Here is a 138,512-nt window from a genome sequence, read left to right as displayed (position 1 = left end):
TAAAGAGAGTTATGAAAGAGTAAAGTGCTTTTCTGGCCAAGCATGGGAAGCAGAGTTTTTGAAGGTCGCCGATTATAAGATATCATCGAGTTCGGCGGTTGAATCTACTGATGAACCTTAGGTGGTATTTGTAAAAGCTGATGATACGAGCATCGGCTGAATTTTAGTATAGCCGACATAACAACTGTCGCCTTTAGAACAAAAAATGTAAAGGAAAGCCAGTGATATTGTGATAACATTAGCTGTGGATGACCGATATAATATTGTATCGACCTTAGGGAATAAAATTCAAAAGAAAATGATGTATTGGGCAAATGCAGGAATTGTAAATTAAATGTCGTTTACAATACATCAGATTGAAGTTTTTCCACCACGACAAGAATGAGTGACGGTTCATAAGGGCCCTAGGACATTCTGAATTACAGAGATCACACGCAGACGAATGTCATCGGCCTTCTGGATCTCCTGGATGTCAGCCTCAGCAGAACTTGGTATTGCTTTGATGCTCTTGTGAAGCTGATAGGTTTGGCGGGCTTGTTCTTGTTTCTCTACCTCGAGTTGCTGAAGAACCGTTAGAAGTTGGGATAGTCTGTTGTCCACATCGGCAATTTCTTGGTTCACATGTTCCAATTCCTCGAGGAGATGATCCCATTTGACTTCTAGGTCTCTCTTGGATTGTTGCATGGCTACCTTGGACTGGGTCAGAGAAATAATTTTCCCTCGGGTTGCATCTACGAGACTCTTCAGATCATCTCTTTATTTGATCATTTGCTCCTGGTGAAGCCGATCAGAGAGACGCTTTTAGGCTTTGAGTACTGAAATCTGATGACTCTCAATATAGGCAGCAGGGTGCAGGGCCTCCTCAAGGGATTCCAAAAGAATACCCTTCAGAGATCTCAGGATAGTACGAATCGGCTCAGCATCTTGAACTAGTTGGCCAATATCTTGATTCAACAACTGTAGAACTTCCTGGAGTTTGGCCTTAGTTTCTTCAAATAGTGGTGCCGATTCTGCTGATGATGTCACTTCATCTTCTGCACCACTAGTTCCAAGTTGAAAAGAAAATAGACTGTTATCTGGACTGTCCTGTGCCTAGCCAAAGAGGGAGAGGTGGTAATTAGATGATTTCTTTTCTGAATTTCTGAAAATGATGAAATGTCTTACTTGAATTCGAGGAACTTCATCGGTGATCGGTGCAGAGGAAGATGCAAGTAGCAGTGCTGAAGCACCAGAGTCAGGAACGATTGATGACTCTTGCACAAAGTTTGGTGCTTGCTGAATAAAGGGATCGATGTCAGGTGCAGTTTTTAGTTAGAAAAAGAAAGATAATCGTGTTACCTGGACCGGTGAAGTAGTTGTTCTGGCCCTCTTGGAAGGAAGATGCTGAATCTGATATGATAATGCAGATATCAAATGATTGTCAGGAAATTATGAATAAATAAGAAGAGTACCAGGACAATTGGAGATATTTGGGAGGCAATCTCCAAGTTGTTATCCTCATCGGTATCTTCGGCAGCTATGCCTGCACGTGTGAAATAATAAGGTCAGTAGGGAATGTGTTACAATCAGTAGAGTAAAATTATTTATTACCTTCTGAACGAGGAGGAGTAGCATCTGCCAGAACATCGGCATTTGGTGCCGATGCAATGGTTAGAGTTCGACTGAAGGAGCCTGGAGTCTTCTGAATTGTTTTCTTGGTGCTGGTTACCCTTCGCTTCTTGCCAGCAGCCACATCAGCAAGGGTTGGCGCATTGTAGCCGATAAGAGGATAGTCAGTTGGTGGAGCATATCTAATCGGCTGTCTGCTTCTACTGACTGTTGGGGGTGGAGTGCCATCAGCCTGATAAGAAGATTTGTCAGAATACAGAAAGACAGTGTAATATGAGAATGCAACAAGAGGAATTTTTTCTGTGTTTACCTCATCGTCAACACCTTGGTAGTTTTCATCCAAGGCAATGCAGTAGACCTTCAGTGATCCGCAGAAGAGGTGATCTTGCCATTCTGACCACCATTGTGTAAAAGGGATGGTGGTAAGAGGTGCTACTTGCCAATCGGCTAGCTGTGTTATATCGACGACAGGCTCCAGATTCTTCAGCCGATTGTATGTGAGAGCAGTGCCGATTGGGTTTCTCGCCTATACCTTATCGGCAAAATAGAAGAGAGGCGGTACTTGGATGAATCCCAGTTGCCTGGCTACAACTGATGGGTAACAAAACTCATAACCAATTGCGCTCTTGCCAGAGGTGAAGTTAGCAGGCAGAATTCTTGGAGATATGGCCTCTCTCATGATATTTGTGGCTTCTTCATCGTTTTTCCAAGAATCAAGGTTGAACTTGAAAGGACTTTCATAGTCTCTGTTGTCATTGCGATATGCAAACCAGATGGTAGAGTCTTTGGTGAAACCATTGTAGAAGCATTTGAAAAAATCGGTTTTGCCAAAGACATTGGAGTCATTGGCAATCATGATAGCTGCTTCGCCGAAAGAGGTGCAACAGCGAGTAATTGGGTCTTCCTCTTCATCAAATTCTTCAGATGGGAAGGATAGTTCTGACAACCTAATGCCCATGGTCTTGTGCATATACATATTCAGCCATAATTGGATGAACCACCTGGGACCACCTAGATTGGAGATCGGCTGATCGGCCCTTAATTTGGCCGATACCTGATGGAGGAGGTGGTAGACTAATCCTAGAAGATGCTTGCCAAGGGGTACTGGGTTTCCACTGGCCAGAGTTTCGGCCATCTTCAGAGTATTGTTGGTTGGGCCTACTGTTTTGCCACAGAAGATGAATTTCTCCAACCACATATTGAGGAAAGCAGTAGGCTCCCTAACTGACACCAAGCCGGTTTTCGTATTCTCATAGACATATCTGCTCCAGCCACCGATAGCTCTAGTTTTTATCTTGAAAGAAGCTGGATCTAGAAAATTAAAAGCTCTATCGGAGGTAGTGATGTTCAGACCTGTCAACATCATAACATCTAGTAGAGTGGGGGTCATTGGACCATGACCAAACAGAAAAGCGTTTATAGCATCAGACCAAAAGAAGAAAACCGATATGAGCATCGGCTCATTCTTGACCATTTCAGACAGGGATAAATTAAGGCATTGGCTGATATCATATTGTTCCCAGGTGGCTCGGTGACTTCTTGCTACTCTACGAAACCAATTTCTCCACCGGGGTAACGTTTGACCAAGATCTGAAGGCAAGGGACCAATCAGATGTCATGTTTGAAGCTTTCAGCGGAATTCTACCGGTTTCTAGATTGATTATATCAGTTGGATCTGGGTTCCCCATGGGACCTAGGCAAACCATGCTAGGTTGTTCGGACAAAGGGATGAAAATCGAACTCCTAAGAGCCTAGGGAATGATAGCAGAAGAAGGGAAAATCAAGAACAGCCATAGGTCGCAGATCAAAATAGCGACGCAGAGGAATAGAGAAGTTGTGATACCTGGGGGATCTCGGAGATGGAAGCCATTTGCAGACCTTGGGAAGAGCCTTGGGTGTTTAGGGGAGATCTGCCGGAGTTCGCAGATGGTGGCGCAGATGAGTTCTTCAGTGGAGGAGGAAATGGCCAGAGTGTGAGAGGTTGCAAAAGGTACCCTGATGTATTTATAAAGTGACCCTACCTCAAGAGTCGGAATACTGAATTGATAGAAGCAACGGCATGAAGCGCTTTGAAGGCAACCGCTTGGAGGGAATAATTGTAATTGGGAAATAATTTCGGAGCAAAAAGATATTTTACTCCGAAACTGGGGGGCATGTGTTGACACCGTTTTTCGGCACGTGTCAAAGGATCGGTAGAAGAAAGGAATACATGTTGGAATAACGATGGTGCATGGAAGGTAAAGATCGGGTACAGTTTAGTACCGATCAGGCGTCTCAGTGTTTTCTGGGCAAATTTTGATACGGGACAGCCTCGGATTGGAATGCGGTATTTTCTATTTATTAGAATAAGTTTCTTTAGATAGAATCAATATTTTACCGTAATCGGCTAGGGCTGTGTTAGCGTGGGGGTATAAATATGAACCCCCGGCCATTGTAACAGATTGATACACATCCAACAAACAAAACTTTACTCTACTTGCAATTTACTTTCTCGTCGGCGGCTTCGCCATTTTTTTCTGCGAGTTCTTTCAAGCTGATCAAGGACGTCTCACATTCGAGCGATTTGGTTTGCTGGTAAGTTTTCGTTTACCGAGTAAATCTGAGCTTTAGCTTCCGGGCGTATCGCTGTCGCTTCTTTCAGATCTATTCAAAATTTATCGAATTTATCTAAGCTTTGATCTCGGGCGCATTACTGTTTTCTCGTTTAGATTAATTCACCAATTACCCGGCTTAGTGATCTGTTTAATTAGCTGTAAGCTCCCTGTTTATCAAGATAAACCTTGTAAAGCCGATTAGATTAAATCATAAGCTTAGCTTTGTCTAGATCCATACATTCGTGGGTTTGTACACTGTTACCTGGCACGCGTCGGCTTTTAGATCTAGCCGTCTGGTTGCTCATCGGCATCGGCAGCTCATTGCCGATCTGTAGTAGATCGCTTTTATTACACGCTTACTCTACACAGTCTTTTGTTGCCTTCTGTATCGGCAGAGACTTGCCGATACCCCACGTAAGAGTGATTCGGAAATCCAGCCGATACACTCTTGAATTTGACGGTTTATTGTTTCCTTGTCAATTTACAGGTCAAATTGACTGGCACGCTTGGTCTGCATTCTGAGGCTTGGCGAACGGTACCCTCATATTCCAGTGTGTTGATTTTGCGTCAACATGCGGTTTATAACACTGGCCGAATCTCAAAATGGGGGTTACAAGTAATCCCTGCTAGCGGTAATACACCGTCAGCGTCCAGTGCGCTGTGGTGCGTGTTATGTGCATTTGGGAGTTACTGTGCCATTTGTGCTCGCCATTACGGGAATTGCTAATTTGAGATGAGTAGAAATATTAAGCTAACCTAATTGGAGATTTTCTATGAGACCATAATCAGCTATGCTCTTTCAATAATTTGGGGATACACATCACAAATAATCGGAATAGATAACTAGCAAATTATATAAATTATTAAATGCATGCATGTCTGGTAACCCAACAGCTCATATGCGTGCTTACTCCTGCAGAGAGTAATTAGCTTGTCCAAAATACTTATGCATTCATTGTATGTACTTTTTGTAGATAGTGAGCCTCATTAGTCCTTCATGACTAAAACTAAATCATTTTCGTAACTCAATATATACATGGGTCTCAAAGTATCAACAAGCCGCACAGGAGAGAGACAGCACTTGCATGCATGTGCCGGACCGTCCATGCATGCATGGATCTTTGTAGGAGCACATCCTCGTTAATCACATTCATATGTCCCACTAAAAAAACTTCAAGAGTGTAGTTCAATTAGGCTACAGGCTTTTGAAATTGGAACCTACCAAGCAGAGCGTAGGGCTCTAAGGAAAAGCTGAAAAAGCAGATGGTATTAGGTCGACCACGACTGTGTTGGCGTATTCAAAATTTCCGCTTCCTTCGGTGTTTCTCTCCTCGCCACGGTAGGGCGCGAGCGCAGGCCACCACGTGTGGGGTGCACATTGGCCCACATGGCCGATCCGTGCAGGGGAAGCTTCTCCTTTAAATGCCTCCCCGGCCGCACTACTAGAAAACCCCCTTTAGGTATGTTTTTGTTTGTAACGCCACTTAAAAACGTTTCTATACTGGATTGTACATATGCAAATTGATATGGTTTTTGAAACGCTGCAACATAAGATGATATTTATTACACTTTCAATGTCGCAATGTATGTAAAGATGTTTTTTTGACACACTTTGAAAATCATCTCAATTTAACACGGAATTACACACGCTTTTAATCGTTGCTATCATCTAGATATATTGTAAAGTGCAACAAGTAATTGTCTATATGGGCCTAAAGACACTTCTTGACATGATACTTAAAATGTATCAAATTGATACATTGATAGACATGCTTTCAACCGTGTGTAGATGGTACACACGATTTTAAGCATATCAAAAAACATTTCATAGGTCTGTAAATATGCTATTTGGGGTGATACAAAAGATATTGTATATTACACACAATTGAAATTACTTGATTAGTGTAGTGGTTTGGGTGTTTGGCTTGGAAGCAAGGCGTCACTAGTTCGATTCCCAGCCCCAACTATTTATTTTTACATTCTATTTGATTTTTTTTTCTTCTTGCTAGCCTTCTACATGATTGTGTCTGCATTTCTTAACATATAGTAAAGTGTTACTATACTGTGTAACAACACCAATAGACACGATTTACATGTCTCTATTGAAATGAATCATTTTGTGTACACATGCATCTAGCATGTCTATGAAATGTCTTTCCTTACATTGACACGCTTAACGAATTCATCTCTACAAAGCCTAACATGGTGCATACGAAGACGCTTCTAACATGCTTTATGAAAGCATGCCTACATGGCTATAGATACAAAATAAAGCATGTCTAACTCTAAATATAGCGTAGCTATAGGGGGTATTCTAGTAGTGCCGACTTCCATAACCATTGCGTAACCAGCTTCCAAGGCTCCCTCCTCCTCTTTCCCCGGTTGCCAGCAACGCCAAGCAAGCCACCGACCAGCAGCATTGCCGATGGCGGACCAGAACCTCAACGGGCCGCCGCCATGGACCTGCTCCTTCGCCAGCGCGACGATGACGACATCTGGGAGCACCCCGCGGCGATCTGGAAGGCCATCGGCATCTGGGCGAGAGGTGGCGTTCGCTACGTTCTCCTATGCCACGTATTCCGCCTCGCCCTCCACGCGGACGGCTGGTTCCCCGGCGTGGCCGCCGCCGACCTTAAGCACCATTGCAAGACGATGCATTGGGCGGTGGAGGTGCAGCAGACACCACATCGTCGTCGGCCTCCAACTCCCGTGAGTTCTCCTCCCCGTCCCTATAGTTCGTCTCTACTTGTTGTTCATGAATTGATGTTGCTTGTCTGCTGGAACCCGGCCTGAACATGAACTACTGTTCCAGATTCGGGTTCCCGTGATGCCACGACACGGTGCTGTTGGGCCGATCTGGTGTTCGTTGGTGGATGCCAGGAGATCCCCCCATCGGCTACATTCCGGTCCCGACCAACTTCCGCGGCCACGTTAGGGTGATCCTCCACGATGGATTCCTCAAGCTCGGTGTAGCGGCCGCGCCTCACCTGGTCTGGACTTCCCAGGAGCGTGCGGGCCAGGACCTGCACGCGGGCGGGATGCTCGCCGTCCTGCGTGGCGAGGCTGCAGGGATCGTTCTTCTCCCCATCCGGCTTGCGGGAGGACTGAGGGTCAAGGGCGCTGGTGCTATAGGCGCTCCAGCCGGCGACGTAAGCATTGCATCATGGAACGGATGAACGGTTCTCCTAGGATAGTAAGGAATTTTTTATAAATATTTGCATTGGACATGTCTGTATACTCATATACACTCTCATATCATAAGTTCTTCCTTTTTAGAGTAGCATCCAGCATCATTGACAACTAACATAAACTATAGGGACTCGAATCTTTATTCGCATAATTTAGTACAACACAAGATTCTTACACTCTTTATTATATGGCTGCCTTATCATGAAACTACTACACTATATGGCAATCTTGCCATCTTCTACTTGTGATCTCCTATGTCATGGTATGGCAAGAGACGAGAGGAGCACTCTTATGCAATGGTATGGCAAGAGACGAGAGGAGCACTCTTATTTATAGAACTTCCTGGCTCATATGGTTTTGTCATATGTCCATCTTCAACACACTTTTTTTACAAAATATCTAACTCTAAAGTTTTCTTCATGCTTATCTAACCATATAAATATCTAGTTTCTAGAGTATTTCATATTTCACAATGAATCATGACAATCATGATTCATGCATACTCTCTAATTTTCTAGAAGCTTCTCACAAATATGCATTGATATTTTCAACAGCCGGCTTCAAATTGCCACCGGCGTGCTCCTCTGCGCTCCTGTAGATACGGATGCTGCTGACCCTCCAATGTGCTCCTGTAGATGCGGATGTTGTTGACCACTCCTGGAGATTGTGGTCATAATCACTGAAGTTTCTAGAACGACGGATCAATAATGAGAAATGGGAAAAACACTATTGATGTATTTTTACACAGCGGGAACAAAAATGTTGCCGTGTTCCCGGAACTTGGAAAGTGTTTCACATTCCCGGTGACTATGATTGCGGTTTTCGGCAGACACTTTTAGAGGGCCATCGATCGAGTTTGAGAACAAAACGCTGATACAAGGAGAGCATCTAGTTGTTCAGACTTCAGAGCTCTTGAGCTAAAAAGAAAATATTTGCAGAATTTTAAAAGATAGTTCCTACCTCCAAGAACTCTTTGTTATCAGATAAAATTGTAGCAGTAGTGCAGGCGATTTTGCTCTCCTCTGTTATTCGACCGCTGCTTACGTTGCTCCTTCACCCTGCTGTGACCGGCACAGAATTCCGCAAGGCCGCAAAGGAGGGCTTGATGCAATGGCCCAGTGAACACCAGTCATCAAACAGAAAACATGTGGATATGTGGCGGTGCCATTTCCATCCTGGGCAGAAGTGTTCAAGCGAGCTTGACAATGGTGTTCCACATGGGCATTGCTGTTGCTGTTTCTTCGAATCCTCCTCTTTTCCCTGCTGCCAGCAACGCCAAGCAAGCCACCGACCAGCAGCATCGCCGATGGCGGACCAGAACCTCACCGGGCCGCCACCATGGACCTGCTCCTTCGCCAGCGCGACGATGATGACATGTGGGAACACCCCGCGGCGATCTGGAAGGCCATCGGCATCTGGGCGAGAGGCGGCGGTCGCTATGTTCTCCTACGCCACATGTTCAGCCTTGCCCTCCACGCGGACGGCTAGTTCCCCTACGTGGCCGCCGCCGACCTTAAGCACCATTGCAAGATGATGCATTGGGCGGTGGATGTGCAGCAGACACCACATCGTCATCGGCCTCTAACTCCCGTGAGTTCCCCTCCATGTCCCCATTGTTCGTCTCTACTTGTTGTTCATGAATTGCTGTTGCTTGTCTGCTGGAACCCGGCCTGAACATGAACTACTGTTCCAGATTTGGGTTCCCGCGCTACCACGACACGGTGTTGTTGGGCCGATCAGGCATCCATTGGTGGACGCCAGGAGATCCCCCATCGACTACATTCCGGTTCCGGCCAACTTCCGCGGCCGCGTTGGGGTGATCCTCCACGATGGATTCCTCGAGCTCGGTGCAGCGGCCGCGCCTCACTTGGTCTGTACTTCCCAGGAGCGCGCGGGCCAGGACCTGCACGCAGGCGGGATGCTCGCCGTCCTGCGTGGCAAGGCTGCAGGGATCGTTCTTCTCCCCATCCGGCTTGCGGGAGGACCGAGGGTCGAGGGCGCTGGTGCTATCGGCACACCAGCCGGCGATGTAAGCATTGCATCATGGAACGGATGAACGGTTCGCCTAAGATAGTAAGGAATTTCTGATAAAGCTTTGCATTGGACAGGTCTGTATACTCATATACACTCTCATATCATAAGTTCTTCCTTTTTAGTGTAGCATCCAGCATCTTTGCCAACTAACATAAACTATAGGGACTCAAATCTTTATTCACATAATTTAGTACAACACAAGACTCTTACACTCTTTATTATATGGCTACCCTATCATGAAACTACTATATATGGCAATCTTGCCATCTTCTACTTGTTTTCTCTTATGCCATGGTATGCCAAGAGACCAAAGGAGCACTCTTATTTATAGAACTTCATGGCTCATATGGTTTTGTCATATATCCATCTTCTACACACATTTTTACAAAATATCCAACTCTAGAGTTTTCTTTATGCTTATCTAACCATATAAATATCTAGTTTCTAGAGTATTTCATATTTCACAATGAATCATGGCAATCATGATTTATGCATACTCTCTAATCTTCTAGAAGCTTCTCACAAATATGCATTGATACTTTCAACAACCGGCTTCAAATTGCCGCCGGCGTGCTCCTCCGCGCTCCTGTAGATACGGATGTTGTTGACACTCCAATGTGCTCCTGTAGATGCGGATGTTGTTGACCACTCCTGGAGATTGCGGTCATAATCACTGAAGTTTCTAGAACGACGGATCAATAATGAGAAATGGGAAAAACACTATCGATGTATTTTTACACAGCGGGAACAAAAATGTTACCGTGTTCCCGGAACTTGGAAGGTGTTTCACATTCCCGGTGACTATGATTGCGGTTTTCGGCAGACACTTTTAGAGGGCCATCGATCGAGTTTGAGAACAAAATGCTGATACAAGGAGATCATCTGGTTGTTCAGACTTCAGAGCTCTTGAGGTAAAAAGAAAATATTTGCAAAATTTTAAGAGATAGTTCCTACCTCCAAGACCTCTTTGTTATCAGATAAAATTGTAGCAGTAGTGGAGGCAATTTTGCTCTCCTCTGTTCTTCGACCGCTGCTTACGTTGCTCCTTCACCCTGTTGTGACCGCAGCACAGAATTCCTCAAGGCCACAAAGGAGGGCTTGATGCAATGGCCCAGTGAACACCAGTCATCAAACCAAAAACATGTGGACATGTGGCGGTGCCATTTCCATCCTGGGCAGAAGTGTTCTAACGAGCTTGACAATGGTGTTCCACATGGGCGTTTCTGTTGCTGTTTCTTCGAATCCTCGACTGAATGGTTGTTATTGTTGAATAGCCCACCGAAGCCCATGGAGAATTCGAACATTTTATTCTGCAATGAAACGGGGGGAAATCGTTGCTCTAAAAATGCCCATGGAGAATTGGGGTCAACGGTCAGTCATTAGCTTGTGTACCAGCTTGAGCAGAAGGCTGAGATTCTAGGGGTGCGTATGCCTTTGGCTAATCACCTGATCATTGATTTATGCAGTCCTTGCGTGGGCGGCTTGGGAGACCCAAACCCCAGCCGCCGCCGCCCCTCTCTCCCGCTCCCTCCCGCCGTGCCGCTGCCTGAGCGGGCCGCCGGCAACTCGCGCGGCCCGTGGGGAAGGCAGCGGTGTGGCCTCCCCCCTCCTCTACGGCTGATCTGGGCGGGCACGACCTCCCATGGTCCCCGGAGCGAGCTTGTCGGTGCGGGCCGCCCCCGCGGCGGTGGAGGCTGAGGCCTTCAGATCCGGCGTTGTCCTGGCTGGATCTGGGGGCTGCGTGGCGGGGCACGTGTTTCTGTGGATGCGCGCAGAGTGGGGGTCCAACGGCGGTCAGAGGTGCTGGAAGACGACGGCGACGGCGGCCTCGGTCGGCGCGGGTGGCGCTAGCGGCGGTGCCATCGCAATGGTACCTATGGTGCCTGTGGCCGGCGCAGGACGTGGACAGCGGTCAGCGCAGGGGCCGGGACGCACCGGCGCAGCCCATGCGCAGGGACGGCAGCGGCGACGCCAGCGGCTGTCTGCAAGGTGCAGGGCGCGAAGGGCTCAATGCCGCGGGAGGCCCTGTGTGGGGGACGCCTGAATGGCTGGCCACTCTTGGCCATGGTGGTCGGGAGGTGGTGCCGGCGGACATCTGCATGCGGATAGTGGGGACGGAGGTGAGATGGTGGTGGTCCCCTTCTCCTCTCCTCGACGACTATGTAGGGTCGGTGTCGCCTCGGTGGCGGGGCCGGGTGGCTTGCGCTGGGTGCTCCCAGCAAAGTGTGGGGGTGGTATGGATGGCCCGTGTGCAGCGGCAGAGGATGTGCGCAAGGCCTTTGTGTTGGCGGCAAGGTGCAGAGGGCCCATGGGTGCTGGAGGTCTTGAATCGGCACGCATGGCAGTGGTGACCTCGGTGACAGTTTGGCGGAAGTGGTGCTCTCAAAGCGGTTTCAGATATCTGACTCCTTGGCAGAGGAGAGGTGGTGGGTGTGGCGTGGCCCCCCACGCAGAGTGGCCGGGATTAATGGTTTTCATTGGTGCCGTGATGGGAGTTTTCTGCTGTCGCAACGCTAGAGCAGGGGGATCGACGGTCATGGGTGTGCGGCTTGAGGGTGACAGTCCCGTGCTGGAGGAGTTCAGGTGGCTACTCGAGCTTGCAGCGGGCTGCGGCTTGTATGCGTTTTGTTTGTATGGGGTACACTTTGGCGCATTATATACGAATGCTTATTCTTCTTATATGTCCGAGCAGTGCTCCTGCTATTATTTCAAAAAAAAATTATGCAGTCCTAATCACCTGAACCAGTTGCCTTCAATGAACATGAGGCTTGCTCCAACGGAGCCCTGTAAAGCGCCCCCACCCCACGTAGGGGGAGCTTTGGGGGGGGGGGGGATCCGATCCAACAGTTCCCCCCAAAGCTCCCCCTGTATATGGGGGGAGTTGAAACTCCCCCATGTATAGGGTGAGTTCCAACTCCCCCTATATCTCTAATCACACCATTTCTTCACGATATTAATCATGTTTGAGTCCCGTAACATGATGATAATGCGTATTATGACAATACAAATACTGTATGATTTTTTTAAATTCAAAAACGATAAATAAATAGTTAGTTAATGAGTGATAGTATATAGAGGGAATAGATATGGGGGTAATGGTTGAAGAGGAGTTATAGGGGGAGGAATCTTTTGGAGGGAGATAGTAAAATATAGTAAATAGTACGTTTGGGGGGAGTTGGATGGGGGAATGGTTGGAGATAGCCTGAGGCCGGAAAGGTACCTCAACATTTCAACTTAACTAAGGAGTATCCAGTCATGATCTGGTGGTTTGCCACTAACCTGCCATGACTTTTACTGAAAGTCTCCATTGTGCTCGCCATTAAACTAGTAGGCTTTGTGTCACTTGAAACTGTCAAGGACACATGATGCTTGTATGAAGATACAGGATCCCATACTTGTCAGCTCCTTAGCTTTTTCCTAGTATAGAATCCTAGTTCAGATGCGGAAAACAGAACTATGTGCAGCATTTTGTCCGGTTCGTTTTCCGTCTTCGCTGCACAATAACGTCTGACGAATTCATGTCGAGCTGGTACACGGAGGCATGAATTTAACAGTTTGAACTCTGAAGCTTAAATCAGCTCTGACGAGCAGCTCGATAAATCCAATCTGGCCTCGGTCACCGCTGTGTGCCTCGGTCACCACCAGCTGTACGTTGTTTAATTGAAGGCACACGATTACAGAAGATTCATACACAGCGTCTGTCATCTTCGTGCGACTGACCGGCCACCGGCAGCTCTCGCCATCACCGTCGTCTAGATGTGCTGTTGGAGAGCGCGTGCACGGCCTCCGACGCGTGCAGGGAGGCGGGGAAGAGCTGCCGTGCCACCGCGGTAGGCGTCGACGTCGAGGACGAGGAGCGGCTCCTGGGCGACGGGGTTGACGGAGAGGCTGTCGGTGCTGCAGCTGGTGAGCGCTCCCTGGCAAACCTTCCTGCAGAGGCGGAGCCGAATGCCCTCCTTGCCGCCGTCGGTCGCTGCTGCTGGTGCTCCGGTGTGGATGTCTCCGACGATACCCCAGGCCTCCTCAGCGACGGCCTGCGCATGCTTCTGTCCGGTGTCTGCATCCCAAGCAGTCGAAACATATCATGACAGTCATTTGACACATTGCAATGTAATGTGGTTTTTACTAGATGTTCATCTGCAATTATAAAACCCTGTTCCAAAACACAGGACAAACAGAGCAAAAGGATAGGTTGACTGTCTGATTAGAATGTAGGAATTTCATTGAAAACCAGTTCAATTTCCTTGTTCTAAATGAGATCGTGTGAATTAGTAATCGATAAAACAGGCCTAACCTCTAATTTTGGTGACAACCCTTTCAGGAGCGCCAGCTTCCTCTCGAATGAGTTACCTACCATCTGCATGTACAAGAGCAAAAACCAGACGAGTTAGTCAATGAGTTCATGCACTGGTAAACTGGAGAGCTGTGCTCTATGATATTCCACAATGTATGTGGCTGTGTGCCCAGCACTTACAGATGATTGCTTTGAACTGTCCCACTTGAAGAAGTCGGTAAAAAATGCTGGCTCATCCCCTTCCGTGATAATATACACTGTTGTCTCAATTGATCTTCTGTCGTGAAGAATACCATCCTGAAGGAACATCTGCAGAAATGTAGAAACAAACAGAAAACTGAGATTTCACAGGGTATTGTGCTCGAATGCAAAATAAATCAAATTCTGAACTGCTACTAACCTTGCCAATATTGAGTGCTTGCTCCTTGGATGTAACATCTGAGTGGAGTCCAACCCAAACGTATATTTCATTGTTGCAGTCCAATACCAATGTCTCTTCAGTTGCCAGGTCATCCTGACAGAAGCTGAATACCTCCTTGACCTTGAAGATACGAACAGAACAAAATTACTTGACATTTTCTTTGGATTCTGCAAGCTACTAGTTAGCTGTATGTTTCAGCGTCAAGTGGTTGTTGCAAGGTAGCACTCACCTTGAGCAAGCCTGCAGAGAGATTATACATTAGGCTTAGAGGCGTATCTATACAGGTATAAAACAATACTGTCTAAAACATATTATATGATATGTTCATACCTTGTTCAAATCTGCAAGCATACAGATGTCGATCTGCAGGCCAACCCTTGACACGCTTTTCTTTTGAGTACTCCGATCGTCCACCTAACACTTTCCAGAAGTCATCCGGTTCAGATCCTTCTCTGACTAGCAGGGACTGTTTGAATGGCTGCATAAATAATGCTAGTATAGTTCAAAAGAGGATATACTATATAATTTTCAATATTCATCACAATGAGAAGAACATAAAGGATTTGCTCATAGTATTCTCCTTACACACAACTTGTTCATCATCCTGTCAAGCATATTATGGTCGCTTGGCGAAGAGAGGCTTCCTAACCAGATAAAGAAAGAACTGTGATCTTGCAAAATATAACAGTGGGAAGAATTAAGTGAAGTCGCAACCTGCAGTTTAACCATGCAATCCATGCACAGGAAAGATTTAGAGCAGCATCAAAGCAATATATGTATGATTCAGGCTAGGGAACTAATTAATGCTCCTTATTTTTTTTGTCAAACTCACCAGATCAACTTGAATGGCTTGCACGCAATCATGTCTGAGCGCTTGAACATGGAATAGGGCAACCTCATCCTTCTGATGACATCCATTTCTATCGCTTTTCTGTACGACATGATTCTTATATGCAGCACTCCTGCCCCCCTGGAATGGAAACGAGATAACAAACACAAATATCAATAGCCAAACTATGCATCCACTTCACTCCTTACATTATATTCAAGTACTTGGAATGCAGAACAGAAACTTATGCATTTCTGTGTGTACCACGGTACCTTGAATATGATCAGCGACTTGAAGATTGAGAAGAACAATTCTGGTTCTCTGCCGTCAAACACTTGTGCCTGCAATTACATTTTGCAAATGAAGTGACAACGCTGTGAAGGGAAGTGTGGTGACGTGAATTTTTTCAGTGGTGTAGGGCTGAAGCAGCTGACCACAACTGGATGCCCTTTGACTGAATTGGCCAGGCTAGACATCAGTGATGCTGTGGCCACACTATCTTCCTGCAGATAATGCACAGGCTAAGTTAAGAAACTTGCAAAACACTGAAAAATTGCACATTTATGTGCAAAAAGAGCCAATCAATAGCTCTAGACCATACAGCTACTAACAAGGTTGTTAACAGCATTTCCTCTGATATATGAATTGGTTCCTTGCACAGAATTACGAAAAACGTACCTTTATACTGTTCTTACCATACCAAGCAAAGAACAAATGGTAGTCTTTTCCATCTTCAACATAGCTGTACTGTACAATATAACAGTCTCCGGTGTACAGTTTCTCCTGCTCCTCAGTGCTAAGGAGGGTTGTACAACCACAGTCCACCAGCCAAACCTGCAATGCATTTTATTTATTTTAAGATGCTGCAGACAGCTGTATATATATCAACACATAGGAAGAGAATTTTACTTTCAGACTGCCATTACAACTGATGAGCTGCTGAGGTTCATGCTCTGGAATTTCTGTGACATCGTAGCCATGATGCTTGAAAATAGCTGCATAATGATTCGGCATAAGACCTTTGTCAAGGTTTCTACCAAGTTCTAGATGGAATCAGTTTATGGATAAAATCATTGTGGTCCTGGTCCTCACACCTGCCACTTTCTCTCGCCCAGCATCATATAACTTCATTTCAACAATTTTGGGCCAATGCTGAAAATGAAGCTTAAAGTCGTCAGTTTCGTGACCTTCTGTCATTATAACTGTACGAACGGCCGATGATCTGCCTTGGGAATGCACATAATCCTAACCAAAATTAAATAGAAATTGGTTTCAGATCTACACAAGCACGTGTGCTGAATAACAGAAAGGAAAGTTATCAGATTCCATCTGGCTCACTTCTAAGGCAGTAACTGACGTTTTCCTCTCTGAAACCAGTGTTGTCATCCCCATCCATAGGAATATTTCAGTGCTGCAGTCCAGTATATAACTTCTGTCTGAGTTTAGTATTTCTCTGTCCAACAAATGTGCCTCCATGGGAACAAGGGTTCTCTTGTTAATCCTGCAGGCAGCAAAACGTCCCAAATGCATCACTCCCTGCAACTGAAGACTAGTTATGTCTGAATTAAGCAAGGCTACTCACCAAAAAAGTTTCTCCAATGGCATGTTCATCGAGACTGCTTCTAGCAAGTCCCGAGGTATAGGTGCATAACCTCCAAATAGGTTCCAAAATTCGCCAGCATCAGAGTCACCAACAAGCTTCCCATCCTCTGCAATCATTGACAAGTAAAAAGAACAGGAGTTATCACCTTTCCACCCACTCTTATGCAAGAAGCAACTGCATATAGCTCCACCTATCGCTGCAATTTCACATCTGCCAGAGTGTCGGTTTTCTTTCAGATGTCTAACAACATCCAATGCTTTAGCCCTTGTCTGAACACTTGAGTTACAGCCACTAAAAACAAAGATCTTTGATGCCGTGTCCACTATAAACACCCCTTTGTGATCGAGAGAGGAGCGTGAAAACACCACCTGAGATAGCATCAGAAACACAGCGGGTTGTCTTACATAAGCATTCATCAGAAACTGAGAAATGAAGGGAAATCGTGAGATAGCAGCCCTCCTTACTTCAGTGACACGAGCAACATGCTCTCCTTCACAACTAAACATCGTTGTCTGGCTGGATTTATTCCTGGATCCTTCCATGTGTGAAGGGGAGTGGGAGTGTACCGGGATAATGCACGGTCTGAAGTACGACAAGAACTTGTCAGATTCTTCACCCTGTGTTTCCCTGTGCTGGACCGTGTTGGAGCCCAGTGCCGCATCCAACTCGACAGCCTTGTCTGAGGCCATGAGACAATCTTCCTAGGTGACCACAACCACAATATGCAGAGCAGAGGACACAAGCAAAGCCATAAGCAAGAAGCCACACCCAAGCAATAATCATGATTTGAGGGACCATTGTGGATGCAGCAGATCACACACCTCTTTTGCCTCCTCCCCAACCCAGTAATGCACGTCGTGGCGGCGAACCCCGGTTTTCAGCTCAGCTGTCTGCGAAATTGCAGAACGCGTGATAAAATCAAGCAGAGTAAATCGAGTATGAGCTGCATAATTTCACATCGCATCTGGCGAGGACAATTGGTGGGGAGATGCTTACATTCAGAATGATGTAGCAATTCCTGGCGTAGAACTTGCCGTGCTGGGATTTTGCAAGTGGGGCCAGACTGCTCCCCACAATGCACCAAATGTCCAACCCTCTGGAATCAGAGCAACAATTTTTGCAGCAATGTGGCAGAAATTGAATGGTCAGGTACAAAGTAATATCAGCATAATCCCAGATTTATTTTGCAACTCTATAAGCAACCATACTATTTTTTTTGCACATTTCCATTGTCTTAAAAAAGCAACCATATTTCTTAACAAAGGGGAAATCATGCTGAGAAAAGCATAGCAAATTTGCAGTTACATTATTGTTTGGGGCCCTTATTGATTCCTAAGCAAAAGTCAGCATCTCTTAAGGAAAAAGAGAACAAATAAAGGCAGCAATAGAATGTGTGAGGCATGTTCAAGTGCAGACCAAATCTGGATTTCTGTCCTAGAGAACAATGCAACCGAACAGCGAACAGGACAGCAAAAAACTGAAAGGACAAGAAAAGAAGCTAGAGAGAGAGGAGGGGACGCACGGCTTGTCACCGACGCCGAGGAACGCATCGTCGACGCCCTTCATGGCGGCCACGGCGGGCGGCGGCGCTGGAGCGGGTGCGGCTGCAGGGGAGCAGGAGCTCGCCGGCAATGGGAGCTCACTCCACTCAGCGCAGCTCACCGAGTTTTCCCTTGTTGCTGATAAAAACTGGCGAGCTACTACTACTAACTTTTATCCGGGAATTCTTTTGGGGTGAGAAAAATGGCGAGCTAACCTAGAAAGGGAAAGGCGAGCATGCGGCTGGTAATTTGTTGGTAGAACGAGCTCTTCACTGCACTGGCCCCCTTCACTAGAGCAGAGAGAGAGGAGGGAGGTGGAGGAGAAGGATGAGTCTCCTCTGCAGTACTGCAGGGACTCACCCCCGACATGTGGGCTCGAGTGATGTGGGGCCCACACATCAGTGAGGGTGAGTCCCTCTGCAGTACTGCAGAGGATTTGCTTCCGGAGGAGAAAGGCGAAGGACGCAGTGGTGGGCCGGGCCCCACTACCCAACGAGCTCGCCTCTCTCATTGAGTGCTAGAGGACAGAAAGGCCCTTGCTTTGCATTCAAGTCTTGACTCTTGAGCGTGCTGGTGTGTGCCCTTTGACTCGTGTCGCCGACGAGCCAGCCGGTGCAGCGCTCGCCGCCTGTCCGTACGACACGCGCCGCCGCTCCATTGGCGGGGAAGGTCTCGTGTTGCCATCGCCCGCCAGGCACCGCGCGCCTACCGAAATGAAACTTGTTTCTTTTGAGCAGCTAGCGCGCCTACGAAAAAGCTCGGGACAATTTGAACCGTGTTCATCAGAAAGTGAGTTCGGATCGTTTCGTTTTCAGAAAAGATTGTGCATTTCTTAGAGCATCTCCAACAGATTGTGTAAACCACTCTGGATCGGTAAAACAAGAAAAGAGACGCAAAAACTCCATTCCAAAAGAACTGCTAAGCTGGTTGACGAGGGAATAGACCAGGGGTCCCTAACGGGCCCGACTTATATAAAGTAAGTCCCGGCAGATTTACTGGGCCAAGGACGGGACGGCCCGTTAAGACACGCGGGGAGTTGTCTTCGCCGCTAAGCGAACGGGTCCGGGAGCCCGACCTCCCGGACACGTGGCAACCCCCGACCTAGCGCCCCGGGTCAAGGTCAAGCTGGCAGCCTGAGACGTGCGCTCAGAGGGCGCCGCGCCCCCCTGACAGGCGTGCCGGCAAAGACAGCCTCCGTGCAAGACCCAAGGCGCCGGTTCTCCTTATCTTGCGCCAAGGGCCAAGCCAGCAGGCCTCCCTGACAAGGGAACAGCGCCGCTCACGCGGGCCCCTTGACACAACGGGAGGGGGCGTCCACAAACGCTGCCTCCCCTCGCCGTAATAATGGTCGCCCCTGCGCACCACTCCATTACACCAGCGACCGTGACCGGACGCCCCCGGCCAGGCCGCGGTAAGACACCCCTCGCCAGGCGCACCGTCTGGTGACAGAGCTACGTAAGATAGCCCCCCAGGTAAGAGACCCAGGCTCCGGCGGACAAGACCGAAGGGGACCCCCGAGTGACCGACCGGGTGGTCGCGCCACCCCGACTGAGCCAAGATGGGACAGCGCCAAGGGGACACACCGCTCAAGGAGATCGCCAGGATCATCCCTTGCACCAGAAGATCGCCAAGATCAAGCTCGCCCACTCCCGACCGACTGAGTGGGCCCCGACGACTGACAAGGACGATTTGCGCCCCGGCGGTGCAAAAGCACAATGCTAGATAACTGTAAATGGGGGCCTCACCTTGGACTATAAAAGGAAAGGCCCCCCACGTAGGAAAGGATTGGACTCTCACGGGTTCGACACTACTAGACCAGCTTGTAAAGCTCCCTTCTGAACTTTGAGCACCCGGGCTCGAGAGCAATAGAGCAAGAACACCACCCACATACTGGACGTAGGGCATTTTAGGCCCGAACCAGTCTAAATCCTCGAGTCTTTGCGTGCTAGACCATATCCGATCAAGCGCACAACAATCAAGCAATCGAGTAGTTTCGTAGTCGCCCATTTCCTGCAGCGACACTAGTCGACTCGCTTTCTAGTTCGGCATTCTGGGAAAGACGGTAGCCATCTTTGCCTCCACAGAGCACCTCGCCATCCGCCCTCCTGGGCCCGCTCCCGCCCTCCTGCCTGCGCCTCCCGGGCCCGCTCGTGCCGTCGCCGACCACCTCGGAAGCCGCGGCGAGCTGTCGTCCTCCCCGGAAAGGAAAGGCCACGATAACTGACTGGCCGCTGGAGTGCCTTCCCTTGCAGGCCAGTGGCCCGGGAGGCCCTGGCCGGGCCATGGGATGGCTGGAGCCTAGGGCTCAACGGTGCCCTCCCTTAGCCATGGCACGGTCACCACAGGCGCGGTGGTGAGGCAGCTCCGGTGAAGGGTTTGGACCGGGAGCGGCTCGAATGGCTTGCTGGAGGGTTGTGGAAACTACAGGTGACGCCAGTGATGGTGGCGAATTTTGGGTTGGATGGGAGCTTGGCCGTGAGGGAAGGTGAGGATTAAAGGATAGCGTGGGACCCATCTGTCAATGTGTGTAGAGAGGGAGAGTTGAATAAATGAAAAGCTAGTGTCGCTGCGGGAAATGGGCGACTACAAAACTACTCGATTGCTTGATTGTTGTGCGCTTGATCGGATATGGTCTAGCACGCAAAGACTCGAAGATTTAGACTGGTTCGGGCCTGAAATGCCCTATGTCTAGTATGGGGGTGGTGTTCTTGCTCTATTGCTCTCGAGCCTGGGTGCTCAAAGTTCAGAGGGGAGCTTACAAGCTGGTCTAGTAGTGTCGAACCCGTGAGAGTCCAACCCTTTCCTACGTGGGGGGCCTTCCCTTTTATAGTCCAAGGTGGGGCCCCCATTTACATTTATCTAGCGTTGTGACTTTGCCCCGTCGGGGCGCAAATCGTCCTTGTCAGTTGTCGGGGCCCACTCAGTCGGTCGGGAGTGGGTGAGCTTGATCCAGGCGATCTTCTGGTGCAAGGGATGATCCTGGCGATCGCCTTGAGCGGTGTGTCCCCCTGGTGCTGTCCCATCTTGGCTCAGTCGGGGCGGCGCGACCACCCAGTCGGTCACTCGGGGGTCCCCTTCGGTCTTGTCCGCCGGAGCCTGGGTCTCTTACCTGGGGGCCTATCTTACGTAGCTCTGTCACCAGACGGCGCGCCTGGCGAGGGGTGTCTTATCGAGGCCTGGCCGGGGGCGTCCGGTCATGGTCGCTGGCGTAATGGAGTGGTGCGCAGAGGCGACCATCATTACGGCGAGGGGAGGCAGCGTCTGTGAATGCCCCCTCCTGTTGTGTCAAGGGGCTCGCGCGAGCGGCGATGTTCCCTTGTCAGGGAGGCCTGCTGGCTTGGCCCTTGGCGCAAGATAAGGAGAACCGGCGCCTTGGGTCTTGCACGGAGGCTGTCTTGGCCGGCATGCCTGTCAGGGGGCGCGGCGCCCTTGGAGCGCACGTCTCAGGCTGCCAGCTTGGTCTTGACCCGGGGCGCTAGGTCGGGGAGCTGCCACGTGTCCGGGAGGTCGGGCTCCCGGACCCGTTCGCTTAGCGGCGAAGCCAACTCCCTGCGCGTCTTAACGGGCCGTCCCGTCCTTGGCCCAGTAAATCTGCCGGGCCTTGCTTTATATAAGTCGGATCCGTTAGGGACCCCTGGTCTATTCCCCCGTCAGAGGCCCCCGAGCGGTTCTACAATTTTGAAAATAATCGTGGAGCTGTTGGTCTTGGCTTTGATGGCCCCTGATCAGGCCGTCCCATCCGGCTGCCCGCGCCCTCAGCTTTCGGTGTGCGCCAGACGAGGCTTGATGGGGTCAGGCCCGTCTTAATGGCCAGCTGACGGGTCGTGGAATCTCGAGGCCGGTCGTCGCGTCTTATCGTTGTACCGCGGATGCCTCGTTTTCTCCCGCTCGGGGCCGCCTCCCATTGGTGGGTCGTGCAGCGATCGTGCCCCGAGTGGCGCGGCAGTTGCCGGGCGCGCTGGCGCCGTTCCGTCGACATTTAAGTGGGGGTTTGATTTTGGCGAGGGCTCTTGGCGTGCCCCGCTCTGGCCGGCCCACTGACTACTGGGGCCGTTGGTGCCCATGTTTGCCTATAAATAAGAGGTTTGTGGATACATGGTTCCACACAAGTAGGCGGGTCATGGAGTTCCATTTCGCAGTTCTCTTTCTCACACCCCACACCCGTCCTCTAGATGAGAGTGGGCATGGCTCGTTGCTCGTTTTTCTGGTGCTAGAAGAATGCTTGCGAACGGCGGGGGATGTTCCTTAGGCATGAACTCGTCGACGAGTTCATGCTGGTGACCACTGCACGGCGCTGAGGAGTCCGAGGGCCTACTGTTGGAGTAGGCAAGCCAGGCCACTGGTCTGCCCGCTCCCTTGCCAGCAGGCGAGGGGGGCTCCCGGCCTCTCGTGGCCTCCTTGGACTCCTCTCGGTGCCGGTCTGGAGACTTGGTGGTGGTGCGACGCTTCCCTGCCGCAGGGGTTACTCCTCTACTCTACGTCCTTCTTGTGGTTGCCACTCCCCCGAAATCTCGGGTGGGCAGTTCACGCGTCATCGACGCGGAGCCTCAGATCCGCTGCCTCATCTCCCAACCTATGGTTGGAAGGCTGCACAGCTCAATGCTGTGGGCAGCGGGGGATGGTGAAGAGTTCCTGTCTCTCATCAGGCAGGGTGCTCTTGCCACCACGACGGGTCTCCGCGCCTCTGCCCGGAGGCGGGCGGTTTAGAGTGGTTCGCCTGGAAGCTGCCATGCCCAGTAGAAAGGAGATCATGGCGCGTCTTCTGGCGAATGAGGAAGATACCCAGGAGTAGGCACCAGCGGGGAGTTTTTGGGCTAACCTCAGCCCCATTAAACTCCCCTCGTCGTCATTGTATGCCTCCTTCTCCGCCAGGGGTTTCTTGGCGCGGCTGGTGCTAGAAGAAGGCTTGCGAGGTGCTACAAGAAGTCTTGCGACGTTCTTTGGCCATGTCCTCTAGCTTGCCAGGTAGCAGCTGTTGCCTTAACCCCTTTTTGTTGCTCCCTTGGTGGGAGTAAATGGATTTGATCCATTGTATCCACTGTGTCCATGAGTCGAGGACAGCTAGCTTTCGCTTATTGTAACGGCTTAGAGCCGATTTTTGTAAAGGAGGATTAATGAAACAAAGTTGGCCCTGAGGCGCTCTTGTTTGTTCATTTATCTGCATTGTTTTTTCATTTTCGTGCCTCAACGTTGAATGACTCCACTGCGATCGGTAGCGATCAGAGGAGGTGAACCCTACCGCTTGACCTAGATGGCCCGGAACGGCGGGTTCGGTGATCTCGATAGCGGGTAAGCCCAATTAAGGATAATCCGAGTGAAGTCCGACCCTGCCGCGGACGACCGGGTCGACGGAGCCCCAGATGGGAGCACTCCACTTCTCTACAGCCCGCATCCCAGACAGATGCCCGAGCCGTCAGCCAGCTCGGAGGGCCTAGTTGGCCTCCCCTGGAGGGGATTTCGTGGAACGCTAGAGGCCGGATCGGACAAGAAAGGTTGAGACGACCCGAGTACTACTGGGGCAGGTCGGGCATGGGCCGCTTGGTGCTCGTCTCGGTTTTTCTTCCCTGGCTCTTTGAGTGAAGGCAGCGCGGAGCCCTTGACAGACTGGCTTTCGAACCTTGAGATAGAATCGTGCGGTTGCGATTCTTTTGAGGCATCGAAACGGTTCGTCGTCTTCCCTGCAATTGGAAACGAATAGACGATGAGGATTTAATTGAAACTGTAGAGTACGTACCCGTAGAGTTGATGCGTCGCGCCGGTCGCGGCGAGAGGTCTGTTCATGGTAGCTCGTGTCTCGAGGCGTCGCGTCGCTCGGGAACCGCTGTGGAGTGATGACGGTGTTCGCCTATTTAATCTTCTGTCTTCTTCCGCCTCATCTCCGTCGACATTGCTTCCTGCCATTTTCTTGGAGAAAAGACACAGAGAAGAGGGGAAGGCGAAGGCGCAAGGAGAAGGAGAAGAAGGAGGGGCTCTGACCGCACTAGTCATCGTCGCTGATCCTCCTTGATGGCCGGCGACAAGCGTCCCTGGGACGAGGAGTCCAGTGCTGAGCCGCGTGGCTCGCGGCGGTCATACCACGAGTTCTTCCGGGGAAGGTACTTTTCGGCATTGTCCTCGTTCTTCTATTCCTGCATTTTATTTTGTTGTGTTCTTGATGATACCTGCGCGGTGGTAGAGTGCCGTCGTCAGGTCCAGGAGCGTGGATTGCCGGGCAAGGCAGCGTTGGACCATCGGGCGGCCCTAGCGCCTCCGAGTCCTCTTCGTCCGGCGGGGCCCCGGTGCATGATGGCGCTGGGGCGTCTGGTGTTGCTGTTGGCAGCTCGGCGTCGTCCTCCGTCGCGCCGCTGCCGCCGGTCGTTGCGGCTCCGCCAGTCGCGGCTGCTGGAGTGCCGTGCTTGCCCTCGCCGGATTCGCCGGCGCAGGGTTCGCCTGCTGTGTCTGCCGCCTCCTCAGTGTCCGACCCTGGGGGAGTCAACTCGGATGTAGTGGCTCTGCAGTGGGAGTTCGACCTGGCGCGCGGTCGCTTTTTGGCCGCCACGGTCGAGATCGAGCACTTGCGGGACAGCCTGCAGGCGGTCGAGGTGGCTCGGGGTGCTGCCGAGGGGGAGGTGCGCGCGGCGAGGGACGCCGCAGCGGACGCGCTGGCCCATGCCTTCGGTGAGTTCCGTTCTTGATTGTGTCTTCTTTCCCCTATTTTTCCCTGCATCTCATGCATTTTACCTGTAGTGCTGGAGGAGGAGTTGGAGGCCGTCCGCCGTGAGGTGACGGACTTACAGTGCCGCCTCGGCGAGGTGGAGGACCAGCGCGAGGCCCTGGAGGAGGGCACGCTTGCCGTTTTCCGCGTGGTGGAGCCACGGGCGCCCATGCAGGAGGACCAGCTCCATGCCCTCCCCGAGATCATCCGGTCGTCGGTGAGGCTGGGGATCCTCCGTGGCGCTGCTGCTGCGCTGGTCGTCGTCCGTCTGCGCACCGGGACGCACCTCGGGGGAATCGACCCCGGCTTCCCGGAGATCTCGAGCGCGTCGTCTCATCAGCTGGCCATGCGGGACTTTGCTGGGTTCGGACGGGTCACCGCGGCGGAGATGGACGTCGACGACCTCCTGCAATGCGGTGCCGACCCGGAGCTGGACAGAGCACGGGGCCGGCTGGCGGCCACTTCTTTTTTTTATTTTGTTTAATTATGAAAAAGTGTGTAAATGCTATGCCCCAAGCCGTTCGTGCGGCTTGGGTGAACATCTGGGGCGTCCACCGTGTGCGTGGCGCCCCTTAATTATGTTTAAATTTGCTTTCCTGCTTGCTCTTGGATGTTTTTGCTCCTCTGCATTCCTTTCTTTTGGAACTGTGTGTTGATCGTAGGCTGCGACGTATAGCCGGGAGCTGGCCCAGAGGCATCATTCGCTAGGCGCCGTAGATTGTTGCACGGATCCAATCGATTGGATAGTTCGGAAAAAATGTTTGAGTAGGATGAAAAGGCAGAAAAAGTTTGTGTGTTGTGTGACGAGGAAAAAAGATGTGTGCGCACTGCACGGTTTGTCCCAATGAGGCCCCCGAGCGCCTTGGCCCGAAAGTGTTCAAGGCAAGGGGCTGTAGAGGTGGGAAGCAACAGAAAATAAGATGGTCGAAGACCATGGTCTGGTTCCCGAGTGCTCCGAGCCAAATGTGTATGGGTCGGGGTGCTAGAAATCAGTAAGTTTGTGGTGATGTGAGCATGCAAGAAAAAGAAGACAGTTGCCTGGCCCTCGAGTGATTCTGGGCAGTGAGTGGCTAGGTTGGCACGCCGAGTGAGTGCACTGTGTTGTGCGGGGAGAAAAAAAAATCGACAGGTGTCGGGCCCCCGAGTGCTCCGAACCGGAAGTGGCCGGGTCGGGGCACTTAGACTGAGCCGCTAGTGCTGCTTATGGAAAGAAGCGACGTGACTATTTTATGTTCCAAGAGTTGGTCAGAATGTTACCGTCGGAGTCTTTTAGCTTGTAGGTGCCTGGTCGTATCACCTCTGCTATGCTGTAGGGTCCTTCCCATGGCGGCGAGAGCTTGTGCTTGTTCTTCGTCGTCATGACCTGTCGTAGCACTAGATCTCCGACCTGCAGCGTCCTTTCCCATATGCGCCTCTCGTGGTACCTGCGTAGAGTTTGTTGGTAGCGAGCCGATCGGAGGAGCGTAATTAGCCTTCCTTCTTCCAAAACTTCCATTGCATCCCTCTAGGCTTCGGCAGCTGTTGCTGGGTCAAAGGCTTTGACTCTCAGCGTGCTGTAGTCCAGGTCGGAGGGCAGCACGGCTTCGGAGCCGTATGTTAGGAAGAAAGGCGTCAGCCATGTGGATCGGTTGGGTGTGGTTTGCAAGCTCCAGAGCACTGCCGGCAGTTCTTCCACCCAACGACCTGCGAACTTTTTGAGCATGTCAAAAATGCGCGGTTTGAGCCCTTGGAGGATTAAGCCATTAGCTCTTTCTACTTGCCCGTTCGTGCGTGGGTGTCCGACCGATGCCCAATCGATTCGGATCCCGTATCCTTCTGTGAACTCTTGGATGTAATGACCTGTGAAATTGGTCCTGTTGTCTGTGATGATGGAGTTGGGCACCCCGAATCTGTAGACGATGTCCAGGAAGAACTTGACGGCCTCCTTGGAGTCGATCGTGGTTATCGGTCTTGCCTCTATTCATTTTGTGAACTTGTCGATTGCGACAAGTAAGTGGGTGAACCCTCCTGGTGCCTTTTTGAGTGGCCCCACCATGTCTAGGCCCCATACGGACAATGGCCATGTTATGGGGATGGTCTGGAGCGCCTGGGCTGGTAGGTGGGTTTGTTTGGCATAGAACTGACGTCCTTTGCATGCACGGACGATGTTTTCCGTGTTGCGCAGGGCTGTTGGCCAGTAAAATCCCTGTCAGAATGCCTTTCCGACCAAGGAGCGTGGCGCAGCATGGTGTCCGCAGATCCCGGCATGTATCTCGAGAAGGAGCTCCTTGCCCTGGGCAATGGGGATGCACTTCATGAGAATGCCAATCTCAGAAGGGCTGCGCTTGTAGAGTTCGCCGTCGATTACAATGAGCGTCTTGGCCCGTCAGGCGACGCGACGGGCAACATTGTGATCCTCGGGGAGGACCTCATGTAGGAGGTAAGCTAGTAGGTCGGCTCTCCAATCTGTGTTGTCTGCCTGGCCTGGGTCGGATTGCTCCGTGGGGAGACAGGTTGGGCCCCCGGGTGTCTGGTCGGGGGCTGGGTCGAAGGGAGCGTGCTCTGTTTTTTGCGCATGCTCTGTTTCCTCTGTTTTTTCCTTGTCTGCGGTCGGCTTTCTTTCACACACTGACGGCGCATTCAGGTCGTTGACAAAGACGCCGCTGGGTGCCGGCTTGCGCTCGGCGGCCATTTTTGCGAGAGTGTCCGCGTCAGGGTTTTGCTTCCGCTGGATGTGGTGGAGCTCCAGACCCCGTAATCTCCCTTCCAGCTTGCGGACCTCCTGGCAGTATGCGTCCATGAGAGGGTTCTCGCAGTTGGAGTTCTTCATGACCTGGTCGATTACCAGCTTGGAGTCGCCATATACGTACAGGCGAGTTGCCCCCATGTCGATGGCTATACAGAGGCCGCTGATGAGTGCCTCATACTCTGCAATGTTGTTGGATGTAGGGAAATGGAGGCGAACCGTGTACTGGAACTTGCCTCCTTCTGGAGAGAACAGGACGACCCCGGCCCCCGCACCGGGTGCCATGCCTGATCCGTCGAAGTAGAGAGTCCAGTACTCGTGGGAGATTTCTGGGGTCGGGGCTTGGACTTCCGTCCACTCGGCGATGAAATCGGCCAGGGCCTGGGATTTTATCGCCGTGCGCGGCACAAACTTGACATCTTAGCCCATGAGCTCGACTGCCCATTTAGAAATCCGTCCCACGGCGTCACGGTTGCGGACAACTTCTCCGAGTGGAAATGAGGTGACGACCGACACTTCGTGCTCGGTGAAATAGTGTTGGAGCTTCTTAGCTACCATGATGACAGCGTACAGAAGCTTATGTGTCTATGGGTACCGTGACTTGGTGTCTATTAGTACCTCGCTGACAAAATACACGGGCCGTTGGACCTTCAAGGCGTGTCCTTGCTCCTCTCTTTCGACTACCAGAGCGGCACTGACCACGTGGTTATTAGCTGCCAAGTAAAGAAAAAGGGGTTCGTAGGGTTCCAGTGCCACGAGCACCGGTGGAGAGGACAAGAGGGCCTTGAGGCAGTCGAGGGCCACCTAAGCCTCCTCCGTCCAGACAAACGAGTTGGATTTCTTGAGGAGTTTTTATAGTGGCAGGCCTCGTTCTCCCAACCGAGCGATGAATCGGCTGAGCGCCGCCAGGCATCCTATTAGCCTCTGGACACCCTTGACACTGCGGATGGGTCCCATGCTGGTGATGGCCATAATTTTGTCGCGGTTGGCTTCAAAGCCACGCTCAGACACAATGTATCCGAGTAGTTTGCCCTTAGGCATGCCGAACGTGCATTTCTCGGGATTCAACTTGATGTTGAATCTCTTGAGATTTGCGAATCTGGCACTTAGGGTAGCGACCAGGTCATCCGCGCGTGGTGTTTTGATGACGATGTCGTCGACATAGACCGCGACCGTTGCCCGAGGTGGATCTGACCGGTCGGGATCGATCGACGGGTTGATCTGGTCGGAGAAGCAGGATTGCATGCATCGCTGGTATGTCACTCCTGCATTTTTGAGACCGAAAGGCATCGATACGTAGCAGTATGAGCCGAACGGCGTGATGAAGGATGTCACGAGCTGGTCGGATTCCTTCATCGCTATCTGGTGATAGCTCGAGTAAGCGTCTAGAAAGGATAAGATCTCGCACCCGGAGGTGGAATCGATTATCTGATCTATTCTAGGCAAAGGAAAAGGGTCTTTGGGGCAAGCCTTGTTCAGCTTGGTGTAGTCAACACACATCCTCCATTGACCAGTTTTCTTTCTTACAAGGACTGGGTTAGATAGCCAGTCGGAATGGTAGACTTCTTTAATGAAGCCGGCAGCTAATAGCTTAGCTATCTCCTCTCCTATGGCCCTCCGCCTCTCGGCGTCGAAGCAGCACAGTCATTGCTGGATGGGCTTAGATCCCGGCAAAATGCGAAGTTCGTGCTCGGCGACCTCCCTAGGGATGCCCGTCATGTCGGACGGCTTCCAGGCAAAAGTGTCCTTGTTGGCGCGGAGGAAGTCGACGAGCTCGTGTTCCAATTTGGCCGGCAGCTAGGAGCCGATCCGCACCGTCTTGGTTGGGTCGGCATCGTCGGCTGCAACTGCCTTGGTCTCGTCGGTTGAGACGATGGCCGGTGCCTGGCTGGGCTTGCCAGGGTCGGGGCGGCACTCGGCTGTGGTGGCGCAAAGCTGGCCAAGCTCGGCCGAGTTCGCCGCGGTGGTGGTAAGGTCGTAGTACTCGCGGCTGCTGACGTAGGCCTGCTCGAAGGAGCCACTCATAGTGATGACCCCATTCGGACCCGGCATCTTGAGCTTGATGTAGGTGTAGTTGGGCACCGCCATGAACTTGGCGTAAGCAAGGCGCCCGAGAAGGGTGTGGTACACTCCCTTCCAGTCCACCACCTCGAACATGAGGGTCTCGGTGCGGAAGTTGGTCTTGTTGCTGAAAGTGACCGGCAAGTCGATGTTGCCGACCGGGTATGCCTTCACGCCGGCAAGATGCCGTAGAAGGGGAAGGAGGGATCCCGCAGGCAGCCTCGCGGGATCCCCATGGCTTCCAAGGTATCCAAGTAGAGGATGTTGAGGCTACTGCCCCCGTCCATCAGCACCTTGGACAGGCGCATGTTGCTGATGACGGGGTCGACGACGAGGGGATAGCTCCCAGGTCGAGGGATGCTTGCCGGATGGTCGTCCTGATCGAAAATAATGGGCGTGGACGCCCACTTAAACTTTCTAGGAATGGAACTTGCGGCAGCACATACCTCGCGGAGTCGCACTTTCTGCAGTCGCCTGGAGCACTCGTCCTCCAGGCCGCCGATGATCACCAGGCACCGATCCACGTCCGGGGACTCTCCTTCCGCCGGCTTCTCCTTGTCCTGGCCGGCGTCAGGCTGCTTGTCGCAGTCATTGCCGTCGGTCTTGGCTATCCTGCGGAGGAGGCGCTTCATCATATCGCAATCTTTGAACTTGTGGTTCACCGGATAGCCATGGTTGGTGCACGGCTTGTCCAGGAGCTGGTAGAAGTGGTCGTTTCTCGGAGGACGCTTGTCCTGTCGCTAGGCCGTCGCGACCTCGCCAGCGGTGGGAGGTCGGCAGTTCTTCTTGTTCTTCCTGTCCTCGCAACCCGAAGGAGGCCTGTCGCGATCGCACCACTTTTCTTTTGCCGTGTGTTGGTCGCGCTCGAAGACGGCCCCGACCGCCTCCTCGCCGGAAGCATGGTTTGTGGCAATCTCCAAGAGCCCGTGTGTGGTACGCGGCTTCTGGCACCCCAGTTTGTGGACCAGGGTCTTGCAGTGCGTCTTGCTGAGGAACGCACCGATGACGTCGGCGTCGACGACGCCTAGCAGCGGGTTGCACTGCTTGGAGAAGCGCCGGATGTAGTCGCACATGGACTTACTGGGCTCCTGCTTGCAGCTCTTGAGGTCCCAAGAGTTGCCAGGGCGCATATACGTGCCTTGAAAGTTGCCTATGAAAACCTTGCAGAGGTCTGCCCAACAGCCGATGGAGTCGGCGGGCAAAAAGTCCAGGCAGGCGCGGACATTTTCTCCCAGGCATATAGGGAGGTACTGGATGATGAAGCATTCGTCGGTTGCTCCTCCGGCTCGGCATGCAAGCCGATAATCCTCCAGCCACACGCCGGGGTTCATATCCCCAATGTACTTCACGACGTTCGCCGGCGGTCGGAAGCGTTGGGGGAAAGGTGCCCCCCGGATTGCTCTGGAGAAGGCGTTTGGCCCGGTGGGATCCGGACTTGGACTCCAGTCGTGATCCACGTCGGGGTCGCAGGGACGTCCTCCGTGGCGGAGTGGTGAGCGTTCCTGGTTGGGGGCATATGCCCACGCATCTTCTGCCCGAGCGGCCATGCGGTCAACGTCGGCATGGTGCCTCGCCTGCTGCCGGCCTCGGATCACGCTACACGTGTCGTAGTTAGGACCGACGCGGTCGTGGATCGGTGGCCTCGACGGGAGAGGAGCGGATGCCGCCGCTGGGGCTGGCTCGCCACCCACGTCGGGCTGCCGCGGAGGTGGGGTACATTGTTCTTGAGATGGCCCCCGCCCACCATGGCTTGCACCGCCAACTGGGCATGAGGCAGCAGCCTGCCGGCGGTGGAATGAGGAGCTCTCCGCCTGTTGGACGGTGTTGGGTATTTTAGCGTCACGAATAAATCCGCAAGCGCACGAATACCGTTGTAGCTCTCACCTCAGAGTATTCCAAAGGTTATCGAATCCACAGGGAACGTGTGTGCACTAACTCCTATACTAGTCGGTCCAAGGACACACCAAGATAGGTAGAGGGGTGAGAGGATACCTAAGATAGTGCTACTGCTAAGTTAAAGGTCGATCTCTCGGGCAAAATACTCGCTTCGGGCACCGGCTTACAACTGGTCTGCCAGTCGACTTCGGCCAACAGTTTTACGCTAGATACGAACGTGGAGGATTATGAAGGACCAATAGGGCTATCACCACCTACGGCCTACCTCTACAAACCGTGGGATATAAGGCAAACAAAGGATAACCCTTAGCCTAGACACCATGCCTACGCTACTGATTACTACTGCATTCTAACTATGTATGACATCCCGTAGCAAACTACAGCACTCTGTACGAATATAGAGCGACGAACTCGCGAGTAAGAAAACTGATCTCACTCAACTACAAGCACCACTAGCATCTACTACACCGAGTAAAATACTAGAGTTAGGAACCACGAATACATACTAAACCTGAAGAATGTAGCAGCATCCGTAGAGGTACAAGCTGGAGAAGATTGCCGACACCCCGGTACTTCTCCCAAACTACTCCCTCACTCTCGTAGAGGTACAAAATAGAGAAGAGCGCCGAAGACCGGCGCCCCTCCTAAGTACCTCTACCCTCTCCCTACTCTAAGACAACTCTAAACCAAGAGAAGGCTTGAAGTGAGCACTTGATGGATGTCTTGATTTGGAACCCCCCCCTCTACTATTTATAGAGGGGTGCCATAGCCTCTTCAGCCCCGAGATTGGGCCCATGCCTCCTAGACTGACCTTGGCATCGAATGAGGAGCTGCCACGTGGACGATAGCGCCCAAGACGCGCCGACCATAGGTCGGTCGACCTGGGTGGTCGGCCGACCGGAAAAACAGGCGGATTGGCCCGATTTTTTGTTAGGACACTGCTAGGTGGGCCCCCATGTCATATATGTGGGGCATGGCTTGTCTTGAGGCGGTTTGGTAGCTCTGGTGGGCCCGTGGATCCTCGTGAACGCGTCTGATTCGTCGAGAAGGTGTTGCCTCGGATTGATGATGTGTCACCTTGCTTGTGGGCTGCATTCCTTCTCGTGTGAGGCTGCAAAATGGACTATTTGATCCTTGTACTTGATCGATCATTTATACCTTGGATCATACTTGATAGTTTATTGCATTTTTGGCCCAGATTTACCTGCACACATTCTCAGACTAGCATCTGTGGAATTCATTAGATTATCATCCTATGCTACCATTTATTCCTTGTGATGCTCTCACATTGCATGATAGTTGACGGTCAAATTATGTCATTATAGACCGTCAACAAGATCCCCCCACACTTAGTTCTTTGCTCGTCCTCGAGTAAAGGCTAGAACTAAGGCGGATCCAGCTTCTATATGATACGACACCTGCACACAGATTATTCTAAGCCTTACCTTTACCTGTGAATTTTGATGTGTCTACCATAATCGTTTGGGTAGTTGAAGAGTGGAACGGTTCTAACTTCAGCCTCCTCCACTTTCCTGCTTATATGACTGGGAGTTTTGAAAATATTTTTTGCAAAGACCAACCATAGCTTTACTTCTCAATAGGATCTCTCATCTCGCTCAATGTGTACGTATCCTCACCCAAGCATTGCTTCTTTTCACCCTACTTCTAAAGATGGCTTATGTGGAGCTCATGGTAGGAGAAATGGAAGCATGCTCTTGTGTCACACATATTGCAAAATCAAACAGTGGATCCATGGAGATGACAAATCATACAAGTTGTTCAAGATTGTGCACGTGTGTGGAAAGTGGAAGGTGGGAATGAAATACTCCTTTTTATGAATCTCTCTCTCATTTATTTGGATAAGATGAGGGCATGGCTATATGATCATATATATATTTTTTCTTGGACCTTCATGTGTCCAAAAAAAATTTCACTAGGACCTTCATGTGTCCCCCTTTTTTGGGTCATGCTTCTTGGGCATGCCATCTTTTCTTCTTCTTTTTTATAGCACATGCCTCTTTTGAGAGATAAGAGAGAGAGAGAGAGAGAGAAATCATTAAACATGGAGTTTTATTTTGTGGATGGATGGAATGGAACAGCTAACTTCTAGTGTAGAAGTTTAGCTTGTGGAGTGCACATGATCTTGATCAAACAAGTATGAAAGACATCTCACTAGGGTCACAAAATTTGATGAAGCTCAATGCAACAACAAAGCATATATGTATAAGTTTCTGTTATCATGAAGGTCGACATATGGCTTTGGTTGGACAAATACGTGGAGTTGTAAAGCTATGGAGGTTTTCCTTTTCGAGAAAAGTTTCCCAGACGTATAAGCAGATAAAGCAAGGATTCTTTCATCAAACCATAACTCACTAGTCAACAACTTAACAATTATGGGTTTCCTAAGATATGATTCACAAGCCCAGGCTTAGCAAAGAATAAAAAGTACATAAGCCAATCATAGAGAAGAACACAACCAGAAGATACCCTTGAGTTTAATTTTAATGATTTGCAATGGTATTCATTTAAACTCATAGGTTGGGGAGAGTGAAGAGTAGAGTGCACAAACCGTCGCAATGAAGACGAGCGGGGCTAGTGCTCGTCAGCCAAACCTGGGGTTTCACTGCCCAATACTAGCTCTGGTTCGTCTTGACCTTTTGCATTCTAGTTCGTTTGATGTTGTGCACGTGTTGTGGGAGATCTCAAGTGTATATGCTTGAAAACCCTGAGAGATCTCCCCCACACTTGTTCTTGTACCTGGTGCTTATTCAAAAACAAAAATATGGAAACAAACTAATGGCCCTTCCGGTTTTAAGAACCAGGAAGCTCTAAAATTTATTGAAACTAAATTTTACTCTCACCATGAGACTTACTCAAACAAGGCTGAATTAAGGTTGCAACAACATGAGTATGTTGCACAACATCAACCCAAATCCTTGGCTTACCTTCCTATTTGAATTCAGCTCAACGACTCACCCATTTGGAATTGAAGATTTTCCTGCATGGGTTAGTCCACATATACAACCAAATATCTACATAAGTATTAACTCCCAGAATGTCAATCAAACTTGACACCAGGTATAGTTTGACTGAAGAGTACATTTAAACCTAAGCACCATGCTTAATTTAAAACGCCTATGAATGTGTTGCATGCTACACATTCAAACTAGAGCATACAAGAGTAGATAAAGGAAGCATGAAGCATGATTAAGCTCTATTCAAAGGGAGATAGGTATGAGTACGAACTTGGCGATCCTCGGGCGACCTCCCGGCAGGGCTTTGTTTAATGTCAAAAGCAGGACATTGAGAGTACTTACTATGGCATTTTGTTGATGAGAACTCAATATTGTCACCATGGCAACTCCTCTCATTTTTTCTTCTTCTTTTTTTATGGTGCAAGATGTAGGAACTAACACTATTTACAAACCTAGATATGAATTAGCACAATAGAACTTACTCGGGGTGCTCACATACCTCCTCCACACTTGGAGTTTGCATTGCTGGGCAACAAAACTTCAAGTGTGTGGAGTTCAAGTCTCCTTTCGTAGTCATTCCCTCGCCAAGATGTACCAAGATGTTGTAGTCGGTGTAGCTCTCATGTTCATAGGCATTACCTGTCCATTGTTCTTTTCAATCTCCACCTGAAATGGTTAGCGACCAAAAAGTACCCAAAGGAAGGCTTTATCCTAGAGCAAGCTCTTGCTTTTATTGAAGGGAAATAAATAAATGATAATCCGGGCTATCTCCCGGCAGTGCTTTGTTTTTGTGGTCATAAGCTCGACCATGAGAACTCTTGTAGCCATCATTGGTGATGGGTCATTATTTCACCACTAATTGTTGCAGCTAGCTACAAGATTAGTGCCACAGTGCACCCACAAAATTTGCAATGTTTACGATAAACATATACATCTATAACCAACCTCCTGTTTACGGAAGAGGACCATACGGTGGTTGTAGTCCTCGTGTGTGCACGGTGCAATAAGCATGCCTGACTCTGGAGTTGCATTGAATGAGCATGGTATTTCAAAGATGAGGGTCCCATGCTCATCTGTGGAATCCTCTTTATCGGACTCCAGAGTTGGCGCCTCACAAAATTCCATGGCCCATGGATTCTCCATCTCAAGAGATTCATCGTGGGAGATCATAGTTGAATCTCGATCATGGTCGAGAACAACTTTCTCGGGGCCAGAGGGAAGAGGCTCAAACTCACTCAAGAGGGATGATGATCGTTCATCTTCACAAAAAGTGAAGGATTTCATTCGAGTCATATTCTTCAGAGATGGCAGTTCCTGCCATCTCAAGGAAAATGGGTTCGGATGACATGAACGGAGACTTATGCACCATCCCCTTGAACGGGTTTAGCTCGGGAAAATGCTTCACCATAGTATTTTCAAAGCAAGACGTAGCAGTGGTAGAAGCGGTTTTCCTAAGCATTTCATCTAGACTCCCTTGGGATGCGAGAAGTTTTCAAGCGGGGAGCCAAGGAGAATATCAAAATTGAGGATATCAAAGATATGGAAATCTAAGTTGACCTCAATTTTGTCTATCATGAGTGGCATGGCACTTGCGACCCCCCGACATTTAAGGATGTGTCCCGAGGGACAACTCTTTAAGAGTGTGTCAGATGGTCTTAGCGTAACATTACCCAGAAGAGTGTACACTAAGTGCCATGGCAACACATTAACCTCCATGATGGGGTTAATGTGGGTTTCTACGATAATTCTCCTTATAGAACAGGGAGTGATCATGGAGGGTGAACTAATCCAAATTGCTTCAGAAAAGTGTTTCTCTCCATACGACCATTCCTTCTTCATGGCTTCCTCGAGAGATGCTTCATTATGAGGATCAGGAGGAGAAACATGTACCGTAGGACTGAGGGAAGTCTCTGTCAAGAGATCTTTGGATTGATCGTCGTGGATAGAGGAAGGTTCCTTCCCTGATTTTGCAATTATGAGATTCGAGGTGCTTTGATGGTTTCCCTTTGATTCATCCTCGAATCTGGATGAGAACTTCGGGGGGTGAGTTTCTTCTCCCTCCAATGTTCCTGGTTCGGGTGAGGTTTCTAGAACTAAATCTAAGGATGTGGAATATGAAGGATTGGGTTCAACTACTAGAAAATCCTCTTGGCTCGACTTCTGCTGTTCTTGGAGGAGTTTGGGCTTGGACATGAAGGTGGTATACTCATCGATATTATCTAGGAATTCCCTAGCTTCAGCCAAAGACTTGAGGAGAAATGACCCTCTAGTGGCAACGTCGAGAGCATAGGCAGAATCCTTATCAAGACCCTCATAAAAGCTGTGTAGCAGCCAGGATGGGAGCATTGAACGGATAGGTCCAGAAGTTGCTAAAAGCAAAAACCTACACCATGCCATGCCTATGGGTTCCTTCTCTCTCTACTGAAAACAGCGGATATCCTTCTTTAGGGCCATGAAACGAGACAGGGGAAAACTCAAGACAAAACTTGCCTTTAAGCTCATCCCAGTTGTCATTCTTGTTGCCTATGGTGTACGTGTACCAATGCTCCGCCTTTCCTGCTAGAGAGTAGGGGAAAAACTTCCACTTGAGGGTATCTTGTGTCACGCTTGCAATGGCAAGGCATGAACACAGGTGCTCAAATTCATACAGATGGTGGTATGGGCTCTCGCTGTCTAACCCAGAGAAGGAAAGCTCACGAACCATAGCAATAAGGTCGGGATAGGGTTCATAGCCAGATATGAAAGAGGATGGTGGCTTATTGAACTCGCCCCTTGGGGTAGAGAGGCAGTGAAAGGATGGCTTCTCCATGGAGGTTTTGATATAAGGATGCTATTGATTGAGATGCATGATTTATTTGCTCGTTAGCTTGAACTACAACTAGATGACGATAGGTCTAGTCATGTATTTGGTTTTGCTATGGTTACGCCTATGTTCATGGATGAGATCAACCTTTACACAACACTCATATCTATTAAAGGTTTACTCTATATGTGCAATTCATACTTCATGTTAGGATTGATCCGTTAGATTAGATGGAAAATCTTATGTAGTTTTTTGTCGATCCACGGATTGATAAACCTTGGGGGAGTACTCTAAGGGAAAAGCTACCACGATCCGTGCGCTTGCGGTACATAAATTGGGGCGCTAAGGAGCGTCAACAACCACGCTGAGGTAGAAGTAGCTCGCCGGCGGGAGGCGCGCAAGGACGCGCTCAAGCATATCGTCGTGGAGGTCCCCCAGGCCGGAGGAGGGAGGGAACAGCTTGCGCTTCCTGCCGTTGGACGACGATGGCGCCCGCGCTCGCTGCTGTGCTGCTGGACGGGTGGCGGCCAGCTGTGTACGGCTGCCGGAAGCGCACCCACTGGACTGCCGCCGCTGCTCCTCCCGACACCCTGAGGTCGAGCGGCGACGTCGGGCTGCGCGTCGTCGAGTCGCAGTCCGGTCCGTCGGACTTGGGCGCCCCAGCCAGACCAGGAGCCTGGGCATGGAGAAGAGCCACAGCCTCCCTATGCCCGCGCGGGTTCAGTGACGAGGAAGCAGCCGAGGTCGGCTGGAGAAGCAGCGACCAGCTAGGTACGGGTGCCGGCGGCGGCACCCACTGACCGACCGTTGCTCCGCCCGCCCGCCGGAATATTTCCACCGAGAGAGGTGGATCTGGTTTTTAAAAGAGTTAATTGGATTCATGTCATTACAATTATTCGAGTTCACTGATCTGCCATTATTCATCATATTGGAGCCGTGCCACTACAATTTTATAACTCTTCGATTCATGCCACTACATACCCCTTCGCTGTGGTTCTAAAAAATTTTGGACCAAAATATCCTCGGTTTTCTTCTTCCTCTAATCCCCTTCTCTCCATCTCTCTCCATGGCATTCGGATCTCTGATGGCCGCCAGAGTACTAGCTCTCGTGGAGGGGAGGTCGCGCTCTCGCACGGCGGTCGTGGCAAATGCCCACATGCTGCTGGACGGTTGAGGCTCACGCCCGTCGCTCCCGCGCTGGTGGCCCCACCCCCTGCACGGTTGTGACGCCGCCGCACGCAGCTCTTAAGAGATTGCGTCGCGCAGTGTCCCGGCCCGCCCGCATCCTCACGCCGCTCTCGCGTGCACCGTGCCCCGGGCATCGCGTCCTGACCCGCCCGCACGCTGCCTCGCCGGGACGACGCCGCATGCGCCCACTACTTCGACACGGCGACCATGGGCGAGCCAATCGGCACCTGCGGCCCACCACAGGCGATGCCTTCCCCTTCGTCCTAGTGGCGCTCGACGCGGACGGCGCGCTGTCGGACGCGGCGGCAGCAGCGGCCCCCGAGCGGGCACGACACTGGAAGTGCATCTGTCTTCCGCGTTGGTGGCTGCGGCACCCAAGCGGACGCGCCACTGGAAGGGCAGGAGTAGGCTAGCGGCTGGACCACGACAAGGAGGCGCGCAGTGCGAGCAGCAGCTACCCTGCGGCCTCCGTGGCCTGCATGCTCCCTGCCTGCATGCTCCCGGCGGAGGGGTCTGCACATAGAGAGAGGAATGGGAGAGGGGATGAGAGGAAGAAGAAAGGTAGGGGCATTCTGGTCCATAAAATTTAACAAATACAGTGAAGGGGTATGTAGTGACATATTTCATAGAGTTGTAAAATTGTAATGGCACGGTTCCAATATGATGAATTGTAATGATAAATCAGTGAACTAGGATAATCGTAATGGCATGGATCCAATTAACCCTTTTCAAAATGCCGTCCACACAATGTATAGGCCTGTTGCAATGTCAGCTGTACATCTCGGAACATATGTATAGTATGCATACAGAATACAGGTTTGCTGCAGCTACAGAATACATCTCAATGCACAAAATAGAGGGTCCAAATAACATCTACCATGCTACCATGGTGTATATTATCTTAGTTCCCCTCGCCCCGCATGTCAAGCCTGAAACGAACCTTTATTTCATAATAGAGCTCATTTGAAACCACACACGCCTCTTGCTCAAAAACCTCGGCAGATCCACGGGGTGGGCTGGGCCCATCCTAAGATTTAGCTCAAAGACCCTCATCCTCTTGTTTTTTTTATATCTATCCATATTATTATTATTACTAATAAAAAATAGCTAGTAATTTTTTCTTATGTACAACCATTAATAGTTGAATTGAGAAGGTGATTTATGACAAGTTACCATTTTTAAAAAGTGAAAATTGATTTTTTCATTAAAATATTTAAAAAATTTTAAAATGTTTTATTGGACCACCTTAACAATAAATTCTAGATTCGCCACTGCCGCACACGCATGGCAAATTGGCAATTGCCATCCTCTGCTCAGAAACGGATGGAACCGAGGAATCAACTGTGGCTGGCTCCGCATCTTCCTCTGCTCGTACTATATCCGAATGCTACAGTGAGCAGATTTTGCAGTAGGAACGACACACGCATCATCCTTGTTCGTTAGCTGCAACTGCAACAGTCCTTCCCGATGAGCACCCACGACGAGAGTAACGACATCACGAGACATGAGGTCCTCATCGATCGAACATGAGTAACGGCATCGGCCAAGCAGTCACCGCGCACTCACCTCCGCTCACCTCCGATGAGGTCGCCCTGTGCGCTCATGCCGCCGGTGTCATGGACAGCCCGACCACCTGCTGCGTGCATGGTGGAGGCCGCACGCGGCGGAATACGGAGGAGCGGCGAGAATGCCGGCGTTGGGAAGCAAGGGACGAACTGGGTGCTCTCCGCTCAGGCGAGCCGCGGCGTTGAAGCTAGCAGCGCGGGCGCGGAATTTGGACCTCAGGGTGAGGGTGGACAGTGTTTCAAATACCGTCCACCCCTTTTGTAGTTACAAGCCGTACGATAGGATTTCGGTGGCCCAAATTAGCGCCCACCATGAATGGCGTCTTTCTCGTCAGGCGCGAGCACGACTTGCGAAAGCACTTGGTCCAATTCCAGATCCTGGGGCTCCGGCGAGGCTTGTTCTCTACCCCTGCTGCAGCTGTAATGGTGCCTCCCACGCCACGCCTGGGCGCCGTCCCGAGAGGCGCTCATGGCGGTGTTGACTCGAGATAATCACACACTAAGCCTAGAAGCCCCGTACGCCAAGACCGGACTGCACTAGATTTGAACCAAGGCGCGCCAATCAATTTGATCTATAAATTAACAAGAAAACAGCAAATCGTCAAATTCAAGAGTGTATCGGCTTGATTTCCGAATCACTCTTACGCGGGGTATCGGAAAGGCTCTGCCGATACAGAAGACGACGAAAGAGCGGGTATGATAAGCGTCTAATAAAAACAATATACAAGGGATCGGCAATGAGTTGCCGATGCCGATAAGCAACTAGACAGCTCGATCTAAAGCCGACATGAGACAGGTAACAATGTACAAACCCACGAATGTATGGATCTGGACAAAGTTAAGCTTATGATCAAATCTAATCGGCTTTACAAGATTTATCGTGATAAACAAGTAGCTTACAGCCGATTAAACAGATCACTAAGCTGGGTAGTTTGTGAATAAATATAAACGAGAAAACAGCGATGCGCCCGAGATCAAAGTTTAGATAAATTCGGTAAATTTTGAATAGATTTGAACGAAGCCACAGCGATGCGTCCGGAAGCTAAAACTCAGATTTACTCGGTAAACGAAAACTTACCAGCAAACCAAGTCGCTCGAATGTGAGGCGTCCTTGATCAGCTTGGAAGAACTCGCGGAAAAGAAAAGATGGCGAAGTCGCCGACGAGAAAGTAAATTGCAAGTAGTAGAGTTTGTTTGTTTGGATGTGTGACAATCTTTACAATAGCTGGGGGCTCATATTTATACCCTACGCTAACACAATTCTAGCCGATCACGGTAAAGCACGATTCTATCTTAAGGAATAAAAACTATTCTAAAAATTAGATAACTCTTGCCAAACCGAAACAAAAATATCTGCTCAACTTTCTCCTCTTCGGTCAGCCAGATCTTTGACCGTGGTACACGATCATCTCTCCAAATCCACCGATCGTACGACGCAGAATCTTTCCTCCTTTGCAACACTCTTCCCTGACACATGCCAAAATTTGGTGTCAATATATGCCGCCCAATTTCGGAGTAAAATGCCCTTTTACTTCGAAATTAATCTTTGTCATGATTACGCTGCCGAACGGTCCTTTCATTTATTGCCATCTCGCTTCCCGTGCAGGTGGCGAACGAAAATCTCTTCTTTGCCCTCAAACTTTCACATTCTCATCCACACAACGGGAATCTGCCGATTAATCTTCTGTCTTTTTACCCGTACACCCCTAATTAAATCCAGAGGTGAAAAACTGTGCCGGTGCACGCAACCGATTCATCTCCCCTATTTCGGCCTATAAATCACCCCATCGCCACTGTAATTTCTCCATCGGCCAGAGCTTCGTTTGCCTTCTCCTTCCTCAAGCCCTCCAAAAACCCTAGCCTTTCCACCTTCTTCTGAGCAAATGGCCAGCAACAAGCGTGCCGGCGAGGGATCGTTCGGCGCTCCTTCGCCGCTCCGTCCCCGCCTCGGGTAAGACATCCATCTTCCCTGTCAATGCTGCATCTTAGATCTCCATCTGACCGTTTCCTCATCTCTGCAGAGACGCCGCCATTGAGCTTCCTACCAACTTCCAGACCCTGGACGAGGGTACCCAAGGCTACATCTGTGACCTCCTCCGCCAACTCGCCGAGGCCCGTCGCGACCTTGACCGGGCACAGACGGATCAGGTCATCATCCATGGCTAGCTCACCAACGCCGACACCAAGGCCGCAAGTAAGTTTTCTGACCATGTCCTTTTTGGTGATCTTCTCCAAGTTTTCTTTTGCTCTAATCTTTTCTTTTCCCAGACTTGGAGACGCAGGTCCAGACCCTCCTGGACGCTGCCCGAGTCGCCATCGACTTGGTGAATGTGAGGGGGAGCACCATCGCCGCACGCCTCCGGAACGTCCCGGCCCGCGTCACGGAGGTCGCCGAGCACGGCGTTCATGCGGGCGCCGCCAGGGCCATCGCCGTCGTCTCTACCATGTCCAGGGCGGACTACCGGCAGTGGGAGCCAGTCTTCCCCGAGTGGGGAGTGGCGAGGGAAGCCTTCGATGAGCTGGTTGACGATCTCAGCCTTCCTGCCGACGCCATCGTCGCCGACGTGAGCTTGGAGGGGGTCGTCAGCAACCTCTTCGGAGCAGAGTCAGATTAGGTTGTAGCATGTAACAGCCTATCTGGATCTTTTGTAAATATAATTAATGGACTGGCTTCCTCCCTTTGTTTCTGTCTTCACTGTGCTTTGTGTTAATCTTTGTCTTGCAATCATTGTGCTGAACAAACCAACACATCTTTGCGATCCAAAATTGAACAGAAAATGCAAATCAGATCCGAATCATAGGTTCTGGATTTGATTTTTGGACCTAAGGGCGATACATGCTGTATCGGCCACGAAAATACTCGAACGCATTTTGATACGATCAAGTCTTTTCTTTATTTGTGCTAAAGGTGATACTTTTCGTGTATCGGCTATCTTGAAATCAACCGATCTCCTCACGTAATCGGCTATGCATCTACCCACACACTTGGGTAATATTTTTTCAAATATTTGCCATTAAGTGCGCTGAAAAATTCTTCTCCTTCCAAGATCTCCAGAATGTATGCGTTCCCAGTAACACATCTACTAATCTTGTATGGCCCTTCCCAGGTTGGAGACCACTTGCCGAATTTAGAATCCTTTGTTGCTACCGGCAAGACCAGTTTCCGCACCAAGTCTCCTCGGTCAAAAGATTTAGTTTTGACTTTCTTATCATACCATCGGCCAACCCTAGCTTTATTAGCTTCAATATTGATGAGAGCATTCAGCCGATGCCCAGCCAAATCTTCCAACTCATCATTCATCAATGCGGCATAATCCTCAGCCGTCAACTGATCTTGAAATGTAACCTGTCTGGAACCAAGCCGAGTTTCCCAAGGAAGCCCAGCTTCATGTCCATAAACTAATTGGTACGGAGACACTTTGGTAGCCCTATGGCATGACATCCTGTAGGCCCACAAAGCTTCATTAAGAGTTGTATGCCACTCCTTTGGTTGTTCTTCGATCTTCCTCTTAATCAACTTAATGATCCCTTTGTTAGAGGCTTCTGCTTGACCATTGGCTTGAGCATAATACGGAGAAGAATTTAGCAGTTTAATTCCCATACTTCCCATACTCGCAGCAAATTCTCCAAACTCCTCTGAAATAAACATACTGCCTTGATCGGTCGTAATAGTCTGCGGAGTACCAAACCGATAAACAATATGTTCCTTCACAAATTCAATCATCTCTTTGGATGTCACAGTCTTCAGAAGAATTGTTTCAACCCATTTGGTGAAATAATATGTTGCTACTAGTATGAACTTGTGATTCTTGCTAGATGGTGGATAAATTTGTCCAATTAAATCAATTCCCCATCCTCTGAATGGCCACGGCTTAATGATAGGATTCATAGCCGATGCCGGTGCTCTCTGCACATTTTCAAATTTCTGACACCCTTGACAACCTTTATAATAAGTGAAACAATCTTCTAACATAGTTGGCCAAAAATATCCATTTCTCCTAATTACCCATTTCATTTTGTATGCCGATTGATGTGAACCACAGACACCCTCATGTATCTCTCCCATCAAGACCTTAGCTTCCTCTTTTTCAAGGCATCTGAGTAGAACTCCATCAATCGTCCGATAATATAATTCTCCTTCAAGCAACACATACTTAGTTGTCTGAAATCTGATCCTTCGGATTACTTTCTTGGAGGGACTTTCCAAATACTCCACAATTTCTTTCCTCCAATCATCGGCAGGCAAATCCAATGTCATCACATCCTCCATCGAACGATAACCAGAAGCATGTTGTGACAACCGATTAGCATCACCGTTATAAAGCTTAGGTACACGTTCTATGGTTACCTTTTTGAATTCTTTCAGTAATCGGCATCACTCTTCATGATAGACCCGCAGGATATCATCTTTACATTCATATATGCCGATCAGCTGATTAACCACCAACATGGAATCCCCAAATATTTTAACTGCATCAGCTCCGATTTCTTGCAACAGCCGAACTCCATTAAGCAAAGCCTGGTGTTCAGCCTGATTATTGGTAGCAGTAGCTTCTATTGGAAAAGACAACTCAAACGTTGCCCCCCGAGGCGACACCAAGACAATGCCAATGCCAGATCCAACTCCACATGATGAACCATCAAAGAATAATATCCATGAAACTAGATCAACAACTCCTAATTCTGGCCCACAATGCTGAACAACAAAACCGGCCATGACTTGCCCCTTAACTGCTTTAGCCGATTCGTATCTCAAATCAAACTCAGACAAGGCCAGAATCCATTTTCCAATTCTCCCACTCAAAATCAGCAACGAGAGCATGTATTTAATAACATCATCTTTGCTCACCACAACACACTCAGCCAATAATAGATAATGTCTAAGCTTGGTACAAAAAAAGTATAAGCAAAGACATAATCTTTCAACAGGAGAGTACCTGGTTTCAGCATCCAAGAGTCTTTTACTGACGAAATATATCACATGCTCTTTTCCCTCGAACCCTTGAATAAGGGCCGATCCGATAGCACGCTCATCAGCCGATAAATATAACTTAAACGGCTTGTGTTTTTGTGGTGGAACCAACACAGGAGGCGATGTTAAATACTGCTTAATTTTATCCAACGCCTTTTGATGTGCTTCTCTCCATACAAATTTCCGATCGGCCTTCAACTTCAATAGAGGACTGAACGGCTGTATTTTACCGGATAAATTAGCAATAAATCTCCGAATAAAATTAATCTTACCGATCAACGATTGAAGTTCAACTTTTATTTCCGGAGCCACTACTTTGTTAATGACTGCAATGGTTTTCTGATTGATCTCAATCCCTCTTTCATGAACCATAAACCCAAGGAACTGACCAGCCGACACACCGAATGCACACTTGTTAGGATTCATCTTCAATCCATGTCTTCTAGTACACTCCAAAGCTTTGCGTAGGTCGGCCAAATGTTCTTGATACCCCTTGGATTTCACCACAATATCATCAATGTAAATCTCAACAATCTTGCTGATGATCTCATGGAAAATATAGTTCATGGCCCTTTGGTATGTTGCTCCAGCGTTCTTCAATCCAAAAGTCATGACAACCCATTCGAACAAATCGACATGCACTAGACATCTGATTATATCCAGCATTCCCATCCATGAAACTGATCAATTTATGCCATGCAGCAGCATCCACCAACATATCGGCAACTGGCATTGGGTAACCATCCATCGGCGTAGCTTTGTTGAGATTCCTGAAGTCAATGCATACACATAGTTTCCCGTTCTTCTTGTATACAGGAACCACATTGGATATCCACTCAGCATATCTGCATTGCCTGATGAACTTTGCTTCTATCAACTTTGTGATCTCGGCCCTTATATCTGGTAGGATCTTAGGATTACACCGTCTTGAACTTTACTGATGTGGCCGATACCCAGGCTTGATAGGCAACCGATGTTCAACAATTGACTGATCCAAACCTGTCATCTCATAATACTCCCAAGCAAAACAATCTTTGTATTCTTTCAACAGCTTGACTAATTCTTGCTTATACTCGGGATCCAACTTGGCACTAATAAACATCGGCCTTGGCTTATCTCCATCTCCAATACCTACTTCCTCCAATGCATCGGCTGACGTGAACCCGTGCCCCAACTTCCCTTCATCTTCCAGGAACTCAACCATCAGGAATGGTTTGGGGAACCAACTGCTTGGCTCGGTAGAAGCATGGAAGCTATGTTAACATATGTGGCTGATGATCTTGATTGCTGCTCTTCATCGGCCTTTGGCTTGACATGCCAAACTTCAAATCTGATTCCCCTCCTGGGAGCCTCCTTTCTTGCCTCTTCCTCCAGTGTCTCTATTTGACGCAGCCTCTGAACTCATCTCTTCTGTGATCTGGTCAAACATCTTGGGCACCATCGAGGCCGATCAATGTTGTCATGAACAAGCTCTCTTTCTGGATCCCTGCGATGTGGGTATTCATATGAAACCTGAGAAGTAGCATCCTGTTTAATTCGCTCATCAGCAGAAATCCTTCCTCCTGCAGGATCACGCAGTATAGTCCTGCCCCCAGCCGATCATGCACAGAGATGCGTCTGTCATCACCCCTTTCTCTAATGATCTGCCCTCGAGGCCTCTGGTCGAAACGTGGCTTCTTATGTGATCGGTCTTCACAATAGAAACCATTGCACTCTGGACATTTATCCACTGTCGGCAGAGTCAAGCCTTCCTCCCAACAGTACACAAAGAAAGGACATCTCCAGTGGCCTTCATGTCGTCGTGCAGACTCTTCTCTGTACTGTCTCCTTTCTTGATCACGTGGGAACTTGTTCAGTAACATCTGAGACGTGACCTTCTTCTTTGGCGCTGCTGATTCCTCTTTTTTGTTGCGGCTCTTTACCCTTGGCTTCATTAGCTGTTATCTGCGCTTTGGGATCAACAGCCCCAGATTCCTTAGCCGATTGTGATGTGAGCATCTTCGTTTGTAATGCATTCCCTTTCTTTCCAACATCCACCATGTTTGCTGGAAACGGATGCCCATCAATCTTCATCGGCTTTTTGGGTGTCTCAAATTTGAGCCTACCCTGTTCTATAGCCAATTGTATTTGCTGACGAAACACTTTGCACTCATTGGTGTCATGAGATGTTGAATTGTGCCACTTGCAGTACTTGATATTCTTCAACTCCTGATCTGTCGGGATATTATGATATGGCTTCAGCTTAATTTGCCCTTCTGACAGCAACAGGTCAAAGATCTTGTCAGCCTTGGTAATATCAAACCCATACTTCCCGGGTTCTTTGTTACCGAAAGGACATAAGATCGGCTTTTTATTGTTCTGAGCCCATTCAGCCGATCCCACCATCTGATCATCATTCGAATCAAAAGTGTCCCGAATAGTCAACAAAATTGACTTTCTTCTGAAAGTTGCTTCTCTTCTGCTCGTACGGTCTTGCCTCCCCTGTCATCCTGTTGGTCATCTGACTGATGCTGTAGAACACCTGGGAAGCATACTACTCCTTGATGTGTGGCAGGAGTCCTTAAAAGGCAACCTCTGCAAGCTGCTGATCAGATAGAACCAGACTAAAGCACCGGTTCTTAACATCTCTGAATCTCTGAATCTCTGAATGAAGGCAGCGACCAATTCATCATTCCTTTGCCTCAGGTTGGTCAAATCGGTCAGTTTCATCTCTTCTATACCAGAGTAGAAGAACTTGTGGAACTATTTCTCTAGATCGGCCCAGTATATAATGGAGTTGGCTGGCAACGTCGTGAACCACGTGAAGGCCGATCCAGACAAAGACATAGAAAACAAACGCACTTTTAATGCGTCTTGCTGAGCCACTTCTCCACACTGTATAATGAATCTGTTGATGTGTTCTACTGTGGAGACCTCCCCCTGTCCAGAAAACTTGGTGAAATCTGGAAGCTTGTACTTGTGGGGCAATGGCAGCTGATCATAAGCAGCCGGATATAGAGTTCTGTACATCAGATTCTACTGCTTTGGCTTCAAATCAAACTGATCTCTCATCACCTCAGAAATCTTGGATGCCCAGTCAATCTGTTGACCACCAGCTGATGTTGCCTGCGGTGTTGGTGGAGTCATCGGCAAGGTTGCCGATGCCGGCTGGACGTTTGGTGTGGTCATCGGTTGAGCAGCCGATGCAGTCTGTGTAACTTGCTGAGGGGGTTGATTGGATGGTGATTGGTAGAGTACCATCTCATTACCATGACTGCTCTGCGCTGTCCTCTGACTAGGCTGTTGTTGTGCTACAGGAGGCACGTTCACGTGACGCACAAAACCAGTCGCAAGATCATGGAAAACCCAGGTGACTCCATTGGCATGGGGAATCCTGTTCGCCAGGACTTCTATAGGAGACTTGGGCTGTCGTATCATCGCCAGATTCTATTGTTGAGGCGTCGGCCATGGGGCCGACACGTTGCTTGGGCTTGTTGGCGAAGGTGCTGACGTAGGCGTAACCACTGTTTGTGAAGCTGGTGTGGTACCTTGAGGCTGGGTCGGCTGTGGAGCCGACACATTGACTTGCTGATCCATCGGCTAAGAAGCTGATGTACTTGGTTGCCCTGTTGGAGACGGAATCATGTATTCTGGAGGCATACCAAGTCCAGTAGTAGGATCTCAACCAGCTGGGTATCCTGACATAAAGCTTCTCTGTGCATATGTAGCCATTGGTGTGGAATTAGTGTACATAGGGGGAAACTGAGTCGACGCCACAGTACTAATCGGCTGTGCATCTATGACACCCTCATCTGCCTGAGCTTGAGGATGAATCTGTGATGTCCCAGTAGCCGATCCAATAGGAGAAAAAATCATCTGACTGGCCTGTTGATAGGCCGGTCCCACAAAGCCAAGTGTCCCCCTATCTTGCAGCGTCTTGAGCACAGCATTGTGGACATAGTTAGCCATAATCGGAGCATGATTCACGAAAGCGTGTCCGGTCGCCTGATTCATATGGTGTATCATCTTGTCCTCCTTCTGTGACTCATTGTAGGGTGGAAGAGTAGGAAAATTGTACTTTTTGATTACCTCTCCACTCCTGTTGGTACTGTAGGATAAGAGGCACTGCCGCTCAAAAGCTTCCACGATCGCCTGAAGTTCTGCCTTTTGTTCTTCTTTCAGCTTATCCTTGTCGATCGGGATCTGGTTATGCTCAGAAATCTCTGCTTTCCCGTCAGTTGACATCTTGATGTTTCTTATCCCACCGGGCGTGCCAAAAGATGTGTTGATGCGAGATGATCACACACCAAGCCCAGGAGCCCCGTACGCCAAGCCCGGACTGCACTAGATTTGAACCAAGGCGTGCCAGTCAATTTGATCTGTAAATTGACAAGGAAACAACAAACCGTCAAATTCAAGAGTGTATCGGCTGGATTTCCGAATCACTCTTACGCGGGGTATCGGAAAGGCTCTGCCGATACAGAAGACGACGAAAGATCGGGTATGATAAGCGTGTAATAAAAGCGATCTACAAGGGCAATGAGTTGTCGATGCCGATAAGCGACTAGACGGCTAGATCTAAAGCCGACATGTGCCAGGTAACAGTGTACAAACCCACGAATGTATGGATCTGGACAAAGCTAAGCTTATGATCAAATCTAATCGGCTTTACAAGATTTATCGTGATAAATAAGTAACTTACAGTCAATTAAACAGATCACTAAGCCGGGTAGTTTGTGAATAAATCTAATCGAGAAAATAGTGATGCGCCCGAGATCAAAGCTTAGATAAATTCGGTAAATTTTGAATAGATCTGAACGAAGCCACAGCGATGCGCCCGGAAGCTAAAGCTCAGATTTACTCGTTAAACGAAAACTTACCAGCAAACCAAGTCGCTCGAATGTGAGGCGTCCTTGATCAGTTTGGAAGAACTCGCGGAAAATAAAAGATGGCGAAGTCTCCGATGAGAAAGTAAATTGCAAGTAGTAGAGTTTGTTTGTTTGGATGTGTATCAATCTTTACAATAGCCGGGGGCTCATATTTATACCCCACGCTAAGATAATCCTAGCCGATCACGGCAAAGCACGATTCTATCTTAGGGAATAAAAACTATTCTAAAAATAAGATAACTCTTGCCAAACCGAAGCCAAAATATCTGGTCAACTTTCTCCTCTTCGGTCAGCCAGATCTTTGACCGTGGTACACGATCATCTCTCCAAATCCACCGATCGTACGACGCAGAATTTTTTCTCATTTGCAACACTCTTCCCTGACACATGCCAAAATTTGGTGCCAACAGGCGGGTGCTCGGATTCATCCAGGGCTCCAAGCATAAACAGCCTGTCGGCTGCGCTTGTCTGGCTGGGCTGGGCTGGTTCCGTCCTCGCCAGCCGAACAGAACGTCAGCCCGTTGTTTACTAAAACGTTAAACCCGTCACCAGCCAATGGAGCCGGAGTGCGAACACGAGGACGCGCATGCGGCGGCGCACGTGGAGAGGAGCTGGTGGAGGCGCTCGCCGGCCACCTCCCGGACGCCGTAGTCGGAAGCGTCGCAGGAGCCGCGCCGCCCCCTGCTCCCCGCCGTGCAGGCCCCTTACTCCTCCGACACGCGCGCCCTCGACGCCGGCCGCTGCTCCGCCCCGCCCCAGCCGTGGCCTCTGCTTTGCTCCGCCCCGCCGTGGCCCGGCTGCCAGAGGGAGTGGGGGCGGACCGCCGGGGAGAGGGAGGGAGGGGCCGTCCCGCATGCTGCCCGGCGCGCTCGCTCCTGGATCCGGCCTCCCCGAGCCGAGCCTCGACCGCATGCCCAGATCCGCCTCCTCCGCGCTCGACCGGTGCTGGGGGCACTCCCGGCCTCCGCGCCCGCCGGAGAGAGAGAGAGGGGCGGTGAGATGGGAGAGGGAGAGAGAGCGACGGGGGAGGGGAGGAGAGAATGGCGGAGGGGATGGGAGAGGAAGGAGGAGATAAAAAAATAAAATAATTCTAACAGATGAGACTATCTCCAACCGTGGAAACCCAAAAACAATACCCATTCTTTGTTTTGGGTCATGCACAGTAAATGGGTCGAGGCCCAAAAACTCAGCTTCTCCAACAGCAAACCGAGTCTTGCGCCTCCCTCCCCACCGCCGACGACAGCACAGCACCGGCGCCCTTCGCCTCCCCACCGCCGACGCAGCAGGTCGTGTGCACCTCCTCCCCCACGCAGCAAGTCGGCGCGCCTCCCCTCCCTCCCTCCCTCGTCACACATCAGGATGAGCCTCCGCCTATTCAATTTCTTCCCCTTCCTCCATTATTGCCTCCTCCTCCACCTTCTTCTTCACCGCCGGCGGCCGAAATTCGTCGTCTCCGGCAAGCGGTTCTCCAATTCCTCGCACATACAGCACCCCCTCATCCTTCTCGACCCATTCTGGTCCTCATCCTCTGCTCTCCCCTCTTCCCACAGGACCCCCTTCGGAGCTCCGTCTGTTCGTCATTGTCGTCGCGAGGAGCGCCCACGCTGCCGCCCGTCTCGCCTCCTCGCTGCCATGGGGACCACCACAGCCCCAAGCAGCCCAGGCAGGCCCGGCCAGGGGGAGCTCGACCCCGCGCCAGGGCGAGCTCGGTCCCGGCTCCTCCTCGCCGCCAGCTCCTCCGCGCCCCGCTCTCCACCGCTGCCGCCCTGCCAGCGCTCCCCGCCTCGGCAGCGGCTCCCTGTCGCGGCTGCGATTTGGGTCGAGGAGAGAGAGCGACCCATTTGAGGGTCTCGGGTGGGATGGCACCTAAAATGGGTTTCCTGTTTGGGTCATCTGTTGGAGGTGTGTTTTTCAGGTTTTGCTACTTATTTTGGGTTTGGGTCACCATATAGGTCTCTTGTTGGAGATAGTCTGAGCCGACGTCCATTGGCAGGCGAGGACGGAACCAGCCAAACCAGCGCAACCGAACAGGAGCAAAAGCTGCCAGCAATGAGCTCCGGAGTTATTCGCATGGCCAACTCCGGCCATCTCAATCTCAACTCCTTCCTCAAATGCGATTTGCTTTGTCGCACGCGAACTCGGCAGCTTATCAAATGTCTTCTCCATACCCTGCCGACGCAGCTATCTTAGTTCACATTTCATGCTAACAACGGCGCCATCCTCGCCGCCCCCCGCATGGCGGAGACCTCGAGTCCACCATCGTTCTCGCCGTGCGACGTCCGCGTCTTGAACAAGGTGGGGGCAGAGCCGTGTCGCGCTCCTTGTCGCATTGCGCGCGCAGCGAGGACTCCGAGAGGAAGAGCGGGGGACGCAGTAAGGCCAGCGACGGGGAGGCGGACCGCGGACGTGACTCTCTCCGGCGTGGGATCGACTGACGCCGAGGAGCCGGCCGCCGCCGTCTCAGCGGAGCTTTGTGTGGCACCGTGTCTACCACCCGCCGCGCCCAGCACTGCCCGTCGATCTGAGTTCGGCGTCGAGACCAGCGCGCCGTGGCCCGGCGGCAACCCAACGGTGGTCCCTGGACGGTATCTCGGACACCGACCGGGTGGACGGTATTTGAAATACCGTCCACCCCCAGGGTGCCTACGGACCGTCCGATCAGATTTTTGCGGTCCAGATTGTGGGCATCTAGAGTGCGTCTTCCTCGCCAGGCCCGCGCGGCGCGGCAGGCCGGCAGGCGCTGACCGAGGTGGCTCAGGAGAAGCTCTGACTTGCTCGTGATCGGACGTGTTCGTCGAGGTGCTGCGTCCGCTCCTGCTTCCGGCGGGCCATGGCGATTAGAAGGCAGAAGCTGCTCGAACTGGAATTGGCGCGGCAGGCAAGGCTGCAATCACCGACCTTGGCGCCGCACCAGCGAAGAGCACGTCGCGAACGAGACGAGCGCGGGCTTCTGGTCGTCCGTCCTTGTCAGGGCCGGCGCTCCGAAGGAAGAGGGGTGGTGATAGTCCGCCTGTTCAGAAGGGGTTTTGAAATCTGCAGCATCCCCTACCTACCTGCACAATTCTGTTCTTGGATTCTTTGGTTGCCTGGCTTGGTGCTACTACCTGTCTGCCTTGAGTGAAATTCCTCAACCTCAATAGCTCATGAATTGCAAATCACCTCCAAACGTGCAGTTCGAAATACCTGCAAATCAATTTGCGGTGTGAAGCTGTACCCATGTAACAGCAGCAAAGGTACCTATGTCCATGTGTTTGTTACAGTAAGTGTATATGTTTTTTTTTTCCTTCTATGTAACAGTTGTACTCTGTTGTCGATTTCATGTGTTGAGTGAGTTGTGATGTGAGGGCGTCAGGCCACGCATGTAACAGCAGATAACCTCGTCTTCCTCTCAACACTCGTTGAGTCCGACTCAATGAACACTCGTTGAGTCCGACTCGTTGAATCGGTTCCTAGAGTTTGAGTCCGACTCGTCCCACGAGGTTCCGACTCTTAATTGACGAACCGTGCCACGCTCGGATCCGCCGTCTATATGAGTGAGCTCCCTGACCAGATTGGGGATTTTACTCATCACGTGGCGAGAGATGGAGGCCTCGACACCGGCACCGGCACCGGCACCGGCACCGGCACCGACGGCGGCGCACGGGGGCTCTAGTAGTTCGTGGCGAGGGAAGACGGCGCCTACCACGTCCTGGAGATGCCTAAGAAGCACATGTGCGGCTACGACGTGGCGGCGAACCCGTGCCGCCGTGCCTGCTCGCACCTCTTGACCAACGGCGGCAGCGGCGGCTAGGGGTGGTAAAGGGCCCAACATTTTGAACTAGAAAATCTAAAGATCGGGCCCTAAAAGGGCCGGGCTCTAAACATATGTATTTTTGAACTAAAAATTTTAAGGGATTTATTGGACTGTGAAGAGGCCACTAGGGCCATGGCCCATTACCACCCCTAGCGGCGGCACGGCGGGGAATAAGAGAGAGCTGGAGCTCGACAAGCCGGAGTTCTTCATGGCGGAGGAGAAGAGCGGCGGCGCCTACCACATCTTGGATGCCCAAGAAGTACAAGTGCGAGTACATGGCGGACCTGGAGCGCTCCAGCTCGTCCTTCATCAACGCTCTCGACACCGACGATGCGCGCTCGCTCGCCATGCTGTTCCGCACGTTGGCCGTCAGCGGCAAGTATCTACAGACGCTCAAAGCCAAGGCTGCCGCTGCACGGCGCAACTGATTAGATTCAGATCATGCATGGATCACGTCTCAATAGTACTGTAAATACAGCTTCAGTAGAAGTATTGTAATGGTTGGTATTTGAGCTGCCAACTATTTTTACTTTGCTCTAATTCTAGAGAATTTTCGGAAGGGTATTAAGAAACATTTTGTTGTTTATTAGCAGATATGCTAGTGGTTCTAATTGAATGATGATGTGTGCAGCACAGTACTGAAGTGCTTGTAATGTCTTCAACAGGATAAATTGTTTATGCGATATTATGTATCGTGTGTGAATAATTTGGACATGTATGCTTATTTACTAATCCAGTTCACCGGTAATCAAACTGACACTTTGCCTTGCCAAGTTGTTGTGACGAACGGTTTTAACCAGATGGTGGAAAGTTTGGTAAGATACAGAGTTGTAGCTGGTCAGCTCTTTTTTTTTGTGGCAAAAGTGATGGCTATATGCCTATATATATGGCCGAGTTAGTGTCATCTTCTGATAGCAACAGAGACAATGACTCAAAAGTTTTTTCAACAGCACCAACTTAAATAGTTTGCAAAATAAAATCAGCTTAGAAGAGAGAATCTATACACCTAAAAATGGTATGGACATCGTGGAAAGTTTAGATTGGTTCATCAGCACTAATTAGTGTTCCAAATAAAAGTGTTGCAGAGTACCAACACTAACATGTCGGCCGGAACGGAGCTTGGTGCCTGGTTCGTGAGGCACAAACAGGTAAAAGGACAGCCGAAGCACCAGGCACATCGCTGGCAAGATGGGAATAAAAAATTATTCGTGCGACCCATGCACGCATCTCGGAGCGACCATGATCGACGGCAAAAAAATTATTGGCCCGAGACGGTACCGGCGGTATACTAATGTCTAGGAACAAGACTAACAAAAGGTATGTTTCTATGCACTACATCAAAGTTGTTATGACTCACTTCACAACATGTAAATTTACCTTTCAAATGTAGGAAACAAGTTGAAATAGATGATGAAGCCGGTCCCTCCCAAGCCGAGAAACAGAAAGTTCAGAGGAAGAACACACCCAAGAAGAAGAAGACACCTAAGAAGAAGGCCAAGAAGGTTGCAGCTGACCTACCTACTACTGTTGTTAGTAGCATTAGGAGGCTAGTCTATGAAGACTAGAGCTTCTCACTAGCTTATGCTATACTTTTGTATGAGATTAATATGAGAACTTATATGCCTGGAACCTTGTGAGGTTGCGAACTTGATATGTTGCAACCTAGTATGGATGGAACCTGACATCTCAGTTATATTTAAGACTTCAAGTGATGGCATATATGCTCAGTTGCTAGTTGGGTCCGTACCATATATGGCTTGTTTCTATCCTTTTATATGAACCATGTTGTTTGCCATCCCTCAATTGAAGAATTATGGGGACATCCCGCCAAAATTTTGACAAATAACATGCTGATATTGCAAAATGACATCCTCTTGTCACTGACTACATGTAATCCTTCAATTGCAACAATTAGACAACCACAGCAATTTTATGCATGACATTCCTCAAAACACAGTAACATATGAGTACAATCGAATTGCATGAACACAGTAATACACACTGCTTATTCATTGCAATCCAAACTATGCATTGTGACACCAGTACACCCTACAACAATCACAGTTTAACACAACACAATCCCTTGATTTGACATCCTCAATTGCTTCTCAGGACCTTGAAACCTGCACAAACATTCGAAATTGAGACACATTTCCATGTATAGGGTCTCAATGTCGTCCTCGAAGCTCGCGTCGTCCGGCAGCGGCAGGCCGCGCAGCAGCAGCAGTGCCTCCTCGTCGACGGGCTCGGCCTTGGGCTTCAGAGCCGGCTTCAGCTGGGCCTTGGTGATCGGCTGCTCAAGCTGCTGCAGGTACTCTGTGTAGTTGCTGATGTTGAAGTTGGTGATCGCGTCGTGGCCCCGCAATTCCAGAGCTGCGAGGTCGTAGGCCCGGGCTGCCTCCTCCTGGGTCCCTGCAAAAGAAGAACCAAGGGGAGGCCAGCCAACAATTCAGAAGTACATTCCGTGGGCCTTCACAGAAGCAGCCAGCAGAAGCATGCAGAAACCATCCAAGAAGAGTAGAAGACATGCAGACATCAGAATTCAGAATGCAAAAATGCAGACATCAGAATTCAGAATGCAAAAATGCAAATTACAGCTTATATTATTACTGTCTCCATCAACATATAGGCATCCAAATAAATCAAGGGACTTGTTGATGTTAGTCTCTACAACAGAACCAAAATGTCAAGACATGCTTCTATTGTTTTGGAACTCATGTCATCGCCATGTTACTTGACTCGAAATCAACTCTTGCATGCACATAGAACCACCAAGAAAGAAACTGGTGGTGGACAACATGAGGTCCTAATTAACAAAAACAAAGACTACTCCAGATTGATGATGCTGATACGGACTTCGACGTGGATACCATCCTTCTTGTCGTTCTTTCTAAGAACAGAATCTGGCACGACAAACTGGAAGCAGTCCTCAGGGTTGGGCAGCCCATTGGAGAGATCCATGCATTCCACGTCGATCTCAGATTGTAGAGAATGGCTGCCCAGGTACTTATGACGATCACGAGGGTCATACAGTACCCGTGAGTAATTGAGCACACATCTTAGTGCTTCTGAGGGTGACTCGCGACCGATGAAATGCACAGTGATGGAGCAGCCAAGTGGTTGCCGCGTCACGTTCAGGAGGAACAGGTACCGACGGCTGCTGCTGGTGGCAAAATGATCGTCGTCCTCAGTGCAGTCAGCGAGGATGAAGTTGAATCCGTCGTAGAGGCAGATGCAGCATGTCTCAAAGGCACTGATCTTGGTGGTGGAAGGCCAGCCATGTGCGCTGGTGAAGTGGTCCAGGAGCGCTTCTGTCGAGCCAAGGAAGTTACAGTCCTTGCCCGGGCAGTGGCACGGAGCGTGTGGGCACGTTTGATAGTGGTCATACTGATCATAGTACGCCGGTCTGGCAGCACAGCCATGGGCTGCATTCGGGCATGAGACACGGATGGACTCCAACAGGCGCTCCATGGCGTGGCACCTGTGATAGTTATGTACTTATGTGTGGCAATGCCGCACACATAGCACTTGCCTGCTGGCGCGAGCTCGTCACGGCACAGAGAGCACACCACATGGCCCTCATCACACTGCAGAGGCATATGATACCAGCATATGAAGATGAACTTATCCATTAATCATTAATACGAACTTTTATGTTCAAAGATAAAGCCACCAGAAACTTCCAAAAAGGACATTCAAGAAAAATCACTTGTTTTAGCAGAGCATGTTATAGTTCAGTGATTTTGTTGCAATGAGCTATATCTAAAAATGTATTTAAATAGTATGAAAATACAGATAAAAATTGCTTGCAATGTCCATACTTGAGATGATCATTTTTCAACTAAATTCCAAGCTATGGAAACTTCCACTACCATGTCCACAATTTTTAGGATTTTTCTTTTTTTCTTAATAACACGTGCACTCTGCGGTGCAGTAATGAACCATCGTATAATATGACCCTTTTTATGGGGCAATTGCTCAATAGGATTAAAAAAAGGTAATAAAACTCCATACAAAGATAGTACTGCTATTTCATTGAAATCTGGGAGACTGGGAAACTCTCTCTTTATTTCACTTATCATTTGGGAAGAGGGCGTTTCATGAAATGGGATCTCAAATGTAAGACAGACCAACTGACCCACATGTTAGTGAGGCATAGAGCTAAATAAATCCTGCATGAAATCTTCGGTCTGTTCGCATGCTGCTAATACCTAGTATACAAATTACAATGGAGAGGTGGAGGCACATATAATGGAGGGAAACCTGATCAGGACAAGAAGGAAAGGGGACTGGGAATTTTAAGAGGCTTGGATGAGATGGTAAAGTAATTGCTGCTGAGAAATATGGGCATTCAGGCTTCAGGTAATATGGATCCGTTATTGTGGGACTAGAGCAAGTGGTATGGGCAGACAGGCAGACAACATCGTAATATTGATGGTATTGGAGAAGTCTGATTCCAAATTCAGAAGATAGAATTTATTGGTTGGAGGGAGAGAATTGTGTTCTTGAGAGAGAGTTTGGTGTCAAGTATCAAAGGGAATGAAGAAGAAATTTCCTGGAGACCATCTTTCTGTTTGAGGAAGAATTGGCTGGGCCTACTAAATAATCTGTTTCAAAGCCCCCACCCTACAGTGCTTCTACTTTGATTGTCATATTAAGTGGGTTTTTAACCACATAACGCTCTCAAGAAATCAACTACTTAGCGCAGCTTCCATTGGGATTTTTTAAAAATAATCTGCCATTGGGATAGTAAATGCAGTTTTTGTGACAAAAATGAACCTGCAGACCACATTTCTGTTTGAGGAAGAATTGGCTGTGCTGCTGTAGCCAGACAAGGATGGGTGTGTTTATATCAATTGGGGCTGATAAAGCAGCAGCTTCCTTGTAATTTGTGTACAAATAACAAAATTGCCATTATACAATTTGTAGGGAGAGAAGTGATGCTTTGGCTTTGCTGGATTATACGATGACATCCATGAGCCAAGAATACTAAATTTACAATGTCACCAGTCTGCAGCTCATGTCCTATGGTTTCAGTTGGTGGGTGCGTCCCTGGAGGGCCAAAATGGATTGGTCGAAATCAGGCTGCTTGATCCTCATAATAGAGCTATGTGTAGTGGTTGGAGTTGCAGGACTTGTGGGTCCATGAATAAATTGAATGCTGGGTGCGTGTAGGGTATAGGGTTTACCTGGAAAATGGGGGGCTTGAGCGGGTGGAAGCACACACCGCACTCGAGGGCGTCGGCATCCTCCGCCGCCACGTACGCCACCGCCTCCGCCTCCGCCCCCGCCGCCGCTGCGCTCGCCGGCCGCGAACCGGAGGAACCCATCTCCTCCTTGTTGGCGCCATCGCTTCCCTGAGAAGCCGCCTCCTTCGCTGCCTTCTCTCGCTTGGCCCGTTTCATCGAACAATTAGCCGATCTCATGAAATCGTCCCCGGGTCGTCCCAAGAAGCCAGAACTCGGAACTAGCCGCCGCCAGACGCCTCACGCGCTCTCCGCCTCCCTCTTCGTCTACCTCAGGACACAACTCCAACCTCTAAATAAGCAACTTCCGAAACGGCGGTAGCCTCTTTGCAGTTTGCACTCAAGCTGATATCTGCTCGTAGGGCTGGCTGTGGCCGGTTGGTGCTGATTTGTTCTATAAGAGAAAAATATTGCTTACTAGCGGGTGGCTGGTGCTGATTTGATTTGAGAGAAAAATATTATTAGTTGGTTGGCTTATAAACTAGTTGAACAAACCGAATAAATATGCAAATATGTGCGTACATACGAGGGGGCAACAGGAGAAGGAAAAAGGACAAGTGACGAGAAAAGCGCATGCATGCATATATGAGGAGAGAAAAGGAATGGATAGTGCACATAATTCCAAAGGGAAAATTCGATTCATGCCACCACAACTCCGTGAAATTGGGTGTCATGTTGAAAATCATGCCACTCAATGGCATGATTTTCAACATGAGATCCAATTTCAAGAAATTGGAGTGGCATGAATCCAACTGACCCAATTCCAAAATAAAATGACCATAGTTTCAAAATCGAGCATCAAAATTAAAATTCAGTTACGCAGTTGTGTTTGCTTCAATAAAAGCTTCAAAACAAGATCTCTCAGTACTATGTTATAATATTTTTTGAGAGAAAATATTTCTAGTATACTCTGATTTGCTTATGATGTTTGTAAAAATTGCTTATGGCTTTATAGAATGTTGTTTCACACGTTTGAGTTCAATTAGGTGGATATTGGTGTTCATGTTGTGAAAATAGATTGTTTGGTGTGAGTAGTGGACGAGGGTAAAAACTTTGTCAACTTTATTGGGTAGGTGTTTGCTTATTGCATGATCAATAATAGAAAATTTTAGCAGATTAATTGAGCACTTTGACTAATTTATTTTGGTATTTATCATTATACATAAAGCAATTTATATGACTTTGAAAAATATTGTGAAAATATATACAAATGGGGTGTTATTTTGAAGATCTTTTCAAAAGAGATATGGTTGTGCAATCGGAATGTGAATTTGATGGATGATTTAAGAACTATAATTTTTTTAAACTTTAAAATTGCTTGCATATTCACGCGGGATGGATGGCAATGTTAGACTGCCGTGCAAATGGCGCAAACTCAAGGCCGGCCGGAACAAAGTTATAACCGACATTTAAACATAGAAAGTCCACATCAGAATTAATTTCCGATTCCAATGGAGCAGAATCTTTCATACAAATTTAGGTGTTAAATTTGTCCGTAGTCTCTGCAGACCAAAGTACCAAACTGACTCTACAATTGAGCCGTGGTAGAGTCTGTAGACCATCAGTGTTCCAGCTCAGAAACAACATGAAGCAAGCACAGAGTTCTATTGGCCATCTAGCACAGAGTTCGTATAGTGCAGATAGCAAATTTCCGAAAAGAAAAAAAAAATTTGCACAATGACAACGAAAGGAGATACTTCAAAAGGGGAAAAAATGGGACAATTGAAGGCTTGTTCTAGGTACAAGACTAGGCATGTAAGCCCAAAGCACAACAGTAATCAGTAAGACTAACAAGATTCCTTGTTCTACATTGTCTCCAGGCCTGGCAACCTGAGAGCAAAAGGGTCTCATAACTTCATCTGCACTATATACCACAAGCCGTTCAACAAATGACCACGGCATATAAACTACAGTAGTAATATAGGCCACTGCTTTTCATCGGCTCTAAGCTATCTGCCTTCAGTGTCATAGGTGCAGAATATGGGGATTCAACAGATTAGAACCCCTGATCCGTGACTGTGATAGTTGCCACACAAAAGAAAGGATCAGGAAAGCAGTCCTCCACGGTTGTGTGTTACTATCCAGGTGCCAGGAATGCTTGTTTCCGTTCAGGCAGGTAGCAGCTATTTATTCAGCAGAGTGAAGAGCCTGTGTGGATAAATGGAATAGCTCAAAGCTTTCAGCCATGGGATATGAGGCCACTGGCATCAATGCTGCTACTGCCTGCATGTGTTGCTGCTAGACTTTGCTTCTTGTAAAGTCCGATTTACGTATTGGTGCAATTTCACAGCTTGGGGGCCTGGTCTCACAATGTTCACGTCGCCCCACTGGGAACATGGATCACTGAACCACCTCTTCCTCCCAGAGCACCAAGCACCAGGAACTGGTCCATGGCTCCAACGCTTGAGTATGTTGCCATCAATCTGGTCCAGCAGAGGATCATTCTCCCGAAACGGCCTTGCAAAAGGCGCCCCACTATCCACCATCTGACTGTAATGTTCTCGACTCAGAAAAGGGGGCTCTTTCTGAGCTGGATCCTCCCGCGGAATAAACCTCAAGTCGTTGTTCACAGTGAAATTGCGGAATTCCAGAGAGTTGCAGATGACCGAGTGGAAATATCCTTCCTGGGGTTGTATTATGTTGTTGAAGTACATGAGAAGAATTCGAGGGAGATTCTCCCAAGCAAGAATGCAGTACTCTATGAACCGACGGTTTAATATGACCCATGGAGAACCTATTAAGAAGGAGATGTATGGTGAGGAGATTATTCAGAGCAAGGGAAATAAACCAAGGTCAGAGAGCAAGAAATACCTGTGAAGAACTTAAAAGCCACAGGAGCTGGTCGTTTCTGTGTTCCTCGAAAGAAGTTGGTCCTTCCTGACAAGTAAATTCCAGCATCGACTATAATTTGTTCCACTTTCTCAGGTCTGCGTAGGAATTTTTATCAGTAACAATGCTGCTAATAGCTAATATTATTTGCAAGGTCAGATGGCCCATACTCTTTTGATCCAATGTTACTGGTGTGGTCAATGAAGTTAAGGTCCCTTGGAACCGAGGATAGGACATGAATCAGATCTGCAACAGGGAGAAAACATAAAATGTTAACATTATCTCCATATGAAGATAACTACATGTGTGTGACTTGCCGTAATAATTAATGAAGCATTCAAGCTGATATCGATTAAAGACAGAGTTTTTATGTAGAGAACCAGAATAAGCATGATATAATCTAGAATTCAGGAGCAATGTATAGCACAATTTGTAATCACAAACATCATTTGATGTAGGCTCTACAACAGGCCTATACATTTGAGTGTGCTTTAACAGATAAGTATAGTAACAGCACAAGTTCTGGCATGTGCATTGTTAATCAATGAATAAGGCGAGCCTTAATCTACTATTAATTTTTATACCGACAGTTCAACTTGATATGCAAAATAAGGCTGACAGTGTGCAATAGGCAATCGGAAACATACGAAATGTGTCTAGTTGACTGGTTGTCCAGCTCTTCCAAGTTCTAAACATTTGCTATTTGCTACAGTCAGCACAAACAAGCATAACTTGCATTTCCATTTGATGTCCTAGCTAGAATGCAATGTCCATCCATATAATAATGGAAGGAGACTACCCCAAATGTGGCTTGGAAAAATTACTATTCTTTGCAACCTAGATTGGACCAACTAATCAATTAAACCCCACATGCGCCTCCTTCCATGACCATAAAGTGCAATTTGCGCGGGGAAAGAGATTCTTTTTCCTCATTAGAGATGCGTAGATGCCAGTGTTGGCCTACCGTCCTGGGTGACGAGGGGGTAGTCCGCGGCGTTGAGAGTGAGGAACCAGTCCCAGTCTGGGTGGAGCCGGAGCAGAACGGCCGCGGCGCGGAGCGTGCCGGCGAGCCCGGAGGAGCCCACGAGCGTCCCGGCGGTGGGGTTGCCGACGACAGCGACGTTCTCGAACGCTCCCACCGCGGGAGCGGCGGCGACAACCCCGGCAGCTAGGCTCTGTCGCTCGTCGTCGGGCGCGTCGGCGGAGAGGTGGAGCACGTACCGGTTGCGCGGGTGGTAGACCGCGAGGAGGAGCCTTAGTAGGCGGCGCCCGTCGCCCCGCGCGCCGATAAGGAGGTAGGCGAGGCAGGGCGGCGCGTCTAGCCCGCGCCGGACGGCGGAAGCGGCGGAGGTGGAGGCGGACGGGGCGACGCCCGGGAGTCGGAGGCGCGGGGCGGAGAGGAAGAGGAGGATGAGAGAGATGAGGAAGGAGACGGACGCCAGCGCGAGGAAGAGGACCCGCCACCACCGCTCGCCGGGCACCAAGCCTCCGCCGCCCGCGCCCCCTCTCGCACCCCCCGTCCCGGTGCCCATTCGGGCGGATTGCGCGGACGCCGGAGCGGAGGAGGTAGAGGAACGCGGAGTAGGATTACGTGAGCGTCACAGAGAGGCTGTGGCGTGGCGGCGCAGCGCGGATCGGATCGCCGGCGGTGAGTCGCCGGAGTTAGATGCGGCGGCGCGACGAGGAGGACGAAGCATCGCAATTTTGTCTTGGTTCGAGCGAGTGGGCGGAGTTATCGGGGACCGTGTCGAAGTTGGGCCATGGGCTCACATCTTGCTCGAGCCTCACTTTTGGGCCCAGTAAAAGCCCAGGCGCAGGAGGACACTCTTCATGAATGCACGGGCTGGTACATCCGTACATGTTGAATACACGTTTCTTTTTTGTGGGGCCCACCAGCATGTACTCTAACAAAAACGCTCGGCATTCCTCATAAAAAATAAAAGGCAGTATGGTGGCATAATCCAAACAAAAACTAAGTACTCCCTCCGTCCTGAAATGTAGGATATTCTGTAGTTTTTAGAACAGATTATAGTTATGTAGAAAAGACTCTCCTACCCCTAATTATTATGCATTGGAATTCTATTTGGATCATCAAATATGTGCTAATTTAAGTAGCACGCCATTTTCCCATGCACCTCCCATACATATGTAGCTTGTACTAGTTAGATATTTATAATACAAGTTAGATATTTTTCACATTACAAATACCAAAAGTACTAAAACCCGATAATAGTAGAGTTGTATAGCAAGATGCTTCTTCTCGGAATCTACTATGTAACAAAAATTGAACGAGCAAGACTATGTAAATTATATAAGCAATAAAAACCCAAACCCGAAATAAAAAAAATAAAACATCCATCACAACATACATTGATCAACACAAAAGCAAATAAAAGTAGCAAAAGAAAAAAAGGTAAAGACTACCTTATCATCACATTACTTATCATCACAGTTGCTCCTAGATCTGCTTGCTTGCCTTGTCATCTCACCCATTTGGCTTCTTTATGCTGTCTAGTTACGTGACACTATCTTTTCTCATACTTACAAACCAAACCAAACTTAAAGTATATTTTCCACCGAAAGAGCTAAAAAGCTTGATGATAGATGCTACAAAGATGACTAGCACACAAACGAAAGCATATGTGCTACATCTAGCAAGGCAAAACAAAAGAAGCAAAAACAGAGTGCAAAAAGCACTATAGCATTTTTTTATTGTCATCTTCATTCCTAGCTTTGCTTGCTTGCCTACCCAGAAATATCACTATAATCTGTGTTCTTGTGCAGTTGTATAGCACCGAAGCCATAACTCTAAATCCAAAAACCTAAGCATGGTTGAAGCATTTAAATATTAAAAAATTATCATAGCATATGTAGCTTCTAGTCTTTTAGATTGAACAATTTATGTAATGTTTGATACAAAATTTTTTAACACTAGCTAGATATTTTTACGATACAGAATATCCTGGAAATCTTGTATTGTCTACCACTAAAAGAGTAATATGTACTAATGCAAAGGCACTAAAACTCGGTAATAGTATAATTGTATAGGATGTTTCTTCTCATGAACTACAGAATATGACCGTAAATGATAAAAGCAACAAAAATCCAAACCTGAAGCAAAAAAAACTAAAACATCTAACACAACATACACTAAGCAACATAAAATACAAAAAATAAAGATAGCAAAAGAAGAAAAAGAGACTATCGTATGATCATCGTCGCCCATAGATTTGCTTGCTTGCCTTGTCATCTCACCCATTGGCTTCTTGTCCTATATAGTTGTGTGACATTATCTTCTCCTAGACTTGCAAGTCAAACCAAACCAAAAGCACATTTCCACCAAAGGAGCTGAAAAGCTTGATGATGGATGCCACAAAGGCCAACAAACAAACCACAACATATGTACTGCATCTAGCAAAGCAAAATAAAGAAGCAAAAAGAGGAGGCAAAAAGCACTATATCATTTCATCGTCATCTTCATCCCTAGCTTTACTTGCTTGCTTGCATAGCCATCTCACCATAATTTGTGTTGTTGTATAGTTGTCTTACACCATCCCTCCCAAAATTTGCACGGCAAACCAAACAGAAAACCATATATGTCTTCCAGCTAAAAACCTTCAATTGTAAGAAACCCATCTATAAATATTAGGGAGATAATTGTATCCCAGCACAGAGCCTAGTCTGACCTAAATCATCACCTTATCTTCTCATCACCTTCCCATCCCTCTTCTTTAAATCTTACTATTGTTGTTGCTATTTTCCTTGCTTCGTGCTTGCTGGGTGCAGCAAGCAACACTGATGGCCACCACCACTAAAGATACCCTAGTCGTGTATGTGGAGGAACAGAACCCCGCTTTAGTGGTGGATGAGGAGGAGCCACCTAAGAAAGTTGAGTCAGTCGTAGCCACCACTAATGAAGCAGCATCACTCGCTCCCCTAGTGGACGAGAACCCAGCCCCGATGGAGGAGGAGTCATCCAAGAAGGTCGAGATGCTAGCAGCGACTGAGGAGGGGAAGAAGGAATTCAAGAAGTTCATGGTGAATGAGAAAGAGAAGAAGGTGAAAGATGTGGGATTAGAGGGGAAAGGTAGGTCTTTTGTAGGTTCGCAGGTCATAAACAGTGAGGTAGAGGGTGACATAGGAGGGGATAATGGTGGGGAGGTGGAAAAAGCGGAGGAGAATTCTAAAGGTGGAAGTTTCGGTACAACGGAGGCAATGAATGATAACATCAGCGAGGTACCGGCGATGCATGATATGAAAGATGTTACCTTTGTGCTAGAACCAATGTCGGTGCCATTGGTGCAGTCCAAGTTAGAGAATAGTGAAGTGGGGGAAGAGGATGACTCTCTGTTTTCACCTAATGTGCTGAAACGTGAGCAGGGAGGTGAATTGCAAGAGGAGCAAGAGAAGGGGGTGGAGGGAGTAGGTGCTGCAGTGGAAACAGAGGTTGTGGATAAGATAGAGGATGATGCAGAATCTATAGTGGCTAAGGTGAAGTCGGAACCAGAAGGTGAGAAGGTCAAGGAGGTAGCATCTGGAGGCGAGAACGGAGGCAAATTTGGTGAGGTAGGAAAGATATAGATCTCCATTATTACTATTGAGTTTGTTAAACCAGTGGATAAGGTAGCATTTTTTTGCTAAACTTAATGGTGAATTGAATTATCAGAAGAAAGCAAGTGATGATACAAAGATCATGGGAGGTGAAGAAGGTCCATAAAGCTCAACAGAGAAGGATGTTGATGTTCCAACAAGCGAAACGAGTACGGTGGTAAGTGAGCATCAGTAATCTTTTTTTTCTAATAGTGTTGGTGCAAATAGGAATGCAATAATTCAACTGATGTACCAATCTAGATAGTGAATGATGGAAGCGTAAAGGACTTTGATCTACCAAGTGCAGACAATGTGCTCAAGGATATTTCTAGGATTGAAAAAAGTGCCGAACGCCAGATGACTGCAAATGAAATGGTGGAGGATGTTGGTGTCGTGAAGCTTTCAAAATTTGAAAGTATTATCAATGTGGTAGAAGAAATTAGTGTCAAGAAGCTTACAATGATTGAAAATATTACCAATGTAGTAGAAGAAGTTATTGATATCAAGAAGCATACAGAGGACATAAAGAATGATGTCAGCGGTGAACTGGAAGCACAGGAAACAGAAGTTGTCATCTCTATGGTGGAAGTGGAATCGACACCAATGCCAGCGGTGGAGTCCAAGTCAGAGGACTGTGAATTCAGGAATAAGGATGCTTCTCTAGATTCACATGATCTGTCAAAAGGTATGGAGAGAGGTCAATTGCAGGGGCAGCAACATGAGAAGGAAGTAGGTGCAATGGTGCAAGCAAAGGTTGCGGATAAGGTAGTGGAAGATGTAGAATATGTTATGGCTCAGGAGGAGAAGACGGAACCAGATGGCGATCAGATTGGGATGGCAAGATCTAGAGGCCGGGATGGTGGCAAACTGGACGAGAAAAAAGAAACTAAGTTAGACCCTTTTGAAGAAGGTAATGGTGAATTGATTTATCAGAAGAAAACAAGTGATGATATAGTGGTTGTGGGAGGTGAAGAGGCCCAAGAAGAGTCAATAGAGAAGGATATTGATGTTCCAATAAATGAAGTGAGTACAGTGGTAAGTGAGCATCCTCAATTTTTTTTTGCTAATAGTGTTGGTGCTACTAGGAGTGAAAATAATTCAATTCATGCACCAATATAGGATATAAATGATCGAAGCATAAAGGAGGTTTCCCCAGGAAGTGCAGACTATATGCTCGATGATAGTCAGACAACTATAAATAAAGCGGTGGAAGTTGTTGGTGTCGAGAAGCCTTTAGAGTTTAAAAATATTGTCGATGTGGTGGGAGACGTAGGCATCAAGAAGCATAAAGAGGTTGAAAATATTGCTACTGTAGTAGAAGGCGTTGATATCAAGAAGCATACAGAGGTTGTGAAGGATGATTCTAGAGGGGAAATAGCAGCACAAGATACAGAATCTGTTATCTTTGTGGTGGAACTGACAAAAACACCAATGGTGGAGTCCAAATCATTGAAAGGTGAATTGTGGGGGTGGATGCTTCTCTGGATTCACTTGATGCGCCACAAAGTGAGAAAATAGATGAATTACGGGAGGAGGAGCAAGAGGAGGAAGTAGGTGGTGTAGTGGAAGGAAATATTACAAATAAGTTAGCAGATGATGCATCTGTAGTGGCTAAGGAGGAGAATCTTGAACCAGATTGTGAGAAGGTTGAGAATGTAGGATTTGGAGGCAGGGATGGCGGCCAATTGGGTGAGGTAAAAGTGGTTGAGGTCTCCATCGTAACTGCTGAGGTTGCTGATCCAGAGGATAAGTTAGTCCTATTTGCTAAAGCTAATGATGAATATGGTTATCAAAAGGAAGTAGATGATAATATAATGGCTACGGGAGGTGGAGAAGCCTCGAAAGAATCAACAGAGAAGGATGTTTATGTTCAAACAAGCGAAGCAAGTACAATGGTTAGTAAGCATCCTCAATCTTTTTTTGTTAATATTGTTATTGCTATTATGAGTGCCAACAATTCAATTGATGCACCAATCCAGGTTATGAATGATGGAAGCATGGAGAAGGTTGCGGTAGCAAGTGCAGACGGTGTGGAACTACGGGAGGTGGAGAAGCCTCGAAAGAATCAACAGAGCAAAATTTTGAATACCAGGCAACTGCAAATAAAGTGGTTGAAGCTATTGGAGTCAAGAAGTCTTCAGAATGTGGAACTATTATTGATGTAGTAGAAGGAGTTGGTGTCCAGAAGCATACAATGGTTGAGAATGCTGGTAATGTAGCAGAAGATATTGTTGTTAAGAAGCATACAGAGACCGTGGATGATGTCAGCAGGGAACAGAAAGTGCAAGATGTTGAAGTTATCATCTCTGTGGTGGAACAAATGCCAGCTTCAGCGGTGGAGTCCAAGTTGGAGGATGGTAAATTGGGGAAGATAGATGCTTCTCTAACTTCACCTGATGCGCTGGCAGGTGAGTTGAGAGGTGAATTTCAAGAGGAGACATATGCTTCTCTAACTTCATCTAACGTGCCGGCAGGTGAGTTGACAGGTGAATTTCAAGAGGAGGACGAGGAAGTAGAAGCCATAATGGAAGCAAAGGTTGCGAATAAGATAGCAGATGATGTAGAAACTGCAGTGGCTGAGAATGAGAAGCCAGAACAAGAAGGTGAGAAGGTTGAGAAGGTAGCATTGGGTGAGAAAAAGGAGGCTAAGGTCCCTATTGTTAGCATTGGGGCTGCTGAAATAGAGGATATATTAGCGCCTTTTACTGAAGCTAATGATGAATTACTTTATCAAAAAGAATCAAGTAACGATATAATGGTTATGGGAGGTGAAGAAGTCTTGGAAGAATTGATACAGAAAGTTGTTGATGTTCCAATGAGTGAAACGGGTATAGTGGTAAGTGAGCATCATTAATTAATTGTTTACTATTTGTGTTAGTGCTACTAGAAATGTAAATAATTCAGTTGATGCACCAATCCAGGTTGTGAATGATGGAAGCACAGAAGAGGTTGTTTCATCAAGTGCAGATAGTGTGCTCGAGGATAGTCTTTGGCTTCAGCTGAATGCCGAAGGACAAGCAACCGCAACCAAAGTGGTGGATGATATTGGTGTCAAGAAATCTTTAGAGTTTGAAAATATTGTGGGTGCGATAGAATACGTGGATGTCAAGATACATAAAGAGGCTGAAAATGTTGTTGTTGACACTGAAAAGCATACAGAGACCTTGAAGGATGATGTAAGTAGGGAACCGATGGTGCAAGATACAAATGCTATTATCTCTATGGTAGAACCGGTTCCAATACTGGCGATGGATTCCAATCTAGAGACTAATGAATGGGGGGAGGGGGATGCTTCTTTGGCCTCACCTAATGCACTAGAAGGTGATAAGAGAGGTGAATTATGGTAGGAGGAGGAGGAGGAAGTAGGTGTTATGGTACATACAAAGGTTGCAAATAAGGTAGCAGATGATGTGGAATCTGCGATGGTTGAGCAGGAGAAGCTGGAACCAGAAGGTGAAGAAAAAATGGCTGAAGTCTCGGTTGTTAACATTGAGCCTGTAGAACTAGAAGATAAGTTTGCCCCTTTTGTTGAAGCTAATGCTGAATTGAGTTATCTAAAACAAGCAAGTGATGATACAATGGCTATGAAAGGTGAAGAAGCACTGAAAGAATCAATAGAGAAGGTTGTTGATGTTTCAACACGCGAAGCAAGTACAGTGGTAAGTGTGCATCGTCCATATAATATTTTTCTGATAGTGTTGGTGCTACTAGGATGCAAATAATTTAATTAATGTACCAATTCAGGTTGTGAATGATGGATTCATCAAGGAGGCTGCTCCAGCAAGTACAAATAGTGTGCTCGAGGATAGTCTTGAGATCGGGCAGTATGACGAAGGTCAAGCAATCACAAATAAAATGGTTGAAGATGCAAGTGTCGAGAAGCTAATGAAGATTGAAAATATTACTGCTACTAGGGCTGATTGTATCTTATCTCAAGAGTTAGCACTAGAATCAAGTAAGAAGAACAATGATGCTAAGGAGAGTGAATGTTCTTCTAAAGCCATTGATTGTGAGGAGGAGGTTGATGATGATGGCACAATTAAGGCTATGACAATAGATGGTGTTGGTAATGAGGCTTATAAACATGATCATCGAGCCTATCCTGACATGGGTCCTGTACGGATTGCAAGCTTAGAGAATATTGAATTTTTGAAACTAACTATGAAGGAGTTTGCAGAAGGCTCCTCAAGTGGTATTGTGTCTGGCTTAAGAGACTTCACCAATAGCATGGATGGGCAGATTATGCTTGATGATACTAAAGAGGATGATGATAATGATGATGGGGATGGGGATAATAAGGGGTTTGATTCTACCTCCCTGGTAGATCTTCTGGAAAGGGAAACAAGTGGAACGTTATATGAGAATATCACAATTTCTTCCCAAGATTGTTCCAAAATACTTACCATGGATGAACTAGTTGGTCCGGGATTATCAACCCCTTCTTTGATGCTAACTGCTCCATGCCAACATGCATGGTCGAACCTATTCAGTCCTACAAAACTAGCAGTTACTGTTGACCCTACTGAAGAGATGACTGGGGAAGAAAAGAACTTGCACAACAAGGTTGAGTTGATTCGGGTAAAGTTTCTATGTCTAGTTTACAGACTGGGAGCTACCTTTGAAGAAACAGTAACATCACAAGTGTTGTACCGTCTAAGCCTTGTTGAGGGTATCATGCACATGCATGGAAGGCAGACAAACCAAGATTTCAGTCTTGATAATGCGCGAAATAAAGCTTTAATTCTTGAAGCAGAGGGAAAAGAGGATCTAAACTTTACATGCAATATACTAGTTCTTGGGAAGACTGGAGTTATCAAAAGTGCAACTATCAATTCTATTTTTTGTGAAGATAAATCAAAGACTGATGCCTTTAGCTCAGCAACTACTAGTGTGCGGGAATATTTTGGTGATGTGCATGGTATCAAGATTAGAATCATTGATACGCCAGGTTTTCGAGCTAGCGTGATGGATCAAGGATCAAACAGAAAAATTCTTGCTTCTATTAAGAAATATACTAAGAAATGCCCCCCAGATATCGTTCTGTATGTGGATCGTCTTGATAGTCCGATCCGTGATCTCAATGATCTGCCTCTTTTGAAAACCATTACTTCTGCTCCTCCTGAAGGCCTCAATGGTGCGCCGGAGACATATGGGGTCTTAATGGCTCAAAGATCCCACATTATCCATGAATCCATCAGGCAAGCTACAGGAGATATGCGCTTGATGAATCCGATAGCCCTTGTTGAGAACCATCCTTCTTGCAGGAGAAACCATGAGGGCCATAAAGTGCTTCTGAATGGCCAAAGCTGGAGGCATCAGTTGTTACTCTTGTGCTACTCCTCAAAGATATTATCTGAAGCCAACTCACTTTTGAAGTTTCGGGATCCTAATCCTAGAGAGCTTCTTGGGTTCCACTTCTCGCATTTTCCCTTCATGTTGTCTTCCCTCATGCAATCAAGAGCTCACCCCAAACTTTTAGCTGAGCAAGGTGATAATAAAGGTGATTTTCATATCAAATTAGATGACTATTCTAATATACAACAAGATGGCAATGAAGAAAAATATGATTGGCTTCTACCCTTCAAGCCCTCAACCAAAGCTCAAAATATGATTGGCTTCTACCCTTCAAGCCCTCAACCAAAGCTCAGCTTGCAAGGCTTATAAGAAAACAGAAGGAACAATGGAAGGATGAGATATGCAAGTTAAAGGAGATGAAGAAGAAGGCGGGAACAAATTTGGATGATTATGGTTATGCAAACATTGCATGTGAAAACAATCAGGATCCTCCTCTGAATAATGTATCAGTTCCCTTACCTAACATAGTACTTCCTCCTTCATTTGATTGTGACAATCCCACATATCGGTACCGCTTGCTGGATCCAACTTCAACTATCTTGGCAAGGCCAATTTTGGATGCGCATGGGTGGGATCATGACTATGGATATGATGGAGTAAGCATGGAAGAGGCACTTGCTATCCTTGACAGGTTCCCAGCACATGTAGCGGTTCAGGTCATGAAGGACAAGAAGGAATTCAGCATCCATTTGGACTCTTCCATCGCAGCAAAGCATGGGAAGAATTCATCATCACTTGCAGGTGTTGACATCAAGACTATTGGATGGCAACCTGCATATATTCTCCATGGTGAAACCAAAATAAAGAATATAAAGAACAACGAGACCACTGGAGGATTCTCAGTGACTTTCCTAGGTGACACTATGGCAACTAGACTGAAGGTCAAGGACCAACTCTCTCTTGGGAAGAGGTTGTCATTAGTTGCTAGCACTGGCGCACTGCAAGCCCAAGGGGACACTGCATTTGGAGCTAACTTGGAGGCATGTCTGATGGACAAATATTGTCCTATTGGCCAGTCCCGGTCAACATTGGGTCTCTCTCTGATGAAGTGGCAACAGGACCTAGCTCTATGTGCTAATTTGCAGTCCCAGTTCTCCATCAGAAGGGGTTCAAAGATGGCGCTTCGCCTTGGGCTGAACAACAAACTGAGCGGGCAGATCACTGTTAGGATAAGCACCTTAGACCAAGTTCATATCGCTCTTTTGGGCCTTGTGCCAGTTGCAGCCTCTATCTACAAGAGCTTCTGGGCCAGTGAACCATCATCAGTTTAATTACTAATTTCATCATTGCATCCTTTGCTCCTAGCAATTTTTCTTTCTATATGAACCATTTTCCAGTTTACTCTTTCTACCCCCATATATCGGTCCTATCATAATTTTGGCTGAACAGTGAATGTGGTTGTGATGTATGATACTTGTGGTTACCAATCTATTAATATATTGCTAAGTCTATTTTTATATTCTAATAGTATTTCTCCTTTGCTGTTTAAGTCGATGTGGTGAATGTTGCTAGCTTCTGGCATTTGGCTGCTAGATAGCGTCTATGATTGTGGTTATCAGTCTATACTACTGCGTTTGAGCTTCAGAATTTCTTATGCTTAGATTGCTCCGATGCTTCGGAGAGTAAGAAGTTGAGCCTAAATTCCATCTTTTATTTGCTTGATTTGCCACATTTTCTTATCCTTATTTTTTATTTGTGCGAGTATATTCCCTTCTCCTAATGTTTCTTATGCATCATGACTCTTCTGAACAGACTCTCGGAGCCAAATGAGGAGTCTATAACTCAGGAAATTGCGCCTTTTGAGTATAGTGATTTGACTAATCAATGAATCTCTTGGTTCTGCTAACATTGTATTACCATATGTATTTCATATGATTTTGGGTATTGATTAATGATGTGAGTTTTTTTTCCAGATTTGTTGATTTATCTATCAACAGTCTGTTCCATGGAGTGTTGGCGTCAGTATAGTTGATGATAAAATTTTGGCTAGTGTTCCCAAGGACCTTGTGGCAATGAAGAGTTAAGGATTTTCCTTATCAATCATATATATCTTTCCTTTGGACTGATTAAGTATGAATATCTTTTTCCACGAGACCTTTTCTGTATGCTATTTAGGTCTTGTTGGAATTTGATATAGTTTACTAGTACAAAACAAATACTGTTGCCATTTGAGCAGGCATGGCATGCTTGGTTGGTATTGATTTCAGCGTAGATCCTTGCTTCCATCCATTGCTAAGTTGTTTAAGAGGTGTTCGTGTCCCTGAAGATCCGCAAGAGTTCAGATGACAGCTCCTATTTGTCAGCCTAAGTCCGAAGGCAAGCATTGGTTCTCGTCAGCGTTGGAGCGTCCTGGCCTGAAGCAACAAGTGCTAGCATCCTCTTACTGCAATGCTGCAGTCTCTCGTCCTCTGTAAAAGATAAGACTTTGAGCTCTGAACAACTGCAACCATTTGATCGCATTTGGACGTCGGATAGGGAGTGTCAAGTTAAGCCGTGACTTACTGAAGGTTGTCAACCTGGCAAACCTAGTGAAGATGACACTACAAAAATTCGCACTATAAAATTCTATTTTCACTGGAAAAGAAAGAATCTATTTTTATCAAACACAAACCTTTCACAGCCACCTCGGAACTTCGCACGTTGTTTTCAACAAATATATATCCCCAAATCTAAAAGTAGATAAATTATAGTTTTTGTTGAAAGAATATTGCCAAATTAATACTCGACTCACTCTTATATTGTCCTCGAGATTTTATGTCACTTTTTTCAATTAAACTTTGTATGAAATTATGAATATGGAAAATATGACGGTTGATAAAATCCTGTTGAAAACCCCAATTTTTATACCGTTGAAAACTCCAATTTTTTTCTTTCTCCCGGATGCTACGGACCACAATCCGTTGACTGCCCTCTCGAAGGTTCGCACGTTGTTTCCAACAAATACAACCCTCCCCATTCAGAAATAGAAGGAAAACATGCTGCAACGGAAAACCCAAGCGGACGGCGTTCCCACCCATCATCCATCAACGCGTAAACACAGTCGCCCCCACGTCACGTCCCCACCGCTCCACCCACCGACCTCCGGGCCCCACGGGAACCAGTACCCCACCTGCAGCGACACGTAGCCCGCTTCTAGAAGCCGCCGCGTCACCACCGCCCCCAACGCGGTCGCCGGACGCCAGCCGCTGGAGGCCAAACGGACGCCTCAATTAAGCTGCTTAGCAAGTAAGCAATTTATTAAATAAAATATAAAATAAAAATTCCTCTCCAAACCGAACCGTCAATGGACGCGACGCGCCGCAAGTTTCCTCCCTATAAAACCACCCCGATTCCCCACCCCGACTTTTCCTCATCACGAATCCGAAGAATCCCCACGAGCAGAAGAGAAAACCCAGAGAAACCAAGCGAAAAATCCAATCTTTTCCTCGATTCAGCCCCCGATTCCGCGGCGAGAAGAGCCATGGCCGAGTCCGCCAACAACGACGCCCCGGCCGCCACCAACAACCAGCCCACTACGGTAAGAGATGGTTCCGTGTTCTTGGATTTCCCCTGATTCGGTTGCGTTTGGTGCCGTTTCTGGTGGTGCTGATTTGGGGGGTGTTGTTGGTTCGCAGGAGGAGGTGACGATTGAGAGGGCGGCGACCCAGGAGGAGGAGGAGAGGCTGCGGTACCTCGAGTTCGTGCAGCAGGCGGCGGCGCAGGCGCTGGTGCTGGCCGCCGCGGCGTACGCGTACGCCAAGCAGGGCGCGGGGCCGCTCCGCCCCGGTGTCGACCACGTCGAGGGCACCGTCAAGACCGTCGTGGGGCCCGTCTACGACCGCTTCCATGCCGTCCCGCTCGACCTCCTCAAGTTCCTCGACCGCAAGGTAAGGAGGACCATTCTCTTTAGTTGGTTTTAATTTTTAGTTTCAAATTGTTCCATTCTTGTAGTTGCTACTTGTTAAGTTCCATCCTGCGTCCCAAAATGAATCTTTTAGGGTGAAATTTTTTGTATCTAATAGCGCTTGGATGCATGGCATGTAGATTATTCAGACATAATTTCAGGTGTTCTTTTTAAAGACAGTTCTGCACAGGTGTATGATTGAATCATTGGATCGACTTAGCATAAGTTTAATGATGACCGGTAAAAGAACATTATGCAGAATCAAACATCCTTGCTAGCTCTGAATGAGACCTTGCAGTTTTGCCCTCTGAAATAGACCTTACAGTTCGCAAATAGTAGCGGAGAGGAGAAACCTTGACTTAGTATAAACTAGGTGGACAACACAATGCAGTTCAATTCTCCTATATGGTTGTTGTACACATGCTTTGTTGTGGACTCTGGTATTGGTATGGAGTACCCTGTGCATCGTAAACATGCAGATGCATGTTATTCAGGCTCCTAGTATTCCACCGTGAATGGTAGCTATGCATTTTAGCAGTGATGGTCACCCAGGAAAACTTACATTCTGTCAGTATCATGCAAATTCGGTTTCCATGATAAGATAGTATCGTGTTTCTACTTCCAGCCTTTGGTATAGTGTGTTGTGGTCTGTAGTTTAACTATTCAGGAAACTAACACTTTTCAGTGTGTTGAAAATGGTCATGGCATTTCTCCTGTTTCTCTGTATATGTTCCAAGAACTAATGTAGTTGTCCGCCCCTCCGTCCCTTACAGGTTGGTGAGTCCGTTGAGGAAATTGACCGCCGCGTCCCTCCAGTGGTAAAGGAAGCCCCCACCCTCGCCCGCTCTGCTGCCAAGGAGGTCCGTCAAGCCGGTCTGGTGGGCACAGCCACTGGCCTCGCAAAGTCGGCCATCGCCCGTGCAGAGCCCAAGGCCAGGGAGCTCTACACCCGCTACGAGCCTGTGGCTGAGCGCCGCGCAGCTGAGGCCTGGGTGGCCCTGAACCGCCTCCCACTGGTGCCCTCGGTGACCAGGGCAGTCCTCCCCACGGCTGCGCAGCTGTCCGCCAAGTACAACTCGGCGGTGATGGATGGCGCCAAGCGTGGGAACACTGTGGCAACCTACCTCCCGCTGGTGCCCACCGAGCGGCTTGCCAAGGTGTTCAGTTACCCCATGGCGGACGCCGCCCCTGCACCGGAGATGCAGCCCATCCCATCCCAGTAGAAGATTGGAGGGGAACCTCTCTGAACTGCATCATCAATTATCAAATATAGTAGTGTCTTTGCTGTAGTAAGTACTCGAAAAAGTCTTCTGTATGTGATGAACTGATGATAAGGTGCGTGTGTGGTGGTTTGGTTATGTTGGATTGTTTGTTGGTCCGCTGTTGTGGTGATGCACCTTGTCTGAATTCTAAAGTGTTTGTGAACCCTGATGTGTATATTGATGACTATTATGTTACCGTTGTCAAGGAGAAATTACACATGCTGTACTTTCTGCGCATTGGATTTGGAGTGTGGGTGATGTCCTGCTTCCAGCAGACCTGCTTGCTTATTGCTGCCATTTGCGCTACAAATCTTCATCCAGACCGGTTTCTGGTGCCCAGCCTCCTGTGGTTCATCTGGAGAAAATCGTTATGAGTTTTGTATAATGTGCCTGGCAGGCAGGAAGCTCCAGCAGCAACCGTGGAGTACTTCCATCACTCAGAGAAAGGTTGAAGATGACTCTGCATTAATCTAACAATTCTTTAGGCCAAAAATGATAGACAACAAAGCCCAAATGATGTAGTGAAGTTTTGCACGCTGTAATAGTCTACTAAACCAAACACACAACCAAGCCCCAAACTGTTCCTGCTCCCATCTCTGTTCTCTTGGACTCTTTTTAGTTCTGAATCATCAGAATTCTCTGTTCTCTTGGACTCTCTTTAGTTCTGCATCATCAGAATTCACAATCCACTTGGAATATCCTATCAAGTTCAGATGTTCTTCTGGACTTCCCTTTAGTTCTGCGTCATCAGAATTCACAATCTACTAATATTGCCGACATTGAGCAGCAGGAGCCGAGCAACACTTTTGACCCTGTTTTATGAATGCTGGTGTTTAGATTGATGGTTTATAGCTTCTAAATTCGTACTGCTGATGCAGCGCCTGACATTTTTCCTGAACTTCTGATCGACTCTAATCTGACTCTGTCGGGAAGGCATGACGTTTCAGGCAACCATCGTCCACTGACGCCACAGTTTATATACAGGCATGCAATCAAAATGCAAAGCCTAGACCAAGGAACAGATTATACGTATTTTTTTTAGACGAAAGAAGAAATATATTAGACCATAGCCGAGTATAGTCTTGTATAGTCTAAAAACTCAACTCCAGACCTATATGACGCTTCGTATAGAAGGCTGCACAGGCAAACACTCGGCGTGCACAGGCAAACACCCGGCAACAAACTCGAGAACAGAAGCCCAACGAATGGCGGCCAACACTCCTACAGGCGAAGTGGAGAAATTTCTTTGTTCTTGTGTCTTCCGTCTTCTCCTTTCTGCCACCGAAGAAAAAGAAAGACTGATCTACATATTCTCCCTAGTCCTTCATTGTGGTCAAATCTAACCACAGCAAAACGGAGAAGAGACCGGAGAAAATTATTCCATGACGGCGGCATCATCTCCACCTTGATGTTACCACCCGGAAAAACCAAATCTCCATGTCGTTAAATCGATGAAGTTGTTGACGTCGGTGTCGCCCTCATCTTCAACAGATCCGCCATAGAGAAGACGAATCCATCCTGCCCCCTTGCCGTCACCGGAGAGGAGGAGGAGAAAATAAATCTCCAATACCAAAAGATCAGGCCCGGCTCTGAGCCTAGGCGGGAGGGGCGACCGCCTAGGGCCCACGGTCAAGGGGGGGGCAGGATAAAATATGTGATACTATATACACCACCGATGCACAAGGTCCAGTAGGCTGCAGGGGGGCTCGATCGACGACGATCGCTTGGCTCGTACACGGGGAAAGAACTGAAACGCCGCGTCTTCCGTCATCGCATCATCACAGACTTCGCTCCTGCCTTTTTTGGCTGCCGCCGCCGCCGCCCGCTCGCCTGCGTCCGGCGGTGGTGAAGTGGTGATCGCCCGCTGCTGACCTGCTTCTGCACTCGTGGCTCGTCCCCTGCACCGCAACACACTTTGCCATTACCAACAACAAATCAGTGAGTAACTAATCTAGTAATATGTTATTTCGTGACTATGTTGGATACTTAGATTTCTAGGTTTAGACTTCTAATTTCACTGTTTATTTTCTTTTACATTGAGAACACCATCTTGGACATCATTGATCTTGATACTATTATTAATGATTTTGCATCAAGAAATGTCCGGAGGTACTTTTTCGTGAGGGAGAAGGACTGAAGTATTAGTATTTATGAAGTATTTGAGGTATTTATACTGGCTTTCTTGCTATTCTTTTAGTTTGTACTATCGATAATGTTCTTCAAAAATTAAAAATATATCATTAGCACTACTATATTTTTTATCATGCTATAAATAAAAAATTTAGCCGAAAGAGCCCGTAGCGTCTGGTTCGCTCTAGGGCCCTCGAAATCATAGAGCCGGCCTTGCAAAAGATTTGGCATAAAAAGATTCTAAACCTAGAAGACTTTAACTCTAGATGACTCGATCTACTGGACGATGGATCCCCACTCCCTGCGAGACGCCGAAGAGAAAGGGAGGGAGACCAAGCGGTGTGGAGGCGGGAGACGCCCGGCGGCGGCTCTAGGGCTCCGAGCGTGGGGAGAGGCGGGGGCTATCTACAGACTTTTCGCATGTAGGATTACTCTATGCAGGAACAGATGATACGTAACACACCAGTACATACAGTATTGAGTATACAATACAAACGTGTCCACACAACAAAATACTGTGCACTCAGAGAGAGAGGCCTGCACACGGTGGAACATGAACAGCACACACGAGAGAAGAGATCGAGTTCAGTTCTAGGCGGGACGGAGGAGCCGGCTCAGCCTCAGAGCATCTTGTAGTTGACGACGGCGAGGAGTACGGCCCAGGCGACGGCGGGTTTGGCGAGGTCCCCGGCGACGGGGTTCACGGCGCCGAACCCGCGCGCGCACGCCACGGCGCCGGCGGCCATGCCCGCGCAGCACGCGAGGCCCGCGAGCGCCGCGCCGTGGCCCAGCACGAGCGGCGCCCACGCCAGGGCGCACGCCAGCCGCGCCGCGTAGGGGAGCAGCGTGGCGGCCGGGTTCGCGTGCAGCCCGCCCTCCGCCCACGCCATCCACGCCGCCAGCGCCAGCACCGCCTCCGCCGCCACCGACCCGGCCCGCACGATCGCCACCGTCGCCGCCGGCGCCGCCTTGCCGGGCGCCGAGGAGTTGGAGGAGGACGAGGCGCCGAAGAAGGACAGCGCGGTGAGCCCGGCGGCGAGGGACACCGCGGCGGCGAGCGACCGGAGGCCGCGCCTGCCAGCGCCCGGCTTCCTCGAGCCCGGGTCCCGGCTGGCGCCGCCGGCGACCGCGGCCCTGTCGTCGTCCCTGGCGGCCACGCGGTGGGTCAGGCCTTCTTGCGCGGCGGCCGCCATGGCCGATGCGATCCCCGGACAGAGGCTGCTCGATTTCCGGCCGATTTGTTGCTTGGTCTGCGGGCGCGGCGATCGAGCCTCTGAGATGAGGGCGATCGCGAGAGGCGTTCTAAATACATGCGAGGCCTGCTCGCGTGCGGACACGTGTGGCGGGGGGGCGGCACGTGTCAGAGGTGACTGGGCTGAGGACTGAGACGGAGCTTCTGGAGCTCGAGGTGACTAGAACGACGACACCTGACTTGTGTAATGTGTAGGAACGGAGATGGCCGACCTATCGTTAAACACAAAAAAAAAAATGAAGCGTCTTGATCGGCGTCCCGTCGCGTCGTCCGCCTCCGTCGCCGGGATTAGTGCACAATTTTTAGCCGTAAAGACAAGCGATCGGCGCCCCGTCCTCGGCCTCCCTCGCCGTCGTGCCGCGCTTTTCCACCTCTCGGGCCAGTCCGGCAGCCTACCGCCACCGCCGGCCATCCTTTGTCGCTCCGGCAGCGCCCTTGTCACTACGCCGCCGCGCGCAAGCACCGTCATGGCGTCGTCCAAGCCCGCGGGCCATCCCTTGAAGCCCGTAGATCTTCTTCCCGAACTCCGGCACCGCCGTCCTCCTCACCTTAACCTGAGATGTTGACTCGGCCAGCAGGCGCTGCGCTCCGAACGTGTCGCGAATTGTGATACAGAACAGAAACAGAAAACGCCCGTCACCTTTTCGATTTGACTAAAGTAAGCAGCTTCCTGCCTCCTACTGCTACTATGATGAAACATCACAGAACCATGAAATCATAGTCCTACATCAGAGTCAGATAAAGGAGTTCACACCTTTCACCACAGGGGAGCAAGAGCAATGACTGGACTCGTGGCTGGAATCCGGAGTACGCTACTGCTGATGAAGATCTAGCTGCTGCTCATGATGACAATAACCAGCTCAGAACCAGATTGGAGGTGGCTGAGTCAGCTTTTTCTCAGCTTGTTCTTAACTTATCTAAAACAAGAGTTGGAAGAAATAATATCTTCTAAACTCCTGGGCAGCAGAAGTCTGACGCAGAAGGTAATACTGTGAGTAACAGAGTAACTGAGTAACGGTAAAGATTTTCTTGCTACAGATTCCATTCATCATCGATGCAAGGTTTCAGTAGATGTGAATATTCCTACCCGCTAACATCACAATCATGCTTTCTACAAATTTTCAGTTCACAGTTATTGTTGACAATTGACGGACAGCAACATCGCACAGGTGACATCATTACTCAAATAACTTGTCAACGGATAAAAATGTTGAACTATTTTCCAAAATGTTAGATTATATTTGTAAATTGTTTAACGAAGCCTTTAGACATGAAAATATTGGAATGATGATTACGAGTGGTTTAGCAGGTGAGCAAAGCACTTAATGGCATACATCATACGACAAAGCAGTAAATACATGTTTACGTCTTATTTAAACACAATTGAGTAGCCGCTCACATAATCACAACCCAAAAGACCACATTGTCGACAACAGCTAGTCCCATGCATGATTATCAATGAGGAGAATATAAGGCCAACATCATGGTAATGTCATCAAGATCGTACGAGCTGATCAGAAATCACTTTTCGATTGTCAACAAAAGCAAACCAGATACACTTTTAATGCAAAACCGGTATAGGAAATGAGGTTAAATTACAATGGAATCATGGTGAAAACAATCCCTGAATATTATGCGCGCGGGGGAGTGGGGGGAGGGGGGGGTGAGGGGGCGGGGCTGTATGATATCCTTGCATTCTCTTTCCCACAATAAAAAACATACGCAGGTGTGGACCTCCTCACAAAATTGCAGCTCGGGTGACGGGTCATCTATCATCTACTTCTTGGTGGTACCCCAATGCATGCTTGCTGAACAAAACCAAGGTGGCAGGCTTTCCTTTGTTTGATGTTGACAGCACTACAACAGGGCTTCGATGTCCATCTCGACAAATGTGCAGGGATCCGGAATGCCGAATTTCCTTAGCACCTGCAGGAAACACAGAATACAGCTAAGCACTCAAAGAATCATAGTATGTCACCAAATTTGGCAAATATATTGATAAACGTTTATTCATGTCCCCACTTTAATATTCTCAAAGAGTATCATTCACATTTAAAAGCTCTTATTTCTGCCAGTATTATTTATTAGCTAAACTACTGGGGGGTAAACTTCAATTTATCAAGATCGAGACAGAAGTACCTCAGCATGGACAATTCCTAAGTAGCCAACCTGCTTGCCATCACTTGTAACAATTTTGCATTGTCTTTTCGGGAAGAACTCAGGTTCCTAGAGAAATTATATCAGTACAATTGTCGACTGCAAAATACAAAACAGTTTAAATAAGTTATATTCTTACATCTGTAGGAACATAGTACTTCTCGCCAAACTTGACATGCGGAGCTCTGACAATTTTGACGATACTATCCACCAATCCCATAATTTCCTGAAAAATTATTGAAGTTAGACTAGGCCAACACAGAAGCTATGTGAATACATGTTTAAACAGTTTTTTTCTTTTCTCATGTGCATACCTCAAATCCAGAAACCCTATTGCAGTACAAAGCTGCAAGCCGCCTATTATTAGATGCACCGACATCGCGTGATGGGTCCAGCGTCACTACATCACCAACTTCAAAAATCTACAATAGTAACCATTTGAAAAATATCAAAACCATGGCAGCAGTTAATTTGTTCATATCCAATACTCGGAGTTATCTGAAAGCTCTCCACTTCTAATTGATTATGAATTGAGAAACTAAACTCTACATGTGTTAGACAGTTACTTCCTCAGATCCCAGAACCCAGATATTGACATGATCTCCAATATGGCATTTTACCTGGTCATATTCTAAATAATATGTTGTTTAAAATGGAAAGAGATTATAATGATGTAGTTTATGATGACTCTAGTACATAAATCTTATGTTGCCAATCTACATGCAATCACAATTCAGGGTGCAATCATCAAACACATTTTGGATTAGAAATTCTGGATGAACATGTGAAAGTTGGAAGCTAAAACGTGTTGATATGTCAAGCTAATAAGAGGATAGTTCCGACAAACGACGCTACTGACAGTAACAGAAAAGTTACTCTTTTTTTCTGTTTCTCCTTAGTTGAAATTTTGAAGCGTGACACAACATTCGATACTGACACCAAGAAGATATAAATGTTGCCTGTTTCAAAAAGTACCTTTATGGGTCTTGGATGGTCTATATTATGTTTCAGTGTTTTCAGTAAACACGACATCAGACTAGTTCTTACAACCTGCAAGGTAACAAAACAAAGATTATGGCAAACATAATATACGTATAAAACCAATAACATTGTAGAACAATGTAAATTTCATATGCAAAACAAATATGGATAGCAAGAGTTGCCCGTGGAGAACACGCAGCATGAAAATGAAAAGATAAGGCTGCGAAGTCAGGTACGCAAAACAGTCAAAAGTTAGGATTACAAGAACGCGCAACTAATTACATCTAAAAGTAGTAGAATGGCAGAACACTACCAAGATGCATCAGTAAATACAACTGCAGAAACAACAGTTATCCTAGAAATTAGTTCATGAATTAACTTGTTTTTTATGTTTTGCAACAAAGGAAGCATTAATCAACCAAACATTACACAGTTCTTCGAATATAGGAAATTGAGAACACACAGGAGAGCCTGTTTTTTAAAAAAAAAGGAGAGCCAAATGATGGCTGCATTCGGCAGGAGTTACCTCAAATTCAGAAGTACGAGGGTTTGCGATAATAACTGCTTTACTTTTGTCATCTGTTCTGTTCAACATGTCAAAGTTTTCTTCATGTGAAGACAAGATAAATGTGAGCACCTCCATATAACCAGCTCTTGCAACCTGCCCAGAAATGTTCTCGCAGTAAGGACCAATTGATGAACAGATAATGGAACTGGAGTGAAATACGACAAAGAGATGCACCTCGGCACGAATTTTATCGGAGAATCGATTTAATGGTTGCCTTCCACCTATTGTCATACACTTTGGCTTTGATTTTGGCACATTGTTGTATCCATAAGCTATAGCAACATCCTTTGTAGAAATTGAACCAAAATGTTATTTCAACTACTGTGAACAAAAAACATTTGATAGAATAACTAGAGAATAGCAGATTATAACCTCCACCAAATCACGAACGTGCAGAATATCACTTCTTGTTGGAGGAACAGATACTGAAATCCGATGCTCGCCATTCGATGAGTGACTTTCAGCTTGCAGTTGCATTTTGTTTAAAAGACAAACAACCTACAGTTGAATATACACAGTTGAATATTTTGCTCCATTTCCATGCTTGAAGAAACTTCAAATCAGAGCATAGAAGAAAATATCACATCATAAATAATCATCAATTCACCCTAGTTCTAGATACAGATAATGCAATTTGGAAAGAAAGATGTTTAAGTAAATGAGAGATATTAAGACAAAAAGATTATGCAGTTCTTAATCCAGATATGAACATGTCCTTGCGAAATCTTTCAGGAACTTATTAGTACCTGTTTCTCATCCAAGGAGATGCCGATAGGCCCAAGAATGTCAGATAATGGAGCCTCCATTTTGTAACATGAAAGATCAGGGTAAACAGTTTTGCTGCCATCATGATGTACCACTTCAACTGGTTCCACCTCAAACTTATTCTCACAATACTCAGAGAACATGGTAACCTGGAAATATAAGCAACAAATGCCTCAGTACAATAAGCTTAAACTTCATTTAAATTCAAGGACATGTTCCCCAGCGAAAGTAAAGTATAACATCACTCACCATTGTATTCAGAACAATCTTTGCTTTGGTAAGGTCAGTAGCTGTACATTCAATAAAGACATTTCTTGTTGCAAGGGTGATAGCTGAATGTGCACCATTGATGATAGGAGGTAACGATAATACAGTTCTGCAAAGTATTGCAACGTCATCTGAGAATAAACACCAGTATAAACAGTTTCCACATCGTAAACATTAAATAAAGCATGGGCTACTTCCTTAACAAAAAATGAATATGATTAATAGAATTGTTTCCCCTCGAAACGAACCATTGGTTTTAAAGTTTAGCTAGATATATAAATTTCAAGAAGTGTTAAATAGTCAACGTGCGAACAGATTCTTTCGAGTTATTATTGTTCTCCTCTCTAGTAATTAGTAGTCTTTTTTCACATGATCAAAAGCCTTGCATAAAAGATTTCGAGAAAAAAATGACAAGAGCATGTCATTGTTTTACCTGTTGCTATCATAGATAACTGGGTACACTGGAGAGTTTTCAATTATATGCAAAAACTTCTTCAGTTTCATGTCTGACTGCCAGAAAGCACACAATGTCAATAACAAATATATATCAGCAAATAGCACCAAACAGAATATCATAATTCAGAACCTATGATATAACCATTAAACTTTGAAATTGAATGGTTGGCGTACTGATACATGGCAAATTGGCAATATTTAGTGTACAACGGCACAATAAACACTCCGATATAGCTACTTACTTTATAGAATTCCATCAGTTTATCAGCTCTGAAGCTTTGCTCCTGAATCAAACAACAATTAGAACAATGAGTTAAAAAATGCTGCCTTCTCAGCAACTTACTAAAAACTGTAGTTATTAACTGAACACAAAGTATAACAGTAAAACAACACCTCATCGAATTTAATGAATTATTTTACCTGCTTTAAAGGGACAAAGTTGATTTCATGTGGTGGTAGAGCCTGGGGAGAAAACAAAACAAAACAAAAAAACAAATTTCAGGTATAAAAAAGTGGAACCAACGGGGTATTTATGTAGCCATATGCCAGCATTGTATATCTTTAGTCAACAACGAAAAGGTTATCTTGAAGATGCTTGCTCATATATGCATGGTATGAAATAACGTAGTCAAGCAATTCCTCAGAAAATCTATCTTCTCCACCAAAATATTGAATCAATGTAAAATTAAATTATTCAGCTTATAAGCCTGTAGGCTAAGGCTCCTCCATGCTAGATGCAACATCATACTTTTTTATATAAATGACAATCTCCAAGACTCCAACATACAACATTGGTTTGTTACTTTTTCAAATAGACAAAGTCAAAAGCTATCAAAACTATAATTTGTTATAATTCATATATGAAAAACTTGTTGGTACCTCACAAAAATTTTAAAAAAAAAACTTGTTAATAATTTCTATTTTATAAGTGATAAAAAATTTTAAGGTTTGGCATGCATTCTGAGCAATATATACTTGAAAGCAGAGAGAGTAGTGCTTGAACTTCCTCCAAATTTGGATTATATGAGAAAATGGACTTGAAGCCTTAAAACCGTTTGAGTAAAATTCGGGGAAAAACAACTTTAAGCCTTTATGGTCAATTGGTCATAAAGCTTGATCAAGCCCCACTCTAACCAAATCCACAGTGGGACACTATCATTCATCAACTCCCCAAGGGGACATCCCTCCCAACAAACACAAAATACAATTTGACTCAAGGTAGCCTCATAACATATCATGTTCAGTGTGACTAGCGTAAAAAAGAAGGGTCTTCCAATGACTTTACAAGACTAATTTTATAGTCTAAAATTTACTCTAAAATATGCCGAAGGCAACAAGGTTAACTAACTTTAATCTTCCAATGAATTTATAAACCTAATTTTCCCAGAAATAAGACTTGAAACCAGTGGAAGGTAGCTTCTGGGGCCTACAAGCTGAAGACTCCTAAGAACTACACCTCAATGGTGACTGAATAAAATCAACCAGACAGGCACCAAAATGACTATCTTTCCATGCTATGATCTAAAAGAAATTTAAGTTAGTTCCAATGCAAGCACATAACATGAAAAATAAACATTTGTGCCCTCAAAAGAGGAAAAATTGCATGAGCAAATAGACCATTAAATTGAACACATACAGATAGGAACAGTGTGAGTATCGATAAGATGAAACCAAAGATTCAGAGCAGTGTGGTAATTTTATTTACCTCATAAGAGAAGGGAGCTACCAGAGTATCCAAATCATGGGTACCAATGGCAACCAGAGTTCTCTTCCTGATTTCCATCACAGCGACGAGTTAACAAATTATTGAATTGAGTGCAATCTAGATCTTAATACAATGGAAAGTCAAAAGCAAGCTATACCGGCATATATTTTGGTGGAGTTTGTCTTGAAGGTCAATGAAGCTGTTGTATCTTGCTTCATCGAAAGTTACCCCTCTTAGGACAGCACAAACCACGTGTGGTCTAATCTGTGAAGTCTGAAAAAGAATAGCAGCAAATCATGGATTTACTTTACCAGATAGAAGAAAGTAAGAATGTATATAATCAATTACCACTTCGAGAATATGATCCATGTCACCACACTAGTGCATTAATGCATGTTGGCATCTGCTTCTAGCTTCTAGAATTATTAATAATAATAGGCAGATATTAAAATCATTAATACCTTAATGTCCAAACATTTAACAAAGCTTCAAGTTAAGATAATTATGAGCATGCACCAAATACATATACATAATTTATGCAGGATACTGCTTTGCTCATTGAAAAATGTCAGCTTCTGTATCATTTCTCCATTACTCCAAAACATGGCATTACTCGTTACATATCCAAATAATCCAAAAAGAATTTACTGGTTCGAGTGAATTGAAGATTATGAGTGTTACTGTTCATTCTGCTCTAAAACCTACACATATGCACTACTTAGAAATAGAAAAGTGAAGAATTCTATATAAATTATCTTCCTTTTTTCTAGGATGTTATTTGGAATGCACTATCCAAAGTCCAAAGAACATGTAGGGGCTTGGCCTGCCGAGCTATTACCTGTGGTTTAACATGCATCTGAAGCATTGAACCACGAGGGATGGAAGAAACTCGGAATAGAGGGCTTGCTTCAGTCCCAGTGAAAACACGAAGAGCTCTTGCTATTCCTTCAAGACATAGCAAATCGTATCTGCATATATTGGTGATGAATGTTAATTGCATTAAGCATGACATCTCAATGTGTGCTTTGAGACTAAAAACTCATCCACCAGCTGAGGTAACAGTCCATGAAGTGAAGTATAAGTGAGGCAAATCAACAAGCCAGACAAGACACATTCTGTGCATTTCTACAACCGATAAATCTTCAAAAGTTGAAATTTCCATCCGTGCAACATAGTGGACTGGCAAGCTGAATGCAGTGTGGTCTAATGAAGTTCAACTATTTTGAATTCAACTCAACTTTATGCAATATTGACATCCTTATAGAACGTTAAGCTTCTTGGACTAGATGTCTTCATTCAAAGAAATAACAAATCAGCGGAAATAGAGAAAAAACCAAATATGGTTCATATTAGCTAACTACAACGATGAGATTACATAGTACTCCGTATTTACTAAACTCTCCATGGACCAAACAACTGAGCTAGACTCCAGTGCAACATAAATTAGCTACCAGCCTACTAGTGACCAGAGCATACAATCAAATATGGTTTAGATGCCTGCTTACAACCAAATACAGCAAAAACAGCTTTCAGGGGGCTTGTTCTATTTGCCTTCATTTCGCCTAGTTAGGTACATTGTCCAGTACATAGTTGATGGTTACTTTCAAATACACCATACATTGCAGGCGTGATCATTCATGGTGTGACGAGGGGCACAAGGAGGGCACAACTGACAATAGAATGGAAATGAACTATACCCATGTATATCCCACCACAACCATAGCAACCAACCATTCAACAGGCAAAATCTATCACAAGGGGGTGGGGTTTAGCTTCTCTGCTACAGATTCTTAATTGATTTTTTATGTGTCTCGAAACCGCATTGCCCATATTTGACTGGTGCATGATGGTGTAATTGCTCGAGATTTTCATGTTCCGACTTTTCCCCGGGTTTTCCTTCTCTGGATACCCGGTGATATCGATTCTGACCAAAACAAAACCCGCTGACCTGTTGGCCGCGACCTCTATCTTGTAGATGACCTCGTCGTCGCCCTCCACCTCGCCGTCATCCTCGAGGTGCTTCTCCTTCCTGATAATAGCCTTCTCCGTCGTCTGCACACGCACACACCCAAAACCCCCCAAAATTCAGACACCAAGTCACCAGCATGGTGGGAGAGGGAGAAGACAGCGGAGGGAGATGCTGACCACGTCGTCGAGCTCGATGCCGAACTCGAAGCAGAGCGCCTCGAACTCCTCCTGCGCTGCAGCACCGGGAAGCCACGTCACTGGTCACGAGTTCCCGCGGCGGGGAGAGTCGGGGGGAGAGCAGAGTGAGATAAGTGAAGCTTACTGTGGGTCCGGCCGAGGGCGGCAAAGAACCGGTCGCGGCCGACGCTCACCGTCGGCATCGCGGCAGAAGGAGCAGCTGCGGCGGCGGTCGGGGAAGGCGGCGGCAGGAGGAAAACCTAGTAGGGATGAGTCGGGACTCGGGAGCCACGACGCCGGAGGAATTCGGGATGAGCGACCTTGATGTGGGGAACGCGGGCCCGAATAGCTTTTGGCCCAAATATGAGATGCTCTGCCCGGGCGGGAAGAGCCCAGCACGGCAGCAGTTTTTTTTTTTTTTAGAGGAAGCAGTGAAGTACGGCAGCAGTTAGTTGGAAGCAACACAATGGGCTGGGTTTTTTTTTAGTGTTAGCACACAATGGATTTAGGCCCAGTGCCAACCATGTTCTGATGTTGTTTGAAAAGGAGTTTCTATTCCCTAGAAAAATGAAAAGGAGTCTCTATAAAATGTGAGGTACAGAGTCCAATAATCCTATTGTAATAGATTTTTTTGAAGCACTTAATCAAAAATATATATGTAGTATATTGTTTGAACTGGACTTCTTTTTGTTGAATTTGTCGAGTCAAAATGCAATCACTGCCGGAAGAAGGGGGCCATGGTTGTTTTCTGAAGAAAATGAGGGCCGGGATGGATTTTATTTTTCTAGCAACGACCAGACGCACGTAGCTCTCCATTCTTCCTGCTGACGTAGCGTATGAGTCGCCACAGGTAACGTCTCTGGCTGCTACTACCATCATCTACTTACCATCAACTTCAACATTGCAACCTCCATTTGAGACCAAAACATGAACACATAAGCAGGCATCTTTCTTGTCACAGGGGAATTCGTCTTGAGAACACGTACATGTACCCAAGCCATGCATTCTTGTTATTTCAAAATTGGCCCGGGAACTAGCTCCACGTTCAGGCAACTTTTACCATGTGTCTCTCGATATGTTGTACCTGATTTGCCATATTTCATTGATCGCATCTGAGCTGACCAATCAGCGGCGGTGGAGCTAGCGTGGGGCTTGGGGCTCGAGCCCCCCACCCTACCCCTAAGAGCAAGAGGGGTTTTAAGCATCTTCCATGTCAGAGACACCACTTAGAGACATATACAGCTGTTCTTTAGATTGTCTTTTATGAGCTATAAGAACATTAAATTTTACATACAAAAATAAATGAAAGCTCATAAAATGCGTGCGCAAGAGACAGATTGGGCTCCAAAATCGATTCTTGTGTTTTATTTCTTGTGCTGGAGACGTCTCTTACGTAAGAGCCCGTGACACTCTCTCACCTCATTTCTCTCTCATCCACGTAGGACTGTTGCTAACATGAACGGGCTAATAAACCCTTATTGTACCTGCTCTAAGAACTCCATAAAATTTAGGCCTTGTTTAGTTCATTTTGTATTTTGCATTTTTATATTTTTGAAAGGGAATCTTCAATATTTGAAGTATTAAATGTAGACTAATCACAAAACTAATTACAGATCCCGTCTGTAAACTACGAAAAGAATCTAATGAGCCTAATTAATCCATCATCAGAGCATATTTATTGTTGCATTACTGTAGCAATTTAGTGTCTAATCACATCCTAATTAAGCTCATTAGATTCGTCTCGCGATTTACAATCTATTTGTGTAATGCGATTTATTTTTCGACTATATTTAGTACACCATGGAAACGATTTACAAAAATTTTGTATTTTGTGTTTTGGGATTTAAACAGAGACTTAGAGGGAGAAAGGAGGAAGAGGAAGATAATAAAAAGAGACGAAGGGGCCGTTTAGTTCCCAAAAATTTTCACCTCCCTTTTAAACACATGTATGAAGCATTAAATGTAATTAAATAACAAAACTAATTACACAATTTGGATGTACATGACGAGACAAATCTTTTAAGCCTAATTAGTGCATGATTAGCCATAAGTGCTACAGTAACCCACATGTGCTAATGACGAGGTCGAAGGCCTCAAAAGATTCGTCTCATGGTTTCCAAGTGAGTTCTGAAATTAGTTTTTTAATTAGTGCCCGAAAAATCCTCCCGACATCTGGTCAAACAATCGATGTGACATTTGATCCAAAAAATTTCACTCCGAAGAGGAAAAAGAGTGCTGAAGCAAGGAGAAGGGATATATTCGATGTTCCCTCAATCCCTTGACCGGCTTGTGCTCTCAACGATGCCACGGTCAAACTCGTAGAGTTTGGTCTTATCTAGAACCTGTTCTTCACAAAACGAGGGGGAGGGGGAAGACGCGTTTATGAATTCGGGACGATTCGCTAGCTAGGAACTAAGCACAGGTCAAGAACAGAGACGGCTGCTGACTGTTATAAGCATGTACACGGGCGGATGCAGGTTGTACTCAAACCCCATGTTCGACCATGTTGCCTACTTTTAACTAATGAAAATTGCATGTGCAAAATTGAGCGGGTATGATATGTTCGTCTGCTTACCATCGCCTCTGAGAGTTTGCTTGGTTTGCTACCAATTTTTGCAAACCAAAGTCAAGATATGCTAATAAAATTTGATTATCAATTGATTCAAGCCTAGAAATTGGTCATTGTGTGACCAAAATCTTAGCAAGTTGCTGGAAACTTCGTACGCCCCGTTCGGATGGCTGGGCGGAGCACTGGCTGGAGGATCAGCGGCGGCGGCTGCTGCTTGCTTCCCTCACACAAGTACAACTGTAATTTCAGCCAACTCCAGCCGGCTGACCCAACCATCTGAACGGGGTCTAAACTTTATAGGAGAAGAAAGTATTGGCTGGCAGTAAATCAAATGAGTACCTAAATTTTTGCCAACACTTTGGCATGACCTGATTTTGGTAAATCCAACAAATTGGCTTGCTATGATTTTAGCTTTGCAAAATTGGAATCCACCCAATCGGGCTCTGAGTCTGAGTATTTTCAAAGCGAGTCATTTGCAAAAAAAAAAACGACGAAAGCCAAAAAAAACCGGCAAGAGTGCAAGACGACGGAACAAGAAGTCAGTTCGTTCTTGGTGTGTGCAACTTCAGAGTTTTTTCCAGTAATAAAATTCAGAGGATGACCGCATCTAGTCTAGAGTCATCTGGTTGCAACTTACAAGTTGCTGCGGCAGACCAATCGCGCTGTAAATCAACAAGCTTGTGATCTTGCACGGTCGCACCCTATCTTTGCTTGTCGAGTTCAGAAATGGGAAATCTTCCCGTGTTCTGCCATGCCCTCCTCCTCTGTCTTACGCTCTGTCCTCCACGCTTCTGCGACGCCGGCGAAGAGACCTTTGTCTTCTCCACCTTTGCCGGTGCCGGTGCCGGTGACCTCACCCTCGACGGCGCGGCCGAGGTCACCCCAGAAGGGCTCCTTGAGCTCACGAACGACATGGTCAGCATCAAAGGCCACGCCTTCTACCCAGCTCCGCTTCGGTTCAAGGAGTCGCCCAACGGCACGGCGAGGTCCTTCTCGGCCACCTTCGTCATCGCCATCGCCGCCGCCGGCGGCTACCCCGGCGGGAACGGCACCGACGGCATGGCCTTCCTCGTCGCCCCGACGACGAACTTCTCGGACGCTGCGCCGGGCCAGTACATGGGCTTCCTCGGCGGCGCCGCGATGAACCGCAGCTTCGCCGTCGAGCTCGACACCTACGGGAACGCCGAGCTGCGCGACATCGACGGCAACCACGTCGGCGTCAACGTCGCCGGCCTCTACTCCGTGGAGTCCCGCGCCGCCGGCTTCCACGACGACGGGGACGGAGGCGCGCTCAGGAACCTGAGCCTCGACAGCGGCGAGCCGATGCAGGTCTGGGTCGACTACGACGGGAAGAGCAAACTAGTCAACGTCACCTTGGCTCCCATGGGAGCGGCCAAGCCATCGACGCCGCTGCTCTCCAACGTTTCGGACCTCTCAGCCGTGCTCGCCGAGCAAGCGTACGTTGGCTTCTCCGCGGCGACCGGACCCATCAAGACGCATCACTACGTGCTCGCCTGGAGCTTCGCCATGGACGGACCCGCGCCACCCATCGATTTCAGGAAACTGCCCAAGCTGCCTTACGACGATGACCGCAAGACTCCATCAAAGCTCTTGAAGATCGCGTTGCCAACGGCTGCTTCCGCGTTGATCTTGGCTACCTGTGTCGCAGTCACTCTACTCCTGAGGAGACGATTCGCTTTCGCCGAGCTCAGAGAAGACTGGGAGGTCGAGTTCGGGCCGCACCGGTTCTCCTACAAGGATCTGTTCCACGCCACCCAAGGGTTCAAGAGCGAGAACCTGCTCGGCGCCGGCGGGTTCGGCAAGGTGTACAAGGGAGTGCTCCCAATCTCCAAATCAGAGGTCGCCGTGAAGAGGGTGTCCCACGATTCGAGCCAGGGGATGAAGGAGTTCATCTCCGAGGTCGTCAGCATCGGCCACCTGCGACACCGTAACCTCGTGCAGCTGCTCGGCTACTGCCGGCGGAAGGGGGAGCTCCTCTTGGTGTACGAGTACATGCCCAACGGCAGCCTCGACAAGTACCTGCACGGCGAGGACGACGACAACAAACCCGTCCTGGGATGGGCTCGGAGGTTCCAGATCATCAAAGACGTCGCCGCCGCCGTCTTCTACCTCCACGAGAAGTGGGAGCAGGTCGTCGTCCACCGGGACATCAAGGCCAGCAACGTGCTCCTCGACGGCGAGACGACGGCGCACCTTGGCGACTTCGGGCTGGCGAGGCTGTACGACCACGGCGCCGACCTGAGCACCACCACGACCCGCGTGGTCGGCACCATGGGGTACATCGCCCCGGAGCTGGCGCGCACGGGGAAGGCGTCGCCTCTCACCGACGTGTTCGCCTTCGGCGCGTTCCTCCTCGAGGTCGCCTGCGGGCGGCAGCCGGTGAGCGGCGGTGGCGGCGGGCGGAGGACGATGCTGGTCGACCGCGTGCTCGAGTACTGGCGCGGAGGGGCGCTCCTGGAGACGGTGGACGCCAGGGTGCTGCGGGGCGGCGGCGGCGGCGGCTACGACGCCGGCGAGGCACGCCTGGTGCTGACGCTTGGGCTGATGTGCTCGCACCCGTTCCCGAGCGGGAGGCCGACCATGAGGCAGGTCGTGCAGTACCTCGACGGCGACGCGCCGCTGCCGGAGCTGACGCCGGCGAGCGTGAGCTTGCTGAGCATGATGCAGAGCGAGGGCACGTTCGACAGGTCCGCCCTGCAGTGTCCGTGGTCGGCGAACAGCGTGGGGACGATGACACCCGACATCTCGGTTGGAAGATGATGGTGGCGCGACTAGTCCGATTGCTTCTCGTTTCTCGAGCCGTGCATGAGGCATGAGCATGGCCCCTTGTTCTTCTTTCATCGGTTGCTGTGTTGAACATCATCAGCGATGACAACATAAACGTCTATCGTTTATTACAGCTTAGTTTTCCCTATATCCATTAACCTAAGATGTGTATTGTTCTGAAAAGAAAAGGTTTAAACTTTACAAATTTGATTTGATTAACAATGAGTCAAATTGTATACAAGTGAGTAGTATAAAAACTGCATCAATAGAAGCATATTATATTAACATATTCCCGTGCATGCAAAAGCAATGGTGGCGGAGCCATCAGGCACCACGACGCACGGGACGGGATGGGCGAAGGGGGCAGCACTCTGTTCACTGTGCTGTGCTGGTGCTGGTGGCTGGTGCTAGAGTGGTGTGAGAGAAAAATATTGTTGGCTGGCTGGTGACTGGAGGCTGGTGCTGGAGCTGTATAAGAGGAAAATACTGTTGCCTGGCTAGAGGAACCAAGCAGCGAACAGTTCGAAGGTAGATAGAGGATAGTCTAGAGGATATGCACATCGCTAATATTTAAGCAAAGAAATTCCTCGGGAAATTAAAGCTTAGGCACATTTGTCACACAATATTTTTGGATGATGTATGCTAAATAAATGTACTTTCTCCGTTCCTAAAAGAATGCCACTCACGTTTTCCAAGAAGTTAAACAGTTTAAATTTTACCAAATTTATACATAATACTATTAACATTTATATTATAAAATAAAATTAATCATGTAATACATTTTTATACCAAATATATATGAAGGTACAAATATTAGTAAGTATTAATTTGATCAATTTGAAATTATTTGACTTCTCGAAAAATGTGAGTTGTATTTTTTATGGGACTGAGGGGGTAATACTTTGATACATAAATAAAGCGAAAACTCTTAAATTGGCATTTTCCATTGGTGATCACAAAATAGCCTTTTTATGATTATGATTTCATGATTCATGAGCATATAGCGGATACCGCTTATTCCATCCTTCTTCAATGGCCGGTAAATATGGTTGCAAGGCAAAACTCCAACGCCCGAAGAGCATCTTCATGGGAAGGAAGTTGCTAAGGTAAGAAACATTATATGCAGGCGAGGGCTCAAAACCCCTTCCCTACTATTGCACCACCAAGAAAAAGAAGGTACAAGCTCTTAACTAAAGGCATGTAAATTACTGCATGTCAGCGGTTTTATAGATTGACTCATCCAAATCCATCTAGGATGTATTTGATTAGGCGGTGGAGAGAGAGGAATGAGAGAGAACAAAGTGATTATTTTGTGAGACAACCATCTTATAGGCTAAAATTTAGGACTATAAGACCACTATTATACAAGTTGTTGTTGCTATACAACTCACAATATTTTCTTTTCTATACACAAAACTATAGAATTATGTATTTGCTATGAGACAACTTGTAAGACAACACATTGCATTGCTTATTTCATCATCTCAAGATGACTTAGCAATGTATGAAACCACCTATTAGACTAGACCAATATATTTACCCTAAGCAATCTGCGAGCCTGTAGGATTATAATTAAAAAAGACAGAAGCAAAGAAATAGAAAGAAAAAAAAACGATACTCATCAGTCATCACAATCCACAGTCCCAGTCTAATCTCTCAAGTGGGCCGACAGAGAAACGGCCGTTCAGTTACACAGTGCCAGACGGAACGAAAGCCCAACAAGGCCCGTCACGGGGGGCAAACTAAAACCCTACCCCCAAAGAAGTATAAATACCCTCGCGACCTCTTCGCTCTCCCACTCTTGTCATCCAGGCGGCGGCGGCGCGGTAGGAGAAGGAGGAGGAGCAGCAGCAGCAGCAGGCGGCGCCGAAGAGCAGCTACCCACCCCCAACCCGCAACCATGGTGAGCGCCGCCACCCTCCCCGCGTCCCCGCGCGCTCGCTCTCGCGTAGATCTGGGCCGTCGCCTCCTTTGCTTGCTGAGTTGCTGTGCGGTGCGCCGCGGCTGTAGATTCGTCCGGTTCTTTCTGTTCTCTTTGTTCGGGTAGGTTGCTCGTGCGCCGCGTAGTGTGGATTCGCGGTTTGCTAGGTCGTAGAGGGTGGCTGCGCTCCGTTCCTGCGCGTTTGCTTGTGAATAGACTTTCTGGGCGTTGTCCTTGCGCCAGCTTATGGGCATCCGGTTCACATGTCTGGTTACTTCTGTTCTCGGCGGGATTTTGCAGTATCTGATCGGTGTATTCCGTGAAATAAATGCATGGGCGACAGATTGTAGATCAGTTTCCAGTTTTTTTCTAGTCTCGGTTTGCCCCATGATTTGACTTGGTAAGGTGCAGTACTATGTTCCTGGTGGAAGTGTTTGGGCGATGACTTTTGCAGTTTGTGTATTCCCTGGATGATAAGTTTTAGGTTCCGGTTTGGTTGAATGTCTTGTGGCCATGGATAATATGGAGTTTTGTTTAATCGTAGGATGGTACCCGGAATGGCTTCATTGATATATTTATTATTGTATTTCCGTGTGACCTGTGTCATGTAAAAGCTAAATATATTATGAGTTACCTTACTCTTCTGTAAAAGCTATAAGCAATTGTTCTTCTTTGTAGGACCCGAATCATGATTTGTTACATATTGTAGTTTGTGTTGTTTGATTATCATTGTTTTTGTTTTCCCTATAATACAGGCTAGGGGATTGAAGAAGCATCTGAAGAGGCTCAATGCGCCGAAGCATTGGATGTTGGACAAACTTGGTGGAGCTTTTGTAAGTCTATAAAATTCCATTTTTTTACCAATAAAATCCAGGAGATGTCCAGGAGTCTGATATTTCTTCTGTAGGCCCCCAAACCATCTTCTGGTCCTCACAAGTCCAGGGAGTGCCTTCCCCTCATCCTCATCATCAGGAACAGGCTCAAGTATGCTCTGACTTACCGTGAGGTTATTTCTATCCTGATGCAACGCCATGTCTTGGTTGATGGCAAGGTCAGGACTGACAAGACCTACCCAGCAGGGTTCATGGGTATGTTTGATCTTTCTTCTTGTACAAGAAAAGCTTTACTCAGTCGCTGATTTGTCTCGTATTTTGTTTGGCAGATGTCATTTCTATTCCCAAGACCAATGAGAACTACAGGCTTCTGTACGACACTAAGGGTCGCTTCCGTCTTCACCCCATCAGGGATGAGGATGCCAAGGTTAGATTGATTCCCTTTTGTTACATTTCTCTTTATTCCAGTTGTGCATATCTTGTTAGCTTGGAGTTTCAAATCTACTTAAAATTTTTTGATGAAACTTTCTGTGTTACTTCAGTGCTTTATGTTCTTTGCTTTATGGTCCATGTCTACTGCATGCATGTTTAGTCTTAAGTTGAAAATGTCTGTTCCACAATTGGTAGAAAATTCTGCTCTGCTATTAGTATTGTTATTATATGTCCAGCTTGTCCAAATCCATTGATATTGTTAACCATTATTGGTTCCCCATGCCTCTTTATAGCATTCATGTGAATGCTCATTGCTTTTTGGTTGGTCTGTGTTTGCAGTTCAAGCTCTGCAAGGTTAGGTCTGTTCAGTTTGGCCAGAAGGGCATTCCCTACCTGAACACTTATGATGGTCGCACCATCCGCTACCCTGACCCACTCATCAAGGCCAACGACACCATCAAGATCGACCTTGAGACCAACAAGATTGTTGACTTCATCAAGTTTGATGTTGGCAACGTTGTCATGGTGACTGGTGGAAGGAACACTGGGCGTGTTGGTGTGATCAAAAACAGGGAGAAGCATAAGGGCAGCTTCGAGACCATCCATGTTGAGGATGCCCTAGGCCACCAGTTTGCCACCCGTCTGGGCAATGTGTTCACCATCGGCAAGGGCAACAAGCCGTGGGTGAGCCTGCCCAAGGGCAAGGGTATCAAGCTCAGCATCATCGAGGAGCAGCGGAAGCGGGATGCCGCTGCCCAGGCTGCTGCCAACGCATAAAATCCTCAGAATGTGCTTTGAGTTTTGCTATAGCGAGTTTATCTGCAAGGATATAGAACTACCCAGACTATCCTGTTTTAAGTTTTGCCCTATGGTTGTTGATTCGCGAACTGATGTTTGCAGTTAGCTGTAATGCGACTATTTACTTATTGAAGTGCGTTTTCGAGAACATGTCTTTCTGTTTTGTTTACCCGGGTTGCTCTTGAATGTACCTGCATGTGTATCATTGTGGTCTATGGTTGATCATACTCGGATTCAGTAATATCCTCCTAATATCATGTCCTATAGGCCAGATCAAAGCAACTAAGCAAGCAAGAATTTTGCCTTGAAAATTCTGTCGTGTATCTATATATTCAACAATAGTACAATACGAATGTATGATTCAGATGTCTTGTTTGCAACTGGAAGATCGGTTCTTTCAGTTCTTTCTGAACTGAAGATGTGAAATGTCGTTGAACCTATGCGAGCTGGAAGAAGCCTCTGGCGATGGTGCCGTTGGCTCCCCTGGGCAGGAACCCGCCGGGGATCTGCTCGTTGCGCGAGCCGTAGAGGATTCGGAGGACCTCCGCCGGCGTGCGCTGGAACCCGAGCGAGTCCTCGCCGGCGCCGAGGATGTTGCTGATGGTGCGCCGCTCGGCTCCCTGCTGGCGGTCGAGGACCTTGACCCCCTCGTCCTTGGCCCCGCACCCGGACATCCGGTTGCGCCACTCGGAGATCCGGCGGGTGAAGTCGGCGACGGTGTGGCCCTGGTACGGCGGGACGGCCTCGTCGGCGCGCTGGTACAGCAGCAGCCGGATCACCGCGTCCTGCCCTGCCTCCACCGCCAGGATGCTCGACTGGAGCTGCACGCCTCCGTCATGGGTTGGTTAATCCAGCCTTCGTGCGTTCTCATGCCAAATTCGAGAGGAGGAGGCTCGCATTGGATTACCCGCTTGGAGACGAAGCCCATGAGGGAGGAGCTGATGCCCATGGTGGCGGCGGCGGTGATGTGCGGGAAGACGTAGGAGGCGAGGAGGAAGTTGACGGTGCTGTTGTACGGGTCGAAGGGCGGGTCGAGGCGGGCGCCCATGGCGTCGTCCATGACCATGGCGAAGCGGTCGGCGCCGAGGTCGATGGCGGGGCGCGGGAACCCGCCCACGGCCTGCCGGATGGCCCGGATGTGGCCGACCTCCTGGTACCCGAGCTCGGCGGCGACCTCGGTGGTGCGGAAGTCCAGCGCCGCCCTCCTGGCGCCGGCGGGGCGCGGCCCGCCCGCGGCGAGGTCGCGGTCGAGGAAGTCGACGCCGCGGCCGAGCGCGGCGTGCAGGAACCACTCGGCCTCCACGAACTTGGCGTTGAGCAGGAACTGCAGCTGCTCCATGTCGCTCGGGTACACGGCCAGCGCGCCCCGCCGCGGCGCCGTCGCCCGGCACCGCGGGTCCTCGGGGCCGGCGGCCGGCAGGAGGGTGGCCGCGGCGAGCGGCAGGAGGACGGCGGACGCCAGGAGGACGGTGGCGTCGCGCGCGCGCGCCATGGCTGGCTTTGGGTTTGGTTTGGTTAGTTGGGATCGGGGAGGTCAGCTCGGCTTGGCGCGTGGATTTGTAGTGCGGGGGTGGCGGTTAGTTAGATTTAGTTAGTGTGGGTTTAGGAGGGGCGTGAGGAGTAGCATGCGTCTTGGCGAGCCATGAAATGCTTGTGGAGATGGGTAGGTCGCTGTTGTTTTTCATTATTATCTACTTGTCGGAGAACGAATCGTGAGTCAAAAGAAGCCTCGGTACGAGCTACTCCCTCCATTTCAAAATGTAAATTATTTTAGCAATTTAAATGCATATTTTTTATTATATATCTAGATATAATGTTTACTGAGATGTAGAATAAAAACTATGTATTTAAAGTTACCAAAACAATCTACAATTTGGAACGGACCACAGTACCTCACCGTCAAAACCCAATTATTTCAGCCAAGTTTAAGTTTAGCAAATATAGCATTGCTACAACATGCAATTCTTTTGTGCATGTGTTCCATATCAATGACATCTTATCAGCAACTAGTGGTATTATTGATAGATGGCTCGCCAATAGAAATCAAACATATATGTAACTAATGTAGATCTCCTTGACTTAAAAATGAAAATGGCTGAAAGGCAGTACAAAACAAGTGTCAATAGAAAGCCTATACATTTGCAACTCGTCTTTTGTAGCTTTACAAGCTTTATGTCAGCCAAACGTTCCAATTTCAATTGCGTAAAATTTGGTCAACCTGACTTTTCAATTTTCCGGTAAACAAAGAGTCCTTGATCTGATAATTGACACAATCTCTGACTTGGACACTACGTTTTCTGCAAGAATTTTTCAGAAGAAGAGCGGAGATGATTTTACAAGTGGCACGACGTTTTATGCAGAGCTTAAGACAGCGCATCCGCGCCGTCCATCAGATCAGATCCTGTTACCCTTCCCTCCTCCCGCTCTAGGGTTTAGCATCGGCCTCAATGGCGTCCTCCGCCGCCGCCGCCGTCACGCTCGGCGGCAAGGGCGCCGCCCTGTCGCCGGCCGCCGTCTACGCGCTCTCCCTGGGCCTCGCGTCTCCCGCCATCGACGCCTCCGCGCTGAAGCCGCTCTCCACCCGCGCCCCCTCGCCGCAGGAGACCCCCGCCTCCCTCGGCGCCGCCCTGGCGGCCCTGGCGCCGGCCGAGTCGCGCGCCGCCGCGGCGGTGCTGCTGAACAAGCTCCTCCTCACCGCGTCCGACTCCGCCTCCGCGCTCGTCACCGCGTCCACCGCCACCCGCCTCGCGGAGTCGCTAGACGTCGCCGCGGCGCTGCCGCTGGGGTCCCGCGACGAGGCCGCGGTGGCAGCGGCCTCCGCGCCCGTGGCCGTCGCGCTCGCGGCCCTGATCGACTCCTGCGCCGCGCCGCTGGCCCGCGTCGCCGATGCCGTCGCGGCGCTGTCCTGCGAGGCCGCGCGCGGGGACGCCGCGGCATTCGACGTTCCTGCCTCCGGCGACGGGCTCTCCGCCAAGGACGAGGCCGATGTGGCAGCCGACATCAAGATGCTCGTCTTCGGCTCCAAGCTCGTCGGCAGCGCCGGAGGCGCCCCCGCCCCAGCCGCCGCCACGTTCGCCAAGGTGCCCACCGTGAACGGGATCTTCCGCGAGGCGGTGCGCGCGCTGCACGCGAGGGTGCGGATCGAGCTCAACGCCCCGGTGAAGCTGGGTAAGAGGGATGCCGGTGAAACAGGTGCAGGAAAGGAGGAGGCATTGGTGGTGCTGGCCACGCAGCTCGCGAGAGCAGTGCAGGCATTGTGCAAGCTGAGCATTTCTCGGGCAAGGCTCTGCGCACAGAGCATTGCTGATGCCGAGCTTAGGGAGAAGCTTACTGATGGTGTCAGCATTGATGATTTGAAGGGGATGCTTGACAGGGTTTTGATTGATTCAGATGCAGTGTCGGTCCTGAAAGGGGTGTACAACCACTTGCTCAAGTTCAGGGACTTCCTTGCGTGGGAGGCAGCTGTGGCCATGGCGGTGATTGAAGGGGACAGTTCAATTGAGAAGCCCCAAGCTGGTGTTGAGAATGAAGTGGGCAGTTCAGCTGATAAGCCACAGGTTGGTGGTGAGAAAGGGAAGGGCGACAAGAAGAGCAAGAAGAAGAAAACTTTGGGGAAGGGTACTTCTGCTGTACTGATACTGCTTAGGGACCATGTGACAAATGGAAATGCAATTGCTTCTGTGAATTCTGCATTGGTTGCAGAGTGGGGAACCTCTCTCTCGTTGTTGTTTGATCCCAAGTGTTCCGGATTGGAGTCCCTTGTGGAGAAGGTGAAGGAGATTGTTGAGAGCAATGAAGTGAGGAGATTGCCTAAAATTCCTAAGGTGAGCATCATATTATTTGCAGAAGGTGTTGCTTTAGCTATATGGTTGAATTAGTGTCACTTATATTGTCTTACTGTTCCGTTTCTCTCATCTGGATGTTTATGCTGACTCCTGTTAGGGGACACGTGACTTCGGGAAAGAGCAAATGGCGATTAGGGAGCGTGCGTTTTCAATAATAACAGGTGTATTCAAGATGCACGGTGCTACTGCACTTGATACGCCTGTATTTGAGCTGAGAGAAACCCTTATGGGCAAATATGGTGAAGACTCGAAGTTGATATATGACCTCGCTGATCAGGTACTGTTTCAGTGTCCACGTACTCTTTTGGTCTCATGTGTTACTTGGCAATGGAAATTTGTTCAACGTTTTGTTTGTCATGCAAGGACTCTTACTATAAATCATCCATGCAAGGTTAAGGATTGCATTGCCATATTGGGGCACTCAAGCCATTACTTCGCTGCAGTATCTTCCTTGTATGGTCCTTGTAATGATGGTTTAATGTCTTACCATCAAATAACTTGCAGGGTGGTGAGCTTTGCTCTTTGCGTTATGATCTGACTGTTCCGTTTGCCCGATATGTTGCCATGAATAACATAAGTGCACTGAAGAGGTACCAGATAGCAAAAGTATATAGGAGAGATAATCCATCTAAGGGAAGATATCGAGAGTTCTATCAATGTGATTTTGACATTGCTGGAGTGTATGAACCTATGGAACCAGATTTTGAGGTCATCAAAGTTTTGACTGAATTGCTGAATCAGCTGGATATTGGCACATATGAGATAAAATTAAATCACAGAAAGTTGCTTGATGGAATGCTAGAAATTTGTGGTGTGCCTCCTCAAAAGTTCAGAACAGTTTGCTCGAGCATTGACAAGCTGGACAAGCAAACATTTGAACAAGTGAAAAAGGAGCTGGTAAGCATCTGAACTATACTAATTGGTTTCAGCTAAGGTCTCATTATATTTTATCGTGCTGCTTTGATGTGGATATGTTGATAATACTCGTAACTGTTCGTTATTTGAATCAGGTGGATGAGAAAGGTATATCAAATGAAACTGCAGATGAAATTGGCAATCTAGTGAAGACTAGAGGACCCCCTTTAGAAGTTTTGCTGGAGCTGAGAAAGGAGGGTAGCAAGTTCATGCAGAATGAAGGGTCTATTGTTGCACTGAATGAGCTGGAGATATTATTCAAGGCTCTGGAGAAAGCAAATGCTTTAGACAGGATTGTTTTTGATTTAAGTCTGGCTAGGGGCCTTGATTACTATACTGGTGTTATATACGAAGCTATGTTCAAGGGTGCCACACAGGTTAGACATGTTTACTTATCACTGCATGTTGATGTTGCCAGTTAATTTTACCAGTGCAGCAGTGCTCGCACCATCTTAAAGCATATTGTTCTTGCTCATTCACTTAATACGTTGGTGATCAATGTATTCAAAACTGATCGATATCACAAATAACATTTTACTCTATTATCCTGGAACGTTGGAAATACACACACATTTTCTAACTCAGCAGAGAGCTGAAGACCATTTTAGTTAATTCCTGTACTGACCATATTTAGCAATAGGTTGGCTCCATTGCAGCTGGTGGTCGGTATGACAACCTTGTGGGTATGTTCAGCGGCAAGCAGATCCCTGCTGTTGGTGTCAGCCTTGGAATAGAGAGGGTCTTTGCAATCATGGAGCAACAGGAGAAAGAAAGAAATGAGGTATAGCTATATCTCAAATCACCATTTTATCCTTGTTTCAAGGGACTTCTAGTAACTAGGCGATCTTGAATTGCAGATGATCCGGGCTACAGAGACAGAGGTGCTGGTGTCAATCCTTGGAAAGGACCTTACACTCGCTGCTGAGCTGGTGAGCGAGCTGTGGAGTGCTGGAATAAAGGCAGAGTTCAAGCTAACTACCAGGGTGACGAACCACATCAAGTATGCCTTGCAATCAGGCATTCCTTGGATGGTGCTGGTTGGGGAGTCTGAGATCCAGAAAGGAAGTGTAAAGTTGAAGGATGTTAAAGCCAACCAGGAAGACGAGGTTGCCCGAAAGGATTTTGTTCAAGAGCTGAAGAAGAGATTGAGTAAACCCTAGAAGGGAACTTTTAGGTGTTGATTTCATATCTTTTTGGCACCCATTTGAGACGAGTGAAAAGTCAAATAGGTGGGGAAATGACATTGCAACAATTTTGCCTTTTGATTTAAACTAATTGAGTGTGTTAGTCGGGTTGGCATGTGGAGCCACTTGTCATGATCATTAAAATCCCTGAATTCCAATGCATTGTAATCAGGCTGCGCCATTTTGTGTATTATACAAGAATGACCAAACCTTCTTTTCTGGTGTTGAAGGAACACTACTTTTGTACTTCAAATAACATTTTTTCTGTACTTAAGACAGCAGCAAAGCCAGTAATCAACAAGTTTTTTTGGTACTTAAGTAAAAGCAGCAAAGCCAGTAACCAACAAGTTTTTTCTGTATTTAAGTAACAGCAGCAAAGCCAGTAACCAACAAGCTTTTTTCTGTATTTAAGTAACAGCAGCAAAGCCAGTAATCATTTTTACCGCATTTATTAAACAGGATAACTACTGTTCTTATTCATGGCAAGTTGAAACAACCAAAATGGGAACAAGCCGTTACATCAACACACTTTTTGAGCCAGTTCCCATCCTTGCAATACACAGATCGTACAGCACATGAAAATGAGATGAAATCCCTCCTACTCGACAATTCCTCGCTTTGCGCCATCCACTGTGTTCTTCAGAAGCATAGCCACCGTCATTGGGCCAACACCTCCTGGGACTGGCGTCAGGTAACCAGCGACCTTGCTCACCTCTGCAAAATCAACATCACCGACAAGCCGGTACCCAGACTTCCTGGTAGGGTCGTCAACCGAGTTCGTCCCAACATCAATAACCGCAGCGCCTGGCTTGATCCAGTCCCCTTTGATCTGGAAACCAAGAAAGCAACAGTGACTCGGTGAACTATGGGCGATGAATTCCAGGATACTGCATCATGCTGCAAGAACTGAGAATTTGTCGCGATGGAGCTACGCACCATCATAGCCTGCCCAGCTGCTGCAATGACAATGTCAGCTTCACGGACAATGCTTTCCGGATCAGGGGTCCGTGAGTGCACAATTGATACCGTCGCATCTGCCTTCAGAAGGAGCAGGGATACTGGTAGCCCGACTATGTTGCTGCGGCCAACCACAACAGCTCGCTTCCCTTTAACGGTAACTCCGCTCCGTGACAAGAGCTCCATGCATCCCTTAAAACAAAAACCAAAACCAAGGCTAAGAATAGCAAGTGAAAATTGAAAAACATCTAAATTATTCTGTGTTATGTTGTATTGATGTAAAATGCTATGCAAATTGTTTCAATACCTTTGGTGTACATGGTACAAAAAGTGGCTCCCTGCCTTTCATTGCAAGTTTGCCAATATTGAGAGGATGGAAACCATCGACATCTTTCTCGATGCTGATCTCACTCAATATCTTCTCTTCGTTGATATGCTTCGGCAATGGAAGCTGCACAAGGATGCCTGGAAGCAAAGCCTATAGTTATAAAGTGGATAGCATTCCTTTATAATTTGAAACGAGCATTTGATTCTATGAAACCGAACTAGTCACAGTCAGAATTTTGATACAGGTAGAACAGGACATGAATCATCGTGAGATGGACCTGTCTCGTACTAGCAGTAGCAAACTAAACTTGTTGGCTTTCCATGAACCCAAGCAGAGCTAGACACAAATTCTTTTTAAAGCCGTAGTCCCCTAGTTGACTATCCCCATGCTGGATAACACCTATCTCCATAGTCATGAAAAGACAAGTTGATTGACCAGATGCAGAACTCCAAAGTTCAGATTTTTGGGAAGATATTCAACTTAGATCGTCATGCCCAGATTCTTTTAGTTATAGCTTCTCATTTACAACCAAGCAATGCAATGCTTCATCACTCTATGGCCTTACCAATTAATACTTGAACTTGGCCAAAAAGTGATGGATAAGTCTTTGCTGTTGGTCTTTGTGGTCCCTTGTACCCCTGCAGCATCTTGTAGTCCTTAGCATCTTGGACTGAGGCATCTCTTGTACCCCTGCAGCATCTTGGACTGCAGGACAGCAGTTAGTGTCCTCTCTAGGACAGCAGTTAGACTAGTGTTAGACTAGCATTATTGGCTTCGTTTGCTGCCCAGCAGCCTACTGTATATATATGTGGCCACCCCTCCCGTTGGAAGGCATGACATTGTGAGTGTGAATGAAGAAAAACCCAGAAAACTTCCCCAACTTGAGTGTCATCCTCTCAGCTCAATGAGAGTGAAAATTGAGCTGCTAACATCTGGTATCAGAGCCGTACTTTCCTGTAGACTGGATATCTCCGGTTCTTCTCCCTCCCAAGCAGCAGTAGCAGCTGCTGCAGCACCAGTAGCAGCTAGCGCAGCAGCAGCAGTTAGCGCAGCAGCACCTGCAGCAGCCCCTCTTCCACCTTCCTCACCCGAGCAGACGAGCGTCTGAGGCTGCGTCTTCTCCACGTAGCAGCCCCTTGGAGCCGCGCCATGTCCGACGCACCGTCTCAGCGCTCGGTCGAGCTCGCCGCGGCAGAGGAGCGCAGGCGAGCGACGGCACAAGCCGCTGCAGCAGCGGCGAGGGCAGCCAGGCTGGCTGCAGCGGAGCTGGCGGCGGCCAGGGTGGAGGTGGAAGCAGAGGCGGCGGAGGATACAGCGCGTGCAGCGGAGGTCGAGGTTGAGACCTTGCGCGGCAGCCTCAGCGGCTCCATCGCCGGCGACACCACCGCCGACGGGGACCTTGAGGAGTTGGAGAGGAGAAAGCGCGGGAGCGGACCGCGCGGTGGGCAGCAGCCCACCCCGGCAGCGGCGGCCTGGAGGGCGGCGTGCCCGGCGACGGACCAGGGGGCCGCGCACCCGGCGGCGGAGGCCACGCCCCTGGCGGCGGCGCGCAGGGCGGTGGCAGCGCTCCTGGCTGGGGTGCGCGCGGCGGCGCTCCCGGCTACCACGGCCTCCAGGCGGTGGTCAGGGACGTCGGTCCCGGCGGTGGGTGGCCCACCCTCACCAAGACCAACTACGTCGAGTGGGCCGCAGTCATGGAGGTGAAGCTCTAGGTGCGGCATATGTGGGAGGCAGTCCGGTACGGCGACGTCGACTACGATGAGGATCGACGGGCGCTGGATGCTCTCATCGCAGCAGCCCCGCCCGAGATGCAGTTCACGCTTTCCAAGAAGCGAACTGCCAAGGAGGCCTGGGACTCCATCGCTGCGGCACGTATCGGCAGCGACCGCGCCCGCAAGACCACTCTCCAGGCACTTCGCAAGGAGTGGGAGAACCTGGCCTTCAAGCCAGGTGAGGATGTTGATGACTTCGCCCTCCGTCTCAACACTCTGCTGCAGAAGGTGGTGCAATTCGGCGACGACACCTACGACGAGGAGAGAGCCGTCGAGAAGCTCTTCCGCTGCGTCCCCGAGAGGTACAGGCAGACCGCTCGCTCGATCGATTCTCTGCTGGACCTCTCCACCATGACGATCGAGGAGGCGATAGGTCGCCTCAAGGTCGTCGACAGCGACGAGCCACAGTCTCCCTCGGGAGGCATCTCCATCGGTGGGAAGCTCCACCTTACTTAGGAGCAGTGGGAGGCTCGGCGCGGTGACAGGAGGAGGAGGGAGCCCTCTTCCTCGACTGGTGGCCGCAAGCGCGACAAGCCGCGAAAGGGGCGCGGAGGTGCCCAAGCCGGGGCACGAGGGCGCGCCGAGGGTGGCGCCCGCGGAGATGCTCAGGGCGGCGACGCCGATAGGCCCAAGGCGGCACGAGACGACGCCTGCCACAACTGTGGCAGGCCCGACCACTGGGCCAGGGACTGCCCGCGGCGGAGGCGTGGGGGGCCAAGCCCACGTCGCGGAGGCCCAGCCGGATGTCGAGCCGGCTCTGTTCCTACTCCACGGGGACATGGAGCCGCATCCGGCGGCACCGCCTGCCACCGCTCTACTCCACCTCGACGAGCCGCGTGCCCGAGTCCTCCTCGGCAACGGCTCCGACGACGACAGGGTCGATGGCTGGTGCCTCGACTCCGGCGCCACGCACCACATGACCGGGCGGCGGGAGTTCTTCTCCGACCTAGACGTCGACGTAGGTGGCTCCGTCAGGTTCGGGGACTCCTCCGCCGTGGAGATCAAGGGCGTGGGCTCCGTGATCTTCACCGCCAAGTCCGGAGAGCACCGGATGCTCACCGGAGTCTACTACATCCCGGCGCTGCGGAACTCCATCATCAGCCTTGGGCAGCTCGATGAGAGCGGCTCCCGCGTGGTGATCGACAGCTGGGTCCTCCGCATCTGGGACTACCGTCGCCAGCTTCTCGCCAGGGTGGTTCGAGGGAAGAACCGCCTCTACATCCTCCACGTCGGGGTGGCCCAGCCTCTTTGTCTTGCAGCTCGCAGGGACGACGAGGCATGGCAATGGCACGAGCGCTTTGGGCACCTCCACTTTGAGGCCCTGAAGCGGCTCGGCGCCAAGGAGATGGTGCGAGGCCTCCCATGCCTCGACCACGTGGAGCAGCTCTGCGACGTCTGCGTGCTGACGAAGCAGAAGCGACACTCCTTCCCCCAGCAGGCGAGCTTTCGAGCCAAGGAGCGGCTCGAGCTCATACACGGGGACTTGTGTGGCCCGGTGACACCGGTCACACCAGGAGGACGGCGCTACTTCCTGCTGCTCGTCGACAACCTCTTCCGCTTCATGTGGGTGATGATCCTCGGCAGCAAGGGAGAGGCTGCGGACGCCATCAGGCGTGCTCAGGCTGCTGCGGAGGCGGAGAGCGGCCGCAAGTTGCGCGTGCTGCGCACCGACAACGGCAATGAGTTCACGGCGGCCGAGTTCACGGCGTACTGCGCGGATGAGGGCATCCAGCGCCACTACTCCGTGCCGTACAGCCCGCAGCAGAACGGCGTCGTCGAGCGGCGCAACCAGACGGTTGTGGGGATGGCCCGGGCCCTCCATAAGCAGAGGGGGATGCCGGCTGTTTACTGGGGAGAGGCGGTGGTGACGGCCGTCTACATCCTCAACCGCTCGCCCACCAAGGCACTCGACGGCATGACGCCGTATGAGGCTTGGCATGGGCGTAAGCCGGCGGTCTCCCACCTGCGGGTCTTCGGCTGCCTCGCGTTCGCCAAGGAGCTTGGCCACATCGGCAAGCTCGACGACAGGAGCACTCCGGGAGTGTTCATCGGCTACGCGGAGGGTTCGAAGGCCTACCACATTCTCGACCCGGAGACACAGCGTGTTCGCACGGCGCGCAACGTTGTGTTCGACGAAGGGCGAGGATGGGCGTTGGACAAGACGGTGGACGACGGCTCGGCTCCGACGTACGACGACTTCACCGTCGAGTACGTCCACTTCGAGGGGGGCTGGGGGAGTAGGCAGCTCTTCTTCGTCGAGCGTACCTACCCCGGTCCCCGAGCCTCCACCGACTCCGGCGCCCGCCACACCGGCGGCACCACGCCCTTCAGCTACGACTCCGGCTGCGCCGAGTTCCTCGGCTGCACCACCACAGCCGGCGACGCCACGCACTCCAGTACCGATAGCCACTCCTCCGAGCACGTCTACTTCGACACCTGCTCGTGCAGAGCACAGTCCGGTGGAGTTCGCTACTCCGCTCTCTCACGACGAGGAGCGCGTCGACACGTATCACGACGGCGAGCCGTTGCGGTACCATACGATGGAGGACCTTCTCGGTGATCAGCCGGTGCCGGGACTGGTGCCTCACGACCTGGAGGCGCAGTTGCACCTCGCGTGCGACGACGGCGAGCCTCGGTCTTTCGCAGAGGCCGAGGGACACGCGGCATGGCGTGCCGCGATGCAGTCGGAGATGGACGCGGTTGAGAAGAACCGCACTTGGAAGCTTGCTGACCTCCCTCGTGGTCACCGCGCGATCACCCTTAAGTGGGTGTTCAAGCTGAAGAGGGATGAAGCCGGCACCGTCGTCAAGCACAAGGCTCGCCTGGTGGCACGAGGCTTCGTGCAGCAGGAGGGGGTCGACTTCGACGATGCCTTCGCTCCCGTGGCACGGATGGAGTCCGTGCGACTTCTTGCGCTGGCTGCCCAGGAGGGCTGGCGCGTCCATCACATGGACGTCAAGTCGGCGTTTCTCAACGGCGACTTGAGGGAGGAGGTCTACGTGCACCAGCCGCCGGGGTTTGCGATCCCCGGCAAGGAGGGCATGGTGCTACGCCTGCGCAAGGCCCTCTATGGCTTGCGGCAGGCTCCGAGGGCGTGGAACGCCAAGCTGGACTCCACGCTCAAGGGGATGGGCTTCGAGCAAAGCCCACACGAGGCGGCCATCTACCGGCGGGGCAATGGCGGAAATGCCCTGCTGGTGGGTGTCTACGTCGACGACTTGGTGATCACCGGCACCAAGGATGCGGAGGTGGTGGCGTTCAAGGAAGAGATGAAGGCCACCTTCCAGATGAGCGACCTGGGGCTTCTCTCCTTCTACCTGGGGATCGAGGTGCACCAGGACGACTCCGGGATCACACTTCGACAAACCGCCTACGCCAAGCGCATCGTCGAGCTTGCTGGGCTTACTGACTGCAACCCAGCTCTCACTCCGATGGAGGAGAGGCTGAAGCTGAGCCGTGACAGCACGACAGAGGAGGTGGACGCTACTCAGTACCGGCGCCTTGTGGGGAGCCTCCGCTACCTCGCCCACACACGGCCGGACTTGGCGTTCTCCGTCGGCTACGTTAGTCGGTTCATGCAGCGATCGACGACGGAGCACCAGCAGGCCGTGAAGAGGATCATCTGCTATGTTGCGGGGACTCTCGACCACGGTCTCCACTACCCGAGGTGCCCTGGAGCGGCACACTTCGTCGGGTACAGCGACAGCGACCACGCCGGCGACATCGACACCAGCAAGAGCACGAGCGGGATCCTCTTCTTCCTCGGCAAGTGCCTTGTTAGCTGGCAGTCGGTCAAGCAGCAGGTGGTGGCCTTGTCCAGCTGCGAGGCCGAGTACATAGCGGCCTCCACCGTGTCGACTCAGGCGCTCTGGCTCGCTCGACTGCTTGGTGATCTACTCGGCAGAGACACTGTAGCAGTGGAGCTCAGGGTGGACAGCAAGTCCGCTCTGGCCTTAGCGAAGAACCCCGTTTTCCACGAACGGAGCAAGCACATCCGGGTGAGGTATCACTTCATCCGAGGCTGCTTGGAGGAAGGAAGCATCAAGACGAGCTACATCAACACCAAAGATCAGCTTGCGGATCTGCTCACCAAGCCCCTTGGGAGGATCAAGTTCCTTGAGCTTTGCTCCAGGACTGGGATGGTCCAATCTTCCCACAAGACGACGCACAATACTTAGGGGGAGAATGATGGATAAGTCTTTGCTGTTGGTCTTTGTGGTCCCTTGTACCCCTGCAACATCTTGTAGTCCTTAGCATTTTGGACTGCAGGCATCTCTTGTACCCCTGCAGCATCTTGGACTGCAGGACAGCAGTTAGTGTCCTCTCTAGGACAGCAGTTAGACTAGTGTTAGACTAGCATTATTGGCTTCGTTTGCTGCCCAGCAGCGTGCTGTATATATATGTGGCCACCCCTCCCTTTGGAAGGCATGGCATTGTGAGTGTGAATGAAGAAAAACCCAGAAAACTTCCCCAACTTGAGTGTCATCCTCTCAGCTCAATGAGAGTGAAAATTGAGCTGCTAACAAAAATAAAATCCTAGGTTCTAACAGAATGACGAAACAACTTACAAAATCAGTAAGACAGGGAATACTGTCACATGAGGTAGGCAAAATCACACCAAAACAAAACATCTGGGGTTTTCTTTTGACCATTTGTTTCTTTTTACAAATCTATGCAACTTGAAAAACCTAAGTTCTGATGCCTAATCTAGTGAATAGTGATTGACTACTCCAAACACTCCCACGAAACAGGGAGGGAATTGGGATCTGCATGCCCTTGGTTAAGAGACAATCCACATCCCACATTATAGAAAGCACAGACCAGTATTAATCATTACTCTTTTCAAATCCACCTCCATGCCGTAGTGCCCTCAAGGATTCCAATTCCATGTATGAGATCAGAAATGATAGACTCGATAGAGACAGGATCAGACCAAATTCACTGAACTGCAAACATGGAGGCCTGCGTATATCGTCTGTGAATGAATGGTATCCGCAGGCAAAGTGTCATCAGATAGCACAAGTAAGCATCCAAGCATCTGATTCTGACGAATGGTAGTCAAGCAGCAATGACAACATTCGCAGCACAAATGCCCAATGGATCATAGGAGCATGCCCAACAGACTAAGCCTAAGAGCCAGAGAACAGAAGCATGCGTTCTGCTGCAACCCAGACAGTGTACCGGAAAGAGGAGAAGTAAATGCGGTACCGTGCACGGCGGGGTCGGCGTTGAGGCGGTGGACCTCGGCGACGAGCGCGAGCTCGGAGATGTCCTCGGGGAGGTCGACGTGGACGGAGCGGATGCCGACCTCGGCGCAGGCCTTGCGCTTCATGCTCACGTACGTCTGCGAGTCCTTCCTGCTCCCCACGATCACCACCGCCAGCCCGGGCACCTGCGAGCGAGCGGAAGTCAGCACAGCGTCACTAGCTACTCGATCCCGACCCTAGCCCCCGATCCAAGAAAGAACGCGCCCGCGGCGACCGGGGAGGGGAGGGGAGGCTTACGACGTTGTGGGCGGAGGAAAGCGCGGCGACCTCGGCCGCGACCTCGCCGCGGATGTCAGCGGCGATGGCCTTGCCGTCGATGATCTGCGCCATCGCGGTGGCTTTCGTCTCGTCTGGGCGAGTGGGTGGCGGCGACGGCGACTCGGGATGAGAGAAATCTTGGTTGAGTGGGTTTGGTGAGCCTGACCCACTGGGCCTATGACTTGCTTGGGCTCTTATGATTTGGGCCTGCATAGCCCAGGAGTTGGTAATGGGCTCGCTCGCCTTGCGAGGAGGTGATCTGGCGACAATAGGTTGAAGGCAAAGGGAGTATGGCTGGGCGTTCGGGCTATCCGAAAATTTCGGGTCGGGTTTTTCTGGTTTTTTAAATTTCGGGTTTCGAAAACTCGAGCCCGAATTTTTTTCAAAATAAACGAAACCCGATATTTCGGGTTCGGGTTCGGGTTTACCCGAACAACCCGAGATACAGCGGTGAGGGCAGCGACAACACAGATGCAAAGCAAGAAGTAGCAGATCCAACACCATGTGAAACGGATGCAGCCGATGCAGCAAGCAAGCACAACAAAGTTGCAAACAGCCAGGCGTAGCAACTAGCAAGCAGCCTGCAGAGCCTCAGCCACGTGCGTCGTGGTGTGGTGCCGCCCGCCGCTGTGCTGCCGTGGCTGCCCGTCGTCGCTGCTGGGCCTGGGTTGAGGTTGAAGCTGCCGAGCTTGGTTGAGGTTGAAGCTGCCGAGCTGGCCCCCGAGGATCCTAACCTCGCGGTCGGGCAGACGGCGGCCATGAAGCGGCTGGCTGGGAGCACGAGGATCTAAACAAGGATCCCCGAGATGGTGCGCGGCTGCGTGCGGTACGTGAAGAAGGTGCTGCTCGGCATGCTCCGCCTCCACCCACTAGCGATTTGTGCGGGGGGCGCGGCCACGCGGAGGCGGAGATCTGGAAGGCGCCGCCGCCTGGGGGAGGGATGGGGAGTTGGGGACGGGGACTCGGGAGAGGGAGTCAGTAAAGAGGATAAGGTTAGGGTAGAGGGTAGCCAGGTAGATGTTGGGCTGTGAACTGTGGTGGGCCAAATTTACTCCTTAGCTTTCAACTTGTTCGGGTTTTCGGGTATTTCGGGTACCGGAGTTCAGTACCCGAATTACCCGTAATAATTTCGGGTACCGGAGGTTGCTACCCGAATTAGTAGTCGGGTTTTTCGGGTTCGGACTTTTCGGGTACGGGTTCGGGTTTTTCGGGTACGGACTTCGGGTTTCGGGTAATATGCCCAGTCATAAAAGGGAGGCTAATGTCAGTTAAATTATCATACAAGGCAGAACAATTTGTTATGGAAAAAAATAACTGGATACACATATAGATCAATTTGTTCGGTCGGTTTAATATAAAAATAAAATTAATAATTAGAATTAATATAAAAATAAAATTAATAATTATAATAATCCATCTCACACCCATTTCATCTATTAAATATTCCAACACATACTCTAAAATATATATTTTCATTATTTAGTTACAATAGATTTCATTTTGTGCATCTCCATATGTATTCAATATATATTTAGTTGAACTATTTGTTTGTGAATTGGTGTTCTTATCTCTTCCATCATATATGAATATATGATGACATATATCGTGGGTAGTATTTTATATAAATAACAATATAAATACTATATTAATAATAATAGAAATAGTGATTTTAAAATTTCATATTGGTGCACTTTAATATATTATTGTAGTTATATAATTTAGATTCAGATTTATGAGTAATTGAACTTGTAATAATAACAACATAATTGGATAATATATATGCAAATTTAGGGGTGTTATTTGTATTGTTTTTATAATGGTGTAGGTGGGTAATTTACACAAAGATTAAGGGGTTACTTTAGATTTTTTTTATAATGGCAGAGGTGGGTAATTTAGATACATGTTTAGGGGGTTACTTTAGTCTATTTTTATAATGGCAGAGGTGAGTAATTATTAGGAAAGATAACAAATCCGATGGTTACTATAATTAGAGTTGTTGAATTGATGGCTGGATGTTTTTGATTTTTGTGAGAATTTATAGGATTTCTTTATTTTTTCAGAGTGTCCACCTAGGATTGGCTTCATGTGAAGCCTCCAAAGGAGTCTCCAATTAGTAATAGTAAGATAATGCGTTGCACACGTTGGCACTACTTAAAAATTTTGTAGTGTATTTGTCAAAAAAAACTCATGAGATGTGATTGACTTCCTTTATGATATATAGTTGATAGGAGAGTTTTAGTGATTCCAAAAAAGGACCTAAGTCATGCTGTCGCAATAGTGCAGATCTCAGTTTGCTCATATCAGGACCTCCTGGTGCCTGTTCATGGAATACCAGTCTGGTCCATGGATGAAGTGAACCAATGATGCCATGGATATTTGGTATGCACCAATCCAATTGCTCATGGTATTGTAAGAGACTACAGATAGAGTTCGGATCTGATTCTTTTGATGTTGTTGACGGGTTGAGGAGAGGAGATGCTACCAAAAATACCCCAATGAGGTTAGAGAGGATGAAGCATATGCAGCACCAGCAGGCACTGTCATGGATCTATAGATGATGGGAATATAGATAGTAAGGAGACTAATGCACCAATCTTCTCCAGATTCCTTTCTCCACTTTCTGGATAGTGCTAGAGGGATCACATGAAGATCTAGGGCAAGATTTGAACCTGCATAAACATCAATTTAGCCGGTACCCGCGATGCATATCTTTTGCGTTTTGAGAAACAACTCCGTACCTCAGGAACATCAGGGAGGGTCCAGCAATGATTATCATGTTAGTGGGGTCCAACTCAAAATAAAGTGCTGCAAGAACTTACATATATGTATCTTCCTTTTTCACAGTCTATATGTAAACTTTATGCAAAGTAGTAGTTTCATTCTTCGCAAAACACGCACACGCACACTGACAAAGTAGTTTCATTATTTAGAGTGGCGGAGGCAGTATTAAGCTCTAGGAGGGCCTCTCCTCTTCTTCTTACTCCTCTCGCCTCCCCTTCCCTCATTCTTCCTCCTCAAATTTGTAGGGGGGGGGGCTTAGGAGGGGTTTCATGGGATTTCCAGCGATAGGAGAGGCTCGAGCCTCCTTAGACCCACCGCTGGATCCGCCCTTGCCCCTGACTCTGAGCCTAACAACCGGTTCTCAATCATTTTAATATCTGCCTCCTATGGTCCAGGCTTAGACCTTCACTGTGTGAATTCTCTGCAAAATACTACAAATGAGAGGTATTTTTGAAATGTGCTATGCTGAATCATCTGAGGCTGGGCTCATTTATGGAGTAATATGCCCAATTCTCGCACTCAAAATTCTTTACGGAGCACCCCAAACACTCACTTCTGTAAACACACACATGCACACCCCTTACATATTCATCCTAGAATGCCACTTTCTCTTACCCTTTTTCTTTTCCATTTCCTGACATGAGAATATGTGTTGGTCTGTGAGCCTTTGATGCTGTATGCATTATCACTTTATCAGATAAAAAGATGAAGCATGGAACGGGCCCTCTCTTGAGAATCGGCCGGTGGCGATAAGTTTGAGAGTGAAAGAACGAAAGGTTCCCTTTGACATCAAACTGGCCCAGGGTCAAGCACACATCAAATTTATTTCCAGAAATATATATGAAAAGAAGCAAATTAAAAGGAGAATATCGGAGTGGCCAGGAACAAGAGCAAGGTACATCCATGCATGCACCTGGTCATATACTACTCATTGAAAGCAATTTTTTTTAAAAAAAAACATTGAAAGCTACTGACATGTACATCAAAAGCAAAGTGCTGCAAGATTTTTTAGATTCTTTTCTGCAAATTTTTCAGGTGCTCCATCCATCAGAGAAGCCATTTCTCTGCAAGCTTCAGGCTAAGATTCAGTTCACTGAAAAAGGGTCACAAAAGAAAAAGGAGAAAAAAAAGGGGAGATAAGTGACATCAAATGTACCTTGTTGCAAATCAGCGAGTGATCCAAGGACACACAGGCTGTTTCCCGTCAGAGGCTGCTTTGCCTTCCTGCAGCAGAATGCCACTATGCATAGCTGCACACAGTTGGGCGTGTCATTCACATACATGCATTTTCAGGAGGCAGGGAGAAGCATTGTGTCGTGTCATTCCCCCTCTCCTGGTTCCAAATTCCGACGCTTCAGATCGATTGATTTTAGGATGCACCATGATCTAGACGCATATGATAGTATATGGCCATGAGTAAATGGACTATTTTAACTATATGCTCATGTTCGAGCATGGTGTTACTATATGTTCTTCGAGTTATTTGGATTTTGGAGTTGAAATGGGAACTCATCCCTATGGATTTTGATCCAAGTCATGGGTTTCAACACAGTGTTTGATCCAAGTACTAAAGCTTCTATGATGAAGTTTCAACAGAGTGTTCAACAATAACCTTTCGAGGTGCGAAAAATCGGAAAAGAGACGTAAAATTCGATGATGGATGTCATGGTTGCCCCAAACTCATCAGGTGAGTTTGAATGGGGAAACCTATGGCCATGAGAGTAGACTAACCCTTGGAACTGCAAATGCACTAGGCTTTTCATTTGCATTTTCTCTAGGGCATTGAGCTTACTACTAATTGCTAGCGTACAACCCTGTCCTTTGTTGCCTCGGTTTAGTCAAGAGACTAGAGGAGCTTAATAAACCTATAATATTAGTAGGTGGTTAGGGAACAAAGCAAGCCAAGAATCCGTTCAAGAGAGAGGAAACAAACAAAAGACAAGAACATTGTACCTCTCATGCATGGGAAAGTGTTCCATTGTTTGATAGAAAAACAGAGTCCTCCGGTACCATATATCACTGCGATATTCCTGTGTTGTTTGTTACTGGAGCTGCCTTGGTGGAAGAACATTGGAAAACCGATGTGGGCAAACTTTCTCATTGTTGCTTTCTCTCCCGAGAATCTTGCCAACTTTCTTAACATTGGGCTCTGCAAACGCTGCTGTACTCAAACTGGTAACAACTCATATTTAAAAGTTATTTAAAAAGGAAAAATAGATACTAAGTTGTACCAATGTGGTAATTAGCAAAATAACTTGTGATTTGTGAACGACAGAATTAATTATCTGTATAAAACCATATTTGTGATGCAGGTTCTAGGTTCAAGTTGTCCGGAGAAGGAGCTGTTGTCCCCTAAAAGGGGTTTATATTCTAATCATATACCCCCTATGTTTGAAATTAATGGGCGTATTATATTTTAAAAAGTTAAACTTCATAAATTTTGAATAATAATTAGTCAAATTTATACATGCTCAGTGTTATGAATAGATATTTATTTCAAAGATCTCTCAATATGGTTGATTTGTAAAAAGATCATGGCCATTGGCCAATATATTGTAGCTTTGTAAGAGAAATTGATGGTCAAAGTATACCTCTAAATACTTTGTAAAATCCTAGTACGCCTACTAAAATGAATGGAGGGAGTACATCTTTATTTGTCATACCAGGATCCAACAAGCTTATTTGTTGATCTATTTTACTTTTAAAATTTTCAAAAAGGGGAACCAACAAAAACACTTCAATTAGTACAGCAGTGTAATGATGATACATTAGGGCTAAGCTAAAATAGCTAGCCTCAAGTCCCATAGTGGCTTTGTCATACTATTTGATTCGTAAATCTTGAACCCGCAAAGATTTGGGCTTTGATTTGACTAAAAGACCTTTACAATTTGATTTTGTGTCCCATCATTTGATTCTGTCTCTGTTTTTTCTCCGCATCCTTTCCCCCTACCATCTGTCCATCTCCAATCAGTCCATTCTTTTAAGGTCCCTAGAGACCGTTCTAAGCACAATATAGATCAAGAGATTAAGCTAAGCATGTACTGAGGCGCCTTTTTAAATCAAAAGCCCTCCATGCATCTTTGAAAAGCTCAAAGATTGGCGTCCTTGAATAATTAAACATGGTGATCTGCTCCAAGACTCATTAGCGGCTTGAAAAGTACCTTTCTAAGCCACTACTTCCATGTGTGATGTAGTAGCAAGCCACAATTTTTTTTTCAATTTTTATTGAGCTACAAAGATCATTTGAGGGGTAAAGAGACATATTTCCAATCTGAAACGAGAACCTAGTTGGACCTGGTTTATTAGTCTGTTGCACTCTTATTAGTTTGAGTTCTATTAACAATGTACGTTCATGCTTAACTAGGGGAAGCAATTGAATTAGCTCTCTATTTATTTTGAGAGTTCGAAACATGTTCATTGAAAGTATCCGTGGGTGCATTTTCTTTCTTCTCTCACTATCAACATGTCCAAAGATAAGTGGAATGTTTTCAATTATATGAACCATCTTTGTTTTTCTTGCTTCTCTTACAGACAAGTGTCATTTAAAGAACTTTTCATCTAAGGACTTGAGACTGTCTTCCATGTAAAGGTACAAATACATGACATTGACATTCTTCGTTGACTCATAGAGAATTTGTCATAACATATTCTTGCAAACAGAATCCTCTCTTCTTGAAATTGGAGTATCTATTCTTCCCCAACTTGCCAATGAGTAAGCCGGCTGCATACAAATTTGCTGGCCGGCGTACCGTATATGCCACGTTGCTATCCTTGACAATGAAAAACACTTGAAGTTCAAACTTGTATATTGGTTTGTTTTAACTAGGGGTATTTATAGACCGTTGACCTTTGTAACGCATATGCGTAACCAAATCAGGGAACAGAAGGAGAGAAAAAAACTCATACAGATAGCGCCACCGCGATTCGACTCAAAGAAACCCTTTAGGAAATTTGTTGCATCTAAAAAAGTTGTGTTCATCTTTGGCTCTGTTCCTAGTATACCTTCTTCACACTATGTTTACTTGGCCAAAGACCAAAGAATAGCTCTCTACTACAATTATATGTGCAGTTTATGAAAGATGCAGTGAGCAACCAAACAGATGATGGTGCAATTCATGTTCACAAGCTACTCTACTTTACTAGCACATCTAATATTCATATGCTTTTCCAGATACAGCAAAACGTTGCAGGTTGCATCAAACTTACAACCAGTTCAATCTTGGCCATAACAAGAGCATAATCTAGCACAGCCAGGCTTCTTGCAACATCTTATACGTAGTAATCAATTGAATTGCTTAGCCGATAGATCAATGTAATCCTCTCTCACATGATGCTGCAGGCGTTGGCGTTCTCCTCGCTGAACATGTAGTACGACCCGGGCGGCGCTGACACCGGCGCCGTCGAGTAGAAGTACCCGCCACCGCCGCCTGCCGTGGTGTACGCAGCGCCGGCCATCGGGTGGTAGTAGGCGCTGCTCCGGAGCGCGGAGCTCGGGTGCGCCGTGCTGTAGCTCATGACGTACGCCGGCGGGTGGACCCCGGCGGGGTAGTACCCCGGGTAGCTCATCGCCGGGGCCGGCGGCGGCGGGTACGGCCCGGCGTCGACGACGGTGGTGAGAGGACCGGAGTTACCGGCGGCCAGCTTCGTGGGCGCGTCCGGCGGCGGGTGGACTTCCACTATTGCACCGGCGCCGGCGCCGTCTCCGTTGGCGTTGGCATTGGCATTGGGATTGGGATTGGGATTGCCGTTGCCGTTACCGCCGCCTTTCTTTTTGCCGCCGCCGCCGCCACCATTGCCGTTGCCGTTCGCGGCGGGCGCGATGGGCTGCGGGCCCTGCGGCGTCATGGCTGAAGGGGGCACTTTGCCGCCTGCACCACCTCCAACGTCGTGAGCGTCTCCGGCGCCAGCGGGGCCGTTGCCACCGCCGCCATCACCCTCAGGCTTATCCTGCTCGCCGTCGGACGCCTCATCGCACTGGCCGGGGCCGCCCTCAGCCTTGTCCGGAGGGCAGGGGCCTCTCCCGCCCTCCGCCGGCGCCGGGTCCGAGGGTTTGTTGTTCGCGGGGTTCTTGCCCTTGCTCTTCTTTTTCTTCTTCTTGCCTCCACTGCCCGGGGATCCGCCGGGAGCGTCGGCGGCTGCCGCCGGCGGAGCGGGCTCCGGCCACGGCTCGGCGTGCTTGCCGGTCTTGAGGAGCTTCTTGACGAGCGCGTCGGCGGAGACGTTGCCGATGACCACCACCTTATGCTGCTGCATGTCGATGTCCGTCTTGTACACCCCTGTGATGCATCGTGCATCAGTGCAGCAAATATTTGAGACAGACAACACTAAACATTATAGTAACAAGCGAAAATCTTAAAGTAAATTTGCAACACGGATTCATAGTTTTTGGGTGAGAAATCCGTAGGGGGTTCGACAGGGACGACGGAAAATGGGATATGGTCAGAAACATGAAGCTGGGGTTTAACAGGAACATGAAGCACTCTGAGCTCAAACCTTCTGTTCAGTACAAGAAAAAAACAGGGGAAGCTAGCTTTCGTGAACACACATGACCCAGCAATCCTGATCCCAGAAAAATAAGCACAAAGAACGCCAAATACAAAGAAGGAAACGAAGCAAAGACTAGTTCAGATTCTCTTCGTTTTTCAAGTCTTTCAAATCTGATTCAGAGAAAAGGACTGCTTGAAGGCTCTGAGAAACTGAATAACACGTACCTTCGATGCTGTGCAGCACCTTCTTGACCTTCTTCTTGCAGCCCTCACAGTGGATGCTCACCTTCAAGGCCAGAGTCTGCCAATGAAACAACCAGCACAGTCAGAACCCAAGAATTAGCCTCCAAGAAAGCCCAAGCATGTAGGTCTGAACTCTGAACTGTCAAGTGTGAGCTGCTTACCTGATACCTGAGCGGCTCAGGACCTTCTTCGGGAGCCGCCATGGCGGACCAGAGAAAGAGAGGGGAGGGGATGCTAGATGAAGATGGAAGAAGGTGACAGGATGCAGGAGAATACGAAGAGAGGGAAAGTGTGGAAGCTGTGAAAGAAGAGAATGGTGGCACCAAGAGGCAAGAGGGGGGGGGGGGGGGGGGGGGGGGGCAAAAGAAAGTGGCAATGTTTGGCCCTGAGGAGAGGCAGGACTGGCCTAAATAGCATCTGGGAGCAGGGGTGAATAATTCTCTAGGTTTTTCTGTCCCCTTTTTTTTCTTATAAAATCTTTTTGTGTTTTTTGGTAGAGCAGAGTAGAATTTCATGAGGCGATTTTCCCCCACTTCTGCCGGTTGCAAGTCGCCCATGTTTTTCTTTAGTTTCCTTGGTCTTGTTGCTGTGTAATTGTGTTATGCCAAAGCAGTTTGGTCCCTTTTTTTTTTTAAAAAAGCATATACTAGCATGTTGGCAAATTTTCCAATAATTGGTCCACTGATCATTATATATTATCTAGTCGATAATTAATATTCCCTTGATTCTAAAACATATGCCGTACATCAATTTTTCTAGTTTAGACCAATATTTTTTTAAAAAAAATGATACACCAACATCTATATAATCAAATCGATTTCACTAAATCTACCCGTAAATATATCTTGACCGTACATTTATTTAATTATTTTCTAGAAGCTTGATCAGAGTTAAAACAGAGCAATTATCTCTTTCCTAAAGAGGGATGGCACCCGCGGATTCGGGTGCGGGTGTGGCGAAAACCCGCCCGCAGCGAAACCCGCGGGGCCAAGAGAAACCCGCCCGCGACAAATCCGCGGGTGGATTTTTGCACTCGCATCCACACTCGCTCGGTTTCAGGCGGGTTCGGGTGCCCGCGGATTTAGCAAGATATACTATAAAAATAGACAGCTTCATAATTTGAATAGACAAATAGCTGATTTCAGTTAGCAACAAAGCAATAATCCATAAGTTTGAAAGTCTCCACTGCGACAAATCATAATTCAATAGCGCAGCAATTAGAATGAGCCAGAGTTTCCATGTATTTATATGATAAATAGTGTTGAATTGGTCTGGGTATATAGATATGGTGCGAGTGCGGATTCACCCGCGGGTGAAATCCTAAACCCACAGGTGCGGGTGCACCCGTGAGTCAAAATTTGAGGCACCCGTGACCGTGAGTCAAAATTCACGGTGCCCGCATCTGCAGGTGCAATTGTCATCCCTATTATATATATATAGACACACACTTTACATCGGAGCCTTCCGAGTCCGACTCACATACGATTACACTGGTCGGGGCTTGCCAGTGTTCCGGCTCGGTCATTTGCATTTCTATTTTTTTGAGGGGTTTTTCCATTTCTATTGTTATCTACGAAAAAAAATAAACATCAGTTGGGCCATGCAGTGCCCACCTTGTCCACAAACTGGGCCGGCCCCACTTGAAAACCGATTGGACCGGGCCCGCGGCGCTGTCACGATGGCCCCACGTGTTAGCGGCAGGCGCCTGTGAAGAAACACTCCGCGCTATCCGCAGGTTCCTCCCCCGCGCGGCGCGCCTCCTCCCGCGATTCGAAACTGAAACCCTCGCATTCCCCTCCCCTCCCCCTCTCTAGAAGCTTCTAGAAGCTTCTCCCTCTGCATTCCCCTGCGAGCCAGCCCCGCGCTCTGAGCGGAGGAGGAAGGCGCGGAGCGGCGTCGGGGCGTCCGGCCGCATCTCCAAAGGTAATTCCGCGCCGCGCCCCCAGAAAATCTCGATTCGGATCGCTGAACGCTGTCGCGATTTCGGGGGTGGATTTGCTGCCGCCTCGCTGATTTCTGGCGGCAGCGGTCGGACATGGAGCCCGTCGCCGCCGCGGGGGCCGGGGGCGACGTGTCCGCCGACGGCCTCATCGCCGAGCTGCTCGACATGGGCTTCGACTTCGACGACATCGCCGCGGCGGTCGGCGCCGTCGGCCCGCGCCGCGCGGAGGCGCTCGAGGTCCTGCTGGGTGGGCCTGGCGCCGGCGCGGGGCAGCCGAGGCGGGGAGGGGGAGCCCCGAGCCGTCCCGCCTCGTCTGCAGCCCTGCCGCGGCCGGCTGGGAAGGGGACGCAATTGAGGAATCCTAGGGGAAGGCTGAGGCAGTCCAGCATTACCGATCACACTACCTCAGGTGCTGGCGGTAGAAACGTGTCTGTTCGGGAAGCGAGCTCTTCGTTTCCTTGTTCAGAGGCTCCCGTTGATCACAGGGTACCAGTGGGTGTTGATGTTTGTTCCAAACTTGGACCTGAATTGCAGTCTTTGGTTGAGAACTTGAGAGCGGATTGCAGCCACAAGGACAAAATTGCTGCTGTGTTGCAAAAGCATTTCGGATTTTCCTCCCTAAAAGGCTTCCAAATGGAAGCTTTGGATGCTTGGTTCGCGCACAAGGATTGTCTTGTTCTAGCAGCTACAGGATCGGGTAATTTTTTAACACTCATTTATTTCTGTAATGTAATTCGAATATTGTTTCCTCGTCATTACACAGTTACCAACTTGGCCTCCTTTTCTTACATCAATGACTCTGTTGGCAGGGAAGTCCCTTTGTTTTCAGATCCCAGCTCTACTAACTACAAAGATTGTGGTGGTGATATCACCCTTGATAAGTCTAATGCACGATCAGTGCCTGAAACTCGCAAAACATGGGATATCGGCATGTTTCCTTGGATCAGGGCAACCTGATAGCCGTGTTGAGGGTAAAGCGATGGTTGGCATGTATAAGATTGTTTATGTTTGCCCTGAAACAGTATTAAGGTAACCATTTTGCTTTTGGTATGCTGAAGTTCGTTAATATGTTGCCATGCTTATCTTGGAGCATCTCTACTTGCAGACTAATGGAACCTTTGAAGAAACTTGCAGAAAAAACAGGAATTGCACTTTTTGCCATTGATGAGGTTCATTGTGTTTCTAAATGGGGCCACGACTTTCGACCTGACTATAGGTCTGCTCTTGTGTTTGTGTCCGATATTCTCTATTAAAGGTGCAAGTTATTGTTTACCAATTAATGTTGCCTTTTCATCATTATTTAATGCTTGCATACGGCAAAATGTGATAATTTCGTTTTGTACTGAACAAACAACATGTGCCTACTATTTTCTCATCTAATGTTACACCTCTTAGTATTTAAAGTCATTTTGAACTACAGGAAATTATCTGTGCTGCGAGAAAATTTCAGTTCCAGCAAATTGAAGTTCTTGAAGCATGATATTCCTGTGATAGCATTGACAGCTACTGCAACTATTCCTGTACGAGAAGACATCGTCAAGTCCTTGAAAATGTCAGAAGATACAAAAATCGTGTTGACTTCCTTTTTCCGTCCAAATCTCCGGTTCAGTGTGAGTTAATCTAGTGTTCTGCTAGTTTTCCTTTTTAGGTTCTTCCTACGGGATTCAAATGCAGTATTTGTAGATTGTATTGTAGAACATTGTACTGTGATATGCTGTATGAAACTACAGACTTACAATACCAAACTGCAGATTTCAGATTCCTTAACTTTATAATATTCATGCAAGAAAGTAATATGGCTGCGGTTATTCTTTATTTGTGGTATGGTTATGATTGTTGAAGTATACTACCACCTTTTTTTCACAGTCTAAGCTTTGGTTTGAACTGGTTGATGCATGGATTTCTATATATTGTCAGAGTCAAGAGGTCCATGGTCCTCGTGTAAAATGTGATACCTTTTAGTTCATATGTAGATCAACATTTATCTTATGCCACGATTTGCTAAGATGCGCTACTTTTTTACAATCCTTATTGCCCCTTCCAATTTCTGTTTTCAGGTAAAGCACAGTAGAACATCTGCCTCATCATATAGAAAGGACTTCCAAGAACTGATAGAGACATATAATGCTTCAAGGAAGTTTAAAGGGAAAGAACAGCAGATTCTTCATGACATTGACCGTTACTCTGAAAGCAGTTCATATGACTCTCTGAATGATAGTGCATCAGATGATGAAGATTCAAATATTGATTCTGCAAGCTGTGGCGATAAGAATGTAGGAAAAACAAATATTGGAAAAACAAAAACTGGCATGCCTTTGGTAAAAGAAAACACTGAAAATGAGTTGGATCTGTATCCAGGAGTTGATGATTTTGATGGTAATGGACTAATTGACGATTAACTTTCTACGGTGACTTGCTTTTGAGCGTGCAGTTTCAATGGTTTAAGAAAAAGTACTTTGGACATTATTTCTGACATTTTCATTCTTTTGAGTATGTTAGTTCCTTGGATTGACACTTCACTTTCCCATGTAGTTTCATGTGGCGAATTCCTTGAAGGCTCACAACCTGAAAGTTCTGCTTTTCCTGCTCAATCCAATGAAGCCAGCTTGTCAGAACGTTTAGATCAAGGTCCTACAATTGTTTATGTACCCACAAGGAAAGAAACTGTCGAACTAGCTAACTTCCTTTGCAAATCTGGTGTCAGAGCTGCAGCATATAATGCAAAGGTAATCATCACTGTTTTCTTTATGCATAAGGAAATTAGTGCTTTTTTCTTTGAGAAATGGGATCAATTGGTCATAAGTGTGAACCATTTGTACATAATTCTAATGTATTTTAGAAGAAATAGTCTGCAAATTGCAGTATTCTTGATGTGATTATCTATTCTCTTATATTGATGAATATGTATTTTGTTTGGAGCTACCTGACACTTATTTTCAGATGCCAAAATCTCATTTGAGGCAGGTGCATCAGCAGTTCCATTGCAATGACTTGGAGGTAGTAACTGTTATCTTATGTTATTCGTGTTTTTATCTCAGAATGACTGGAATATGCTATTGTGTGTGATGCACCTCTTCATTATTACGATTTCTCTAATTTTCTGCATTGACAACAGTGGGCATGAAAGATGTTTATATTTTTCAATTAGAGATCCTGAAGTAATAGATGATTGATGTGTAAATTTGTTACTTACTCCTTTGTTCAGAGATTTGTAACACGCAAATTTTTAAGTACCGAATGTATAAAGATTACTTGTGATGAGATGCAGTTAGCATGGATATAGCTAAGTGGCCTTATCCTTTTAAATCCACACCTGTGCATATGGAATTAATACCTATATGTTTCAGATGAGCAGGCTCTTTTGATATTTCAACAATACCACTCTTAGTACAATAGTACATACTGCCTTGTTCACATCTTTCTTTACTAGGCTGTGCCAATCCTTGTGAAAATAGCTTGAATTAAAATGAGAAATGTCCTGAAATCCTGATATGCTGTGGTCCATGCTTCAGTACTTATGGAATCTTCACTGTATGTAGTCAGTTTTTCATTAGTTCTTGTTTTGCAGCTCTTATACTATGTCTCTGGCTTGCGAACTGTGTGTTTTACCAATTTACACACTTTTAACTTCCATAAGCAAAATCACTTTTTCATATCTCAATTTGTTAAGATGATACAAAATTCACGTACAGAGACTTATTTTCAGAAGGATGAGCAGACAGTTGGTCTAAAAAGGATGAATAAACAATATATATCATCCGAAGTGATGCTTATAGTAGTTTTCATAGTTTAGATCTGCCATGCTTTGTCGAATCACACTGTCCTCCCCCCCCTTCTCTATGTAGGTTGTGGTGGCTACCATAGCATTTGGCATGGGAATTGACAAATCAAATGTCAGGAGAATTATTCACTATGGTTTCCCACAGGTTAGTGTAGCCTTTACTACTTTGGTACTAACTTCCATGTGCAGTTTCATTGTTCAGGTTATTGTACACCCATGTTTGGCGCAAATGCATGATAAATTGTTCTATTTTTACAAACTTGTTTCAAACATATCTAAAAGGCCTCTACATGCATCTCAAGATTTGCCCTGTTTGTGTTGATGTCAGACAGAGCTACACACCTTAACTTGTACATGTGTGATTCCAAGATAGGAGTTCTAATCAGCTCTAGCCAGCCCTTAGAATTCATATTTTCAGTTACATCCCTATTGGCTTAACCTTTCTTTTATTTTATTCTTATTGACCATTTGTCTGAGTTCTAACCAGTATTTAATTGATTGGTGCAGAGTTTAGAAGCATACTACCAAGAAGCTGGCCGTGCTGGTAGAGATGGAAAGCTGTCAGATTGCAGTGAGTTGTTACTTGGGAGTTAATATTCTTCAAATTTCTTACAATTTTCTTAGACGTGATGTTGCTGACTTGTTTGTAGATTTTGTGAAGAGTATGAGGAATCATACTCTAACTTGAGAGTTGTACATATATGAATTATGATTACCTGCAACTAATACATGAAGCCTTCACGCGTCACTTTGTGATGACATTGGGCCTCCTAAGCGAAGTACTTTAATGTCAGTACCTTGGTTCTAGTTTTTACCATAACCCTGCTAAAAACTGGTCAAAATAATAAAGAGAATACATTTTAAAAGTGCTTAGGATATTTAGTGGAGCTTTACTAGTGTCTTTGTATTATTCCCTGTTTGGTATTTTACCATTAAATATGCGCATATGGACCAATTAGTTTGAAAGTTTTCATGCCAACTTTTATCTTCTCTTATTTGATTGATTCTGTTGTTTGATCATTAATATTTATCTTTTCAAGTTTATAAGCAATGTTCTATATTGTTTGCATGGTGGAAGTTGTTGATGGCAATAGATTTTAATGGACTTATGTGCTGAAAAATTACCAGCTGCACCTTTCTCTTCTATTCAATGTACACCTTAGAAACCAAAACTTTTGTTACCATGCATTATATTTATCAATTATTATCAAGCCTTGCTTTATTCCCTCCTGCACGGTGTCACATTTCTTCCCTAATATCTTTTGCAGCTCTATACTGTAATTTTTTGAGAGCTCCGACACTCCTTCCTAATAAAAGAAGTGAGGAACAGACAAAGGCTGCATATAGAATGCTACGTGATTGTTTTCAGTATGTCTCTAGCTTTCAAACTCTATTGATGGCATGTCTTGTACATTTGCTGAATGTTATATATTTTTATATTGCAGCTATTCTTTGAACACTTCAACATGTAGAGCAAAAATATTAGTGAAGTACTTCGGAGAGGAGTTTGGTCCTGATAGATGTGACATGTACTTTATACTTCCTCCATGTCTCTTATACAAATCAAGGATGTGCTTCTTGCAATTTCATGTGAAGCTGTACTCACAATTGCAAACATTTTAATATCTGTTTTTCACTTTTGACCTCAGGTGTGATGTCTGTATTAATGGCCCTCCTCAAATGCATGATTTCAAGGAAGAAGCAATTGTGTTCATGAATGTTCTCCAGGGTCGAAGTGTGAGTATCCAGTGTAAATCTGGTGACCATTTACTATTCTAGTTCTGAACTCTAATATTGTAATGTAATGTCAAAAACTATAAGCAGATGGCAAACGTCAACATGGCTTTTGACGAAGCCAGTATGTTTGCTTAGTCATACCTTTACGAGCTTTCTTGTTTAATTTCTGCATGTTAATGTGGATATAGTTCCAGTAATTCCATTCATCTTCAGAGTCAAGTTCCATTTTTTGTTCTATTCAGGAATCTGACTTTATTCCTATAGAAACCTTACATCTGATAATCTAAAATTGCCTGGTCACACAGGCAAAGTTCTACATTGTTGAAAGCAACATGAGGAGGTATCCCTTCTAATGTTATTTAGCTATTAACTTACTGTGGATAGATAGACACAAGATGCAATTTCAAGGTGCAAGATTTTTCAGATTTTTCCTTTTACGTGGTCTCATCTCCTTTGCACTCATGTCTGCAAATACAGAAATTTCATGACAAGTAAATTGAGCTGCTCTCAATATTATAAATTTTAGTTACATAGCATCCTTTTGGTCGTTCAATATAGTTACAACTCCATCTATATCGTTGTTATCCAGGGTGATGAAACTGAAGATATGATGTACAGCAGTGTACCCCATTACAGATCTGGCAGGAGAAGGTTTGGGGAAGCACCTAATTTCAGAATGGTTGTCAGTCATATACGAGAAAAGGTTTGTTCTAATGATTTTCCATTACTTTAATTTACAGAACTGTTAGCAGTAAATGGGGACTTTTGATCTTATTAAGCATGGACCATAGATTGATAAAGTTTTTATATACAGCAAAAAAAACTTGGGTTATCATTCCACTTATCATTTTTTTAATATGGTGACCATAGTTTCTTAACTGCAATTGCCAAAAGTGCTGTTGTGATTAAAGATTATTTATAGCTTCCTAGGTACGTTACAACTGACAAGATCTGGTGGCAAGGTCTTGCTCGTATATTAGAAGGCATGGGATACATGCAGGAAGCAGGTGGAAAGGTAAGCAAATTAATAAGTATTTTCTCGTGTATCTGATTTAAAATTTAGAAGCTAGTTGTGCTCCTTTATTTTGGTTCTTAATCTCATTCAACACTACAAAATCTGATGCCCTGCCTTTTCATGTTTAGCCTGCTGCTCCCAGCCTCAGCCTCTACGTGTTATTAACTTGACTCCTTTTTGCCTTCTTCATGCCATTTTTTCTCAGAAAACATGTTAACTGTTGAACCATCTTCTGGTTGTGCGTTACGCATCTAGCCATCTAGAACAATGGTAGATTTTAGTGACAAATGACTGATATGGAAACTTCCACTGATAACTGGCTCATATAGCGTCAAGTAACAGCATATCAATCTTGCAGCCTCGCGTCTCAATCCAGCACCCGGAGCTTACTGAAGACGGGTTGAAGTTCGTCAACTCACGATCGGAGGAGCCCCTGTACGCGTACCCGGACGCGGCTATGATACTGGCGATGAACGACCCACGACCCTTCTCTGGTTCATCCGAGTGGGGCAGGGGCTGGGCCGACCCGGAGATCCGCCGGCAGCGCCTCGCGGGCAGGAGGACCGGGCGAAGGAAGAGGATGCGGCGCTCCGGGCAGTCGCCGCCGCCGACTGGCTTCACCACCGCGAGGGAGAGGCTGGCCGCGATCCTCTCCAAGAAGCGGCGGAGGTGATGCTGCCGCAAGGTTGGTCTGGTGACTGGTGAGGTGAGGCCATGCAGCTTCAGGTTGTCGCAGCTCCCTCCCTGTGTGCCTGGTGTGCCTGGTCAGTAGAGTAGAGTAGGGTGCGAGATCTAATTTCCAAGATGCTGTCGCCATAGATGAGCTAGGATGGATCGTCTCCACTAGGCAGTTTTCTCCCGGTCAAATTTATTACCCGGTCACTAGCAAGCAGTACACTATTCCTCTGTTTACTGTGGATGTAGGGTTGTCGGAAATACCCTTTTCCGCAGGGAAACCCACACCCATGACTAGGACACTGTTGCCGGCCGGCTCCCTGACCCCGACCTGACCGCCGCGACGAGTCGTGCTCACGCAGCGGCCACGAACACGCAGGTCCGGTCCGCGTCCTCTCGAAACAGTTCCCTCTCTCTTAACGTGAACCGGAAGAATTACGCGCATGTGCAGGCATCATCTCCGCCTATGGGAGGCGGCCGGAGCCTGCAGCAGGAGGCTAGGCTACGCGACCCCGGCCGATCGGTCCATCTATCCGTCGGAGGCATTCAGAGCCGCTCGCTCACGCTCGCGCACCGTCCGTTTGGCTGATGGAATGGAAGCGGCCGGCGACGGCGGAGCCGTGGGCGGGCGGCGAGGGACAGGCAGGGCGGCAGGCGCTACAGCGGCCGGCGCTGTGGGCTGTGGCTGCATGCAGAGAAAGACTAGTGGGTCGGGCTTGCTTTCTTTTCGGTGCTGTGCTGGTGGGCGGGGCCGGGGGCGCTATTGGGCCTGTGCGAGTGGGTCCGCGGCGGCCGCGTGATCGAGTGAGCCGTCTAATCCAGAGTCGGGAGAGCGCTGTAGCGTGGTGGACTGGTGGGTGTTGCGTTTGCAGTTGGTTCCAAGGCAAGGGGTGTCATCTCCACAGATTACATGCTGCTAGTATGCTACTGCTACCACTCAACAACATCCTGCTGGACCTCGCGCAGGAAAATTCCATGACCAGAGGGACCTCGAAGGGAGTAGTAGGCTGCTGTGACGGCCGGAGACAGCCCGGAGTGCAGGAACTGCCTGCAAGATTATTTGCAAATAAAAATAAAAGGAATTGCCTGCAAGTTATATTTCGCTCACCATGGTTGACGTTGCACAAGTAGGAGTTGGAGGGGAGGGGAGAAGACCCACTGGAATCTGCATGCAACCGTGCGGGCAGATTCGGAGCACGCGGTAGGCGCGTGAGGTGGCGTCTTCATAGTTTTCTCTCTCTTTTCCAAAGTCAAAGGTTTAGAGTATTGCCCAAAAAGAAAAAAACTGAAACCCGGTACTAGAAGTACTCTAATTTTTTTCACCTTTCCTTCTGCACTTCGGGTGTGTTTAGTTGGTGAAAAAGTTTGGGTTTTGGTACTGTAGCACATTTCGTTATTACTTGATAAATAATGTTCAATTATTGACTATTTAGACTTAAAAGATTCAGCTCGTGCTAATCAGTTAGATTGTGTAATTAGTTATTTTTTCAACTGTATTTAATGCTCCATGCATGTGTCCGAAGATTCGATGTGACGAGTACTGCACAAATTTTTTTTGGAACTAAACAGGGCCTTCGTTCGTTTTTTTATAAATTGCGTGTTTCAAAAGAAACAAACAACTACACGTACACTCGCGTCGTTTTTCCTTCTATATATCCTGTGAGAAATGGCATATAGTAATCTTACGTACAGTACTGTACAAATAATCTATGATCACCGCGGTTCAGCGCTCCTTTCCCGTCGGATCAACGTCGGCCGCAAAGCAGATTGGATCGGAGCCTACCACGCGGCCTGTGCGCCCGCGCAATCTACCGACCGACCCGCTCCTCCCCGGCCGCCACGCGTCCACCGCCCCGCGCCAAATAAAAACCCGCCGAGATAAACCTCCACGGGGGGGAAAAAGATTAATACCAAGAGAACAAAAAATAAAGGAAAAGAAAAGCGAGAGGCCGATGATGTTTTCCCGAGCGCAGGCCTGGAAAAGCCGGCAGGCCCACCGTGTCAGGCAAAAGCGAGAGCGGGGGAGGCGAAAAAGCAAGGAGGAAAAGATGGGTACGCTCCCCGGCCGGTGACGTCACACCCGGGGTGGCATTTCGGTAATCTCGCCGCCCAAATGATTTGGTCAATCGGATCTGGACGGCGGGGCCCACGCCCCCCAATCCTCTTCCTCTCCTTCCCGCTGGCTGCTACTCTACCGTCACCCTTTTCTCCGCGCGCCCTGATTTACCCGTACGTTTTCCGACAGTTTAGAAAACATTTTTATGGAGGTTAAAAGGGAAAAAAAGGAGAGGAGAAATGGTGTGGGCATATGATGAGGTGATGCGGCAGCAGGGATGTGCATGCAGACGCAATGCTGCCGCCTTGTAGCCTTTTGCCGGGCAGGGAATTAATAGAGAGAGAAAGAGAGAGAGGGGTTGGACTTGAAGCTCCTGTCTAAGAAAAGAGGAGGGTACCACTGGTATCATCATCCCAGTGATGAGCTGAGGACCATTTTTGCAGAGACGTGTTTGAGTTTGGGTTGAGCATGGTGCGAAAACTTGTTGAATTATGGTGTGTGTGTGTGTGTGTGTTTGTATGAACATCTTAGGGCTCATCTGTCCTTTGCCAATTGCCATGGGAAAGTATGTGGTTGTATGTTAATATATCATTCGAATGAAAATTTCAAAGGAGGAGCCACTCTAATTTCAAATATTTTTCAGTTTTCTCAAAAACAATGTTCCGTCATCCTAAAGTGGTAGCCACAATTCCACAAGAATAAAAGGTTCAAATATCAACCAATTATTGAACAAGTACAAACAAAATGCGACAATACACCGCTCTACCTCAGGTCCAATAAGGGCAAAGAACACGGAATCCACACACAGGGAGAGCCTGTAACAGTAAAAAGCAAGTAGAGTAGCAAGCATCAGAGTCTCGGTTTCCTGAATAAGAATGAACTCATGGTTCTTCAGCACACGGGGTTGTGAGGCAAAAATGGGTTGGTTTGATCTCTTTGCAGGGCGCTGCTCACCCTTGCACACGGGACCGGACGACCGGTCGTCTCAGCGAGCCGGGAAGAGGAGGAGGACTGGAGGAACACAGACACTGATCGCCTGGACCATTTCTGGTCAGTAAAAGCCTAACGGTGAGGAGCAGAAACAGCAGGCTGTTGCAATAACAATAATCTCATCTCATGCACTCAGACTGACCTGGCCTAACTTTACAGTGATGATTTTCTTACAGTAACCAAGTAGGTAATTTTTGTTCCATGTTTTTACCAAGTGAATTACTACTAGTAAATGTAAATCTGAATTGTGAATTCTTACATCTGCAGTGTAACAATCTACTACTAGTAGTAGCACCCTGGTTAATTAATACGGATTTGATCTGGAGCGGGGTTAGCTAGCGAGCGACTGATCACGGGATTCGAGGCTGTGAGGGGCTCATTAAATTAACCGGGGCAATTAGCGGCGGCGGCAGCGGGCCGGCTCCACCGCTGGCCGCCGGCGCGTGCGGCCGCAGGCGGAAACCCTTTTCCTTCACGCCTCTCGCTGGCTCTCGCGCGCGTCGAGATTACCGTCGCCGGTTAAACTAATCGCGCCCGCAATTAATTACCACCTGCTAATGCTGCTGACGAGCCTGAGGATGGCGATGGGTTAGATAGAGATGGATGGGTGACAGTTGTAACACCTTGATAGAGAGAAAAAAAAAATATATGCAGTACTTATTTGTTAGGCAAGCTAGTAGTTTTATAAAAAAAAACTAGTTGTACTCATCTGTATTTTCCTTTGCAGAGGGAATTTCTTGGATGGCAGTTGAGACTGACTCCAACAAGCGGTTGCAAAACAGGATAGGCATTCGGTGATATGCATCGCGTACAGTAATTGCATCGCCATCGGAAAAACACCGATCTCCAGCAGCACACGCAAAAAATCTGCCTCTCCGTCCCTCACTCTCCTCCGGCCCTCCATCCCCCTTGCGCCAGACCTCCTCTGCTCCCTCTCCTGGAGCTCGCCGCCGCCCCCTCCTCCCCATCCCGCACGCGGCCTGCGCCCCATCCCGCCGCCCCTTGCTCCCCTTCCCGCCGCGGGCTAGGTGCGGGCGGATCCCGCCACCGCGGCCTGCTCCCCATCCCGCCACGGGGCCGGTGCGGGCGGATCCCGCCGCCCCCCTGCTCCTGCCATGGCGTCGTCCTCCCCGCGCCGCTCCACCGGCGGGGACCCGTCGTCGCCGTCCTCGCCGCTCCTTCCCTCGCCGGCCTCCCCGTCGTCCTCCGGCGGCCCGCTCGGGCGGCTCACAAGCCTCCGCGGCGCGGCGCGCGGCCGGCCGGGCAGAGCCCACGGTGCGGCGCGCGGCCGAGCGGGGTCGTGGCGCGCGGCCGGCCGGGCGGGGGCCTCAAGCGCGGGTCCATGGCGCGTCCTCGAGCTCCGCCTCCTCAAGCACGCCGGCCACCTCCATCCCTCCCTCCTCCCTCATCTCCGGCAGCGGCGGCGAAGCAGGAGCAGGGGCGGCCAAGCTCCGGTGCCTCCTCCCCGCTCGCGCGCGCCGGCGCCTCCGCGGCGCGTTCCTCCCGGCGGCGGCCATGGCGGGTGGCGGGGCCTCCGCGGCGCGTTCCTCCCCTCTTCTGTTCCCTCCGCCCGCGACTCCCCACGGCTCCTCCCCTGCTCCTCCCCACGGACGCGCAGCCCCCGTATCGACGCGGAGGAAGCTCGATCCGCCGGCCAGCGCGCGGGAGAGGCCACCCAACCGGCCGCCTCGAGCCCCGCGAGGAAGTCCGGCACGACGGAGGGCTCGCGGGCAGGAGGAAGGGGCGGAGGCGGAGCGGGAGATGCCGGGCAGGAGGAAGGGGCGGAGGTGGTCGGGGTCGTGCGGCTGGACGGCGACGGTCGGGCTCGTATGCCTTCGAGGAGAGAGGCGATGCAATTTTACATCGTCTCTCTCCTCGAACGCAAACTGCCTCTCCCGTATGCGTGCTCTGTTGGAGGCGATGCCTAGCGTGAACAGTACTGTTCGGTGAGGCAAAAATGCGTATGCGTGCTCTGTTGGGGTCAGTCTGATGTGCAGGAAAAATGCAGATACTACTGTATCAGCTAGTGCCAGTGCCGCTGTCATGGGGCAGGATTACTGAAGATGACAGCGGGTTACCGATGGATGGCATGGCAGTGTTAGCTGTACTGTGTGTACTGTCACCGGAAAATTATACTACTTTTTTTTGTTGTCTTCCTGTAGTGTTTCTCTTGCCAGGAGGGTTTTCTTGCGGATACAAAATGAGAAACGCACGGGCGAACACTGAAGGTAATTGTTGCATGCAATGTCTTTTTCTCTCTGTGTGGCATCAAATCTGCAACACGGTTACCACTGAAAAAGAAAATTGCTCCGAGAAAAGCATTGGTTACTGAACATGAGTGTGGTTTGGGTATCAATCATAGCAACAACGTTTAGTGAGGTTGATGCAATTTTGTGAGGTTCATTAGGAATATGAAATCCTTGTGCCACTTGTAATAGCTGGTGCTAATTTCTCATGTACAATGCAAGATGCTTAGGCATGAGTGCATAAAGAGATAAGTGTTATAAGATCATTAAGCATCGTATAGGAGTTAAACTGGCCCAACAACCATGTTGTAAGTTGTAACACATTAGGCAACGGTGCAAACTTAATCATCCCATCCACCTTTCAAGCATTGTATGAAAAATGACGCGGTGAAAAAAAAATGTTTTCTAGCTAAGAACTGCCTCTAAGTACCAGTGTTTCATGCTCAGCTTCACGCGTTGCCGTTCTAAAATACGCGCTTGACGCCACCAAGTACTATAACTGAGACAAAGATTTATTATTTGAGTTGGTGGCCGGCGCTAGATATCATCTCTTTGCTAGGGCTACATTTCAGTAATGATCAACTTGTTTATACCAGATTGCCAGGCATGTGAACAGTTTACTTTCTGATGGGGCATAGTTACATTCATGTTATCTCAGTAAAAATCTTTTAGAGAGCGTGTGCGCGTAGATACAATTGGAGTAAGATTAACTGTGTGTTTTCCGGCTGCCAAAAGATGTTTGCAATCGGATTGGTTCCAACAGTGAAAAGGCGAGAATGGATGATTTCTCGAGATTGGGATTTGAGAGAGGACGGGGGGCAAGCAGGTCAAAAAAGGTGAAAGTAAAAATAGCTCGTGATATCTTTTGGTTAATTTTGCTGTCACCGGGGCAGTAAAAGGTCCAGAGGCCCATGCCCCCATCACATGCTGCCATGGCGCTGATGGCTCCACTGCCCACTCTGCGTGGGACCACACCCCCAACTCTGCAGGATCCTCTGCGCCTCCTCCTCCCAAGGTCCCGTGCACAAGCTGTAATGGCTTGGTTTCAACTTCTACTTTGAAATGGATTGAATAGTTTTCCTTTAAATTTCACTGACATTTGACACAGGTAACTCATGGAATTAGCTAAGAAAAGTAGAAAACACATATAAGATGAAATAAACTTACTCATGAAAACCAACGAGAGTTCTACATAATAAAATATTAGATACGTGCACAAAATATACTAATACGGTTGTGAAGAAACTCAAAACAGTTCTACAAAAGCATTTAACCCAATTTTGTTCGTTTGGCTTATCAGCCAACCAACTAACAGTGTCTTTCTCTCATACCAAATTAGCACCAGCTACCAGCCACCAACCAGCCAACATTATTTTTTTCTTATAACAAATCAGCATCAGCCACAGCTAAGCAAACTGATATGCTAGAACCATTAGGTCGAGGTATCGATTATTAAAGAAGTGACCAATATGTCGGCCATCGCTAAGACGAAGCTGTGCAAGAAAATAAGCTATAGTATATTAGTATGTGGCTGTGAAGAAATTATCAATGATGGCAATATGGAAAAAAATAAAACAGGTGACCATAAATCTATAAATGATGACGCACTAGCTAACTTTAGGAAGCAACCAATAGACAAAAGAGAGAAGAAGGAGAAGAGAAGAACCAATAAATACAACAACCATTTTTTATTTACATGTTAGGCCCTGTTTGATTCTAAATAAGTCGCTTACTTGTAAGTCAAAAAGTGAAAAACATGACTTATTTTGTCAAACAGCCCAAACTTACAAGTCACCCAACTTATAAGTCATAAGTTGGTACACCCCAACTTAAAACTTATAAGTCACTCCTTTTTCCTCCTTTTTCATATGGGACCACACCTTTTTCACAACAGCCCTAACTTATAAGTCATCTACAACCAAATAATACCAATTTATAAGTCACTTTGTTTTTAGTCACCTGACTTAATAAGTCACCTAAATTATGAAAACCAAACAGGGCCTTATATTAGATTTGTTCTAAGTCAACTTTAGCTAACTTTGATCAAATCTATAGAAAATATAACAACAACTATTTCTACCCAACGCATGCACCAACGACATATATTGCATTGTGGCTTCAATGAAATAAATTTAGTATTGTAAATATTACTATTTTTCTATAAATTTAGTTAAATTTGATCGAGTTTGACTTAGGACAAATCTGATACGACATGTAACTAAAAATAGAGCGGGTATAGTGTAACACCCCTGGTGTTAATCTTGTACATTAGCCGCTAAGCATTGCTTAATCATGATCATTAGTTTAAGCTTTGTCATTAGTGGTAATTGTGCATGCATAATTATATTTTGAATTTATGTCATCACATGCATTCAAGTTTAATTATGTTTGCGCAATTTCTGCTAATTACCAACCAGCAGTCAAAATCCAGTCCAATCTCTGTCTGAACC

The 138,512-nt window shown here is 48.0% G+C and overlaps 13 protein-coding genes across 21 annotated transcripts; 5 read left to right on the top strand and 8 right to left on the bottom strand.

The window, feature by feature from the left end:
* Positions 1–12,967: 12,967 nt before the first annotated feature.
* LOC120667230 (villin-1-like) lies at positions 12,968–18,434 on the bottom strand. 5 transcript variants are annotated; one of them, XM_039947308.1, is made up of 20 exons: positions 18,095–18,434; positions 17,569–17,668; positions 17,394–17,462; positions 17,037–17,273; positions 16,763–16,940; positions 16,552–16,678; positions 16,308–16,470; positions 16,064–16,121; positions 15,879–15,988; positions 15,648–15,803; positions 15,404–15,472; positions 15,242–15,310; positions 14,973–15,110; positions 14,726–14,854; positions 14,471–14,618; positions 14,370–14,380; positions 14,120–14,260; positions 13,900–14,028; positions 13,720–13,782; positions 12,968–13,482 (listed from the first exon to the last, which is right to left on the bottom strand). In XM_039947308.1, the coding sequence occupies exons 1-20, from the start codon at positions 18,136–18,138 to the stop codon at positions 13,168–13,170; spliced, it is 2,454 nt and encodes an 817-aa protein (XP_039803242.1). In that variant the 5' UTR covers positions 18,139–18,434; the 3' UTR covers positions 12,968–13,167. The 5 variants fall into 5 exon arrangements, with proteins under 5 accessions (XP_039803242.1, XP_039803243.1, XP_039803240.1 ...); XM_039947309.1 differs by having other exon boundaries at positions 15,879–15,964; XM_039947306.1 differs by having other exon boundaries at positions 16,064–16,214; positions 18,095–18,433.
* A 37,789-nt stretch (positions 18,435–56,223) lies between these two features.
* On the bottom strand, positions 56,224–59,250 carry LOC120667229 (E3 ubiquitin-protein ligase SINA-like 7). The gene is made up of 2 exons (XM_039947305.1): positions 58,843–59,250; positions 56,224–57,240 (listed from the first exon to the last, which is right to left on the bottom strand). Exon 2 carries the CDS (start codon positions 57,122–57,124, stop codon positions 56,480–56,482), a length of 645 nt encoding a protein of 214 aa, XP_039803239.1. The 5' UTR covers positions 57,125–57,240; positions 58,843–59,250; the 3' UTR covers positions 56,224–56,479.
* A 1,235-nt stretch (positions 59,251–60,485) lies between these two features.
* LOC120667228 (beta-glucuronosyltransferase GlcAT14A-like) lies at positions 60,486–63,452 on the bottom strand. The gene is made up of 4 exons (XM_039947304.1): positions 62,693–63,452; positions 61,899–61,974; positions 61,711–61,826; positions 60,486–61,633 (listed from the first exon to the last, which is right to left on the bottom strand). Exons 1-4 carry the CDS (start codon positions 63,258–63,260, stop codon positions 61,116–61,118), a joined length of 1,278 nt encoding a protein of 425 aa, XP_039803238.1. The 5' UTR covers positions 63,261–63,452; the 3' UTR covers positions 60,486–61,115.
* An 11,462-nt stretch (positions 63,453–74,914) lies between these two features.
* On the top strand, positions 74,915–77,044 carry LOC120667227 (REF/SRPP-like protein OsI_017815). Its single transcript, XM_039947302.1, has 3 exons — positions 74,915–75,190; positions 75,288–75,539; positions 76,330–77,044. The coding sequence occupies exons 1-3, from the start codon at positions 74,957–74,959 to the stop codon at positions 76,777–76,779; spliced, it is 936 nt and encodes a 311-aa protein (XP_039803236.1). The 5' UTR covers positions 74,915–74,956; the 3' UTR covers positions 76,780–77,044.
* Positions 77,045–79,224: 2,180 nt separating this feature from the next.
* On the bottom strand, positions 79,225–81,134 carry LOC120667226 (translocator protein homolog). Its single transcript, XM_039947301.1, has one exon. It carries the CDS (start codon positions 80,139–80,141, stop codon positions 79,569–79,571), a length of 573 nt encoding a protein of 190 aa, XP_039803235.1. The 5' UTR covers positions 80,142–81,134; the 3' UTR covers positions 79,225–79,568.
* A 503-nt stretch (positions 81,135–81,637) lies between these two features.
* On the bottom strand, positions 81,638–89,554 carry LOC120667224 (phenylalanine--tRNA ligase beta subunit, cytoplasmic-like). 2 transcript variants are annotated; one of them, XM_039947299.1, is made up of 19 exons: positions 89,390–89,554; positions 89,245–89,300; positions 89,048–89,151; positions 87,938–88,067; positions 87,257–87,372; positions 87,100–87,166; positions 85,815–85,856; positions 85,525–85,678; positions 85,372–85,444; positions 84,921–85,047; positions 84,653–84,820; positions 84,279–84,404; positions 84,081–84,191; positions 83,865–83,999; positions 83,333–83,407; positions 82,672–82,779; positions 82,497–82,583; positions 82,340–82,426; positions 81,638–82,126 (listed from the first exon to the last, which is right to left on the bottom strand). In XM_039947299.1, the coding sequence occupies exons 1-19, from the start codon at positions 89,445–89,447 to the stop codon at positions 82,058–82,060; spliced, it is 1,893 nt and encodes a 630-aa protein (XP_039803233.1). In that variant the 5' UTR covers positions 89,448–89,554; the 3' UTR covers positions 81,638–82,057. The 2 variants fall into 2 exon arrangements, with proteins under 2 accessions (XP_039803233.1, XP_039803234.1); XM_039947300.1 differs by having other exon boundaries at positions 81,671–82,126; positions 85,372–85,448; positions 85,637–85,678; positions 89,390–89,553.
* Positions 89,555–92,464: 2,910 nt separating this feature from the next.
* On the top strand, positions 92,465–94,811 carry LOC120667221 (L-type lectin-domain containing receptor kinase SIT2-like). The gene has a single exon (XM_039947296.1). It carries the CDS (start codon positions 92,540–92,542, stop codon positions 94,592–94,594), a length of 2,055 nt encoding a protein of 684 aa, XP_039803230.1. The 5' UTR covers positions 92,465–92,539; the 3' UTR covers positions 94,595–94,811.
* Positions 94,812–96,380: 1,569 nt separating this feature from the next.
* LOC120667223 (40S ribosomal protein S4) lies at positions 96,381–98,799 on the top strand. Its single transcript, XM_039947298.1, has 5 exons — positions 96,381–96,503; positions 97,277–97,354; positions 97,429–97,609; positions 97,684–97,781; positions 98,126–98,799. Exons 1-5 carry the CDS (start codon positions 96,501–96,503, stop codon positions 98,561–98,563), a joined length of 798 nt encoding a protein of 265 aa, XP_039803232.1. The 5' UTR covers positions 96,381–96,500; the 3' UTR covers positions 98,564–98,799.
* Positions 98,800–98,876: 77 nt separating this feature from the next.
* Positions 98,877–100,100, bottom strand: LOC120667222 (desiccation-related protein PCC13-62-like). The gene is made up of 2 exons (XM_039947297.1): positions 99,492–100,100; positions 98,877–99,405 (listed from the first exon to the last, which is right to left on the bottom strand). Exons 1-2 carry the CDS (start codon positions 100,074–100,076, stop codon positions 99,022–99,024), a joined length of 969 nt encoding a protein of 322 aa, XP_039803231.1. The 5' UTR covers positions 100,077–100,100; the 3' UTR covers positions 98,877–99,021.
* An 849-nt stretch (positions 100,101–100,949) lies between these two features.
* Positions 100,950–104,784, top strand: LOC120667219 (histidine--tRNA ligase, cytoplasmic-like). The gene is made up of 6 exons (XM_039947294.1): positions 100,950–102,408; positions 102,527–102,706; positions 102,934–103,326; positions 103,440–103,721; positions 103,985–104,125; positions 104,202–104,784. The coding sequence occupies exons 1-6, from the start codon at positions 101,032–101,034 to the stop codon at positions 104,502–104,504; spliced, it is 2,676 nt and encodes an 891-aa protein (XP_039803228.1). The 5' UTR covers positions 100,950–101,031; the 3' UTR covers positions 104,505–104,784.
* A 127-nt stretch (positions 104,785–104,911) lies between these two features.
* LOC120667220 (bifunctional protein FolD 2-like) lies at positions 104,912–113,252 on the bottom strand. The gene is made up of 5 exons (XM_039947295.1): positions 113,090–113,252; positions 112,794–112,977; positions 105,793–105,950; positions 105,465–105,677; positions 104,912–105,357 (listed from the first exon to the last, which is right to left on the bottom strand). The coding sequence occupies exons 1-5, from the start codon at positions 113,180–113,182 to the stop codon at positions 105,127–105,129; spliced, it is 879 nt and encodes a 292-aa protein (XP_039803229.1). The 5' UTR covers positions 113,183–113,252; the 3' UTR covers positions 104,912–105,126.
* A 6,724-nt stretch (positions 113,253–119,976) lies between these two features.
* Positions 119,977–121,957, bottom strand: LOC120667218 (heavy metal-associated isoprenylated plant protein 35-like). The gene is made up of 3 exons (XM_039947293.1): positions 121,782–121,957; positions 121,603–121,678; positions 119,977–121,167 (listed from the first exon to the last, which is right to left on the bottom strand). Exons 1-3 carry the CDS (start codon positions 121,821–121,823, stop codon positions 120,215–120,217), a joined length of 1,071 nt encoding a protein of 356 aa, XP_039803227.1. The 5' UTR covers positions 121,824–121,957; the 3' UTR covers positions 119,977–120,214.
* A 1,390-nt stretch (positions 121,958–123,347) lies between these two features.
* Positions 123,348–131,095, top strand: LOC120667217 (ATP-dependent DNA helicase Q-like SIM). Of its 4 annotated transcripts, XR_005672099.1 has the most exons (17): positions 123,348–123,543; positions 123,647–124,259; positions 124,372–124,591; positions 124,668–124,778; positions 124,983–125,172; positions 125,620–125,938; positions 126,095–126,288; positions 126,503–126,559; positions 127,408–127,488; positions 127,851–127,932; positions 128,612–128,711; positions 128,789–128,872; positions 128,993–129,080; positions 129,465–129,571; positions 129,670–129,783; positions 130,003–130,095; positions 130,454–130,721. XR_005672099.1 is itself a non-coding variant. In XM_039947290.1 (16 exons), exons 2-16 carry the CDS (start codon positions 123,656–123,658, stop codon positions 130,766–130,768), a joined length of 2,634 nt encoding a protein of 877 aa, XP_039803224.1. In that variant the 5' UTR covers positions 123,350–123,543; positions 123,647–123,655; the 3' UTR covers positions 130,769–131,095. The 4 variants fall into 4 exon arrangements, 3 of the variants coding, with proteins under 3 accessions (XP_039803224.1, XP_039803223.1, XP_039803225.1); XM_039947290.1 differs by lacking the exon at positions 129,465–129,571 and having other exon boundaries at positions 123,350–123,543; positions 127,851–127,914; positions 130,454–131,095; XM_039947289.1 differs by lacking the exon at positions 129,465–129,571 and having other exon boundaries at positions 123,350–123,543; positions 130,454–131,095.
* The last annotated feature ends 7,417 nt before the right edge of the window (positions 131,096–138,512 follow it).

Source organism: Panicum virgatum, chromosome 3N (assembly GCF_016808335.1).
Source record: "Panicum virgatum strain AP13 chromosome 3N, P.virgatum_v5, whole genome shotgun sequence".
Classification (NCBI taxonomy): domain Eukaryota; kingdom Viridiplantae; phylum Streptophyta; class Magnoliopsida; order Poales; family Poaceae; genus Panicum; species Panicum virgatum.
The sequence above is the reverse complement of the archived record's forward strand: the minus strand, read 5'-3'. Positions and strand labels throughout refer to the sequence as shown.

Bases quoted from the DNA above. Each gene is read 5' to 3' on its own strand.
- LOC120667230 (XM_039947306.1), bottom strand. From the start codon at position 18,138: ATGAAGGGCGTCGACGATGCGTTCCTCGGCGTCGGTGACAAGCC. The intron at 15,989-16,063 runs GTGTGAGGACCA...ACCTTGACAAAG, and splicing joins TGGGCGAGAGAAAGTGGCAG to GTCTTATGCCGAATCATTAT. The intron at 15,473-15,647 runs GTACGTTTTTCG...CATTATCTGCAG, and splicing joins ATGGTAAGAACAGTATAAAG to GAAGATAGTGTGGCCACAGC.
- LOC120667229 (XM_039947305.1), bottom strand. From the start codon at position 57,124: ATGGAGCGCCTGTTGGAGTCCATCCGTGTCTCATGCCCGAATGCAGCC.
- LOC120667228 (XM_039947304.1), bottom strand. From the start codon at position 63,260: ATGGGCACCGGGACGGGGGGTGCGAGAGGGGGCGCGGGCGGCGGAGGC. The intron at 61,975-62,692 runs GTAGGCCAACAC...TCCCTGTTGCAG, and splicing joins CCCCCTCGTCACCCAGGACG to ATCTGATTCATGTCCTATCC. The intron at 61,634-61,710 runs GTATTTCTTGCT...CCTTCTTAATAG, and splicing joins GGCTTTTAAGTTCTTCACAG to GTTCTCCATGGGTCATATTA.
- LOC120667219 (XM_039947294.1), top strand. From the start codon at position 101,032: ATGGCGTCCTCCGCCGCCGCCGCCGTCACGCTCGGCGGCAAGGGCGCC. The intron at 102,409-102,526 runs GTGAGCATCATA...GACTCCTGTTAG, and splicing joins GATTGCCTAAAATTCCTAAG to GGGACACGTGACTTCGGGAA. The intron at 103,722-103,984 runs GTTAGACATGTT...ATTTAGCAATAG, and splicing joins TGTTCAAGGGTGCCACACAG to GTTGGCTCCATTGCAGCTGG.
- LOC120667221 (XM_039947296.1), top strand. From the start codon at position 92,540: ATGGGAAATCTTCCCGTGTTCTGCCATGCCCTCCTCCTCTGTCTTACG.
- LOC120667217 (XM_039947289.1), top strand. From the start codon at position 123,656: ATGGAGCCCGTCGCCGCCGCGGGGGCCGGGGGCGACGTGTCCGCCGAC. The intron at 124,260-124,371 runs GTAATTTTTTAA...CTCTGTTGGCAG, and splicing joins TCTAGCAGCTACAGGATCGG to GGAAGTCCCTTTGTTTTCAG. The intron at 127,933-128,611 runs GTTAATATTCTT...TATCTTTTGCAG, and splicing joins CAGTGAGTTGTTACTTGGGA to CTCTATACTGTAATTTTTTG.
- LOC120667222 (XM_039947297.1), bottom strand. From the start codon at position 100,076: ATGGCGCGCGCGCGCGACGCCACCGTCCTCCTGGCGTCCGCCGTCCTC. The intron at 99,406-99,491 runs GTAATCCAATGC...GGAGGCGTGCAG, and splicing joins TGGGCTTCGTCTCCAAGCGG to CTCCAGTCGAGCATCCTGGC.
- LOC120667227 (XM_039947302.1), top strand. From the start codon at position 74,957: ATGGACGCGACGCGCCGCAAGTTTCCTCCCTATAAAACCACCCCGATT. The intron at 75,191-75,287 runs GTAAGAGATGGT...GTTGGTTCGCAG, and splicing joins CCAACAACCAGCCCACTACG to GAGGAGGTGACGATTGAGAG. The intron at 75,540-76,329 runs GTAAGGAGGACC...CGTCCCTTACAG, and splicing joins TCAAGTTCCTCGACCGCAAG to GTTGGTGAGTCCGTTGAGGA.
- LOC120667224 (XM_039947299.1), bottom strand. From the start codon at position 89,447: ATGCCGACGGTGAGCGTCGGCCGCGACCGGTTCTTTGCCGCCCTCGGC. The intron at 89,301-89,389 runs GTAAGCTTCACT...CCGGTGCTGCAG, and splicing joins CGCCCTCGGCCGGACCCACA to CGCAGGAGGAGTTCGAGGCG. The intron at 83,408-83,864 runs GTAACTCCTGCC...GTTACCTTGCAG, and splicing joins CTCGTACTTCTGAATTTGAG to GTTGTAAGAACTAGTCTGAT.
- LOC120667226 (XM_039947301.1), bottom strand. From the start codon at position 80,141: ATGGCGGCCGCCGCGCAAGAAGGCCTGACCCACCGCGTGGCCGCCAGG.
- LOC120667218 (XM_039947293.1), bottom strand. From the start codon at position 121,823: ATGGCGGCTCCCGAAGAAGGTCCTGAGCCGCTCAGGTATCAG. The intron at 121,679-121,781 runs GTAAGCAGCTCA...TTTCATTGGCAG, and splicing joins CTGAGCCGCTCAGGTATCAG to ACTCTGGCCTTGAAGGTGAG. The intron at 121,168-121,602 runs GTACGTGTTATT...GATGCATCACAG, and splicing joins GGTGCTGCACAGCATCGAAG to GGGTGTACAAGACGGACATC.
- LOC120667220 (XM_039947295.1), bottom strand. From the start codon at position 113,182: ATGGCGCAGATCATCGACGGCAAGGCCATCGCCGCTGACATCCGCGGC. The intron at 112,978-113,089 runs GTAAGCCTCCCC...GCTCGCTCGCAG, and splicing joins TTTCCTCCGCCCACAACGTC to GTGCCCGGGCTGGCGGTGGT. The intron at 105,951-112,793 runs GTACCGCATTTA...CTTTGCTTCCAG, and splicing joins CGCCGACCCCGCCGTGCACG to GCATCCTTGTGCAGCTTCCA.
- LOC120667223 (XM_039947298.1), top strand. The intron at 97,610-97,683 runs GTATGTTTGATC...TTTGTTTGGCAG, and splicing joins CTACCCAGCAGGGTTCATGG to ATGTCATTTCTATTCCCAAG. The intron at 97,782-98,125 runs GTTAGATTGATT...CTGTGTTTGCAG, and splicing joins TCAGGGATGAGGATGCCAAG to TTCAAGCTCTGCAAGGTTAG.